The sequence below is a fragment of the Malaclemys terrapin genome, chromosome 9 (assembly GCF_027887155.1).
Source record: "Malaclemys terrapin pileata isolate rMalTer1 chromosome 9, rMalTer1.hap1, whole genome shotgun sequence".
In the NCBI taxonomy this organism is placed as follows: Eukaryota; Metazoa; Chordata; order Testudines; family Emydidae; genus Malaclemys; species Malaclemys terrapin.
In genome coordinates this window covers 80,395,516-80,539,694 of record NC_071513.1, presented here as the reverse complement: position 1 = coordinate 80,539,694, position 144,179 = coordinate 80,395,516, and the positions used below count along the sequence as shown (strand labels likewise).

Sequence of the window (144,179 nt, the reverse complement as noted above, 5' to 3'; positions counted from 1 at the left end):
AACCTTCCAAATACCATTGAGGTCAGTGAGTTTTGGGGGATAGAGGCCCTCAGCACTTGGGTGAAAGCATGTAGTATGTAGACAGGATTGGACCACTAGCAATGGCCAAGATACATGTATAACATATGCTTTCAAACTTTAATGCAAGATGTCTGCAATAAGCCTATCTTAGTACTTAAGAAAAATTCCTGTTAAGATGTGGCTTATATTAATAATAAAAAACAGTTATTCAGGATGGCGTCAGATTTTAAAGTCCTCACACAGATTTTTTTATTCAGCTTTAAAAAAAAAAGTTATTAAAGGTGAACTGCAAAAGTGAGGTTTTGTTTTGTTCTTTTTAAAAAGAGTTTGTACCTTTTGATGTATTATATAAAGAAGACCTGAAAGAAATCAATCTAGGGCGATTTTTTTCTTGGGGGGGGGGGGGGGGGGGAAGATATAGGGAGGAAGACACACCAGGTGGGGAGGGGAAGAGTTTGTAGCTCTCTTCATCTGGGTTTTTTTTGTTTGTTTTTTAAACTTATTTTAACTGTAGAAATATTAGTTTGGCAGGAAAGCTTCTTGGGGGTTTAAGAGAAGTGAAATATTGTGAGCTCAGATGAAGGTGGATGTTTAATCTTTAAGGCATCATTTCTCCCAAGTTTTTTTTGCTAGGTATTAGAAATTAAATAGATGCTATAAATCAGAGAAAAACAAAATGCCCAGTTTTCAGCTGAAGTACAATAGTCACTTCAATGATTGAAATCAATGAAGTCACACCTGTGTAAGGCCCTCATCCTGCACAACAGATGTCAACGGGATCTTTGCTATTGGATACAGTGAATTCACGATCAAGGTTTAAATTAGGAGTGAGAAGAATTAGGCACCCTAAGTGTTAATCAGTTTGACTAAAAGTCCCAACTTCCTCAATTGCTCAGCTTTTGGTTTCTTGTGATGTCATAATTTCATTAGTTCCCATAAGTCTTCCTGGACAGACAAATCATGAGTTTAAAACAAAAAACCCCCCACACATTTGGGAATTTGGGGGGAAATAAATGCCTTTCAGGCCTTCTTATTTAAAAAAAAAAAAAAAATTCAAGAGGGTGTGGGAAGAAATAGGCACAAGCCCATCTTTCCCTCCTTTGCAAGTTACATTTGAAATGTTAAGGAATCACAGTATTAATGCATAATTTTAAAAGCTGTATCTTTTTCAGTAAATTAGTAAAGTCTTGCAGTTTATGAACAGCTGACCCTCAACACCTATACTCCGATAAACCATGTTATTATTAAAATTACAAAATAAGATCCTAATCCTGCAAGCTGATCTGCATAGAGCCCAAATGACTTCAACAAGCATTTATATAAGTGTAGGATTCTGCCCACGTACAGCTTCATGTAGCATCAGGGCCTAAATATAATTATTCAACTGTTTCCAACATTACCAGTAGATACAATAGAAACGATCCCTAGCCTCATGATTTTAGGTTACCTTCCCCCATTCTTAACATACTGTTATTTTGGTTAGACAAATATCATGATTAAAAAGCATATGTCTGCCATGATTGCATATTAAAGTCAGTTCTCCTTACAATACATTAAAATAAAAAAAACACAGTTTTGCTGTTCTTTTTTTAAAAAAACAAAACATTTGTATTAAAATTCTTAAAACGGATAGACATTAAACGCATGTCTGGAATTAAAGTTACAGTTGTTAGAATTTTCTTGGTACATCACAACATTAAGATTTTTCTCTTTGCTGGCTGGAGGTACATCCTACATCATAGAACCAAAACAAAAGAAATCCTCCCAAAAAACTAAATGCCTGTAAATTTGAATTAAATGCAGTCCAAATTTGCAAGACATGGAAATGACATTTAAAAGGCTGAAATGGAAATAAGAAATAAATTCCACTAAACAATAGGCCTTTTTGTCCTGGCTTGTTCAGTGTGATTACTGAAAGGAAGCTGTTAAGTAGTTTCTGGAGTAGTAGATAATGGGATTCTGTGGAGCTTTCACAGGTTGGCACCGGCTGGAACAGCTGAGTTTTGAAGGCACTCTACAGACACAGGGTTGCTGTTGGCCCTGTATCACATTTTAGGAAGTCTTTGTACTTTAGAGAGCTAATCAAAATCAGTTATTGCCAACCCAAAAATAAGGAAAACAAACCACCACCACAAACCTCCCTCCCCCCGAAGAAAAGAAGAAAACACAACTAAAAAAATATTGTGCAGATTTGTAACATTTTCACAGCTGATTTAAAAAAAAAAAAAATACTACCGCTCTCCCCCAAACTCCCATCCGATACAGCAGGTAAACAAAATAGAAAGTTTCACAAATGATCAGCAGACACGTTCTGGCACCCCACACTGTATTGGCATCAGTGTTATTAAAAGTCCCAGTTCAGATGTGCAATACTTCAGATTGGATACACTGTAACAATAATCCAACTTTGCATAGAAATCCTCAGAATCAATATCATAGTCACAGGGTGCATTCAAGGTTGGCTAAAGACGAGAGAGCACTAATCTTAGTTTTACCCCCACACGTCCACGGAAAGATTTCTCTCCCCCCTCTCTGCAATGGTTTCTTCGTTTACTGCTCCCCTCAGTTCCTTAAGTGTAATTTAACTCTTCCAGTTAGAAAACGATTGCTCACAAGCTCCCCTTTCTCCAGGCCGAAACTTTTCTTACTGGTGCGTCAGTTGCCAATACAGCAATCTGTAAATGGTACTTACGGGAAATATGCAACAATCAAAATCGATGAAATGTACATGCTGAAAAAGCCACGTTTCCAACAATACCCCCACCCCATGACACTGATCACTGCAGCAGCTGCTGCTGCAGCCTGGAATCCTTGTGTATGCAAAGTTGTTTCCAATCTTTGTTTCGAGCGATCACATTGCTGCTTCTTTTTGTTGTAAACCTTCGCGAACGACAACATTGCCCCCCACGCCCTTTCAGAGGATCACGCAGGACGAGCAGCACTGATCGTCCCCGTTGGGCTGGGAAGCGTAGTTCATCTGCCTGACAATCTCTGCAAACAGTTCGTCCACTGAAGCTTTGTTTTTGGCTGAAGTTTCCATGAAGGGGCAGCTCCACTCCTCGGCCAGAGCTTTGCCTTCCCCATACGAGACCTCCCTCTCGCCCTCCAGGTCCACCTTGTTGCCCACCAGGATCATGGGCACCTTCTCGTACCTCTTCACCCGGATGATCTGATCCCGCATGGGCTTGATGTCCTGGAAGCTCTGCTGGTTGACCAGGCTGTAGACCAGGATGAAACCTTGCCCGTTCTTGATGTAGAGGTCCCGCATGGAGGCGAACTGCTCGGTGCCGGCGGTGTCCAGGATCTCCAGCACCGAGGGGGAGGAATCCACCTCGATCTCCTTGCGGTAGAAATCCTCGATGGTGGGGTCATACTTCTCGATGAAGGAGCCGGTCACGAACTGCACGGTGAGGGCGGATTTGCCCACCCCGCCCGAGCCCAGCACCACCACTTTGTATTCTCGCATGGCTCCGCTCCGCACACCCGGCTCCTTCCTCTCTGGGTCTCTTCTCTCCCTCCCACCTCCAGTCAGCGGGGAAGGAGGGAGGGGAGAGAAGCCGCCCCGCCGCGGCTCTCACTGGAGCGGGGTGAGCATGCAGCAAGCAGCCGGCGAGGGAGTGAGCAGCGGCTAACGCCCGGGCAGCGCCAGCCCCCTTCGCGCGGCAAGGGCTGTGCTCAGCCTCCCGGGCAGGCTCGTGGGCCAGGCAGCCGCGGCCGAGCCCCGGCAGAACGCGAGGGCAGCGCGAGCCCCTCTGACAGGCAGGCGCCGTGCCCGAGCCTCAGCAGCCCTGGGAGACGGGGAGGCGGCAGCTGCCAGCGGGGCGGGGGAGGAAATCGCGAGTTCTCATCGCCCCCCGGCAGCCAGCGCGTGGTGCACCAGTCCCGCGGTGCCGCCTCGCGCCGCCACGGGCCATCCCTTCCCCGCAGCCTCGCGCTCAGCTCCGCTCACAGCCCGCCCAGACCCATTGGCTCGCGCTAACGCCCTCCCCCCGCTATTGGTTTCTGGAGCGGGGGGAGACCACACAAGGACACGCGCCCCCGCTCGCCCTTTTGCTCGGATTGGCTGCCGCCTAGTGCCCGTCAGGCCGCGCTGCCTCATTGGCTCAGAGGTTTGAGTTCTTCCGCCATTGGGTCTCCAGAGGGAGGAAGATGATTGGCCGATGAGCCGCTGTCTGTCTTTCTGCCCCGCCTATGAAGGAGTTTTGGCGGATACTTATACTTTGCAAAGGGAGCAGAAGCGGTGGCGGAGGAGGGATCTGGTGCGGCCCGGGGGGGGCCCTTCCCCGGAAGCGCCCAGCAATGCAACCCCCGCCTCGGGTTAGTTCTAAGGTGGCATTAGGGCAAGCTGCAGCCCTAGGCACCCCCGCCGGGGAGGGGGGCTGTGGCTTACCGCTTTGCCCGGACCCCAGGGGTCACCCACCTAAAACACACGTGGCGGGCACGAGGCGGTTTGGACAGCCTAGAACAACCCGAGACAGGCAGCTCAGTTGGGTTATCTTGCTCCTTGGGAGAGGTGGAGGGGACCTGGCTGTGGGGACAGAGGTAACTCCCATCTCTCTTCCTAACCCTCACTGCTGCAGATAACTGGGAAGGCCCCAGGCTGCCTGACTACCCCTGTTTTGACCTGACCGGGGTGGGGAGGAGGGGGAATCCTGGGGCATGAAAAGGGAGGCCTCACAACACCTGTAGGAAGGGACTGGGACCCAGGCCAGGGAAGACCCCACACACACTCTCTGCAGAATGAATTACTACTAGAGCTCAAGTTCATTTTCCTCTCCTCTTGAGGGAGCAGGGAGAGAGCAGGAAACCTGGCCCTCCTATGTTTCAACGTGAGCATGGGTAGTTAGTGGTTTCATACCCTGAATTAAAAGCAGGAATGGTGGTTTCCCCTCTCTGTATCATGGAGCATGGGTGTCTGGTCACTAGGTCAAGATCACACACCCCACTCCTTGTGAGCAAGTGCAGCTTCATACCAAGTGAGCTGCTCTCCCTGCCACTTGGCAAAGGACTATGGGGGTATGTATAGGGAACTTTGTTGCCACCCTCCCAGCTTTCGTGGGGTGGGCAGCTGCCACATAGAGTCCTCTGCTGGGGTGCAGGGAACCCCCATCTGCTTATATGGGTATGGCTGAGTCCTCCCTCTTCTCAGAGGGCTACCCACACAATACCCACAGGCACTAATTCCCATCCTACTTTAAAGACAAGCAGCTGTTTGAATTTTTTTAACTCAGACATTTTATTCGAAGCACCTTAAACTTCTGTTACACACCACACCTGAAGTTTGAATAATTAATGCCCAAGAATGACAACTGCCACATGTTTGAAACTTTGAATTTTGTTGCTTGTTAACAACAACTCAGACTGTGATTGAGGCAAAGAAACACTGGCTATTTGCCAGTGTTTGCAGAAGTCATTCCTTTGTACTTTCTGTCAGTCAGACATTCGTAGTTTTAAGAAAAACATCACTGGTTGTTTTAGCACCTTCCAATCTTTGCTTTGTGTCTATTGGCCATTCTTAACAATTCTCAGTTTTTATCCAATTAACCCTCTCTATCCTAGGCTCAGCCCCATTTAAGAACTTGTTTAAATGCAGTTCTTCTTAAATTGGTTTATAACTTGATCAGTCTGGTCAGTGCAATCAGAGACAAACTGACAAACCCATTTTTAAAAACAGCATTCTGGAATGGTTGGGCGTTTTCCACACTTGCTGGCCAAACTCATGTTAAAACCATTTTAGCAGGAACTGCGTAAACGCAAGTATCAAAGCGGTAGCTGTGTTAGTCTGGAGCTGTAAAAGCAGCAAAGAGTCCTGTGGCATCTTATAGGGTATGTCTACACTATGAAATTAGGTTGAATTTATAGAAGTCGGTTTTATAGAAATCGGTTGTATACAGCCGATTCTGTGTGTCCCCACATAAAATGCTCTGAGTGCATTAAGTCGGCGGACCGCGTCCACAGTACCGAGGCGAGCGTTGACTTCCAGAGCGTTGCACTATGGGTAGCTATCCCACAGTTCCCGCAGTCTCCGCTGCCCATTGGAATTCTGGGTTGAGATCCCAGTACCTGAATGATACAAAACAGTGTCGCGGGGGGTTCTGGGTACATGTCATCAGGCCCCTCCCCCTCCATCAGAGCAACGGCAGACAATCGATTTTCGCCTTTTTACCTGGGTTACCTGTGCAGAAAACATACCACGGCAAGCATGGAGCCGCTCAGCTCAGCTCACCGTCACCATATGTCATCTGGGTGCTGGCAGACGTGGGGCTGCATTGCTACACAGCAGCAGCTAACTAATTGCCTTTTGGCAGTAGATGGTGTATTAAGACTGATATCCATCGTCGTCATATTGCAGTTCAATCATGGGCACCTGGGCAGACATGCTCAGTCCTATCGAACCATCTTGACGATGATGGCTATCAGTACACTATTTTCTGCCAAGCGCCCAGTATTTTCTACCAAGCACCCAGAAGATGCCGAGGGCGATCAGTCATGCTGCACCGTTGGCTGCCAGCTTAAGATGTAAAAAATAGATGGACCAGATTTGTTCTGTATTCATTTGCTTCCCCCTCTCTCCGTGAAATCAATGGCCTGCTAAACCCAGGGTTTTGAGTTCAATCTTGGGGGGGGGGGGGGGGGGGCATTCTGTGTGACAGTTGTTTGTGTTTCTCCCTGATGCACAGCCACCTTTGTTGATTTTAATTCCCTGTACCTGTACGCCATGTCGTCACTCGCCCCTCCCTCCCTCCGTCCATCAGATACTAGTTTCACGCCTTTTTTCAGACCAGACACCATAGCTAGCACTGGGATCATGGAGCCCGCTCAGATAACCACGGCAATTATGAGCACTATGAACACCACGCGCATTGTCCTGGAGTATATGCAGAGCCAGGACATGCCAAAGCAAAACCAGGACCAGCCGAGGAGGCGATTGCAGCGCGGCGACGAGATTGATGAGGAAATTGACATGGACATAAACTTCTCACAAAGTACAGGCCCCAGCAGTGTGCAAATCATGGTGTTACTGGAGCAGGTTCATGCCGTGGAACGCCGATTCTGGGCCCGGGAAACAAGCACAGACTGGTGGGACTGCATCGTGCTGCAGGTGTGGGACAATTCCCAGTGGCTGCGAAACTTTTGCATGCATAAGGGCACTTTCATGGAACTTTGTGACTTGCTTTCCCCTGCCCTGAAGCGCCAGAATACCAGGATGAGAGCAGCCCTCACAGTTGAGAAGCGAGTGGCGATAGCCCTGTGGAAGCTTGCAACGCCAGATAGCTACCAGTCAGTCGGGAATCAATTTGGAGTGGGCAAATCTACCGTGGGGGCTGCTGTGATCCAAGTTGCCAGGGCAATCAAAGACCTGCTGATATCAAGGGTAGTGACTCTGGGAAACGTGCAGGCCATAGTGGGTGGCTTTGCTGCAATGGGATTCCCAAACTGTGGTGGGGCAATAGACGGAACCCATATCCCTATCTTGTCACCGGAGCACCAAGCCACCAAATACATAAACCGCAAGGGGTACTTTTCAATGCTGTTGCAAGCCCTGGTGGATCACAAGGGACATTTCACCAACATCAACATGGGATGGCCGGGAAAGGTACATGATGCTCGCGTCTTCAGGCACTCTGGTCTGTTTCGAAAGCTGGAGGAAGGGACTTTCTTCCCGGACCAGAAAATAACCGTTGGGGATGTTGAAATGCCTATCGTGATCCTTGGGGATCCAACCTACCCCTTAATGCCATGGCTCATGAAGTCGTACACAGGCAGCCTGGACAGTAGTCAGGACCTGTTCAACTATAGGTGAGCAAGTGCTGAATGGTGGTGGAATGTGCATTTGGACGTTTAAAAGTGCGCTGGCGCAGCTTACTGACTCGCTCAGACCTCAGTGAAAAGAATATCCCCATTGTTATTGCTGCTTGCTGTGCGCTCCACAATATCTGTGAGAGTAAGGGGGAGACATTTATGGCGGGGTGGGAGGTTGAGGCAAATTGCTTGGCCGCTGATTACGCGCAGCCAGACACCAGGGCGGTTAGAAGAGTGCAGCAGGGCGCGGTGGGCATCAGAGAAGCTTTGAAAACGAGTTTTGTGATTGGCCAGGCTACAGTGTGAAACTTCTGTTTGTTTCTCCTTGATGAACCCTCCACCCCCCCCACCCAGTTCACTCAACTTCCCTGTAAACCAACCACCCCACCTTCCCCTCCCCCCTTCGAGCATCGCTTGCAGAGGCAATAAAGTCATTGTTACTTCTCATTCATGCAATCTTTATTAATTCATCACACAACTAGGGGGATAATTGCCAAGGTAGCCCGGGAGGGTGGGGGAGGAGGGAAGGAAAAGGACACACTGCAGTTTTAAACTTTAAAACTTTAGCACTTATTGAAGGCCAGCCTTCCCATCCTCGGGCAATCATCTGGGGTGGAGTGACTGGGTGGCCGGAGGCCACCCCACTGTGTTCTTGGGCGTCTGGGTGAGGAGGCAATGGGACTTGGGGAGGAGGGCTGTTGGTTACACAGGGGCTGTAGCAGCGGTTTCTGCTCCTGCTGCCTTTCCTGCAGCTCAACCATACGCTGGAGCTTATCAGTTTGATGCTCCAGCAGCCGGACCATTGACTCTTGCCTTCTGTCTACAAGCTGACGCCACCTATCATTTTCAGCCCGAGATTCAGCCCACCATCTCTCCTCTCGTTCATATTGTGCTTTTCTGTCATCAGTCATTGACTGCCTCCACGCATTCTGCTGTGCTCTTTCAGCATGGGAGGACATCTGTAGCTCTGAGAACATATCATCCCGAGTCCGCCATTTTCTCCTTCTGATCTTCGCTAGCCTCTGTGAAGGAGAAACATTTGCATCTGGTGGAGGAGAAGGGAGAGGTGGTTAAGAAAAGACACATTTTAGAGAACAATGGGTACACTCTTTCACGTTAAATTTTGCTGTTCACATTACACAGCACATGTGCTTTTGTTACAAGGTCGCATTTTTCCTCTTATATAGAGAGCCTGTTGGTTTGGTGTGAGAGATCGCTCACGCAGTGCCAGGCAACAGATTTCGGCTTGCAGGCAGCCATGGTAAGCCACAGTCTTTTGGCTTTTTTAACCTTCTTAACATGTGGGAATGGTTTCAAACAGTAGCGCCCTCATTTCCCATACCAAGCACCCATTGGGTTGGCCATTTAAAATGGGTTTGCAATGTAAAAGGAGGGGCTGCGGTTTCCGGGTTAACATGCAGCACAAACCCAACTAATCCCCCCTCTCCCCCCACACCCAATTCTCGGGGATGATCACTTCACCCCTCCCCCCCCACCACGTGGCTAACAGCGTGGAACATTTCTGTTCAGCAGAGCAGGAACGAGCACCTCTGAATGTCCCCTTAATAAAATCGACCCATTTCAACCAGGTGACCGTGAATGATATCACTCTCCTGAGGATAACAAAGAGCGATAAGGAATGGATGTTGTCTGCATGCCAGCAAACACTGGGACCATACGCTGCCATGCTTTGTTATGCAATGATTCCAGACTACGTGCTACTGGCCTGGCGTGGTAAAGTGTCCTACCATGGCGGATGGGATAAGGCAGCCCTCCCCAGAAACCTTTTGCAAAGGCTTTGGGAGTACATGAAGGAGAGCTTTCTGGAGATGTCCCTGGATGATTTCCGCTCCATCCCCATACATGTTAACAGACTTTTCCAGTAGCTGTACTGGCCCCGATTGGCAGGGCAATGTTTAATGTTTAATCATTAAACACGCTTGCTTTTAAACCATGTGTAATATTTACAAAGGTACACTCACCAGAGGTCCCTTGTGTGCCCTCAGGGTCTGGGAGCACGCCTTGGGTGAGTTCGGGGGTTATTGGTTCCAGGTCCAGGGTGATAAACATATCCTGGCTGTTGGGGAAACCGGTTTCTCCGCTTCCTTGCTGTGAGATGTCTTCATTGTCTTCATCCTCATCTTCCTCGTACCCCGAACTCGCTTCCTGTTGCGTGATTCTCCATTGATGGAGTCAAAGCACACGGTTGGGGTAGTGGTGGCTGCACCCCCTAGCATCGCATGCAGCTCCGCGTAGAAGCGGCATGTTTGCGGCTCTGCCCCGGACCTTCCGTTTGCCTCTCTGGCTTTGTGGTAGGCTTGCCTTAGCTCCTTAATTTTCACGCGGCACTGCTGTGCGTAGCTGTTATGGCCTCTGTCCTTCATGGCCTTGGAGACCTTTTCTAATATTTTGCCATTTCGTTTACTGCTATGGAGTTCAGCTAGCACTGATTCATCTCCCCATATGGTGAGCAGATCCCGTACCTCCCGTTCGGTCTATGTTGGAGCTCTTTTGCGATCCTGGGACTCCATCACGGTTACCTGTGCTGATGAGCTCTGCGTGGGCACCTGTGCTCTCCACGCTGGGCAAACAGGAAATGAAATTCAAACGTTCGCGGGGCTTTTCCTGTCTACCTGGTCAGTGTATCTGAGTTGAGAGTGCTGTCCGGAGCGGTCACAATGAAGCACTGTGGGATAGCTCCCGGAGGCCAATAACGTCGAATTCCGTTCACACTACCCCAATTCCTACCCGCTAAGGACGATTTTATCGCTAATCCCCTCGTCGGAGGTGAAGGAAAGAAACCGGTTTAAAGGGCCCTTTAAATCGAAAAAAGGGACTTAGCCGTGTGAACGTGTCCAGGCTTAATTCGATTTAACGCTGCTAAATTCGACCTAAACTCGTAGTGTAGACCAGGCCATAGACAAACAGACGTATAGGTCTGTTAGTCTATAAGGTGCCACAGGACTCTTTGCTGCTTGTGTAAATACAGTTCTAAAACCAGCGTAGGCGGGGCTGCATTATGATGCTATTGTTGCTGATCCTGCACTCTTTGCACACTTGAAACTCCCAATGAAGAAAATGGGGGAGAGATACTATGCTGTGTCTCATGGAAGACAAAGGAGAAAAGTGGCTTTAAACTACCTTTGCATCAGCCAGATTCTGAGCTGCCTAGGGATTAGAGAGGTCCCTGGTCTAAATTAGAAAACAGGGAAGCTTCACCAGTATAAGTCATTTTTTACATTGGTGTAATGCATCCCCACTAGAGTTTTGCGCTAATGCAGTTACATCCATATAGTTAACATGGAGCAAAAAAACCATTGTAGATAAACTCTCAGTATGTCCTTCAGTCTCACTGTCACAAATGGTGGATACCTTGTGTAAATCCTAATAAATTTAAGTACATAGATTTGCAAATTATATATGTAAAGTTAGTGACTATTATATGATGGTATCTCCAGGGAAACAATAGCAAAGGTCCAAATTACATCCCCACCAGATACTACTCATTGAATTCAACAAGTTTTTATCTTCAAAGCCTAATTGCTAATGATGAAATAATAATGCATTTTGTTTATTGAGAACTTATATGTCAATAGCATCCTATGTGTTTCACAGAAACCCAAACATAAACCACACTCATTAGGTCATCCCCCTGCCTTTCATGATATCAGTTGAGCCTATTGATATTTAACTCAAGACACCTGGATGATTTTAAAGGAAACAGACAAATTTACTCTTTTTAAACTGCCTTTGATCATAGGGCACGGATAGAGGCACCAGAGTTAAGGTTGCAGTGTGGCTTCTGTTTAAAGCTATTCACATACATAGCCAGATTGGTTTGAAAATTACCATTTCAGGTGTCTGGATAGAGTTTGTGGTGCAAATTTGAGTCCATTTTATCAAAGGGTTCAAGAGATACAGCTCCTCCCCAAATGACCTGCTATTAAAATATCATAATTCTTACAATTTTTTTGCACACAAATAGGAAGCAAACATGGAGGAAAGGATCCAGGGACTTTGTATCACTGGGATGCTCCAGTGAGGTCTAGTGTCCAACACTAAGGAAAACTCCCCAAGTTATTTGACTTTATTTTTGGTTCTGCAAGGTGGATGGCAATAGGAATTGGGAATATCCCAATACTTTACCTCTCCTTAACCACATAAATAAGCCGTATTTCTGTGCCCACCATAACTCCAAATCAGGACTCCTATTCATACATATCAATGGGACCTTTAATGTGGCCTGCATAGCAACACTGATACAGGGACTAACTGCTGTTGGTTGACAGAGATTACATTAGATGCACTGAGCTGCCTTTCCTTCTTATTTCAAGCTGCAGAGTCACAATGAAAGTGACTAAGGCCAGGCCTATGCTACAAAGTTTTGCTGGCACAGTTATGTTGGTCAGGGTGTGACAAAAACTACACCCCTTAGCTAACACAGCTATGCCAACAAAATCCCCTGTGTAGACACAGCTATGCCAACAGAAGAGTGCTTTGAAGGACTAAGGGCTTGTCTACATAGGGAAATTTACCAGCATAATTATATTAGGGCTTGTCTACACTTACATTTTATAGCGCTCTAACTTGCTGGCTCAGGGGTGTGCAAAATCACCCCCCTGCGCAGTAAGTCTGAGCGCTTTAAAGTGCTAGTGTAGACAGGCTCGGAGTGCTGGAAACCGTGCTCCCAGCGCTCGGAGCTAATCCCCTCATGGGGCTGGATTAACAGGAGCACTGGGAGAACTCTCTCCCAATGCTCACGCGTGACCACACTCGCACTTCAAAGGGCTGCCGTGGGAGCGTTCCCGCGGCAGCACTTTGAAGTTTCCAGTGTAGACATACCCCTAGTAAAATTATACTGCAATAGTTATATCAGCATAACTCCCCACGTAGACAGTTTTACTCAGGAATAAGAGTGCCTTTCTGGAGTTTAGTTTATGTTGCTTTGGATGCCTAAACCTATAGGCAACCAAGAGCCTCTATTAAATTAGGTGCTAATTTCAGCTACACAATTTTGAAAATTGTAGGCCTAAAGCCAGGTCTACATGTAGATTCTGAACTGGTATGACTATTTCAAATTAGGAGTGTGATTTTTTCCCCCCAATGTAGTTATACCAATATAACCCTTGGTGTGGACTCCATACCCTTAATCATTTTTTTGCCTTTTGCTGTGCTTTTTCCATTTCTAATATATATATTTTTAGATGGTGTGACCAGAACTGCATGCAGTATTCAAGGTATGGGTGTGGCATGGATTTATAGAGTGGCATTTTGATATTTACTGTTTTATTGTCTATCCCTTTCCTCATGTTTCCTAACATTCTCTTAGCTTTTTTGACTGCAACCGCACATTGAGCAGATGTTTTCAGAGAACTATTAAGAATGACTCCCACATCTCTTTCTTGAGTGGTAACAGCTAATTTAGATCCAATCATTTTGTATGTATAGCTATGTTTTCTAATTTGCATTACTTTACATTTATCAACATTGAATTTCATCTGCCAGTGTGTTGCCCAGTCACCCAGTTTTGCTACCTCACTGTTTACCCCTTTTTCCAGCTCAATTATGAATATGTTGAACAACACTCATCCCATTACAGATCCTTGGGGGACCAACTATTTACCTTTCTCCATTCTGAAAACTGACAATTATTCTTACCCTTTGTTTCCTGTCTTTTAACCAGTTACTAATCCATGAGAGGACCTTCCCTCCTATCCCGGGACTGCTTACTTTTCTTAAAAGCCATTGGTAAGGGACCTTGTCAAAGGCTTTCTGAAAGTCTAAGTACAGTACATCCACTGGATCACCCTTGTCCATATGTTTGTTGGCCGTCTTTAAGAATTCTAACAGATTGGTGAGGCATGATTTCCCTTTACAAAAACCATGTGGACTCTTCCCAACAAGTCATGTTCATCTTCATCTATGTGTCTGATAATTCTGTTCTTTACTATAGTTTCAACCAGTTTGCCTATTACTGAAGTTAGGCTTACTGGACTGTAATTGTCAGGATCGCCTCTAGAGTCTTTTTTAAAAATTGGCATCACATTACCTGTCCTCCAGTCATCTGGTTCAGAGGCTGATTTAAGTGATAGGTTTCCTACCACAGTTAGTCGTTCTGCAATTTCATATCCAAGTTCTTTCAGAATTCCTGGGGAATACCATCTGGTCCTGATGACTTGTTACTCTTTAATTGATCAATTTGTTCCAAAACTTCCCCTATTGATACCTCAATCCAGGACAGTTCCTCAGATTTGTCTCCTAAAAAGAATGGTTCAGGTGTGGGAATCTCCCTCACATCCTCTGCAGCAAGACCAATGCAAAGAATTAATTTAGCTTCTATGCACTGGCCCTTTCTTCCTTGAGTGCTCCTTTAGCACCTCAGTGGACCAGTCCCCACTGATTATTTGGCAGGCTTCCTGCTTCTGATGTACTTAATTTTTTTTTGGTTGCTGTTAGTTTTTGTGTCTTTTTCTAATTCTAATTTTCAAATTCTTTTTTTGGCCCTGCCTCATTACACTTTAACACTTGACTTAAAGTTTATTCTCCTTTCTATTTTCCCAGTAGATTTGACTTCAGCTTTTAAAAGATGCCTTTTGGACTCTAACCACCTATTTTACTCTGTTAAGCCATGGTGGCATTTTTTAGTCCTCTTGCTTTTGTTGTTGTTTATTTGGGGGTATACATTTATTTTGAGTCTCTATTATGGATTTTTTTTTTAAAAATGTCCATGTGTAGTTCCCCTTCTTGAAATTAAATGCCATAGTGGTAGGCTCCTTTGGTATTCTCCTCCTCCTCCCCCCAGGATTTAATTACATTATGATCACTGTTCCCGAGCGGTTCAGCTATATCCACCTCTTGGACCAGATCCTCTGCTCCACTTAGAACTAAATTCAGAATTGCCTCTGCCCTTAAGGGTTGCAGGACTAGCTGCTCCAAGGAGCAGTCAGTAATGTTGTCTAGAAATTTTATCTCTGCATCCCATCCTGAGGTGACAGGTACCTAGTCAATATGGGGATAGTTGAAATCCCCCATTATTATCGAGTTTTCTATTTTTATAGCTTCTCTAGTCTGAGCATTTCACAATTACAATGACCATCCTGGAATATTCCTACTGCTATAATAATATAAGAGAATATATAAATATAAGAAAAGTATATTCCTACTGCTATACTCTTATTAGTCAAGCATGGAATTTTTCTATCCTTAGACATTCTATGGTACAGTTTGATTCATTTAAGATTTTTAATGCGTTTGACTCTCTGCTCTCTTTCACATAAATTGCCACTCTCCCATCAGGACGACCTACTCTGTCATTCCTATATATTTTGTACCCTGGTATTACCATATCTGGCTGATTATCATCATTCTGCTAAGTTTCTGTGATGCCTCTTATATCAATATCCTTATTTAATACCAGGCTCTTGAGTTCACTCATTTTTAGACTTCTAGCTTTTGTATACAAGCACTTATAAAATTTGTCAATATTTAGTTCTCTGCCTTCACATGATGTAATTGAATGGGACACTTATCTGACTGTTTCTCTTCAGTTCTTACCTGTACTTTATCAACTTTTATCCTGACCTCTTTGTTAGGATACAGAATATCCTCTTAATAGAGCCTGCCCTAATGGATATCTCTGTCCAAATTGTATACTTCTCCACTCCTGTTGGTTTTCTCCCAGCCCTTAGTTTAACAACTGCTGTATTATCTTTTTAATTTTACGTGCCAGCAATCTGGTTCCATTTTGGTTTAAGTGGAGTCCATCCTTCCTGTATAGGCTCTTCCTTCCTTAAAAGTTTTCCCAGTTCCTAATAAACCTAAAACTCTCCTTCCTACACCATCGTCACTCTCTTCCACTCATTGAGATCTGGCAGTTCTGGCTGTCTAACTGACCCTGTGTGTGGAACTGGAAGCATTTCAGAGAATGCTACCATGGAGGCCCTGAACTTTAATCTCTTACCTAGCAGCCTAAAGTTGGTCCCCAGGACCTCTCGTCTTCCTTTCCCTATGTCATTGATACCTACATGTACCACGACCACTGGCTCCTCCCCAGCACGGCATATAAGTCTGTCTAGATGTCTCACAAGATCCACAACCTTCACACCTGACCAGCAATTCATGATGCAGTTCCCCCAGTCATCACAAACCATCTATTTTTCAATAATCAAATCTCTCATTACTATTACCTGTCTCTTTCTAATAACTGGGGTTCCCTCCCCTGGAAGGGTATCCTCAATGAGAGACAACACCATGACATCATTTGGAAGGAGGGTCTCAACTGTGGGATCGTTTCCATCCACTCCAGTTTGACATTCTCCTTCCCGGAGGCTGTGTGCCATAGGTTGCCTACCCCTGCCCTAGACAATGTTTATTAGGTGGATCTGGCTCTCACATTGCCTCTTTAAACTCCGTTGCAAAACTCTTGTTTTCTAGCTCGGCCTTCACACAGTGAGTCAATGGCAGAGTCAGGAAGAGATCCCAAGGTCTTCTGTCTCCTAGTCCCTCCTTTAATCCTGTTCTAGTGGCCTTGTATAGCCATGCAGTAAGTTAGAAACACAGCAAAATTCTACTCATGGATGCATATTATCAGCAGTGGGAGTTAGTGTGAGGATTAAGACCCTGGGTTCAGGAAAGTATTTAAATAGTACATACTAAGTCTCTCTCTATTTAGGACAGCATTTAAGCACATACTTAAGTGCTTCTTGCATAGGGATGCTTTCCTTAATTAGGTCCCAAATAACTAATGGTACCACAAAGTTGTGTGGTGTGAGCCTGGCAAAAAAGAAGTAGACTAGTTTACATTGATGGTGCAGTCCAGATCCAGCACTGAAATATGATGACACAACTCCCACTGAAATCAATGGTAGTTGTGTTGGCTTATTCTAGGGTTGAATTTGGCCTTATGTTTCTCTGTAGAATCCATCAATATGGAAAAACTTCCCACAATTTTCCAGTGTCCTGGGAGATCATTCTGTACAATAAGGACTTGCTTATCTCTTTCCTCAGGATTCCAAGCGTGAATTAATTAACAATTAATTAATTAGCAATATATTGTTGAAATAGTAGAAGATTTATAAAAACTGGACAATACATTTTAATTTTAGCTCAAAATCCACCATGTGTGTGTTTGGACTTGTTCCTTAATGATAGAATAACATTGTGATACAGCATACTTTTTTCCTTTCTGCACTGTGCTATTAAATCCCACTTTTTCTGAAAGAGAAGATATATTATGTCTAAAGGGCAACCAAAGTAACAAATGGCACTTACATTGTTGAATTAAAGGGAGGCAATTGTTTGCTGAGCCCTAATCAGTTATTAAGTTTATTAATTTGAGCTAATTACTAGCCACTTCTTGGAGACCAGTTGGTGAGGGGGGTAAACAGTTCAGAGATTTAAGTGGATAATAGCTGTATTCAAGGTAGTTTGTTCATTTTATGAAACACTAATTAAATTGAAACTCCTATATTTATCCATGTGATATAAGGAGTAGTGCAAACTTTAATTGTGGCTCTAGTGATTTGGGGGTGTTTTGTTACCTGTCTCATGAAACCATCATGAAAGGCGCTAACTCATGATTTTTCCCATATTCAAAATGTTCATCTATTACTGTCAAGAGGGATGAAGCCATCAAGATAGCCACCATTTCCCTACAGTCTGCAAGTGAAAGTGAGGCTACCCTTAATAAAGTTGGCTACCACCTCTCATCCTTTTCAATTAAATTAAACCCAGGCCCACAGAGAAAATACCTGCCACTCTGTGGTTCAGGGGATTGGATTGGACTCAGGGACTGTGAGGAGCAGCAGGGACACTGTGAAAGTGGATGGGATGAGTAGGGGGGAGCAGGGTACTGTGGGGACAGGAACGAGGCTGAGGGGGGTGCAGAGGACAATTATGGGTTGGTGGGAGATGGAGGAAATAGAATGGCAGCTCCCCCAGCCTGGCAGTAGTGATGGGTAAGAGGAGCCCCTTCAGAGCAGCTGGGGGAGGCAGTGTTGTGTTGCCAACTCTCATGAACTGATCAAAAGTCATGGGATTTTGGTGCCTCCACGAGGAGCTTTTGCAATGATGCAAGAAGCAAGTCCAGTCCCACCAATATCATGGCTGGGCACATGGGCAGAGCTCTGTGTGAGAGCCTTAGGGCTGAGGAGACACATCTGCCCTGCCACTGAGCTCTGCTGTCATGTATGGCCTGATACCAAAGAGAGAGTTCTAGCGCAGTGGGAGTCAGGAAAGTGCTGCTGGGACCCAGGTAGAGAGAAGTCCTGGAACAGCAGGAGTCAGAGAAATGTTATTGCTGGGTCAAGATATGGGAACTGCTATCCATTTCCTATTACTCTATCAGTGGTGAGGAGAAGGTAAGGGGAGTCTCCACCTGAGCAGCCACAGACAGGCATGCATTTGTGTGCAGGGAAAATTGACTTTTCAACCTGAAATTACACACACATTGGCAGAAGAGAGGGGAGCCAAAAAGTCAGAAGACAGACTAAAAAAAAACACACCGTGATATGACTTTTTTTTAAAAGCCTCAAGATTTGGGGGGGGGGGGGCAATCTCATGGTTTTGAGGATTTGAGTCATGTTTTTTGATCTCTTGAGGTAGGTAATATACTGTATTTCAGCATCTTCTGAAAAATATGCACCAATCCTGCAGTGAGCTCCAGATATACAGACCCATGAACCTGTGCATGGATCCATTAGAAGTAGTAAGAATATTATTAAGCACCTTAGTTAGCTAAATAAACAAAAATACCAAACAGTTGATTATTTTCATATTCAACACTCGCAACACCAACTATTTTATGAAAAGCAACAAAGAGTCCTGTGGCACCTTCTAGACTAACAGACGTACTGGAGCATAAGCTTTCGTAGGTGAATACCCACTTCGTCAGACGCATGTGGTGCATATTTATACCTGCCTCTGGAAATTTCCACCACATGCGTCAGACGCAGTGGGTATTCACCCACAAAAGCTTATGCTCCAATACGTCTGTTAGTCTAGAAGATGCCACAGGACACACTGTCGCTTTTTACAGATCCAGACTAACATGGCTACCCCCTGATACTCAACTATTTTATATAACTTCAGGATGCAGCAGATGCTTCCAGTCATACTTGGGGGAGGGGGAGCACAGTAGGAGGTTTTTGATTCAACAGTCCATAATAAAAAGATTAAAATTGTTGGCTTTCATGCGGAAAATTAAATTAGACTTCACGGTTAACCCCACATTGAGTTGAATAGGAGTGATTCAGGTTGTTCCTTCAAGAGGACAATAGGTTGTAAGGCTTATGAGTTCTCTACATCTTGTAAAGCTACAAATATTGAGGCCAGGTCTATACTACAGACTTCTGCTGACATTCTGGTGTTGGTCATGGGTGTGAAGAGGTGTGCTTCCTGGCTGACATAGTTGTACTGGCAGAAGTTCCTAGTGTAGATGAATCTATAGCAGCAAATCATTATAGCTTGTTTCACTCATGGAGGAACCTTTCTTCTTAGGGTAACTGGCAGGTTGATTAAAATAAAAATAGAATGTTTTATTAGCTGAAAGTGACCTTTTGAGCATTAAAAATCTGCTTTTTGTTAAGTATTTGTGTTTTATAATAGAAAGTATTTGTGCATTAATTACTTTATAAACAATAACATTACTTTGGGGCTTTGTATGTATGATCTGATCTCATAGGATTCCCTCAGCTTTTTAAGTAACATCCTCAGTTAAGTCTATAAAAAGGCCTCGTCCCTTAAGAGATCATTGTTTATTAGTCCATTCTATGGTTGGTTACTTATTACACGTTTCAGTGTTATAAGGTTTTATTTACTGATTGATTGAGGCCTGTTGTGACACTTACTGTGGTTGCTCTCTTCCAAAGGCCCCTTTACAGCCGTAGTTATCCCCACCAGAAGAGAAATAACTGTATTAATCACAAATTGGTTAGTTTTACTACAGGTTAAATTGGAGCTTAGGGCTGCTTACCCCAATAACAGATTGTCTGCCAATTATAGAAACATTTTATTGTTAAAAATTTGTTACACATATTCTCCACATGGGTTCTGACAACAAATTTTTTGGTGGCCTCAGAATCTGGCCACCAGCTGTTTCTGGTGGCCACTCTGACAATTTTTTGTAAAATACTTAATTAACTTTAAGAAAAACAGATAAATATGAAAATATACATATCCAAATCATTGTAAGTTATTTATGTAGAATTTTTTTTGCAGACTCAATGATAAAAATAATGTACAGTTGTTTCTATTCTTTACAGGACCTAAACAGAATAGAAATACAAATAAGGTGCTTTGCACATTCTTGTCTTTTGTTGTTTTTGCTTTTTTGGTTGCTTTTAAAAAAATACTTGCCAGGTAGTAAGTCTGCTGTTGCAAAAAGTAATATTTGTATGTTTGTTAATATCACTTTTCACAGCAGACTTACTAGCTAGGTGGGAGGCTGTGAAAAGTGATATTAACAAACATACAAATATAAATTTTCACAGCAGACTTACTCAGCTCTGGCAAGCCAGGAGACATCTTAAGCCCTCGCTGGGGAGGCAGGTAGGGAGTCAGAGGGGACCAGGGGGGATGAATGGGGGGCCAGGCAGGGATGATACAGGGAGAGGCAAGCCGAGGGCTGGCATTCACAGCCAGGGACCAGGGCCGGAGCCTGAAGCCCCACGACCAGAGCCTGCTGCCTGCCACTCCAGGACTGAAGCCCGAAGCCAAAGCCTCACTGCAACCAGGAGGGTGGATGAACTCACTGGCTGCCTGCTTCTCTGACGTTTGTGATTCCAGCCGGGGGGCAGGGCCCAACCCCTGCTTTCCCCTCTTCCCTCCCCAGTCACTGCCCAGGAGGCTGTGGCCACAAGAAAAGCCCCTGGGTGGCCGCATTTGAGAAATGCTGTGGAAAATAAAGTAAAACACATATAACCCATTTCTTCCCTCAGTTACGCGCTTGCAGTCCTACTGATGGCAATGGGGAGGAGGTACTGGTGTAGTTGAGAGCAGAGTTTTACCCTTGTTCTTATTGCGGAGACTTTTAAAAGTCCTAATTTGAAGTAAAATAGCAACACACAAATCAAATGAATGCAGATTTGAGGCTTACGCTCTTTAACTTGTGCTCTCCTACCCAGATATTCTAGTATAAACTATCACATTAAGCCCTGTTTTACGACCCCCCTGCAAAGCCTACAGCACATTTACGTGGAAGAATGAAAGCATGTAATGTTGATGCATTTGCCTACATAGGGCCAGATCCAATACCCCTTACAGTCAACAGAAAGAGTTCCTTTGACTTTAAAGGGCATTGGATCTGGCCGTAGGGTCCATTCTCAGTTTCAAACTCATTACTATAAAGTAGTATGGTGTGAGTTTGAAGGGTTCTATATACATTCAAATTCTATTTCTTTCAAATGGATTGGGTCACTTCACACTTTGGAGGTATTAATTAGGAACACAAATTACTATTTGACAGAAAAAGATCTAACACTTTGTGTCTCAAAGCGGCAACTTTGGTTCCATTTTATTTAAATATGCCTGTTACAGTTAAGTGGTGGGAGTGTGCTCAGCACTGTATGAGATATAGCCTCTACCCTGAGGAGTGTACCTTGTTCTCAGACTGTCTACAATTACAGCACTGCAGTGGTGTGTGCCACTGTAGTGCTTAGTGAAGACATTACCTACGGCGATGGAAGAGCTCCTTCTACCTCCCCAAGAGGTGGTAACTCTATGTCCACGGAGGAAGCCCATCCATCAACATAGCACCATCTACACCGGGAGTTCAGTCCGTATAACTGCGTCGCTCAGGGGTGTGGATTTTATGTCAGTTATGCTGACATAAGTTTGTCGTGTCCCAGGGCTGAGAATTTTACTGGCAAACACAGCGAGTTAGATTTACATATTGGCTGTTGAGCTGGCCTTAGTGTCACAATGGGAGTAGCTAGGTGTTGAACACTTATGGTCCTTATGTAGGTACCTGAATGGGTGCTGAGCTCATTTGAAAATCTGGCCCCAATTGTGATTGCCAAATACTTGCAAAGATGGCCCTGAGCCCTTTTGCAGATCCAGCCTCATGTTTTACACTTTTCCCAGTGCCTTCCATCTCCCCTCCCTCCACATAACCAAACCAAATGTTTATAATGGAAATACGGGCAGAACTCAACCAAATGGTACTGGATGTCACCATAATAAAAACACCCCTTTGCCAAGCTTCCATGATCCTGCCTAGAAAATCATGTTTAAAAGATGCACTTTTGTGCAATTAAGTAGTGTGCTTACTGCTTGACATGTTGTTCTATATTACAACATGTTCAGATCAAAGGGAGGGAAAGAAACCACCATGATTTTGCACTGGAAATCTCACAGCTGGGATCCTCACATTTCTATCTAGCATCTCAGAGCTTGTCCACACATTGCATTATTTCCGATTAACTCCATTGATGGACACCCTTATTCTGAATCCAGAATAAGAGCCTTGTTCCTGTTTAGCTTACCTCACTGGGAGTGAGTTGCCCCTAAGTGAAACTGTTCTGTTTGCTCAACAGCATAGATAATCAGAAAGTAGCCAACCAGATAAACCGATAAGTGACTCAGACCAAAGTTACTGCATTGGGCTGTAATTTGATATGTTTGTAGCGTGAGCTGGTTTCTCTCCTGATTCAACTGAGCTCTCCCTTCCGCCAGCCATCTCCTGAGTAAGAGCTGATTAATGCAGAGTCATCCTTTCCCTGCCCATCTGTATTTGCAAATCCAGTGTGTCACTGGGAAGGGCAGCCTTAACTGATGCTCCTTTCTTAAAGAAGATTCCCCTTTTCAAATGCTGTATACTGTATGCTCAAGTCTCACTTTCAAGACATCATAGTGAGCTGTACTGGGTGTAAGAAAGGCAAAATATTTTTGTTATTTAAAAGAAAAAAATAGTACCAGTCCCGATTCAGAATCTGATGTAATACACACCCTCCAATCAAACAATGATGCCCCCAGATCTTAACTACACTGTAAAAATAGCCTATCCTGCCAATACACATTTCATTTGCACTCATTTGGATTTAGTATTACAATGCTAGATTATATTTCTTTATTATGCATATGCCCAGAAGTGTGTTTATACTTGCTCATGGCTATGTAGTTTGTGTGGGAAGATTCCTTAACAAGGGTCAGTTCTATTTTTATATTTCTCATGAATATTAAAAATCCCTATTGACAGGACCAGTAGCTGAAACAAGAAGTGGTGGAGATTGGGGTTCATTGTAGATAAAAATTAATTTTGTGTTTGATGTCTAGATATTCTATTGAGGGGACCAAACGCAAATAGAGCATTTATCCATCCCAACTAGGAACAGTTGTTAAGTTATATGTTGGTGTGTGTGAAACGTTTTTATTAGTTTGTCAGCTTGTTGGTCCGTATATGTAACATTAATCAGCACTTGCATGGAAACAATTCTGTTGTACATTAACAAAAATAATTGTAATCAGCCTGAAGAAAAGTTGATGAAGTCCAAGAATAAAGATTCCAAATATAGCAAAATACCTTTTATAGAGAAATTTAATCTTTAGTAAACCAACCTAATTCTCAATTACTGAGGGACAATCTCCACCCATTGATATATTTTGCTTTCCACAACCAAATCTCCGTACAACTTTTCATGAGTGATGTACCCGAGTATTCGGATTCTAATATCTAAACTGTATTGTTAAATCTATTCACCTAAATTTGGGTTATTGCTGATTAGGTACTCTATGTATCATATGACTTTTAAAAACTAACTTTGTATTTGTGGATAATCTAAGCACTATACCCAGATGTACAGACACTCTTTTCCCAACCTATGTATTATATAATTTTTTTAACATTAGCTTTAATAAAAAATTTAAATCTGTTCTACACAGCAACGTTTGCACTGCTAGCATAGAGGCAGCTGCAGAACTAACATTCAGGCACAACAAAACATGATTAGGAGAATTCCCAATCTGCAGTTTCTGAAATATTTATTTTATTCCTGTAACTCATGACTGACAGCAACAAGTTTCCCCTAATTGGACCCCTCTGATCAAGTGGCAGTGACGAATGAAGGCCTGCAGCCATATTATCTTGGACTGTGATCTTGTATCTCATAAGTTAAGTGGGAGTGGGATGGGATACCTCCAAGCAAAATTCAGATGCTGCACCAAGTGGTTTGTGGGTCAGTAGGTTATGCTTTTCTTTCTGAGTCACACTGTATGAGGAGTCACTATAGTACATGGGTGGCCAACCTGTGGCTCCGGAGCCACATGCAAGCTCTTCAGAAGTTAATATGCGGCTCCTTGTATAGCAGGGGTCGGCAATGTTTGGCACGCGGCTCACCAGGGTAAGCACCCTGGCGGGCCGGGCCAGTTTATTTACCTGCTGGCGCGGCAGGTTCAGCCGATCGCAGCCCCCACTGGCCACGGTCCACCGTCCCGGGCCAATGGGAGCGGCGGGAAGCCGTGGCCAGCACATCCCTTGCCCGCGCCGCTTCCCGCCGCCCCCATTGGTCCAGGACGGCGAACCGCGGCCAGTGGGGACTGCGATCGGCCAAACCTGCCACGTCAGCAGGTAAATAAACTGGCCCGGCCGGCCAGGGTGATTACCCTGGCGAGCCGCATGCCAAACGTTGCCGACCCCTGTTGTATAGGCACCCACTCTAGGGCTGGAGCTACAGGCGCCAATTTTCCAATGTGCCAGGGGGTGCTCACTGCTCAACCCCTGGCTCTGCCACAGGGCCTGCCCCCACTCCACCCCTTCCTGCGCCCTCCCCTAAGCCTGCCATGCCCTCGCTTCTCCCCACTCCTTCCCCAGAGCCTGCACGTCACAAAACAGCTGATTGGGAGGTGCGGGGAGGGAGGGGGAGGTGCTGATCGGTGGGGCTGCCGGTGGGTTGGAGGCGCTGGGAGCGGGGTAGGGGAGCTGATGGGGGGCTGCTGACGTATTACTGTGGCTCTTTGGCAATGTACATTGTTAAATTCTGACTCCTTCTCAGGCTCAGGTTGGCCACCCCTGCTATAGTAGATGTTCTCATCTTTTGCCTATGGCATAAAGTTGAGGTCCTCCTGAGCATAAGGTTGTCAACCCTCCAGGATTTTCCTGGAGTCTCCAGGAATTAGAGATTAATCTTTAATTAAAGATTGTCATGTGATGAAACCTCCAGGAATATGTCCAACCAAAACTGGCAATCCTACGAGCATTTGTAATCATTGACGGGCTCAGAACTTTTTCTCAGCTAACACCATTGTTCTTGGAGTCATATCATGTAGTCACTTTCTGACTGCAGAAGGTAACCCTCTAACACTGGAGATATTATCCCACCCAAAACCGGTTGCATTTCAATGGTGAGTAAAATGCTTGGGATTACCGTTAAAAAATAAGGTGGGTTAAGTTTCAAAGTAGTGCTGATGAATCATTAACCTGAAGAACGGGGCCATTTATGTAGAGCCTAAAGTGCTGGGGGCATAAACAAGGGATTGGTAGATGAAAGGGGCATGTGGAACCCATTTTCTCAATTTTAGGGGTGGGGGGCAAGGGAGAATCAAAATACATAGCACTAAACTTAAGACACAGATTTTTTAGTGGAAATTTTCAATGAAAAAATAATTTGTTTCAGCTGAATACTGAAAACTTTTTTTGTTTTTCATGAAAAATTCAGTCAAAATTTTCTGTGGCCATCAGACACCGTCCATGGAAAGTTTTGTTTAGTCACAAACCCAATTTTCTGTCACAAAAGCTTCAATAGAAAATTTTCATCCAGCCCTAATGGCAACTGAATTTTTAAAATACTAACCAACTCTTTTCTCCCTCTAGCTCCAATTCTCTGGCAGTTGCCCTTCAGCCCAGCTTATTCACTTTGTCAGGTATTTTTTCATTATAAATCTCCTCACAAAGTCTCTCATTTCTTCCACCCAATATGATGTTCTGTAATACATTTACCTTACTTATACTCCTGGCCTCCTCAATACTGCATTTTCACTAAGGGGCTACCAATTAACAGTGTGATTACTATTTGTTGTTGGGTTACATTTCTAAACCTTATCCAGCACTTCGGTATTAAAAGTAGTATATAAATAAATGCAGTCTAGTGGTCTGTAAGAGTGAGATGCCTATTCAGCAACATTACTTTGCATTGAGCCAATGGAGTTACACCAGGGATAAATTGTATCTTTTGTGCTTTCAAGGGTATTTACATAAATCCCATTGTTCTCTTCTGACAGATCAAGAAGGATTTGCTGAATGACTGATTGTTCACTGCCCTGCCTTAAAGTGTTCCCCCCATAATGCTCGTGAGCCAAATCAAGGAAACCGTTAACTTTTAAGGAGACTTCAGAATGGACTGCAAGGCATTACTCTACTGACAGTGGCTATTGAAAACAAGCTGCACTTTGCATCTCTGGGCTTAACAATGATCACACAGCAGTCAGCATACAATCTAAGCTTTAAAACCAAACAAATGTATGGTCTAACAACCAAGGTCTTTCCCCTGCCTTTATGATCACTCACTGACAATAGATCCGATGTTGTAAGAGCAGTGCAAGATGGCAAGTTCCCATGTGAGCATATTTTGTTCACTGTCTGAACTTGCTGCTACATGATTTCATTAAGAACGATGTCATTATTAGATATCATCTGGCAGAGGCTCACAAAATCTGCACCCCATTTTTAGTCGCTTGGTACAAGCTTGTAAAATACTAAGGGCTTGATTCTTCAAGATGCTGTGCACCTTTAACTCTCAGTGAAGGCAGTGGCAGTTCAAGGCACACTCAAGAGAAAACCAGCTTCCTCATCTACACAAAAGGAAGTGTCTAGTCAACTGAGCTGGCTTTTAATATATTGTAAAGGCTGCAAGATCAGTAAAACCTCTGCATACTATATGGCCACCTGGGCAATGGAGGTTTATGGAATAATTGTGCCAGATTTGGCAGCTGTTAGAGATGACCACGTGATCGATCTGCGAAAACCATTTTAACATTACTTAAATAATCCCCTTAATCAGGCAAGCAAGAAGCACACTGAAAGGATGGCACTATTTCAACTCTGAAACTTACATCTCATTTTTATATGTAGTAAAATAACATAAGAATTTGTAACCTGAAGAGTTCTTTCATTACGTTAGGTAAATTAAAACAATCAAGTTTCCATAATCATACTTGACACTTGATTAGCACCTTCTGTTTGAGGAGCTTGAAGCACTTTACAAACACCTCTACGAAGCAATCCCATATTTACAGATAGAGAAACAGAGAGGTTAAGTGACTTGCCCAAAATAATACAGCGAGTCTGTTGGCAGTCACAATAGAATCTAAGTCTCTTGATTTCTAGTCCTGTGCTTTGACAACTGGACCATGCTCTTTCAACCATGAGTTAAAGTGCCACGGCTTGTGACTCAGACGCATGCCGCTTCTGGCTGGTCAAGGCTAGAGGGGATTATCTTGGCTGACTGTATCACCAACAACCTCATTAAACACCATCTGGACTCTCAAGACTCCCACTGCTGGGAAAATTAACATGAATGTGGTAGCAAATCAACCCTTGCAACACCTGGGCTCGGCTGCTAACCCCTCTCAGTCTTGCTTCAGGCCAAACCATGGCTCATAAACTATGTCAGTTGCATTGATGGATGATCTTATGACAGTGGACAGAAAAGAAATAATGATGCTGATGATACTTGATCTATAAGCCAGTTTTCATATTGTCATTCATGAGAATGGAGACCCACATGCCCTGGGAGAATTTGACAGAAAGATGGCTATCATCACACACTGAACTAGGAATGTACTATGATCTCACTTAAACCCTAATCCAGCCATTGGCTCCACATGGGCAGACCACTTGTCCCTATGTTGAACCCCACTGTACACAGTTATCTGCAGGATTAACACTTTATACCTTGTTTACATACAAAAGTTGTACCACTTTAATTATACCAGCACAACTATTCCCGTACAGGAATACTGGGATAAGACACACTAATACCAGTATAAATGCATCCACACTAGGGGTTTTTCTTGTATTAACTATATTAGTTAAAAATAAGCATCACTCCCCTACCCAACATAGGAATACCAGTACAAAATCTGTGTGTAATCAGGAAAAACTCCACTCAACTCAATCATGTAAAACTGGTAAAAGCTCAGAATCAGGCCCATGGAACCAGGTGCTGAAATTTTTACTCATGTAAACTTTGACTTCAAAGGGAATTTTACCTGAGTAAATATGGTATAGTAACGTAACTTCAGGATCTGACCCATGAGACCCAAAGGGAATAAACTCCACACATTAAATTCCTTCCTTGTCTGATATGTTCATGTGGATAGCACTGATTTCTTTTAAACGTGGTCCATTTGTAACCAACAAACAAGATTTGCTGTGAGTCATTGCCCCTTTGCACCTTGGATCCATTATAATTAATTGTATCAATTAGCCTGCTCATTTTGGGATCTCTGATTGCCCATGAAGAAGTCATTGTACAGTACTTTGTGAACTTCATGGTAAAAATTAAATAGATGAGATGTTCTGACATTTTAAACAAACTACAATTTAGAGGCTCAGAGGGAATTTCTATTTTTATCTGTGCAGAAGTTAACGGGGTTCTCTCCTGTCTTTGTGAGAAGGCTCTTTCTCTGCAGCAGTGAATTAAAAGTCTCATGCTGAATTAGAAATTAAAAGTAGATATAGCAGTGAGAAATATACTTATAAGGCAAAATCCTTTAAAGGTTACAGGTGGGAGAACTTGATGGCTCAGGGTAATGGGATAAATTGTCAGTCTGAATCCACCTCAACTTGTTAATTAGTGAATAAAAGTAATTACCCATCTAATGGTTGCTCAGAAACAGGTTAGTGATCAGTTCATTTAATAGATTCATAGAATTTAAGGCCAAAAGAGACTATTAGAGCATTGAGTCTGACCTCTTGTATAACATGAACCATAAAATTTCATCCATTTACTTCTGTATTGAGCCCAGTCATGTGTGTTTGACTAACGTGTATCTTCCAGAAAGGTATCCACAGTCTTGAGAGAAAAGTTCTTCAGAAGCACTGGCAGTTTCCCAGAGACACAATATTAAAGGTTCAACAGCAATCTATCCCAATGTGAAGGAAAGGTAGGAAGAACAGTAAACTTCCATCAGGAGCTTTTTATGAAAATCATAAAAGAATACTACAAAAAGTGGAAATATGAGCAAACAGCTAAGGATGAGCACAAAAAAATAGGACAAACATGTAGGGACAAAATCAGAAAAGCAAAGGCACAAAATGAGTTACACCTAACAAGGGACATAAAAGGCAATAAGAAGAGGTTCTATAAATACATTAGGTGCAAGAGAAAGATGAAAGAAAGCTAACAATGGACAATATCCATGGTCCTGCATCAATATAGGGGGCTGAACCAGATGAGCTCTTGAGGCCTCTTCTAGCCCTACATTTCTACGATTTGAAGACAGCAAGAAATGGACAATCCACCACTATCCTTGGTAGTTTGTTCCAGTGGTTAATCACCCTCACTGTTACTGAACTATACACATTTCCTAATCAACAGCTGTCCACATCAAGAAAAGTATCACCACAGTTGGATTTTTTATTAGCACAGGTCAAATTGATCCTTCTTGCAAAAAAACCTCATAAGTAAACCCAGTGGCATTCTCCTTGCTGCTTCAGAAAAGCTACGTTAGCTTATCTAATATACTTACAAGGAAAAGGTTTTTCTACAGGGCCCTGCACTGCAGTATCTAGCCACCTCAGATAGGAGGAGGCTGGGGGGTTTAGAACCTCATGGTTCCTTGGGGTCTTAGAAGAAAGGATGCTGTAGATCTGTGGAATCTTGTCCTGCGTGGCTCCATTGGCCTAACTTCCCCATATATTGTCACTGTCACAACAGGTTAATTTTTAAGGTCTTTTTAGTATTCCTCATGATGGCTTTCGTATGATGAATCCTCCATCATCAGGAGACACATTGATGTTGATCTGAAGTGAACAGGCTGGCAGAGGAAAAGTCACTAATATGTTATTCCATGTGGTGTAACTCTCAGGTTCACAGGAAACAGAAGTGTTTAATTCCCTTATCCTGCAAGGCATATCTTACTGGTTAGGGCTCTTTTCTTTTAGTTTGGGTGAGGCTGCTGACGTCTAGGGGAAAAAATAATTTGATTGTTCTTGGCATCTCTCAGCTGACTAGGTCACACATAGGATAAAGGTAAAGTTTAGTGACAAGATTTTTATGGAGTTTTAATAAGCAACGATTACTGTAATGTATGAGTCATATTTGAATTCTCTGTGCCAAATGCATACCTGGCATAACTGCTTTGAAGTCAGCACCTAGATGCTACAATTATTGGACTATAAATACCACAGATAAAATGAGTCATTCCAAGGATGAATTTGCCCTCTTCTCTGTTCCATATATGCACAGGAAAAAAGGCCCTTTCGGGAGCATAAGGGACTAAGGCCTTATTTGCATTGTACAGCTTTGTTTAAGGAAGACTAAGTGCAAGGGCGCACAGGTAATATCTAGAACTTTGCATAAGGTAGGTGTGGTCCTGACTTTATCTAAATGAAGCCAGATATCGTATGCTATGATTGTTCTTACCAGTAACCTCTGATTCACAGATGCAAAGGATTTACCATTACAGGATGAGATCACTGATCCATCAAATGCAGTATCCTGCCTCTGGCAGAAGCCAAAACTCAATGCTTTAGGGGATGGCAACCCTGTGCACTTAGCCACTTGAGTAATGCTGAACATGGTAGAAAAATATCCCCTTGTAGTTATACACATGTGCCCTGAAACCCTCTGTACCTTAATATGCAGAACTATAAATTATTATTATTGGTCAGATATTTATCCAGCTTCTATCAGAAGATATTGCAATAAATATCAGATTTCATTTCAACCAATTCTGCTCACTACCAACATGCTGATAAAAATAAGTATAGGATTAAGAGCTAAATTGGGGTTTAAGCCATATACTGTGCGTGGTGGGATGTGTACCCCCAAATGGGCAACAAGAAGGTTAAGTTGGGTTTGAGAGGCCAATTATGCTACTTGGCTGCACCTGGAAGGTCAGCCAGGCTTAATTAAAGATAAAGCCCATCTGGGGAAGGAGCTGAGAAATGTATAAAGAAAGGAAGCACAAATTGGGAGGAGACTGCAGGAAGAGAGGGAAAAAACTCTGAAGTCCCTCTCTGAGTAGTAGAGTTGAACCTGGGGAGATACAGAGAAGTCACTGGGGTGGAGCACACTCTGGTAGTGAGCACTGACAAAAGGGCAGGACCTTGATGGATTAAATTGTTTTCATCTTAGATTTTGTTTCTCTTTTGGGTTTGAGAAAAAGATTCAAGGGAGAGGCCCTGGGGCCACTACTCTGACAGAGGAGTGGAACGAAAGAGGAGCCCTCAACGGGCAGATTGATGACAACTACAGTCATGTGGGACACTCCCCATTTGGGGGACATTCCACAGAAGGGGAAAAATTTAAAATGGCTGGAGCTCTGACAGGGGGCAGACCACTGCGGGGCCAGAGCAGCTGTTGACATGTGGTGCTAGATGAGGAGAGCCTGCCCTGCCATGAGGGGTGTGGCAACAGTGAGTCCACTCTCCTACGCTGTGCTATATGCTGCTCCGAAGATCCTGGAGGCATTGTGAAGCAGGAGAATGGCTACCTCTACAACTTTTAGAAACGTGCAAGCTGTGCTAGTTGGTGCAGTGGGGACTGGGCAATTGCCCCATCCCCTTCCCTCCCACTACAGGTAGGCTACTGTGGATACTCCCACCATGCGTGCCAGATTCACACAGTCCTTATGCTCTTGGTGTACAGGGGTAGCGATGGTGCCCAACCTCACAATTCTGCACAGCGGCAGAAAGTGGGGCAGGTTCTTTGCGCCCACCCCCTACTTAGTGCCCAACCCAATATGGGCATGCTACTTGGTCCTAAGATCAGAATTACAGATGCAAGACTGCTCATAATTTTAATGATATATATCCTTGTTGGATGACTTAAAAAAAAAAACTTACCTGCTGACTAATTTGTTAGATACTGATTCTCTCCTGTTAGAAGTAACAACTCCATTTTCTCCCATCATCAGGACAAACCCAAGCCCTAGATTAAAATAAAGCTATAATCATACGTAATTAACTTTTCCCACTTTTCTACTAATTAATTTAAAAAACCCAACATCTGAAAACCTATTATCTCAGTGCAACAGGCAGTGGTAAAGGAGGAGAGGTGAACATTGAATCAAAGCAGACGTATCCTATTCTTGTTGATGAGCTTGGTCTATACAAAAATACCCCTAGCTTTGATACACCTCAAAAATCAGAGGTAGTGGCAGGGAATAGTTAGCTAAACACAACTTTAGACACTGTGCAAATGAAGGTCGCTTATTTTCAAATTATATTTTAGTTATAGCTATAAAATACTTAAAATTTGTATTAAAATAAATGCAGTTCCAAGTCTGATACTAATAATAATGATGGAGTCAAATGTTAGTGAGTCAGCATATTTTATTTCTCGCTACTAAAGATAGTGTATAATGTATCAAACTTGTGTTTCTGATATCTGTGTTAAGGCTTCAGAACTGATACCTCAAGGTTTGGGATTGGGACTATCTTGCTGTATTATCTCCTAATTGTTCTAAATTTGCATATAAACTTAAAATATGGCTTTAATTGGTGTTTGTATATATTTTTTTCTTTCTTTATATAGGACTTAGATACAGTGTTCCTATCACTAATTTCTAAGTTATCTGCAAGAAAACTCTAGTTTAGTTTTCAGGTGCCTAAGTAGCCCCTGGAATCACGGTTAAAGTGCTCCCCTCCAATCTGAAATGGCACCACTGGCTGAGAGAGAGAGAGAGAGAGCAAGCAAATGAGCAGTTACTCAGGAGAAGAAAGCTGGCACATTCCATCTGGCCCTGCCAATGGGACAGGTGTTGAGGTCATAAAGTTGCCTCTGGATCGAGTTGCTTGTTTTACTGATATTGGAACGAGAGCTGTTCAAAGAAGTTGATGAAAGAAAACTCTGCATTTTCTATGTAGATTTAAAAGATTTATCTGTGAGCAAAATTAAAGTAGGACCCAAAAGAGCTAAGGTATGACAATACTTGCAATACTGGCAATGTTTAACTGTGCATATGAAAATAAATTTATGAATGAATCAGAGTCATGATATCTACCAACATTTCAACTAGAGAGATGAAATAATAATGGAGATATACTTCTGAAGCATCAAGCTGTTCAATGGGTAATATGATTGGGACACTGAAAATATACACTATGAAAATTCCATCCTATAGCATACATGATGAGTACACAACGTTACACAAGCTTCATGTTCTCTCTCTATTGTAACTAGTGTCCTCCCATTTTCCTCCCTTATACTTTGTTTACTGATGTCCTTTTCTGCATTAAGTCTAATTTAGATTGTGTTTTTCTCAGCGCAGGGACCTACCATTTTGTTTATCTGCAAAGTACCATTCACACCTTTGGTGCTGTATAAATACATAATACTGACTTAGGGTTTCCTTGTAGAGTTGATGTATTTCCAATACATTTTGCAGAATTTAAGCTAATCCTCTGCTTGCAAACAGATCTTTCCCAATGTGAAGCACTACAGTGCCATCTTTCTAATGAAGAGATCAGGCACAGGGCTGGCCTTACCATGAGGCAAACTGAGGCGGCCACCTCAGGTGCCAGACTGTGGGGGGGAGGGGAGAGCGCCACTAGGACCCAGAGTGTAGAAAACTGTCTGCTGCTGGTGCATATGTATTCTCTCTGCTCTAGATGCACTGTCTAGATGGGACAGTCTGGCACTAGCAGTGCAGTCGAATGAGTAGTTTGCCAGTGAAGAGTTCCTTCTGTACACTTACCATACACCAGGGGTCGGCAACCTTTCAGCAGTGGTGTGCCGAGTCTTCATGTATACACTCTAATTTAAGGCTTCGCGTGCCGGTAATACATTAACGTTTTTTAGAAGGTCTGTACCGAAAACATCCTCAATTCAGGGCAATAGGACCTTATGACACCTTTCTCCAAGCTGTCATTCTCTGTCTTGTATGCAATCTCAGCAGCCTGGCAAGACTGAGCTGTCATGAAACTTAGCAGCCCAAGCAACACACTTGTTGCCCACCTCTTCTCAGGATAATGGATAAAATGATCAAACCTTAAAAGCTAACTGTAATTACATAGCAAAAAACACAGTGTAATTACAATGTAATTATAAATTGCATTGAGAAAAGTCACAGTGTTCGTACATTGTATTTTCCATACTTGGCTTCCAGCAGAATATGTATTAAGAATACCAATGGGATGGTACGAAGTAAATCAAGCATCTAGTCAACTTCTGATCATATGAATCAGTAGTAATGCATACTGAAAAGCAAAATCTTATTGTAATTGCTATGTAACTGCATTGTAATACTTAGCCTTATTATAAAGTTTGACAAAAAATAACTAAGATATATCTGACATTTAAAAAACCTACTTGCCCTAGAAGAGTAGAATTCTGCAAAGCTGCTGTACGTACAGACACCCATCCATGTGGAAAAGAGAGCAGCAGGTAGTAGGATATGAAAAATATTTTCTTAAATTGCACCGCAAAACTGAGTGTTGAGTGATTTATGATAGGTTCTCCCTACGTGAAACTCTCTCCTACCACACTGTTAGTTTATACAACTCATTTGCTTTGCATTTTATGAACTCATTTGTGCTGACTTCTCCCTCAAGATGGTGCCTGGTCTTGTGTTTTGTTGTTATTTTTCTCTCTCTTTCTTTGGGAAACATCCCTTCTTCTGTGTTCGCTAGGCCTAATTCCAGTTCTCCAGCTGGTGTGACTACATTGGAGTGACTCCTGATTTACATCGGCATAAATCAGGTCAGAGTCTTTTGTTCAGGGCATAACACCTATAGAAGGAGTTACTCGTGTTGGTGAGATAGTCTCCTAGAAAAAGAATCCCATTGGAAGTAATCCAGTTGAAAGAGGTGAATGTCTATGGGAGCTGCTCAGCCCACTGCCACTCTGGGGTTCCCTCTGCTGGTCCCACTCAGCACCCGCTGCTGGCCTGGGTGAAGGAACCCCAGACTGGCAGCGGGCTGTGACCCCAGCTGGCAGGAGCTGGCAGCCGAAACCCCAGAGCGGCGATGGGCTTTCCACTGCTGGCTCCTGCCAGCTGAGGCCTCAGCCTGCTGCCAGCCTGGGTGAAGGAACCCCAGGCCGGCAGAGGGCGCTGAGTGGGACTGGCTGCAAGGGGCCAGCAGCGGGAACCCCAGACTGGCAGCGGGCTGAGTGGCTCAGCCCGCCCCGTGTGCCATCAAAAAATTGGCTCGCGTGCCGCAGGCAGGGCCGGCTCCAGGCACCAGCTTGCCAAGCAGGTGCTTGGGGCGGCCACTCCGGAGAGGGGCGGCATGTCCAGCTATTCGGGGCAATTCGGTGGATGGTCCCTCACTCCCGCTCGGAGCGAAGGACCTCCCGCTGAATTGCTGCCACAGATCGCAATCGCGATCGTGGCTTTTTTTTTTGTGTGTGTGCCACTTGGGGCAGCAAAAACCCTGGAGCCGGCCCTGGCCACAGGTGGCCGACCCCTGCCATACACCCTTCAGTATTGCACCTCTCCGATCCATCCTTCTGTAAAAATGCCACTCCAGCCATTGTGGGGGGGGGGGGTGGCAGGGGAGGAGTGCGACAACTGAATTAATATAAGGCATTTTTAGTGTGGCTGCAAGAGCTCATACCAATTCAGGGTGGCAAGTGAAGATGTATTCTATTGGTGATGGGATATTCAGCTGCTACATCACTTAATTTACCTCTCTAGGGTAGATAGGGCCCAAGGCCAGGTCTACAGTTTAAATTTACATTGGTATAACTATGCCACTCAGGGGAGCGAAAAATCCACACTCCTGAGCGACGCTGTTATACTGACCTAAGCCTCTGTGTAGACAGCACTATGTCAGCGGGAGGGCTTCTCCTGTCAACATAGTTACTGCTTCTCGCAGAGGTGGATTAACTATGCTGAGAAGAGAAGCTATCCCACTGGCATAGTAGCATCTCCACTGAAGCACTGCAGCTGCACCGCCGTAGCGTTTTCAGTGTAGGTCTGCTGTGAGTCTGCAACGATGATTACCAACTGTGCTTTAACATGTATAGACAAGGAACAAACATTTTTTCTAGTTGTGTTTAACATGAACACACACTAAGCTAACTAGATGTCCAATTTTTAAAGGGACAGTACCGTATTTAAGCCCTCCTGCAGATGTCCCGACTTTTTCTTAAAAACGGGCAAATTGTCCTGTATTTTCTGTCTCCCCCTCCATAACTACTGGCAGGTCCTGCTGGTGGCCGGATCCCTACTCGCCAGCCACCTGCCCACCAGTGGTGAGAGGGGGGAGGGGCAGGAGGGATCTGGTGGCCAACAATGGGGGTGGTAGGATTGCCAACAGTCTAATCACACTAACCCAAACACTCTTGCCCCACCCCTGCACCAAGGCCCCACCCTGCTCACTCTATGCCCCCTTCCTCTGTCACTTGCTCTCCCCCACCCTCACTCATTTTCACTGGCTGGGGCCGAGGGGTTTGGAGTGTGGAAGGGGGCTCCAGGATGAGCTTGGAGCAGGAGGTTGGGGGGCAGAAGTGGGTGCAGGCTCTGTGAGGGAATTTGGGTGCAGGAGGGGGCTTAGTCCTGGGACAGGAAGTTGGGGTGCAGGAGTGGGTGAAGGCTCCAGACCGGAAGCGCTTACCTCAGCTCCTGGGCGACAGTGCAGCGGGGCTAAGGCAGGCCAGCACATCCCTGCGGCCCCCGCTGGGGTCTCCATGCGCTACCTGCACCCAGAGTGCCATCTCTGCAGCTTCCATTGGCTGGGAATTGCGGCTAATGGGAGCTGTAGGGGCGGAGCTTGCCTTAGCCTCACTGCGCCGCCAACCAGGAGCCCAGGAGCCACCCTAGGTAAACGGGGTCAGGGGGCTCCACACACTTCCCCCTCTGTGTGCCGCTACCGGAAGCAGCCAGCAAGCCCCTGGGGGAGGGGACTGGGAGCTCTGCTCACTGCCCCTGCCTGCAGGCACCACTCCCGCAGCTCCCATTGGCCACAGTTCCCAGCCAATGGGAGCTGCGGAGTCAGTGCTCGGGGTGGGGGCAGCGCGCGGAGACCCTCTGGTCCACCACAGGGGCGGCAGGGATGTGCCAGCTGCTTCCAGGAGCAGCGCGGGGCCAGGGCAGGCCAGGGCTACCCAGAGGATTCGGGGGCCCGGGGCAAAGCAATTTCGGGAGCTCCTTCCATAAAAAAAGTTGCAATACTATAGAATACTATATTGTCATGGGGGCCCCTGTGGGGACCAGAGCCTGGGGAAAATTGCCCCACTTGCCCCCCCACCCCCCAGGCAGCCCTGGGGCAGGCAGGGACACACTTTTAGCCCCTAAAATCTCCGGGACTTTTAGCTGTGCTGACGGACTTTTAGCACCTAAAATCTCCCGGTTTGGCTTCAGTAGCCTCCAGGAGATAGATCCCGATTCTGGGAGACTCCTGGCGAAACTGGGATGGTTGGCAACCCTAGGGGATGGGTGTGCAAGGCTGGTGGTGGGGTGAAGATGCAGCACATGGGGCCAGCCACTCCCCCCCGCTGGTCTGTCAGTGCAGCCCCTGCTGCGTGCCAGCTCTTGGCCAGCAGGGCTCCACCCTCCATCTCATTTCCGGCCGGTGCTGGCTGCCCACTGTGAGCTGTGGCGGCCGGTGAGTGTGGGCAGGTGCCAGGTGGCAGCCAGTTACATATTGCCGCTGCTGCCCACCCTCTCACTTCCCTCTCCCAGCTTTGCCCCTTTACCTCTCCCCCAGCCCTGCTGCTCCTTCATATCCCCCCCAGCAGGGCGTCCCCCGCTCCCAGCACTGTGCTGAGGACGAGCCCCTGGTCAGAGTGCTCAGTTCACCAACAGCCTGGCCAGCAGGCTCTTTCCTTCCCCCACTGCCTCTGGCTGGGCCAGCGCCCTGGGAAAGCCTGAGACCCTCCGGCCTGGGGCACTGGCCAGAAGGAGCCAAGCCCTGCACGTGCCAGAGCCCCACACAGCACTGGCACGGGGAAGCCTCTCCACCCCTCAGCTAAGCTCTGGATTGGCGAGGGGGAAAGCGATTTCCAGCCTGTTCACACCCCAGCCCTGCAGGCTCCACAGCAGCCCCTGGGCAGAGGCTTAGCACTTGCTTCACCCATCCCCCCCACAATGCATCCTTAGGGCTTAATCCCTTCCTGCTCGTGCTGTAGCCGAGGGACAGGAGGCAGCTGGGTTATGTTGGTGAGTGGCCAGCAGCAGCCTGGAGGTGTTTGCTGCCTTTCGACACTGTGTGGGCAGGAAGGGACAAGTTGCTTCGAGCCACAAGGGGGTGAGCTCTGCAAAGACATGGGCCAGGTCATCCCTTCCCCCCACCCTCCCCTGTGGCTGGAAGTAGCGTCTGTCCCTTCCCTCCAGCACAGTGCGGAAAGGCTGCTGCTGGCCACATTCTGGTGTGAACCCTGGCAGAAATCTGGGGAGTGGGGCATGTGACCCTGCGTCATCCCGTCCCCCGTCTCACCATGTTGCCTCAGAAAAATGCAGTGCCAGGTAGCAGGAGAGGCGCGTCCGTCCCAGGGGCTCAGCCAGGCATGGAGGGTGGAGAGTACCAGGCAGGGAGAGGAGGGTCGGTCAGTCACCCTCCCTGTGTGAGAGAGGTGTACAGGAGTGTGGGTGTGTCACCTCTCCCTGTGGGTGTATGTGTCACCCCTCCCCATGTGAACCCTATAGCCTTAAAGATAAGAAGGTAAGTAAAAAGAATCCAACTACACAGTATTTCTTTTTAGCAGGGGCTCAGTCAACTTGATGTTAATTTGAACGTTTGTACTGCATAGTTCTGATTGATTGCCATTGAACTCACTTGAAAACGAGTACTTTTACCAAGTGTCCAGTATACAGCATAAGGAAATATGGTCACCCTAAGGTAACAAACATCCCTTTAATGTTGCAGTGGCATCAATCTCAATGTAGATAGGCTTGGGTAAGCCTCACAACATATCTATCAGGTGGGGGTATTTCAGTATCCATATAAGACTCTGATTCTGAAAAGACATGCTCAGATTAAGCAAGTGTTTGTAGGAGCTGGGCTTGGATTACTTAGTGTTTGTACATTGCATTAAATATGCAAAGTATTATATAAATGCTAAATATGGTCCTATTTGCAGGATCAGTGCCTAAATTACACTTAACATGGAATCTGGGATAAGAAATTTCATAGCATGTGGCAAAGTGACCCAGCCATTTCCAGTGCAATATCTGTAATTCTTTTAGTAGAACTACTCAATGCAAATATCCAGCAGATAACCATTGCTCCTTTATTAGAGCATAAGCTTTCGTGGACTACAGCCCACTTCTTCGGATGCATCCGAAGAAGTGGGCTGTAGTCCACGAAAGCTTATGCTCTAATAAATTTGTTAGTCTCTAAGGTGCCACAAGTACTCCTGTTCTTCTTTTTGCGGATACAGACTAACACGGCTGTTACTCTGAAACTTGTCATTGCTCCTTTGTGGTTCACAGATAAGAATTTAAGAGAGCAGCCGAAGCATACATTTGAATTTGATTAATGACAAAAGAGACATTTCAGAAAACAGAGGAGACGCTGCCCACTCAATTTAAAAACACAAAACAAAAAAGTCAAAGTGACCATTTTCAGTGCAGCAGTAAAATGAAAAATGTCTTTCCCTTTCAAAGAACATAGTCATTTGCACTTAGTGACAATACACAGAGATTGATATGCCAATGTCTAAAATAGCCCACTGGACTCATGCTTTCAAAAGCGTATTATTCTGACATCCAATTAAATTGTGATGATGGTTAGAACTTTGTTTTTCTTTCCTATTTCTGATGACTTCAAAATTGTTCAGGCCCAATCCTGCATTCATTGACAACCAAAACAAAAGGAATCAGGCTCTTGGTTTGTAAATAGAAGCCATTCCCCTTATAGTTTGCTCCATTCATCAACGTCACAATGCAGTATTGGCACCATTACAGTCCAGTACCATAAAAGTAACATTATTAATGTCACACTGTCAGTGTCTGAGCCTGAAGTCTTGACTCGTGCAGAAAAATTACCACTGAAGTCAATGGGAAAGACTGGGCCTATCCTATGTGGGGCAGCACCTCTTGATAGACACTGAGCCCTCCACTTTCAATGGGCACAAGTGTGCACCATTGAAATCAATGGGAGTTTTGCTGTTAACTTCAAAGGGAGAAGGATTCAACCCAGTGACTTCAGTGGGAGTACTCCAGCATAAGGAAGATGGGGGAACTTTATAGTAAAGGAGTCCTACCAGCTAAAGCTATTGAACCAGCTCACCCTCTTGCCAGCCACCTTCATTGTGCCCCCAGTGGGCCAGGACAATAAACAGGCTAGGTCTACATTTCCACTTATGCCAGCAAAACTTATATCACTGAGAAGCGTAAAAAAACCCACCCCCCTTAGTGATACAAGTTTCACTGGTAGTGTGAACAGCGCTCTCTCCTGCCGACATAGCTACCGCTGCTCATTGAGGTGGTTTTATTATGTCGACGGGAGAGGTCTCCTGTCAGCATAGAGCGGCTACACGAGTGATTGTACAGCAGCGCAGCTGCATCAGTACAGCTGCCACTGTAAACTCGCTCGTATAGACATGGCCTCATTTGGCCTATGCTGCCCCCAGAAATGCACACAATTGAATAAAGGTTATTTCTTTCTACAGCTGAAGCTTGTTTCTCTGGTACATGTTTTGCTACCACCTGAGCCCTGTGCGGCCCACATAAGCCTGGGCTGAATCAGTAAGAAGCACAGAGTAGCATTAGCACAGTAATTATTAACATTTTAAATGAAAAGGAGATGATTGTGATAAAATACTAGGTGTCTAATGTCTTCCAAAATTCATTCATCCAGGTTATTTTATGTTACTTTTAAAATATTGTCTTCAGTAAGAAGGTAGCTCCTTATATTGTCTATATTCCCCATTTATATTTTGTACTTCAGGGGGCTCAATCCTGATGGCCTGGGATGTTTGCTTATGTGAGGACCAGGGAAAGTAATTAACTGCAATATATAATACAAGAACAGTAGAATGGGCGCTCTTCATCCATGTTTTAGGCAAAAAGCCCTGAGCCTTCACACAAAACGAATTGCAAATCTAGACTATATAACTGAAGTAACTCCTTATTTCCTGATCAATATATTTTCCCTGCTACCTCCTTATGTTTCCTTCAATGCCATGGATCCACCTTGTACCTCAAAGCTACAAGACATGTTTAGATACCTTTGCTGTTCCAGAGAATTTCAAAAGTTGATCAAGAATGGATATTAACTCTTCAGTGCTCAGTGCCCAGGCTCCTGAAGAGAGTTCAAAGGTTGGTTACAAATTTCCAATTTCCAGTGGAAAAATCAGTAGCTTAAACTACATATGCTTCTTCCACGTGCTCATGCATATAACTTGAACAGAGACTTCTGAGAGTTTTAAATCTAATGACATCTGAGAGTTTTGAACCTTTCTTTCATCAAGATACCAATACGGATGTGCAGATTGTATTAATGATGTACCATCTGTTGTCTCCCTCTTTCTAAAGTCTCATTTTCTTAGGTATAAAATACTCTAAAAGCTTAGGTTTGGGAGGCTGGATGACTCAGACAATTGATAATGGAACTAGTTCACTGGTTCACAACCAATTCAGGGTCAAGATTCTGCAATCTGATCTGCAACCTGACTTCAGTGGGACTCCGTGCAGGGTTCTCCCATTCAGATCGTATTGTGGGAGTGGGGCCCACTGACTGAAAGACCTTACCATCTGATTATTTGTGCAGTTGCTTACGTTACATGAATTTTATGGTCTCAGTCCAGTTTCTACTAGTGGAAACTAGTGTCTACATCACACACAAAAAATCACCCATATAGTTGGCACTAATTGGCAATCTCAGCAGAGCGGCCAACGGCTGAATGAGGTTGGAAATCTTCTCACGCCTACAGGTGGGTTAGGTTGAGGTACCACTGGCTCTACACATTCTAGGTGTCCTCCTTAGCAAAAAGAGTATTTCCTGGGGGCCATTTCTAGTGGGATGTGATTGGTGTCGGTTCACCTACCCGCTAGGGGGCGGTGGGGAGCTACAACGTCACTGGCCAGCCTGGGTCACGCCTCTGCCACTGGGTAATTAGCGGCGGAAAGGACGCCAGCCAGTGTCTGTAGTGCACCCCTCAGGCAGGGGAGCGCCGGCAAAGGTCCCGGCGTGGGTCGGCTGGGTAGGGGAACGCAGGCCCACCCTACACCACTGCATTCCAGCCTAGGGCCCTGACAGTGGCCGGACAAGGGTCCCGCCACTGGGTCAGCGGGGTCCTTCCACTATACAGACTCACCACTGTGCATCTCTGTCCCTGGGCTACTTCCTACCCGATTGCTAGTCCGAATCCCTCTGGTCCTGCACTGGCTCCCCCTCGGGCTCAGGCTCCTCCAGCTCCTCCCGGTCCTTGGCTGCTGGCAGCTCCAGCTCCCGCTCCGGCTCCTCCAGTCCCTCTGGGTACTCGGCAGCGGGCAGTCCTGGCAGCCCCAGTCCTTCCTCCAGGTGAGGTTTCCACGGGTCCAGGGCCTCCCCTGGCGTGGCAGCAGGGTCTGAAGGGAGCAGCCCGCGGTCTGCACCTACCTGCCTCCCTCCCTGGTGCTGCCCTGACTGAGATAAGGGCCCCGCCCTTTATACTTCCTGTTCCACCCCTCCCCTTCTGGGGGGTGGAGCGAGCTTGGCCTGATCCCGCCCACTCAGGCTGAGCGAGCGGCCCTTTACCCTCAGGCTTGGAGGGCAGAATGGGGCTATCAGACCATGGTGAGGGATTCTGCCATGCTCCAAGTCAGCCTTCGGGATAGGGATAAGACAAAGGAGGGAGAAATGCAGTGAGTCTGCAATATGTGGACTTACTGGCCAAAGTTCATCAGGGTGGCAAGGCTCGGTCGTAGCTGCTACAGTCCATTAGCTATAGCAGCAGCAGTGGAGAGGCCAAGCTAGTACTCCACACTGTGAAAAGGAAAGATGGTATCTCCCCAATACCACTAGAGGCTCAGGCTTTACGCAGGGGCTCCAGGACTCAGGGAGCAAGGCAGGAAAGAAAAGAATCTTATCACCTACGGTACCACTGTAGTGTAGCCACTTCTGTAGTGTAGCCACTAACAGCACGTAACAAAGCTACACAATAGTTTAGGAGGGAAGAAGAAGAAAAACACCAGACCCAATTGAAGCTGCAAGAGCTGCTTTTAATTAGGAGGAATATAGTCACCCAACATGGGATTTTACATAGTTTTTAATATTTACTTAAGAAATCACCAGAAAACATTAAACCAGAAAATTCCCTGGCATGGAAATCTCAGAAAGGGCACCAGCTCAGCACAGCAAACACAAATATAAAACTTTTAACTTGCACTTCCAAAATAGCATATAATAAATTCCAAGTGTCTGCCGTGAGAGTCTCAAGAGGGAGAGCTGACCTGAGGCTAGCTACCATCCCTGCCACAAATTTATTTGAATGAGCTGTAATTTGACACACCGCTTTCTGCCAAGGAATACCTAACAAGCAACAGAAAACTCAAGTTACCAATAGTTCTTTCGGAATGCACCAGAACAGCTTTTGAAAAGACAATTCTGTGATTAAAGCAACACTCTGACCTCTCCATTAGAGTTGTAGGTGGATGGACAATACACCTCCATATAATTACCTGTTGCAGTAACTCTGTTGTGACTGAAAGCTATACAAGCACTGCCAAATTTAATACATCTAAAAATAGGTTTCATGTTGGTAGTGGATTTTCTATAGTGTGTCCATTTTGTATTATGCTCCGGATCTAATTCACTGGTAACTGACACACATTAAAGGCGGTATCTTTCCATTCTCTGAAAGGTAGGTGCATTCATTCTTCCTTTCTTTCTAATGGGATTTTTCTACTTCTGATAGCTTGGGGAAATATCCTTTTTTTCCCCATTTGTAGCTAGCTGTTATGGAGAAGGATATCTTCAAAACTGGCTGGAGCTTATGGATTTCACAAGCTAAAAGTCACATCTGCATTCATCAGTATAAAAATATCCTAACTGTAGTTGGTAAGTATCAAGTGCAGTCACCACACCCTTACCTCCAAGAGCACCAGAGAGATAGCATAAAAGATTGACCTTAGCTCACAACCTGTCTCCACTTTTGTGCTGATTTCAATTGATTTTACAAGCCTGGGTGTCAGGTTCTAGTAAAGAGAAGCAATGCTCTACTTCTGCATAACCCTAATGTCATGTGCTAGAACCCTACCCAGAGATGTCGTTATTTATGCTGACTTGCTCTGGAAAACCAGAGCAGGTGACTCCAACTAACTCTAATGCAGAAGTACAAAGTGTTTAATGTTCCCTGGAAGCAGAAAGAACTAGGGGCAGGGAAACATGGTTCCTGCAGAGGGGTAAAATCCCTAGGAACAGCCAACTTTAAGAAAAATTTAATCTAATCTTTTAATTTAATCTGCTCCAAAGAGTTTATAATCTTGGATTATAAACTCTTTGGAGCAGGGACTGTCACTGACAGTGCATTTATACAGCATCTTGGGCCACAGGACCCAGTCTTGCTTGGTTTGTAAGCCCTACCTCAATGTATATGTTTATTATTAATAATGATGATAGGCTTTATGCTTTGTTTTGTTGTTATTTAAGTTAGAGGAAAGGTGTAAGTTTAGACCAGATTCAGTGTGTACATGGGTGTGTGCATGGTGTTTACATATTGTGCTAGGAAAATGGTGGGCGCACCACCCACTTACGCCATGCTACCTGAAGTTGACAGTCCATGTGTTTTGTGCTATAGCATCTGCTATTTTCAGGAAGCTGTAAAAACTGTGTTGACTTTCTCACCCTTGTTTATCAATTCAGAAAAGCACTCAAGGACTTCAGACTAATTTGGCAGACACAAACTACTTTCTGAACCTACCACAATTGCCCTGCACTAACAATCGATCTCAAAGGTTTTCTAAGGGTCTTCTTTATTATCAAAGGTTCTCATCACCCCTACAATTGAATTCAAAGTCTATTATTTCTTCAACCCTTCCTTGTACTTCTTTGATTATGGAAACTGCATCAGACATCCCTCCCCCATCCCCATTCATCAGGAACTGCTCATGACCTCTGATACCCCTATGACAATATTTCTGCCAGGAGCTAGTTCAGTATGTCTCACTGATAGGTACATGCACATTTTCACACTGATCCTTTTGAGCTATCAAGTAACCATTCCAGTTAATGTACCATTTACCCCACCACCATCACCACCACACACACACCCACCCCAGAAGTCTTTTTTTCCCCTTCTTTGGTTTTGTGTTTGATAAAATGTTATTCTAGTTTTCAGCTCTTCCAAAATGACTTGCAGAAGGCAATGACAGGTTGCAATTTTAAATCCACTTAGGGTTTTTTTTTTCTTTGGAATAATCCTGTTTGACAGGCTTTCCCCCCCTCCCCTACTTGTCATTAAGTATGTCTGCAGCTCAGACTGAGCAAAAAGTAGATTAATTGTAATGGTTTAGGGATACAAATGCTATGCTTGAGAGAGAGATTTGGTCTAGTCCTTCCTGGAAAGGAACAAAACAAAACTAGAGTACATATGCTAGCTGGTAAGAATTTGATTAATTACCAACTATCGGCATTTATCAATTCATTCTTGATTCATGTTCAGCTATTGTTTTAATCTCTTGGTAAAACAGAACATGGGGTCATTATACTGTATCTGTTACAAGCCCAGCAATTACAATGAATGTGGATAAAAGCATTTGCTGTGTAATTTTCTTCCTATGGTCCATAATAATGAACCATTAAAGAATTTGAACTTTTTTCAGCTAATGCTTTATGCTAATCCTTTCTAGTAGCCAGGATTATGCAATCTAATCACCTACTAACTGGTAGGATTTTTCATCTTTATTTTGTTAATAGCAAAGTTTTATTCCAACCTAAAGGGAATAAAAGGCTGAAAAAAAAAAAGAATGGATAGAAAATGAACGCAGCTTTCTATCTCATCTATCCACCATTCAGTGGTTAGAGTAGGATACTGGGAGTCAGGACTCCAGAGTTCTGTTCTCCTCTCTGCCATTAACTTGCTCCATGTCTCAGTTTCCTCACATAATACGTATGTCACAGTATTTACTGCCCAGGAGTTATATCAGAATTAATAGGCCACATCTAGTAAAGGTAGAAATCAAGGAGACAGTGAGGAACATGTGGTACAAAAGATGAAGATGTACATCCAAGTGGGTGGCATCTGTATTCCACAACTTAACTGCTGGTGGATGCCTGTGATTACTTATTGCAATTGGGCAGGATTAACTACTTTGGCTCAAAGTGGCCATTGTGCACTAGAATTAGAGGGCCAGGATCAGACACAGCGAAGTCTGTCCATAGCCACCCTCACTCTCCACTGATGTACATTGGAACTTAACTGGAGTAAAACAAGCATGGAACACTCTGGAAATCTGTGCAGGATGCAGACCTGCTGTGCATCTCCTGCAGTGTCCCCCCCCCCCCCAAAGAAAAATGTGCTTACATTAAAAACTGGTCTAAGTATGGAACGTGTGTGACGGGTGGATCACAGAACCCCCACTGGGAGCTGCCAACCGATGTGCCAAGACTACCCCTGTTCCTATTTTCCCTGCCAGCTCAGGACTCCAGCACCCTGTCTTGCTGAGCCAGACACTCCCGTCTGCTCCAACACAGACCCAGGGTCTGAATTACTTGCCCCAAAGCTGCAGGTTTACCTGAAAACAGCTCACAGAAGTGTGCTTGTCTTTAGCACTCAGATGCCCAACTCCCGATGGGGTCTAAACCCAAATAAATCTATTTTACCCTGCATAAAGCTTATGCAGAGTAAACTAGGGTTACCATATTTTGTGCCTCCAAATGGAGAACACTCCAGGGGACCCCGGCCCCGCCCCCAGCCCCGCCCATGCCCCCGCCCCAACTCCGCCCGCTCCCCAAAGTCTCCGCCCCCTCCCCTGCTTCCCGCGAACATTTAATTCGCGGGAAGCCTGAAGCAGGTAAAGGGGGGGGAGGAGGTGTGGCCTAGGCTGGCCCCCCCGCGGCTCCAGCCTGGGTCGGCTCGGGCCCTGGGGTGCCGGCCGGCCCCGGCCGACCACACCCGGCCCGCCCAGCACTGCCGGCCGGCCCCTGGCGCACCGGCGCACCCCCCCGGCCCCGCGACCCCGGACCGGCTCCCGGACCGGCCCCCCGGCTCAGCGCACCCCACGGCTCGGTGCACCCCCGTGGCCCCGGACCGGCCCCCCGGCTCAGCGCACCCCGCGGCTCCGCGGCCCGGCGCACCCCCAGGCCCCGCGACCCCGGACCAGCTCCCGGACCGGCCCCCCGGCTCAGCGCACCCCGCGGCTCCCGGCTCGGCGCACCCCCCCGGCCCGGTGCACCCCCCAGCGGCCCGGCCCGGCACACCCCCCAACGGCCCGGCTCCGCGGCCCGGCGCGACCCTGGACCGGCTCCGCGGCCCGGCGCACCCCCGCGGCCCGGCCCGGCGCACCCCCCAGCGGCCCGGCTCCGCGGCCCGGCGCGACCCTGGACCGGCTCCGCGGCCCGGCGCACCCCCGCGGCCCGGCCCGGCGCACCCCCCAGCGGCCCGGCTCCGCGGCCCGGCGCGACCCCAGACCAGCTCCGCGGCCCGGCGCACCCCCCGGCGGCCCGGCCCCCGGCACCGCGCCCCCTGCTCCCCGCCCGGCCCCGCGACCCCGGCCCGGCCCCGCACCGGCCCGGCCAAAGAGGCCCCGGCCGAGCCCTCCCTCCCTCCTGATTTTCCCGGACATGCCCGGCTTTTGGGGATTTCCCCCCGGACGGGGATTTGAGCCCCCAAAAGCCGGACATGTCCGGGAAAATCCGGACGTATGGTAACCCTAGAGTAAACTCATAAATTGTTCACCCTCTATAACACTGATAGAGAGATATGCACAGTTGTTTGCTCCTCCAGGTATTAATACATACTCTGAGTTAATTACTAAGTAAAAAGTGATTTTATTAAATACAGACAGTAGGATTTAAGTGGTTCCAAGTAGTAACCGACAGAACAAAGTAAGTCACCAAGCAAAATAAAATAAAATGTGCAAATTTATGTCTAATCAAACTGAATACAGATAATCTCACCCTCAGAGATGCTTCAGTAATTTTTTTCTCAGATTGGACACCTTCCAGGCCTGGGCACAATTCTTTCCCCTGCTACAGCTCTTGTTCCAGCTCAGGGGATTCTTCATGATGGCTCCTCTCCCTCCTCCTTTGTTCTCTTCCACCACTTTATATATCTTTTGCATAAGGTGAGAAATCTTTGTCCCTCTGGGTTTCCCCACATACACGCACACACACTGGAAAAGCACCAGGTTAAAGATGGATTCCAGTTCAGGTGACATGATCATATGTCACTGCAAGACTTCATTACCCACTTGCCAGCACACGCATATACAGGAAGACACACAAGTAAAACACAGCCATCTGCAGACAATGGTCCTGGTTAATGTGAGTCATCACGATTCCAAACCACTATTAATGGCCCACACTTTGCATAATTACAATAGGCCCTCAGAATTATATTTTATATTTCTAGTTTTAGATGCAAGAGTGGTACATTTATACAAATAGGATGACCACACTCAGTAGATTATAAGCTTTGTAATGATACCTTACAAGAGACCTTTTGCATGAAGCATATTCCAGTTACATTATATTCACTTATTATCATGTTTTTATAAAACCATATAGACTGCACAACATCACAACGTGATTCTAGATACCCACAGAGAGGTAGCAGATATGGCACTGTACTACTTAGCAACCTGCCACTATCAGGAATGGCCAGTAATGACAAATGGTCAGAAGGGATCAAACCCCAAACGCTGTGTGTCACCGTGTCCTCCTGGATGGGTTGTACATGCCCCTGACAGATAGCCTAAGAGTCAAACCCGTCAGGTATGTCTGCACTACATCATTTACAATGTAGCACTTCTGGTAAAGATGCTCTAAGCCGATGGGAGAGCTCTCCCATTGGTTTAGTAACGTCTGCCTCCACAAGAGGTGGTGAAGCTCTCACACTGACATAGCGCTGTCCATGCTGGTGCTTAGGTCAATATAACTTACATGGCTTGGGGGGGTGAATAATTTCCGTATAACTTACGTTGCTGAGGGGGGTGAATAATTCACCCCCCTCAGCAACGTAAGTTATACGGAAATAATTTGTAGCATAGACACAGCCTGACTCTTTGATAACACTTGTGTAGCCTGCCACATCAACAAAATCTCCTAGCCTTGAATGGAATTCACACTGTATCTATAATCTCTTTTTATCTAAAATCAGGCACACTCATTTCTTGGGGAGAGGTGGTGTTTGTCTATGATGACATTCCTTGCATTCCATCTGGGCAGAATTGTTTGCAGATTTTAGGGATGGATTGAACTAGCCTGCAAAATGTGGATTCTGTAGTACACAGGGTGGAGTTGGGCTTGCCTTCCTACAAATCCTGCTGCTCCCCCTCGCCCTGTGGGCATGTCAGGCCTGGAAGGCAATGGCACCCTGGTAGTTCTCTTATGCAAGGGGAGGTATGCCATGGATAACCTATTCAAGGGGAGCTCTGCACAGCACAAAGAACTACTGGCCCAGGAGGCTCAGTCCATGAAATTGTTCATGGAATCTTTGGGGGTGCACTGGGGGAGAGGGTACATGTGTAGTCATTCTGCAAAAATTCAATGCGACGCCGCTGTTTGGGGTGAGGGTGGGGTAGTGGTAGCGGCTGTTACTACAGACCAGGGCTGCAAAAGCAGCACTGCATGTGCTCCACTGCCCCCAGGTTCTTATTATTCATTAGTATAGCAGAGCCAGAGCTCTGCTACAGTTAAGGTTAAGACCAGCTGTCTGTTTAAAGCTTGACTCTATGTGCTCTAAAATCTACATGGGTACTTGGATTGTCCTGAAATTTGGTGTGTCTCATAAGGACATAGGCTTCTGTTAGTGATCCACATTTGGGGCCATTTCACCAAGATACAGACCCCTAAAAAACAGGTTCTCTTTTTTTGCTCATAGAGAGAGATTAAACTGGGGCTCAGATCTTTGCACCAGCGTCCCCAACAGAATGCATGGCAACCACCAGCCCTTTGGGAGGAAATCAAATTAAAACATAAATTTCAAAAAAAGTTTAGCTTCTTTAGTTAGCCTCACGTACTTATTCTCACTACTAATAGATTATACTGACCCTGGTCTACACTAATGAATTAGGTCAACCCAGCTACATCACTCAGGAGTGTGAAAAATCCACACCCCAGGCGGCCTAGTTAAATGGATCTAGCCGTTAACGCCAGCTGTAGACAGAAGAATTCTCCCAGAGAGGTGGGATTACCTATGACAATGGGAGAACTCCTCCCGTTTGCAAAGGTAGCGTCTACACTGCAGCAGGGGCGGCAGGTTTGTAGAAATTTTGGTGGTGCCCCAAACTCCACTCCCACCTGCCTAAGGCTCTGGGAGGGAGTTTGGGTTGGGAGAGGGGGTCTGGGGTGCAGGCTCTGGGATGGAGTTTGGGGATGGGAAGGGGTGTGGAGGGAGGGGGTGCAGGCTCTGGAACAGAGTTTGGGTGTAAGCTCTGGGCTGGGGCAAGGGGTGGGGGTGTAGGAGAGGGTGAGGGATGCAGGGTCTGGGAGGGAGTTTGCGGGCGGGAGGGGGTGTGTGGGAAGGGGCTGGGGGTGCAGGCTCTGGAAGGGGGTGGGGAGGTACAGTGCTTACCTGAGGCTCCTAGGCAAGGTGGGATGGGAGTCTCCATGTGCTGCTACCCCCAGGCACTGCCCCTGCAGCTTCCCATTGGCTTCAGGGGCGCTTGGGGCAGGACACATACCCACCCACACAGGGGCTGCAGGGAGGGGCTGGCATCCATGTGGAGTGAACAGGCAGGAAGCCGCTCAGCTCCGCTGCACTGCCGGTGGTGAGTGGGGCCCTGGGTTATTTTAAATCGCCCGGGGGACGCGCAGGGCAGGATCACCTGGGGCGGAAGACGGGGCTGAGGGAGAGACCAGGCCTCAGACAGGTTTGGAGCCGGGCCCGTGGGCCCATAGAACTTGCCGCCCATGCACTGAAGCGTTTCAAGTGTAGACAACCCTGAATACATGCACGGAAAGACACTATCTGTAAAACTGTATTATAGGACCTTGGTGGCTTTGAGGGAATGTGGTGGCCATTGAATCCCCAGGCACTGTGAGTTCATATCCAACCCATCATTCCCTACCCATCATTAAATCCACAGACTGCTCTCATATTCCACCTAACTAATGGCAATATCCATGACAAAGAAACCCCAGTGCCCTGCTCAGTACACAACCTACACAATTCTGTATTGAAATGATGCAGACTGGAACCCCACAGTACATATGCATCTCTTTCCTTTGATAACAAAGATAGAGGAGCCGGACCCAAGATCTCCTTAGATCACAATCATAGTCCTTATCTTCCAAAAAAAAACAAAAACCAGGAGTACTTGTGGCACCTTAGAGACTAACAAATTTATTAGAGCATAAGCTTTCATGGGCTACGGCCCACTTCTGTATATGCATCCGAAGAAGTGGGCTGTAGCCCATGAAAGCTTATGCTCTAATAAATTTGTTAGTCTCTAAGGTGCCACAAGTACTCCTGTTCTTTTTGCGGATACAGACTAACATGGCTGCTACTCTGAAACTTATCTTCCAAGCTGTTCCAAATTATTTCCCTACAGCTACACTTAAAACAATGAATGCAGCTGAGTACATGGTGATAATTCCCAGTGCCTACTGCCAGATCCAGGGGCTCAAAGTTAAGCTTGCATGGGTCTTTACCTTAACCCTGTATTTCCTGGTTTTCAGAAGTTTGAGTTTTGCTGAATTAGATGTTCTGGAAGGGCCTGAGCTATCACTGGCCAACCTTAATTCTGTACTAAAGAAGTTTTTTGCCATTTAATTAGGCTACATCCTCACTACAGGGGGAGCAGGGGGTCAATTTAAGATACACAAATTCAGCTACGCGACTAGCGTAGCTGAATTCGACGTATCCGAGCCGACTTACCCTGCTGTGAGGATGGCGGCAAATCGACCTCCATGGCTCCCCCATCGACGGTGCTTACTCCTACCTGCGCTGGTGGAGTACAAGCTTCGATTCGAGGATCGATTGTCGCGTCCTGACGAGACGCGATAATTTGATCCCTGAGAGACCGATTTCTACCTGCCCATTCAGGGGTAGCCTTACAGTAGTGCCCAGAGGCCCAGTTAGTGTGTGCTGGGTATCGTGCAAACATATAGCACAAGACAATCCCTCCAGATTGATTTCAATGGTGTTTACACTTGAAATTAATATAGCCCAGTGTCTGTGTATACAGGCACATTTATCCTGGGTTCTGGCCAAACTCCAACTGAGTTACTTAATTGCATCCAGTCTGCATTTTCAACTGGACAAGGCACTCTTCATTACTTCCCACTTTCAGTGGCGGATGAACACACAGGCCCATAGGGTCCGTGCCCAAGACCCCTGGCCAGTTTGGGGGCCCCAGGAGCAGCAGAACCTGTGTAGAAGGGGAGAGGGCCACCAGAGCTGGAACTGGGGCCCTGCCCCTGTCCCCTCCCCCCCCCACACACACACCTTGAGGCCTTGCCCCCTGGTGAGACCAGAAGTCAGAGCCGAGCCAAGATAAGAGCCTCCTAGGAAGCCTCGGACCCTCCACCTGCCCTAGGCAGGGGGCAGGGCCGGCTCCAGGCACCAGCTTGTCAAGCAGGTGCTTGGGGTGGCTGCTCCGGAGAGGGGCGGCACATCCAGGTATTCGGCGGCAATTCTGCGGACATTCCCTCACTCCTCCTCGGAGCAAAGGACCTCCCGCCGAATTGCCACTGTAGATCGCGATCACAGCTTTTTTTTTTTTTTTTTTGGGCTGCTTGGGGCGGCCAAAACCCTGGAACCAGCCCTGGCAGGGGACCAGGAGAGCAGCCCCCAGCCCATGTCCCCACCCTCCATGGTGTACCACCTAGGGCAGATGGAGGGTCCAGGACTCCACAGAGCAGCCCAGGGGGGCAGGGTCCTGTAGTGAGGGGGGGTAAGGCCCACCTCACACTTCTCTCCACCAGGAAGAGGCTGAAGCCACTAGCAGGGACTGTGCTGCTGTTCCATGCCTGTCATGTGCACCCCCGAAATTTCTCAGGACATCTCTGGTGGGGAGGCCAAGCAGCAAGGAGGCAGCACTCCCCCTGGCAGCGAGGCTCTCCCTGTGTCCCTGCAGCCCAAGGGAAGGAGGAGGAAGCAGCAGGGTGGCTGGCTGCCAGCTGAGCTCCTCTCCCACCACTCGAGGCTGCTTTGTCTTCCCTGCTTTGCAGACCATGCGCTGAGGTGAGTCATAGGGGCCAGCTCTGTGGGTGCAAAAAAATTAGTGGCCATCTGTAGCCAGCTCCCCTCTGCACTCCAGCACCTCCCGTCCACCGGTGACCCCGCCTATCAACTCTTTCCCCTCCCTCCAGCACCTTCTGGCCACCATGATCAGCTGTTCTGTGGCATGCAGGGGGAGAAGCAGGGACAGGGCAAGCTCAGGGGAGGGGGCAGAACTGGGTGGGAAGAGATGGGGCAGAGGCTTGGAGGAAGTGGTGGGTGGAGGCATGCCCCAGAGGAAGCCAGCACCTGTGGTCAGGGCAATGCATGGGACTCCAGCAGCAGGGAAGGGAAGCAGCCTCACGTGGCGGGGAAGGAACTAAGCTGTTAGTCGGTGCCTAGCATAATGGGGTCTAGTCCATGACTCCCAGGCACTATGATAAACCAACCACCCACCCTGCTGCTTCCTCCATCCCCGGGCTGCAGGGACACATTGAGAGCACCACCACTTCCTCGCTGCTGGGCGTCCATGCCAGAGGTGTCCTGAGAAATCTGGAAGGGGGACATATGCCCCCCCACTAGCCACAGCTACCTACTTCAAATATGTGGGAGGGGCCATGGCTCCCCTCCACTTCCTGGGCCCCCGGCTGTGCGGGGCCCAAATGTTCTTTGTGCCCAGGGCTCCAATAAATCGTAATCTGCCTCTGCCTACTTTACAGCATTGTTGTTACAGAGTGCTGCTAAACGCCTTTTATTTCCGAGTGTAGAAGGTGACTGCATTGCTTCCCGTATATGTTCTGAGCACAGCAAGATTATTGTGTGCATCTCAAGCAACAATTAGGAGTTTTGCCTTACTAAGGAATGCAGGATCAGGCCCCTAAAAGAAATAAAATGCAGTAGATTATTCTGACGAAGCAGAGAAGTGTTGTGTGCGCTGCGATTATTTTTCTCTCATTATTTGCAACACACAGTGACACCATAAGTGAGCACGTAACCTTAAAAAGCCACTGCTGAATAGTTATTTTTAATATGCTGGCAACCTCCTTTGTGTTAATGCACTTTAAAAGCCCACTGATTTTATTCTTCTCCAATTCGCAAATGTTTTTGTCCACCTATTTTGAATGGAGCTGAAATTAACATGAGGAGCACTGTCTACTTAATACTGCATGTAACTTCAAGCTAGCAAACCAGCTAGTCATTTTATACTTGTGCTATATAGCACAAGTACTTTCATATAGTAGCATAATTGGCAGTCCTGGAAAATACATTTATTTTATATTTTTATTGATTAATTTTAAAGGCTTTGGTTTCTTTTATGTTGCCTCAAGAAGCAACACCCATGGATATTTTACAAAGTCAATGGAAAGGCTATTTTAAAAACAATTGCTAAGAGAACACATAATTGACCATGTTTCAGGACTATTTACTTCACAGACTACTGTCCAACAGTCAGCACATCCAATATATACGCAGTGATGTGTTTGTTATGCAAGGAGAAGAAAAATTAAAAGCAACATCCCATTGCAATTCAATTGCTCATTTCCTCTTTATGCCCACAAATGACACATTGCTTTTACAGGATAGATAAATGGGTGAGACATTTTCTGTGTTCCATTAAGGAGACAGCGCTTACATTAATTACAACAGGAACAAAATACAAAGTTTTATTCAGACAAATAATCCAAAGGAAATATTTATTTTCTTCAGCAAATAATAAATGCAGATGACATCGTCTAGCCCCTGAACATATGAAGACTCCCAAATCACAATTCTGCTGAGTACATATGGCACTAATTGATTCTGTGCTTCCATGTCCTCTGCTGAACAGATGGTTTTTACTCTTGTGCTTTAAAGTAGGGGTTAATAGCTAAGTGGATAAAAGCACTGGCCTTTCACCTCAGGTGCAACTTAGGTTTTAGTAATTGCATGGTCTTGTGTTTGTCAACAGTTCTCATAACTCACTGTCTATGGAGGTGCATTCATGGTCTGTTATTTATATTTCAAGTGTATTGTTTATTTGCCTTTTTTATTTCGTGTACTGTTCTTAATGGGTTCTTGAAATGCCTCAGTTGTTTAAGAAGCAAAATATTGTGAAAGCTGGTCTTTCAACATTACAAGTCCTGGATGGTGCAAATATCATATTATGGTGGCCTCCCACATGCCTGCCTGAAACTCAAACCCTCCCCAGAAAAAACAAAAAAAACACAACCACCCCCCATAACTGCAAATACTAGGCGTTTCAGCTTTACCTGCACCCTGTATTCTCCACACAGCCCTACCATAACTAGGATGACCATATTTCCCAAAGAGAAAACAGGACACCCCCAGTCACTCACCCAAGGACCCCACACCCCATGTTGTTGCCCGTCACTGGGCCCCCTCAGGAGGCTGTTGCCCTGTCGCTGGAACCCTGGGCCCCACATGCGGGGCCCCACATGCTGGAATGCTACTTCCCCTCCCCCCCAATCCTGCCTCCCCCCTGCAGAAGGCTGGCATTTCCACTCACCCCCCTCCGCACCACACCCCACTTTTTTTTGACAAAAGTGGTCATTTGTCCTGTTTGCTCTTGCCAACTGATCAAGTCAGCAAAAACAAATGGGACAAATGCCTCCTTTTGGGAAAAAAAGTCAGGATGGCAGGGACAGGACTTAAAGGGACTGTCCCAGCCAAAATAGGATGTATGGTCTACCATAACAGTAGCTACTGGAGTCAGCAGATGCCTCTGTCACATAGTGGGTTTTTTGTGTGTGTGTGTGTTTGTTTTAAACCTTGACCCATGGCTGGGACCAGTTTCTTACTGGGTGTGACAAGATGTACCTATCCCTTTAAAGGATAGTCTGGATTGGAGATTACAGTCAAAACACCCTAAAAGCAATCCAGGAGCACCCTGCCCTTGGGGCTGGACTTTATAAAGAGACTTATACCCACACCTATGCCTACAGTTGCAGGCCCCTGGACCCTAGAGACTTGTTTTTCTGACTGCAGTTTCAAGCCTTGGAGATAAAGGCCTTATGAGTTTTGTTAAATTGCTCCTCCCCTGACTTGATGCCTAAGGAAAGAGGTGAAAATCCACCAGCCTCCTAGAGCAATAGTCAACTAGGAACTCTCCAAGACAGGGTTTGGACTGGAGGTCTTCTTAAAGGAGACATGTTTTTGTTTGGTTTTGGCCTTCCCCTTCCTAAATCCTGACCTATGCATTGGGGCTCCGGTGTGCCCCACCTTTTTACATGGTATTTGATGCCCACTAGATAGTTGTCCAAAATGGAACAAAGATACTTGTATCTCTCTGTGTGGAAGGGAACCTGGCAGAGATTTGGAGAAGGTGAGTTCAGCATTTCCAAATTTTCCTGGAAGCAAGTAGTACTGAAGGAGAAGAAGAAACCTAGACAAGGCCATTCAAAACCTTCAATGATGTTTTGATGCGTTCAAGAATATCGCTTGAGAAATGCATATTTATGGTACAGTAAGTCAACTGCCAGGTGAGATCATTGACCAGTATGTTACCATCTCACACAATAAAGTTTAACCATAAATGAATTTAGTGTGAGTGAATTTGACCAGATGGATGAATTAGAGATCAAGCTATTTTTGATACAATAAGTCAAAGCAAGGTTATGGACAGAAGTGGAGCGGGCATTGCAAAGAAAAAAGAATAACTGCAAGACTAGTGAAAATGGCACTTCCCAAATTAAAGTGTTAAGAACTGAAGTGAATCTCATTAACATCTCATCTCATTGACAGAGTGCACTCACTTCTCGTGAGCGCCTCCTGTCAGTTGGGTGCAATCCTAAACGCTTTTCTCTCTCCATGCCTGGCACCCCCTCTTGGCTGTTGCCCTCATCAGGCAGGTCTTCAGTGACTCAGGCCTCTGGCCAAGTCACACACAGTCAAAATGCATTAAGGAACCCTTTCCAGGGTAACAAAAGTCCAACAAATGGTTGGCCCTCTCCAGAGTCTTCAGCCCCATTTCTGGACCTGTTTAAATTCTAGCCCCGATCTTGGGTTTTTAGTACTGAATCTTATCACCTTCTTGGGGTTTAGGCCACTTCCCCAGCAGCTGGGGCAGGAAGAGGGCTGGGGATGACTCAGGCCCGCCCACTACTCCAGGTCCCAACTCAGGGACTCTACAAATAGCAGCTATGTGCCGCTTTCTTTAATAGCTGCTGCTGCAGCATTCCCTTGGATGCTTCCCACTCGGACCCATCACCTTAACCCATTACCAGTAGGGTTACCCTCCTTGGGTTCTCTGTCTGTTCCCTGTTTGCACAAGATTTCTTCCAGGCCTCCTTGCCTGGAGGTTCCTCTGTCTTATCCCTTCTGGTCTCAGCCAAGAACTGACCTGCTTAGCCCTGCAGCTCCTTTTAACTGAGCCTGCCATGCTCTGATTGGCTGCTTCCCTGCAGCCTTTCTAGGCAGGCCTGGAGGACCCACCTTCACTGCTCCTTTTCTGGGGACAGGGTGTGGTAGGACCACGAAGTCTCCACCAGGGTTCTAAAAGGGCCTGGAACACCCCATCACAGGTATAAAGACAAAATACAGTTGAGTAATTGTGGAGACAATTACCACATGTTACAAAAGTGTCCAGCACAAAGGATATAGTTTGATTTGCATTCAGTAAAAGCAACCATTTGCAAAAATGAGTTATTTTAAGTACAAATCATAACCACCAAATCTCAGACACTTCATGACCTCTGCAGCTTCTGACACCTGAAATCTTGTTATCCCTTGGCTTCTGTCCTCTTCTGGTTTATATCTTACTTCCCTGATTGTTCTTTCAGTGCTTCTTTCATTGAATCTTCTTCCTCCCCTCTGAAGATCACATAGGGCTCTGTCCTTGGCCTCTTCTCTCTACACCTTTTTCTTATGGAATCTCATCCACTTACATGGCTTCTACTCATCTCTATGCTGATGACTCAGAAAGCTAACTCTTCTCCTGACCGGTCTTCCTCCATCCAGTCCCACATGTCAACCTGTCTCTGACATCTCGGCCTTCATTTCCTGACATCAACTAAAACTGAACATGACCAAAACTGGTCTCTTTCATTAGCTTCTTAACTTTTTGCCATTCCCCTCTTCCTCTGTTGCAAACACAATACCACCCTCCTACCTGTCACTCAGACTCACACATTCCGGCTGTTCCCAAATCATGTTCCTCTGACCTCCATGACTTTCTGAAATCTGACTTTTAGCTGTGTAGACAGAAACAAAAGTTCGTGTGGAGGCCCTATTCATATCCCAGCTTGATTATTGCAACTTCCTTCTCTCTGGCCTCCTGACACCCACATCACCTCCCCTCCAGCCCATACTGAATGTAGTTGCTACAGGCATCTTCCTTACCTGTTGTTCTAAGTCACTCCTTTCTTTGAACATCTGTACTTTGTCTTCCACCACATGCAATTAAAAATTAGTCTTCACTTCTATCTTCCCCCACCCCTGCCCCCATTTAACTACAATCTGAGGCATGTATGCAGCACAGGTAGACATACCTGAACTAGCACAACTAAAAATAATGTAAATGCAGCTGCGCAGACTTCAGTGTGGGTTAGCAATGCAAGTACATGCTTGCATGCAGCCCACACTATTTTTAGCCACACTAGTGTAGGTATGTCTACCTGTGCTGCAGTCAGTCATGCCTCTGATTGCAGTGTGGACAAACCCTTAATGTGTCAGCCCCTCTGCTCAGCCCTTGACTGCTCCCTATTTGTCTGTTTCTTCCAGCCCATCTTTATATTTTCTGCCATGCTACACATGGAACACTCTGTCTGTACGAGTCCACAAAGGGGTTATCTTCTCCTCATGCAAACCCTCCCTGCAGATCCATTCCTACAAGAAAATTAACCAATAATATTGGCTCAGTAGAGGGCAAACCTGGTGACAGTTGCTGCAATAATTTGTAAAGAATATGTAGGTTTGTCCCTCTCCCCCACCCTTCATTTGTCTCTTGTCTTCTCAATTGTGAAGTCTTAAAAGGGTTGGTCTGTCTCTCACTATAACTTTCTATAGTGCCTTGCACAAGGTGGGTGCTGCCATGATGCAAATAAGAAGTAATAATAATAGGCAGGAAGGGGCCATACACTTCAGGTTGAGTGGTTACAGTGAGAAAAGGCTGGGCACATGGCAGTAGCAAGTAAAGATGAATGGGGAACTGAGGGGAATGGGACCAGGAATTCAAGGTGGAGAGCAGGTGTAAGGGCCAGAAGAGGCAGGAAGGCATTTGGGCTGGTAGCAAGAGGCATAATTCAATTTCTTTACCTGGAGAGAAGGGGATGCTGGCGTGAGGTGCCCCATCAGAGAAGTCTATCTGGGAAACTAATCTTTATAAAGGTCGAGCATACCCACCGAAAATGAGAACACTCCATTCTGGGAGAGAAACAATGGAAACTGTTTTCCATTCAATCTGCTTCACCCAGGTGCTGAGGCAGAAGACAAAATGGTAATTTCATTTCCAGAAATGCTGAATTTGGGGGAGGTGCAGCAGGTTGTCTAAAGAATAAAACGGCAGCCACAGAACTGAGAAATTAACAGGACCTTAGTTAAAATGGACCACTTGTTACCAAAAAGCCTAAAGCACAACCAGGTAGCTTGAACAAGCTTTTATTACAGTTCTGTGCTTTATACAATATTTGACCTGGAGCTAAACAGATTTTAGCTCCCCAAGTGCTGTTAGAGGAATAAGTCACACAAGCATAAAAAAACCCAAAAAACCTTAAAACAAAGATTAAATAGCTACTATGTTTATAAAAGCTCCCTGGATATTAATACAAAATGCTACTCCACTCAACCTAGAGTGCAGTATTTTCTCATTATTAGGTTAGAAACTGAAGTAAGATCGGGCTGGCTTTGTCTGTACTGTACCTACTAGCTGAATGCAGTTATGAACACACACTGTATATCATATTTAATACATAATTATGACAGATGTTGACAAATTTGAAAGCATGCATTTTTGTTAATACTAAATTCACACTAAGTGCCAGACATATCTACAAATGAAAACATGAGGGGGCACTGGATGTGCCAATCTAAATTCACTGAAAAAATTACTGTTAAATGGCTGTTTTAATATCTCTGAATTAATGCATTAGGGACAAAATGTCAAAGATCCACATGTTTGATAGTTACTTGGAAATTGTAATACAAATACAATTCCTGGGGGGGGAGGGGGGCGGGAAGAAGGGAACCCCAAGCTGTATAGCAGGTAGGTTGCAGGTCCAAAGACATTCTTTCAAAATTTGGAAAACAACCACAAATGTTAAAACTTAGACAAATCCCAGCCCAACTGACTTGATATTTTGTTGGTTCTCTGCCCATTCGTGTTTTAAACTTCATTCTCAGAAGCAAGGCCTCAGCAAATAGGATATGTAATAAGCAAGACCTCTTCCATCAGGAGTGTTTACAGGATAGCTCAAAAAAAGAAAGACAATTACTCATCATTTATCCTACTGGAAAACTCTGATTCAGAGGTCCCATCTACACTACAAATATCACCATTATTTTTTCTGTTTTCTTGGAGATGTCCTCCTCCAACCCTCCAAAGGCTATGATAGAACCATAGTGCCAGTCATCATCCCGCTTCATCTGATGCTCTTAGAAGAGGCCCAGCCCAATTGCCCTCCTCGCCAGAAGATAGCAAAGGGGAGGAAAAAGGCTGCTTTCATAGCCCAAATCTAAGTATATTGACCCTCAAAGTGAGCCAGCAGGGGATGACTCAGCACCAGCCCCTTCACATCCCCTTTCAGGGTTTGATTCATATCACCTCCATGAACCAGATCCAGCAGGGTTGTTTTAACCTTAGGGATGTGAATCTACAGTAGCCTGCAAAAGGATACATAATAAATTTAAGTCTTGAATTGGCTGGGGGGAGGGAGATAAATGAACGAAACATACTGATAAGGTTAAAGACAATGCTTACTTTTCTATTTCTGACTTTAACATATAACAATCAGCATTTTCGCTATCTGCCCTTGACAAGTGTTTGTTTTCCTTCTGTCTTGGATTCGTGACATGCCTTTCTTGGGTTGCTCAGTCATGTGGAGCAAAATTTTATTTTAATGGAAAGACTCTCATTAGCTTCAGTAAATAGACTTTGCATCAAGTTCATACTTTGTTTTTTCACTGGACAGATTCTGCACTGATCTGCCCTGTGCGGTCCCATCTACTTCAATGGGATTTCACAGAATATAAATCACCAGAGAATGTGGGCCAATGATTAGCAGAAAATCAAACGTACCATTTGAGTGTGAGCCCCACAGATAATTTGAAATTCTCGGCACTTAACTTTTTATTAAAAAAAAAAAGAAAGAAAAACAAAAGTAGCAAAACTCCCTGAAATTTTGCCCAATTAGCCTGCATCCTTTTTCTTCTCTGTGTCAAAGCTACAGATGTTTTACAGGGATGACTTGCCAGGCAATCACCCACCCCTCCCACTTTATCCAGGCTTGGGACTAGCACTAGGCCAGTGTTTCTCAAACTGGGGTCGCCGCTTGTGTAGGGAAAGCCCCTGGTGGGCTGGGCCTGTTTGTTTACCTGCCCCGTCCGCAGATCCAGCCGATCGCAGCTCCCACTGGCCACGGTTCGCTGCTCTATGCCAATGGGAGCTGCTAGAAGCAGCGTGGGCTGAGGGACGTACTGGCCACCGCTTCCAGCAGCCCCCATTGGCTTGCAGCAGCAAACTGCGGCCAGTGGGAGCCGCGATCGGCCAGACCTGCGGATGGGGCAGGTAAACAAACTGGCCTGGCCTGCCAGGGGCTTTCCCTACACAAGCAGTGACCCCAGTTTGAGAAACACTGCACTAGGCACTCAGTGGCATGAGTTAAAAAATCCTGACAAGTTGCAGTTTTGCACCAATTGAGAACAATACAACTGCCATGGTGGTGTCATGTCCAACGTGCAGAAGGTACATTTTTACAGACTGTTTATAAAGCGGAGGTTGAAGGAAGTAGAGCATGAGGCCAACCACAAATGAACTTGGAAGATGCAAATTTTGAGGGACTCTTGCTGAAGGAAGAAGACTTGCAAGAGAAAGTTCAAAACGGAAGTCCATTCTGCGCACCAGTATGGCTACATCATCACCATGTGAATCACAGATAAGGATGTAGTTGAGATAGCAGAACTGATGGTGGTTCCCAATTTATGGTTGATACCTCTATCCTCTGTCCCAAACATGACAAGCACTTGATGTAAGAAGAATTTGTGTGTGAACTTTAATAGTGCTGCTTGTTCAGTTTCATGCTAGCTGCTGAGTCATACCCTTTTTGCTTGTTTTTCCACTCATACCATCTCTATAATGAGTTGGAATGAGATCCACTCACCCACATTAATGGTTTGTTAATACTTAACATCTTATAAACATTTCTTTCAAATGTATGGATCACCCTTAGATGTTTGTAGTTTTTAAGCTATGCTCCATATATATATTCTGTTTTAATGCACATTACAAACACTGTACATTAACAGGTTACAAAGTAGCAGCCGTGTTAGTCTGTATCCGCAAAAAGAACAGGAGTACTTGTGGCACCTTAGCCACAAGTACTCCTGTTCTTTTTGTATATTAACACTAATCCACCAAGTAGGCCCCGACTAGTGTACACATCTTCAGAACAAAGTTAAGCAAATTACTCCAATCACTGTTATCTAGTTAAAGGAACAGTATGGACAAATGCAGTCTGAGGTTTTACATCTTGAAACAAAAGTAGCACTACTAGCCTTGAGCGTTTGAAACTGAAACCCTTGGAACCCTGTCTGACACATGCAGATGTAATTCAACACTATCCACACCCCTATGAAGATAGAACAATAGGGATATTGAGGGTCAAGACAACATATCAGAAAGGTTTCAAGCACTATTTGCTAGTGTTATTTACAATCTTGTCTATTTTAAAAACTGTTCACTTAACCAAACAAGGTGACAAAGAAAATCAGAGTAACTAAAGGGATTAGTCATTTGGTAAGGGTGTTTAAACAGGTTGTCAAACAAAAATACGGATGTTAAACATTCCCACTGGAGCACTTCCTGAGAGGTGAGTACATGTATCTGTTTATCTAAACAAGAAATATTGTTATAGGGACTTACAGGACGCCTCCCATTCATTTTAATGGAAGCAAGATTGGGCCAGCGATTCTACCATAACTGAATTTAAATATCTGATCATAGAGTCAAAGATGGTAGTTGAAATTAAGAGGGGCCTGGATAATTTGATGATGAGTAATCTCTCTAGTTTCACATGGTAGAATATGTGTAATTAAATTACACGCTTCAGTGTGTTACCACCAGGCAGGTCAGGAAGGAATTTGTCTCTCTTTGTACAGCAATGCATCATTGTATACATGCGCTATAGTGGTTTTTCACTACTGCTACATTTTATACTATAAACACAAATGAGTTTAACAATAGTTGATAAAACTTTGCTGTGGTCTAGCGGAGTTATAACATGGCATGTCCAGCTTTGGGGACAGCCTGTGTTAAAGCCAAGTAAAAACCTTGGACCAGCTGGTCAGCTAGTGTAAACTCTTATAACTGCATTGACTTAAACTGAGCTACAACCGTTTACACAATTGAGGATTTGGCCCCCAGAATTTTATCCAATGTCTTTACCTAGGCTAAAGCACCTAAAAAAACTGGTTATGTAACAATAATTTGTTTTCATCTGTGTGGATAGGACCAAACTGTTCTAACATAACTACATTTAACAGCTTTTTTATAATACTACACTCTTCGGGACATGGGCTGTGTCTTCCTCTGTATTTGGACTGAGCATAGCACATTTTGGGTGCTACAGCAATCTAAATAAATAAATAAATAAATAGGGGCACATGCTTCTCACTTTACTCGCACAAGTAGTCTTACTGCTTTTAATGGGAGTATTAATATGAATCAAGGAAGCAAGATTTTTGACCAGAGTGTGGGTGGGACCAAAAATAGCAGGCAGAGACTATTGGTGGGGGCATGACAGCTCATTGATCCAATTCAATATGCCAGATCCTGTGTTGCTCTATTCCTCTACTTTTTTTTATAAGTGTTAATATCCATATGTCATCTTATATACAAATATGAAGACTCTACAAAGTAGAAATTCCTGCCCATTTTTCAGTCATAGTGTTCTAAGTTAATTTCTTTTTAGGACTCAGTCCATTCACAAGTCTCCGACGCTGTCTGACAATCTATTTTCCCTACTGAGAGATTAACCAAAGATCTTGTACTCAAACTTGCTAGGACCTTGCAGATGTTCCAGTCACAGAAGGTTTTAGAGCACATTACACCAGCCCCAAAGCAGCCTCTTCAGCATACTTCAGAACGATGTATATCACAGAAGTAGAGGAGTTCTACCTGGAGTCTGAGTGATAAATGTTTGCAGAATTACTCTTAGTGTGGAATCTAAAGTCTGGTCTACACTAGGAAATTATGTCAATGTAACTACGTAGTGAAAAATCCACACCCCTGCGCGACGCAGTTAAACCATTCTAACCCCTAAGGTAGACAGCCCAAGTCGATGGGAGACTTCTCCCATCATTCTAGCTACTGCCTCCCAGGGCGGTGTGATACCTATGTCTTCACTAAGCGCTACTGTGGCACCGCTGAAGTGTTCTAATTGTAGACAAGCCCCAAGTCTGATATTGACTGAGTCCTGTAATAAAGTAGGTAAGTAGTACTCCTCAGACCTGCCTTGTTTGTGGGTTACTATTCCTCTCCCAAGAATGGGGCTCATTGAACGAGGAAAGGATACCTACAAGTAACTGTAGCATTATGAGTACATTGATTATAAGCAACAGTTCCACCCTTCCCCATTTCTTTGGGCACTTTCACCATAAGGCTTGGATTAGCAGAAGAAGAGCTGAGGGGTTGCTCGGGTCATGCCTTCTTGCAAAGCTTGGATACAGGGCACATGTGTGGTACGTAATGATGACCGCTGTCTAGAGAGTTCCAAACTCTCATACTAAGGGCATTTGCACTCACAGGTATGTCTGTGCAGACAATCTACTTGAGATGTAGCTACTAGTAAACAACCTATTTTATTTATAGTTTAAACTCCAAAATGCTGATAATGTAAGTGATTTTTCCTTGGACTTGTTAGAATTTTTTTTCTTATGTCTGAAAATGGACTCATCACTCTACATCTTGAATCTTCTCAATTTCATACCTAAACGTTCTGCAAAACTGAGAAGGAGAGACAAAAATACCCACATCATGAATTATCACAGTGTATGTTGTAAAAGGCCTGATGAATTTTCAGCTTTGTTTTAATGAAATCCTTTATATATCCCATCTTTCTGCTAAAACACTCTCCCCATTCCGTATATAATCTACTGCTCCACATTTGACAACAAATGCAGACACAACCCGGCACATTTTCAACCTTGGAGAGATACAATATGAATCCTTTAGTAATTTTGACTGGATTATTGTATTCTTGGACACGAACCCTGAAGTGGCTGAAATGTTTTGAATAACATGAATATGCTGGTTTTGGGCAATTATACAGAAACAAATGAAACCTTGTGTATACAACTGTACTTAAGAAATCTCCAAGGACAGAGTGAATAGCACTAGAAGCACTTTAATATTCAGTAATATTGATTGAATAGACTCTAATATTATTTTAATAACCAATAGAATGTTCAGTTCTATATCAAACCATTATCAGAGTTCATCTGACCTACTTAAAATGTTCAGCACTGCAATATTATACATCTATTTACATTTTTTTAATCGCATAATGTGCCTATCCTAATTCAGGGCACTTTTTACATAGATTTAAAACAGTCACATAAAGGATAAAATCCAGCAGCTTCTCTTCAGCTTCAAATTCAGAAAATGGTCAAAGGTAAAATCTAGCCCCAACTGTAGTACTTGCTTGACAAGCAGACTGATGTAAAGATAAACCTTTTATTATGAACAGAACTACATACAGAACTGAAGTAACAAACCTTCCTACTCTGTATACCTGGAGCCTGCAACTGCCCTGTACTGGGCTTCTTTGTTGCTGCCCCAGCAGGAAGTATCGTAGGCAAGACAACTGCATAAAGACTGCACAGGAAGTCACTACACTATGCTTACTCTATAGCACACCAACAATATACCACCTCTCCCACCAATACCAGTCCTTATTGTCCCTGACCTTTCCCATAATCCTGGTAAAATAGACATCCCTTTCTGAATGCCCTGAAGATCAACAAGTACCTCCACTGACCACAGCTGTGGCAGTATTACACAGTGAGAGTTGCCGTCACTCAAATAGATTCAAAGAGCTCAATCTATTTAGTTCATCAAAGAGAAAGTTAAGGGGTGATTTGATCATAGTCTATATATACCTACATAGGAAACAGAACTTGATAATAGAAGGCTCTGCAATCCAGTAGACAAAGATATAACAAGAGCCAATGGCTGGACATTGAAGCTAGACAAATTCAGACTAGAAATAAGGTGCAAATTTTAAACAGCGAGGATAATTAACCCTTGGCACAACTTAACAAGGGTTGTGTTGGATTCATCATCACTGGCAATTTTTAAATCAAGATTTGATGGGGGGGGCGGTCTTCTAAAAGATATGCTCTAGTTCAAACAGGAATGAATTCAGGGAAGACTTATGGCCTGTGAGATGAAGGAGGTCAGATTATATGATCACATATGGTTCCTTCTGGCTTTATAATCTATGAAGCAGGCAGATCCCAAGCAATATAGGACAAACTCCAATACATTAAACTTCTTCTGGAGTCTGACTAGCAACCAATGCAAATAACAGCACTAGTACCAATGCTGCTGTTGAGATAAACCACTTAACAGGTCTGAACCTGCATCCAAGGAAGCAGATGGCTTGGTCCAACCTCACTCAGTTTTTTTCACAAATTAACAAGAAGCATCTTCAAAACAGGAGGAAGTTCTATCACTGCCACTGAGTGAAAACAGCTTGGATTAATGTAATTTGAGTTAATGGGTCCAAGGAAAAAGGGAGTCAAGCTTGTTGCTAGACAGGTGAGAGATAGGGAAAACTGCAGTGTGTTCACCTCGCCATTAATGGGTGGGGTAGAGTTTTGAGCCTTGTGATTGGGTGAACACTGCGGGATAGAAGGCTTACTAAGACAATCGGGAGGGGATTTCCCAACTATTTCCCTGTGCCTGGATTTAGACATGCCAAGGAGGCCCCCTAGGTCATGGGGACTTTTTCCACTGTGAGTAACTTCTATTGCTGGCGCAGAGAGGTTACTGCCCTGAGTGAATCAGCACCCTCACCACCTTGCTGTAATCAAGCACATTCAGGCCTAAAACAACTCATCAAGCTCCATGGGTTCCTCCATATTACAGAACCAACTAGTGCAGAATAAACTGGACTCATGAATCCAGGGAAATCTACCCTGGGGTAGTGTTACTTGGGGGTTGTACAATGTTACTGAAGTACCCCTCAAATCTATCTTGCCCCTTCCTTTATATGCTGCTTTTATATTTCCCCTCATAAATAAAGTATACCTTGGTTATTGGTTCATCCATTATGGAGGTATCAGAAGAGTATACGTACGAGGTATTGGGCTAGTCACAGAGACAAGTACTGGATCTGGGATAGTTGAAATCACACAGAGGTAAGGTAGGGTTTTCCTGACTACCTTAAACAATCAGGTGGGGGCATGACCAGTTAGTAGCTAAGAACTCAGGCTATTGAAACCCACTGCAGCCAAAGCAGAGGGACAATGGGTAAGAGCTCTTGTTGATGATTAGCTGCCCTTAGGGGTATGGTGACTCATAAAACCCCCTTACATTAACCAAACTGTCCAGTGCTCAGATCAAATCTACTGATCAACACTTTGCATATGCTATGGTGGAAGCAAAAAGCCTCCTGCACAACCACAACCTGAGAATTAAAAAAATATATATATTTATGATGCAATCTGTCTGACTTGGTATGAAACTTCAACCACCAGTGCTCTAACCATCTTCCTCATTCATCTGCCTCAGATCATTTAGAAATCCAAGTGCACTGTAAAGTCAAAACTGGTTAAAAGGGTCCCTAGAAGTTACCCTATTAATGGTCTAGGCCACACACATAATTCCTTCCTACATTGTATTCTATTGCCCCCAAAGACTGAGGAACCTAAGCCCTCAACCAATTCCCCCAAGCCCAACACTGGCCTCATGGCCTCCATATACTAACACCACAGTCCCATCCGACAGCCACACGCAGGGAGCCATCAAAGCGGGTACAGCCCAGTGCCAGGCAATCTAAGTAGCCTCACCCACCCATTCTCCCTCTGCCTCTGAAGTACATTTTCCAGTATCATTGCAAGGGTCTTCCACCGAAAAATCCTCAAACTTTTTATTCTCTTTCAGCTACTGTATAAACCCATAATGTAAATTTCTGTTTAAATAGGTATTTGTTAACATGTCCATATTATCTTCTATTTCATTATTAACACAGTATATATTCCAAGGCATCTTGAGCACTAGAGTGCAGAAAAGTAGCAGTGAAGAATTAAAAGAAGGAGATTTGCTGGAGCTGCTGAAGAATAGGGAAGTATGGACAACGCACTTGCCTCTGAAGAACTCAGGAGGAGGACTTGAAGACATCAGATATGAGGGTGGGGAGAGGGTGGCAGGGCCTTCTATCCAGCAGATGACAAATAGAGCAATGGAAAAGGTGAAAACTGGGCTTGAAACCAGAGAAAATATCACTAATTTGGGCTACGCCTCAAACCCCAAGTTCTGTAAGACTCGTCAATAGGCCAGGTGTAAATTTACCTTGATTCCACACAAACCTGATGCTGTCTCATTTGTTCCGCCATTAACTATTTACAGACTATGAAACTGAGGTGCTATGTATGCCTGAGAAATTAATTCTGTATCGTTTTAAGTTCGCTGTGGCAGGTTGAGAGGGACAGGCCAGTATATCTTAAGATCACTTACACATACCACCTCCTTAGTTTGCAAAAAAACCCAACAAGCCATGTTTAAAGATTGGTACATTGAGACAGCATATAATAAAGTCTACATAAATATTATTAATAATCACTTTGACTAGCTCCTCCTCCTAACTCCTTAAGTCAAGGGGCCCTTCTGTACCTCAGAACAGGCACACAGTTGCTTTAGTTCAGGGTTCTCAAACTTCATTGCACTGTGACCCCCTTCTGACAACAAAAATTACTACAGGACGCCAGGAGCAGGGACTGAAGCTAGAGCCTATCCAAGCCCTGCCACCTGAGGATGGGGGGAGGAAGGGTAAAGCCAAAGCCCAAGGGCTTCAGTCCCAGGCAGGGGGCCAGTAACCTTAGCCCCGCAACCCAGGGCTGAAGCCCTCAGGCTTGGGCTTTGGACCTGGGCCCCAGCAAGTCTAAGCCAACCCTGGCGACACCATTAAAAAGGGGTAGTGACCCACTTTGGGGTCCTGACCCACACTTTGAGAACCACTGCTTTAGTGCAGCATTAAGCCCAATACTTCCCCAGCCCTTGCCCCTCAAATCGGACCTCCCCACCTGCCTGCTCCACAGCAGTCTTTTGATGAGGTTTTCACTTACTCATTTGAGGTTGCATCCAGGTACCGTAGGCTTTAAGTGACTTGGGAAGAAGCCATGACTCCTTCTCCAGCTGGTCACAGACAGGAAGGCCAAATGCCAAGCTGTCAGGGTTAAAACCTGATGAGTGACATAACCTGTGAGACTGAAGAATCACAGAAATACAGGAAATGGAAACTCCTGGTGTTTCAAAGTCATAGCTAAATACATTGAAAGGCTTGAAGCACAATGCCTATCAGACCCAGCCAGGGCCATGTCAGTTAGCAAAACAGCTGTGGGCGAGAGCACATATTGCAGGAATCTAGGGCCACTAGTAATAGCTGGAATGAATGAGGCAGCTTGGCAACTACTCCGTAGAAACAGGTACTGGGGAAAAGACAGGAACGTCTTCTCAGAGTCAGAGGAAAAGTGAATTGAGAGGTAAGGCTGCAGAAATACACTGCATCAAAGCATGAATAAGTATTTCCCCCTTTCTATATACAATGTATAAACAAGCAAGTCTTTGACAAGCTGGGTTTTTAGGAAAATGAAGAATGTGAATTAAGCCCTCTAGAGCAGTGGTGGGCAACCTGTGGCCCATCAGGGTAATCCGCTGGCGGGCTGTGAGACAGTTTGTTTACACTGACCTTAGGCAGGCATGGCCGCCTGCAGCTCCCAGTGGCCGCGGTTTGCTGTTCCCGGCCAAAGGGAGCTGCGGGAAGCGGTGGCCAGCACATCTCAACTCTAGAGGATCAAAACTGGGCCCTTTCCTCACTTGATGCATTTCACTATAGGCAGGCCAGGACTGAACCAAATTGAAGCTCTGACCACCCACACACCTTAGTGAACTGGATTCAGACCCAAACTTTGTGTCTTAAGCATATTTTATAAGAAAAAACTCTGCAAGAAGACAGAACACTGCATAACATCACACTCCCACTTTTTGTGTTTCTTCATTAGCATGTATCTCAAAGAGGAGAAGGGAGGCTTTTTCCCCTATGTACTTTAGAGGGAGGTTTTGTGCGCTTCTTGGCTGCATCTTGAAAGGAAGATGTTAGGAATCATGTCTGGTGACACCTGTCTGGAATTTCTTTCCCCGTCTCCTTTCTGTCCCCACTTACCCATCTTCTTTCCTCATCCCCCCTTCGCTCTCTTTTCCACTGTTCCCCAGTGTTTTTCTCTATTTCGGTGAGTGAAAGAAAACCAGATGCCTTTGGCGCCATCTAGTGATATTTTTGAAGACTGTTTTTGATACTTGAGCAATGCAGTGACACCTCCAGCAATCACTTTGCTCTCACTAGCACTAGCTAAAACATCCTATTCCTGTACTGCAGTCCTTTATCTTCTTGTAACTGGTACTGAAATGGATGCTTCTCTTATCTGTTCTTGGAACACTGCGGTTATGGAAACTGGATCTGTACATAAGTGTTTTTTTACATTTTTTCCTCTCAATTCAGGGCATTTAAAAATAAAAGTGGAATTCAGCCAGCCTGCTGAAATATATTTTGAACATGTAGGGATGCAGAGGCAACACATTCAGACTGATTCTGAAATAGCAAATGAAAGCTATTTGGAGAATGCACACCATTTAATCAAATATAAAACTGAGTTCTATACATTGCCGGGTATGAACATCAGTATTTGGGAAATTGTACTGAGAAGGGGGAAAAAATGCAGATTTTAGAGTTATTCAAAGCATAAGGTTTACAATATTTAAGGCCTAATCCAGTTTCTACCAAAATCAATGGCAAAACTCCCATTTATTTAAATGGGAGCAGGACCAGGTCTGCTGCGTGAAACTGGAAGGCTGGCCTCAAAGGAACAGCAGAGGCAACATGGTGATTACATAATCATAAACTTTTTCTCCCAAAACACTGGAGCCAGAATAATTTTCTCTCTTTCCAATATAACACAGAGGTAGCTTACATAGTAGGCATTTTAATTAGGAACGAGAGATGTCAGAAGAGATGAGCACTCCCATTGCAAAAAACCCAGCAGGAATATCACGCTAATGAGATACAAGTGCAAAAGACAAAGTTGAACTAAGCTTACATGTAGTTAATATACCAGGCCCAATACATGAAGGTTCAATTTTGAAACCTGTTACTTGCATTAACATTGGCTTGTTAGAGAGGGGCACATACTAGCTCCGATGCCTCTCTATCATGTTTCCTGTTACTTGTGTTAAGTAAGAGAAGATACAATTATTCCTTCCAGTATACACTACTGTCTCTGTTTCTGCTGCTCTTTCTCACATGGGACACAACCCCTTCTCCCACTCCTCACAGAAGAACAATTTGGAGGGGGAGGTCACACAGTGACACTCAGGCCGTGCTTTCCAGATGTCTTTCAATAGAGCTGGGCTGTCCCTGTTTATAGAAATGGGTAGAACACTCCATGATGTAAAGATAGTGTTGTGTGCCCAGGCCAGAGAAAACATCAACATGAATTTTGAAGATAAAATTTTTAAGAGTCCAAAATAGCAATTTTGAACCCTTTGATTAAATAGTTAGCTTTAATTTTTTATCAGGCTTAATCTGAATGGGAAAAAAGGTTGACCTTTTCAGCCTGAAAATAAAAAAAACAGCAATTTAGACACAGATGTTCTTAGCATCAACTTTTATAATAAATTTGGCAATAACAAGGAAAGGTTCTAGCTAAGCTGGTTATAACAGAAGAAGAACGGGAGAAATAACGGGAAAATGTGAATGAACGGTGTATCTTGCTGCTTCAGAACTAAACCCCGACAAAACTGATCTTGTTCTCTGCAGTAATTATCAGCAGCCTGTGTTCATTCTTGTCAATTTGTCAGAATTTGACCTTAAAGTAAATTTCATTAATATTAAGTTTGCAGTTAACATTAAAGGTGGATTGTTGCACAAATTCTCTAAATGTATCATTCTCTCCAAGAGTTTTGTATTTCCACTTATCCAAAGATTCGTCTAGGGGCTGAATGGGACTACTCACAGGATCAGACCTTGAGGCCTCCTGGTTCAGACTTACGTGGCTTGCTCAAGATCGTAGACTAGTTTTGGCATAGCTGGGTATAGCCCAAAGCGTCCTAGCTCCCAGGCCATGCTCTAACCCAGGGGTCTCCAAACTTTATGAGACAAGGGCCATATTAGATTTTTGAAGGGGCTTTGCGGGCCGAAGCAACTGTGAAATAAATTAAATATATGCAAATATATGCAAAATCATTTAAAAAACCAACACTATTCTACTGTGTCAGTGTTGCATTAAATTCTAAATCAGGTATAAATGTTAATCGACGCAAGTACTGTGAAATCACACAAAATATTTGTCAATACATTAAAAATCATTTCACATTTTTTTTAATTTTATTTCCAAAAACTCACACATTTGTATCATACAAATACTGTTTGGTTCTATTAGTGAAGTAGTTAAAATTTAACCATTATGAAATTGTTAATTTCCATCTTCTTTACTCCATTTATTGGAAATGTAATTAAGCATCTGGCTTGTATTTTTACTCCTAAGGCAGGGGTCCATGGCTGCTCGGCTGCAGCAATGACTCTCCCCTAAGTTGGCTCCCCTTTTGTGGGGGGACACTGGCTCCCAGAGGCACTCACCCCTCTGCACAGCTCAGCTGTGCTGGTGCCCCATGTGAGCTGCTGCCGGCGGTCCCTCCCCCTTCCTGCTCCTGCCTACCCAGCTGTTCGCTTCTCCCCTGTTGGTCGGAGGGCCGGACAAATGGAAGCCCCGGGCCGGATCCGGTCCGCGGGCCATAGTTTGGAGACCCTGCTCTAACCATTAGAACAGACAGCTCAGACTCAGAGGGTGAAATTCTCACCTTACTGAAGGTGAGAAGTTTTCCCACTGGCTTCAATAGGATTAAAAGAAGAACAGGAGTACTTGTGGCACCTTAGAGACTAACAAATTTATTAGAGCATAAGCTTTCGTGGACTACAGCCCACTTCTTCGGATGCATATAGGGCATATAAGCCAGATGCTTCAATAGGGCTAGGATTTCACCCATCCTGTTTCAAAGTCAGTGGCAAGACATCAGACAAAGAATCTCTGAACGAGGTCACTGGGGAAATTTGTCTGTGGGCCAGAGGGTGTTTTATTTTTATTTATTTGGAAGGTAGCTTTCCATAATGGACAAAAGAAGAGCTAGGGAGGCTTTCAAACTAACTAATTAATTAAATAATAATAGTAACCTCTGGTTATATAGCACTTCTCTGTGTACATCTGAAAGCACTTTACAGAGGAGGTGAATATCATATATGGACTGTGAACAGCTGGATACCTTGAAAGTTATCCCAAAAAACATTTGTAGCTCTTGAGGAATTTTTTAGTAACTGTGACTAAGATCATTTAACTATTTTAAATTAGAAAATTCATTATAAATGAGTAAAGGGAAATGTATTGCCTGACTTCAATATTGTTTTTCTTTTCTAACATTAGAGAAATTAGTCCAGAGACCAATTAAGTCAATGTAAGACTCCTACAGACTTCCAGTCAGACATTAAATGAATTTTTGCACTCATGACAGGTGCGAAACTGACAGCATTACAGCGTAAGTCCTTTATTCACAGAACAACAACTATATAGTTTTCCCACACTACATTCCCACTGTAACCTACTAGGTAAAAAAAACCACTCTCTCTAAATTTTAAAAATCCCAAGGTCCATTTAAACCTTTGCCTTTTTGCTGAAACTGCCACCATGGTCCCAGGTAATGTTTCTTATCATGGCAATTTTTGTGTCATGTTGTATTCTGCAACATTTAAGATCTGACAAAGACAGACTGCAGCTTTAAAGTCATGAGGCCATCATAAGGTGATTCCAGGCTGTTGTATCACCCAAGCAAGGTATTAACAAACTTCAACAGAACTTTATTTACAGTGGAAATCTCTTTACCAAGCTGTAGCTGCACACTCTGTAACTCTCCCAGCCTCCTCAACTCCTCCCCCCTCCTTCCTGTCCTTTCAGACTCCCAATAGCCAGTGCTCCCAGTTCTAATAATCACATGCAACCACACAGGCATCAGAGTTAACAGGTTGCGAAACAAATGCTGATAGATAAAGCATGGTAACTGTAGTAGCTGGAAGTGTTTTTGTGATTATTGGTCTTCAAAAGTACAGATACCTGTCTTCTAGGAACCGGACATAGATCTGCACTTCATTTCACACACAGCCCACTCAACAGCCATCAGGTAACAATTTTCAGATTTGAATGGTGGCCCAGTAGTGATCTAGTTCTCCTGCCTTCAGTCTTATTACAAATGGGGTTTCTAGTTTAAACCTATATAAGGTCACTTTTTATTAGTATTTGCTTATGTCAAAAATGCTCTTTTTAAAACAAAAACAATCCCCACTGCTCCCGACATTGCTTCTAATTAATTCCACTGGTGTAATAAGACCTATCATCTCCAATGTTCATTTTAAAGTAGAACCTTACCTAAGAATTTCCATGCTTTCTAAGTTTTTTTTCTTTTCTTAACAAGTCTTCTTTAGGACTCTTTTTTAAAAGATACATCTGTTTGTCTAGCATGTCTATGTAATATTTTGTGTCACACTCAGCACTACCCAGATGCACACACTAACAGACACAAATTCTTACGCACACTAAGGCCTGGTCCACACTAAGCCCCAGTTCGAACTAAGATACGCAACTTCAGCTACATGAATAACGTAGCTGAAGTTGAAATATCTTAGTTCGAACTTAAAGGTACTTACAGCGGGTGCACACGCGGCAGGCAGGCTCCCCCGTTGACTCCGCCTACTCCTCTCGCAGAGCAGGATTACCGGCATCGATGGCGAGCACTTCCGGGATCGATTGCTGGCCGCCGAACCAGCGGGTAAGTATAGACATATCCTAAGTTACACACACTGTCTTTCTAGGTTCTTACAACTGCAACAATCACCATAGTGTCCAGAACTCATTCAAATACATGCTCACACATACACTCATTCGCCAATTCTCTCCTCTCTTGGGGTGGGAAGAGGAGTGGCAATTTGGCACTAGGTCACGCCTAGGCAGATGCCAGGTACGCTTCATCACCGAAGGCAAAGTTCCCCTGTGTATGGGCATTCTTTGTCTACATATCATGGTGATTCCCCCAACACAAGGAAATTCAGCCCACTGCATGATGAAGTTTCCCTTAACCTTGCTTCTAAAAGCAGGAGCAGAGTCAGTTAACAACCATATAGTGGATGAAAGGATGCTTCAGTCCCTGTTTTAAAGGCGTAACTGTTCTGCATCCCCTCCATTATTAATACATTATGCTATTCTTCATGTAGGTGAAAATATCTGTTGACATTACTTTACTTTCCCCACAACCACCCCTTTTACCTGGGGTTAAAAGAGCCAGGTAAAATTTCAGATGGATGGTTGGTGAAGTTATGCAGTGGGGTGAGGAAGTCTGCCATAGGGTGAGTTGGGTCTTTTGGTGAACTAGGCGAGTCATCTGGTCCTGGTTTCCACACAGACCTTGGGATTTATAATCCAGAGACCATGTTACTGGAAGTTGGAAATAAGTCCTGGCTCAGAGGGGTGCTACAGATCTAGTCAGGCTCCCCCTGCCCACAGCCCACAAACTGCTGTGACTCCCAGGTGTTTTAAGCCTCTGTAATCGGAATAGAGACCAGGTACTGTCCCCATCTTGGCATCCCTAGGCATACTACAGGGTGAGCCCCACTGTCTAGAACCCGCTCCTAACAGCAGAAACCATGTATAGAGCCCCGTGTGAATACAAAAATATGGATCTGCATCTGATCCACATCCGCCAGGATCAACCTGCAATCCAACCTGCGATCCGCGCTGCGCACCCACAGCAGCAAGCTGTCTCCCAAGGGGTAGCGACAGAAAGGGGGGGAAAGGAGTGAGTGGGGAGGCGGGGCTTGCAGGGAAGAGGCAGCATGAGGGTGGGGACTGGGGGTAAGGGACAGCGTGGAGGCAGGGTCACAAAGAGAAGGAGTGGTGCGGAGGGGGGATCTGGAGGGAAGGGGCATCGCATCCTGTGCTGCTCCCGGGGGCTCCGATCCCCATGGCCAAGGGCAGGCCCTGCTGCCTAGGAGCCAACGGGCCAGGCCCAGGACAGGGAGCTTGGCCAGTGCTGCCAGGCCGCCCGCCATGGTGGGTACACTGGTGCTGCCCAAGAGACCCAAGTTGCTGTACAGGAAGCGGCACAGCGAGCAGGTGCTGGACAGCCCCGACTCCAACTTGCCATCCAGCCCCAGCTACTGGTTGCTGGCCACCAGCCCTGAGAGCGCTGTGCCACCCGGGCTGCCCGAGCTGCACACCGCAGGCCAAGCACCCTGGTGAGTGAGCCCTGCACAGTTGTATTTGCATCCGATCCACTATCCGCAAAAATGGCCTGCGGATATCCGCAGGTTTGCAGGGCTCTAACCATGTGGCTCAACTGGAACCACTACTGACTCCTCAGACTCCCCCTGGAGCCTAAATACACCCTCTCCCAGAATCCCATTGAAGGGGTGTCAAGTATCAGGGAGTAGCCGTGTCAGTCTTTAAGGTGCCATCAGACTCCTTGTTGTTATTGAAGGGGTGAGCTTTCTGGGTTACAACTTAACTCTCTCGGGGGCACGTGGTAGGGGTAGCATACAACACACAGACACACTTTGCACAGGGTTCTACAATGCTGTTGTTAATTACTTAAATCACCAAAAAAAAAAAAAAAAAAAAAAAGCCAATAACAAAACCCTAATGTACATCCCCTTTCCAACTCACCCTTCCCTAGGAAGTCCTTGGAGAATCATCTGTGTTCAGGGGTACATGGATTCCCCTCTCCCTTTTATTCATCTAGGTCCTGCAGCAGCTTCATCTTAACCTGGTGAAAAATGGCCAAAGAAGAGAGCAAATACAATAGCTTCTGCCTTTTATAATCTGCCAACCTCTCTATCAGATCACTCCCTGGTCAGCCTCAGCAGGTAACCACAGACCTCTCCCTAGCAAGAGCATCTCTCCCCTGCTAAACCAGTCCCTCTGGGCATGAGCCAGCCTTTTGTCAAGGGTGCTTTCTTTTTGAATACAGGCCCAACAAGATGTACTGACCCGCTATTGTTAGGCCTCTACCACTACCCTTGTTGGAATTTCAGCCCAATGTGGAGGTGAAAGGAAAACAGAGAGAACAAAAGGCTGCACCTTCAGAAAGGGGTTTGCAACTTGGTACAGACCCATATAGAATCATAGAATATCAGGGTTGGGAGGGACCTCAGGAGGTCATCTAGTCCAAACCCCTGCTCAAAGTAGGACCAATTCCCAACTAAATCATCCCAGCCAGGGTTTTGTCAAGCCGGGCCTTAAAAACCTCCAAGGAAGGAGACTCCACCACCTCCCTCGGTAACGCATTCCAGTGTTTCACCACCCTCCTAGTGAAATAGTTTTTCCTAATATCCAACCTGGACCTCCCTCACTGCAACTTGAGACCATTGCTCCTTGTTCTGTCATCTGCCACCACTGAGAACAGCCGAGCTCCCTCCTCTTTGGAACCCCCCTTCAGGTAGTTGAAGGCTGCTATCAAATCCCCCCTCATTCTTCTCTTCTGCAGACTAAACAATCCCAGTTCCCTCAGCCTCTCCTCATAAGTCATGTGCTCCAGATCCCTAATCATTTTTGTTGCCCTCCGTTGGACTCTTTCCAATTTTTCCACATCCTTCTTGTAGTGTGGGGCCCAAAACTGGACACAGTATTCCAGATGAGGCCTCACCAATGTCGAATAAAGGGGAACGATCACGTTCCTCGATCTGCTGGCAATGCCCCTACTTATACAGCCCAAAATGCTGTTAGCCTTCTTGGCAACAAGAGCACACTGTTGACTCATATCCAGCTTCTCGTCCACTGTGACCCCTAGGTCCTTTTCTGCAGAACTGCTACCTAGCCATTCGGTCCCTAGTCTGTAGCAGTGCATGGGATTCTTCCGTCCTAAGTGCAGGACTCTGCACTTGTCCTTGTTGAACCTCATCAGGTTTTTTTTGGCCCAATCCTCTAATTTGTTTAGGTCCCTCTGTATCCGATCCCTACCCTCTAGTGTATCTACCATGCCTCCTAGTTTAGTGTCATCTGCAAATTTGCTGAGAGTGCAGTCCACACCATCCTCCAGATCATTAATAAAGATATTAAACAAAACCGGCCCCAGGACCGACCCTTGGGGCACTCCGCTTGAAACCGGCTGCCAACTAGACATGGAGTCATTGATCACTACCCGTTGAGCCCGACAATCTAGCCAGCTTTCTATCCACCTTACAGTCCACTCATCCAGCCCATACTTCTTTAACTTGGCGGCAAGAATACTGTGGGAGACCGTATCAAAAGCTTTGCTAAAGTCAAGGAATAACACATCCACTGCTTTCCCCTCATCCACAGAGCCAGTTATCTCATCATAGAAGGCAATTAGGTTAGTCAGGTACGACTTCCCCTTCGTGAATCCATGCTGACTGTTCCTGATCACTTTCCTCTCCTCTAAATGTTTCATAATTGATTCCTTGAGGACCTGCTCCATGATTTTTCCAGGGACTGAGGTGAGGCTGACTGGCCTGTAGTTCTCCGGATCCTCCTCCTTCCCTTTTTTAAAGATGGGCATTTCATTAGCCTTTTTCCAGTCATTCGGGACCCTGGTCAGCCTGGTAGATATGACTAGGTCCTTGCTCTCAGGATCTCCTTCCATGCTCCTCAAGTGAAATTTCACTTTGGCTGAGGAGATGTAAGGACAGCCCTGCATCTCCCATTCTCCTGCAGTCAGATCCAGGCCCAGGCAAGCATCACGTCCTCTTCCTTTTCTCTTTATTCAATGTTTTGAGTACAGTGCTTGTCAAGGGGTGGGAAATCATCATTATGTCTATGTCAGAGAGACTAAAGTGCAGTGAAGTGACTTGCCTAAGGTCACAGAACAGGTCAGGGATAGAGCTGGGAACAGAACCCAGGTCTCCAGTCTAAGTTCCTGTTCAGCATCCTAGGCACTGAGCCATGCTATCAGTGTAAGAATGTAAGGGCTCATCTGGACAGCTCCTCAGACTGAAATCCTGTAGTTATCCAAAGAACAAATGAGTCAGGAATGGTTGCATATAAAGTGTCACAGCTGACCTCTTTCAACCTTGGCCTTCAGGAACCTTTTTCTGTTGCTGAGAGGGTACAATGTCTGTCCTCATTCAATCATTGTTTTTTCCTTCTGAAACTGCCAATAAAGGTAGCAATTTGTACCAGTGGTTGCACACACCTGTCCCCTGTAAGCTGGATTTAGACTTCCCACTCATTTCAAATAGAGTATCAAACAGATACCAGCTAGAAGAGTTATTTTTTATTGTTTCTGAAATATTTTCTTTCAAGGAAGTGGAAAGAGTGGTTCATCAAGAACCCGCCTAGAGATATGAAGGCAGTTCAGCCATTTTTGGCAGCCAAGGTGGTAGTGAGTCTGTTTCTATAGAAATGGGGTTTAATACTAATTAGAGCTGTCAGTTCCGAAAAGTGCGTTGTGATTAGCTTTAAATCACTAGCAGGATTAATTCCAATCAAGAGGTACACTAATTAGGTGGTTTCTTTCAGGTATTTTACACTGCCACCCATTACTATCGAAGTTACAGATATTTAGGTGCCTAGCTCTCACAGTAATAGGTGGCAGTGTAAAATCCCAAATAAAAAACAAAGTGCCATGTGCTAGTACACTTTACATTCTTTAAAAATACATATTAAAAGGAAAAGAGTAAGTCAGAAACCAATTCATGTATATAAGGCAATAGATCAAATCAGTGTCAAATAGTGTGAGAGAGAGATAGGTGCCTAGACCATTTAAATATCTAAATAGGAGTTCTACCTGTGCATTACTTTAGCTGAAGGGAAGATAAAACCCATATTGCTAATTGGTTTGTTAGACAGTACTTGTATCATCCAGGATACGTTATTTATTGGGTCACAATACCATTTTTCCTTCTGCCAATGCTAGGACACTATTAAGGTTGAGGAGATATACATCTTACCAAAAATAAAACACTATGGATTTAATATAGCTACACTATATTGATATTACCAATACACTCAAATCCAATGTTATTGTTTGACCCACTTACCATTTAACTTTGTTAAAGTTACTGAAAGATACTTTTCCATTCACCTTGTTGATTTCATTATCATTTACTTCTTATAAGTTACAGTTTGTTAAGTGTGCTGCTAGAAAGCTTATTTAGATTCCAGCAAAACATCACAACTCCTTTGTTAATCTCCTTTCACCCACCTTGTTCTGTTTCATAGCAAAACTTGCTCTATTTACTGTTCCTTTATGATGGCAGTGTTGTGGTCTTGCTCTTTGCTAAGTGACTAGCCTTTGAGTGTTTTTAATCCTGGCTGTCTCCTCTGTTACTCGGACAATCTCTTCTGCATCTTTCCTCTCCAGTCAGATCACATTATCTCCAACACACTCAAGACTTTCTCTCTTTCCGGTCCACTGATCCAGAAATAATTTCTCTGTAACATTACCTTTTTCTGCTTTTTTTATTCCCACTGAAAAACTCATTTACTTCGATTTGTCTATGCTAAATTGTATAACTTTATTTTGCATTAAGATCAGCATTTGGATCTTTAAGACAGATCTGCACAGCACTTTGTAAAACTTGCCTGACTTGCAAAATAATACATTTGATTACTATGATTAAAATTGGTATGTGTTTGTAATACTTTCCTGAATGAGAGTAATTCTCTCCTTAATCTTTACTATCAGCTAGACATCTGTAATTACTAGTTGAGTATCATAATAGCTAGTATTACTGAGGGGAATGCAAATCTGACATATAAATACAGATACGGTCCTTGAGCCTTGTATCAGGGGGTAGCCGTGTTAGTCTGTATCTACAAAAACAACAAGGAGTCTGGTGGCACCTTAAAGACTAACAGATTTATTTGGGCATAAGCTTTCGTGAGTAAAAACCTCACTTCTTCGGATGCATAGAGTGAAATGCATCCGAAGAAGTGAGGTTTTTACTCACGAAAGCTTATGCCCAAATAAATCTGTTAGTCTTTAAGGTGCCACCAGACTCCTTGTTGTCCTTGAGCCTTATCATTGCAGCTAGTCACTGTGGAATAGGCCTTCTGCCCTGCAGAGTTAATAGCAACTGAGTAATACTGATTTCCTGTTAGAAAAGGAAGGCTTAAAAAATATATATATATATCTAGGAAATCAGTATTATTCCGTGGTACTAACCCTGCAGGGCAGAAGGCCTGCCCTCACACTGTCTAGTCACAATTTTAAGGCTCAAAGGCTGTCTTAACAAAGAGCGCTATCGACCCCCGCCAAAAAAAAAATATATTTTTGAGCTTCCATTTTTGCCTTGCTTGTAATAGTGCAACGTCTGAAGAGCTTAGTCTTAGTCCCTATATTGACAAGTCTTTGCTTATTAGCTTCCCCTTCAAATCTTTCGGCTAGAACCTCAGTTAATCATGTTTGACTTTTCCTATTTGCAATTTTACTTCAGCCCCTGGAAAGTAAAATCATTTGCAAAATAGTTATTGAAATGTTCTGTTCTGTTCATTTCAAATTGCGCCAAAAGAGCAATGGCAGAAGGCAGAACATGTGGATTAGAGCAACAGCAATAATAATGCAGTAATGGTTCTGTTTATTGAGGACTATTTTTAGTACTTGGCACAGAGGTACTCAAATTGATTTGCACATGTACTTTTTTAAAAGCTATAAATTACTCTAGGAATTGAATATGGGATAGAGCTTTCACTTCTAGGTAACCAATTTGAATCTGGGCTGGGTTGGTAGTAATTTGAATTAGTTTCTATTTGATGCTTGTTCAGTAGCTTTAGTGAAATGTGTAGGTGGTTTCAGTCCATTGGCACCCCTGTTGTAAGATAGAGAGGTCAAGAATTAATTGGGACATGGATAGTGAACTACTCATAGAGATGTCCCCTTCAGGTAAAGGATGAGACATATGTTGATAGGCTGGTGTGGGAGAGGCTAGCTCCGTCACTGTCCACACCGTGTAGACAGAAAATTTCAGACTCCAAGGATTTCCATCTTTCATTGGCTGTGTCTGTCATAGATAGTTTCTTCCCCCTTTCAAATTTCCCAGAGTAGCTACCACCAGTCAGCTCTTCCCATGGTAGCAATCATAGGAGCACTTGTGTAAACCAACTGCTGATGTTCTAAGCATAGCACTGTCTAACCCTGCACTGAACAATTCTAGATGGCACATGGTAAAACACTGATGGTTGCCAGCCCCAGGTCTTGTCTTCGAGCTCACAACAACTGCTACCACAGATTGAATGTAACAATGGTGGGAAACTGAGAGGCAAGTGTCTGGTGTAGACGTGGTCCTTAGCATCAAACTCATTAAGTTTTGTTTTAAAATAAACTAGATTACACCTATCTGATCGTTCTCCTTAATAGCCATATTTACACTTATCTCTCCCCACCCCCCGAGACAAATCCTCTTCCACAGAGGAGGGGAATCAATTTTCTTCCTTCATGGTATGAAGGAGAACAAAACTCCAAACAACCTGCAAGGACAGAGTGGAAGGAACAGAGGGGAGAAAGCAGGTACATGGAATGCCTCCCTACTCCTCCCATGTAGCTGACCGTGCTCAGCACTTCACTATGTGCAACCGTTGCCTTGTGTGGTTTGACAGAAGGTGTCAGTATTAGAGCTGGAACTAGTCCCTTGCTTAGACCATTAGCACATACTGCCTCCCACTCTATTGAGCTGCCCTCCCTGTGACTCATGGGTCATTCTGGTTGCTCAGCGGAGGAGCAGTCTCAGAAAGATAGTTGTTAGTGCTCTGTTGTCACTAGTGATAACCTGTATGGCACTGCGCCCTACAGCTGACTTCAGGAAACAGCTACTGGCAAGCAGTCTCCTTTAACTCTTCCTATCATTAGTGAACTGGTTAAAATAAATTCACAGCAGTTGCCATGAGACACAGAAACACCCCCTCCAGCCCAAATAGAGTTGTTTTCGCAGGGCAAAGTCCTCAATAATAGACACACCTATAAACTAATGGGCAAGAGAAACTGTAAACCTTTTATTATAAACAATGGCACTACTTTGACAGAACAGCTAAACTTCTCCTTCTCTTTCACAGAGAAATTATAAGTGAAGGTAGTAATTATAAGTGAAGGCAGTACATGCGGAAATAAGGACATTTCTGTGACAAATAAGGATTAGTGACAAATTAGTTTATAGTGACAAAATTCCAGTGACAAGGAATTTTGTAGAAATCAAGAAAACCAATGAAAGAATAAAGGATTATTCAATTTGGAAATGCAAAGGAATGCAGCACAAAGGCTGACAACTTCTAAAAGTTATCAGCTGATGGGATAGTTTTGAAAATCTCAGTTCCAGGTGTTAGGAAATCACAAGGATTTTAGTTGGTGCCGTAGACGTAGCAAAAACTACAGATAGAAGAAGAAGTGAGGTTCTTACCCACGAAAGCTTATGCTCCCAATACTTCTGTTAGTCTCAAAGGTGCCACAGGACCCTCTGTTGCTTTTTACAGATTCAGACTAACACGGCTACCCCTCTGATACTACAGATAGAATGAGCAAGAGAAGCAGCGGTGGGGTAGAAATCACTTATGTCAACAACAGAGTAAGTTGAGGAAATGTGGTAGAAATATTAGACCCTGAAATTACTTGTACTTACAATAGTACTAAGTACTAAAAGTAATCCATCTGTTCTAAAAGCACAAATACTCTGACATGATGAGAATGCTCCATTACTTACAGAAGTACACTTGGTAATAGAGGACACCTCATGGTGGTTAGGGGTAATTGTATGACTAAGAACTGTAATACTGTACTTGTGAATTCATAACGGAATCTGCTTGTAGTGGAACAATGCTAAAGATGTTTTGCTCTGTCAGCGTTTGCCCTTCAAATAACTCTAAATATACATGACAAAGTGACCAGAAAAACATTTACACAGACCATGACAGCTCTGAAATCTACTAGTATGCTCAGCACAGTCATTTTAAAAAATTCATAAGCAACAGATATAAACTGGTACTGAAGTCATTTAATCCTGGATTGTACAAATTATCCTGAATTGGGGACAGGAGGGTGCAGAAGAAGAGACTTGCCAACACTCAAAAATGATTTGTGCAGTTGGATTCCACCAAAATTTCACTTTTCTGTATTTGCTTATTATTTAAGTGCTGTGCCCAATAGAAGATACTATCTTACCCTTCTGGAGATAGACTTGTAATCTAAATAGGTGACCACCACAAATCACTAGGAGACCCACAGGTTCTAACTTGGAACCTCTTCTTGTCCTCCTATTTTTTAATATTGTGGGAGAAAGGAGTTTTGTGGAAGGAAGGTAGGTCTGAGGAGGAATTTGAAAGACGAAAGCATCTGCTGAAACACTTGCTACCTTGACTAGAGGCACTCATGCTACATCCCCTTGTTATGCTGCTCCTTAGCTCCTGGTTAATTTCCTAATTTCTATGATATTTGGGTATAAATCTTTGCTTCCCCACATAACTCACAGCAACAAACTATGAGATGTATGCATCAGATAACAGTCATACCGCTCAACTGCTTTTTCACTTAGTCATATTTATACATTATTTATTGATAGTTTACAGGAAATACAAGGGAAAAAAATAAAACAAATAGCAACCAAAGAACACAGAGACCTCTAAATATCCTAAGTCGATATTGACTTCTCCTGAACCTGGCAGTGAAGACTTACGTAACCTGAGACATAAATAGTAACAAGGCAAAACTACGCAAATGAAAAGTTATGATGACTATTGAGAAAAAAAAACCTCCAGATAGATAGAGTGATGTTAGACTATAGAATAATCTCAAGGAAAGTAATGGAAGCCATGTATCTTATCTATATAAAACAGGAGTAGACAAAATACTAGCTAAGGGCCAAATTCTGACATTCATGCTCAGCACCCCCTTACTCCATGTAGAGTCCCACTAACTTCAATAGGACCCTTTTTTGTGTGTAGCAAGTTTAAAGTTTTTAACGTTTAAAGAATTGCTACAGGTTTACTGCTGGGGGGGAAGAGATTTGAAGCTGGCAGAGGAGAGCAGGGCCTTGCCTGCATGAGGTTGCATGTAGCCTAAGGATTCATAACAAAATCAGGTCCTAAATCTGTGGATTCTGGGCATCCACCCGACGTGCTCTTTCTTCTGTATTATTCCCCAATCCCTACCCCCTCGCAGCATGGCTGCCCCAAGTGACATATGGACACAGTGCACAGCTAAGGCTAGAATCCAACACCCTCACCCCCGACACAAGTAGAATTTGCAATGGTGATGCTGCATATGTTTCACTTGGAAATCTGCCATTGGTTCTGAGGAAGCATTCTGTGCATTGCCAACCTCAAGCTCCCAAAAATCATGAGATTGGATTAATAATCATCAGATTTTTTAATAAAAAAAAGTTGGGTCCTTTTTTATTTGCCTTCTGGCTTCATGTTTTCAAACTTTTCTTTCCAACTATAGCATCTAGAAACTTTCATTCTTAAAAAAACGAAAGCTGAGTTTCTCAGTCACATGGCATCAGGAGTTGGGGCTGGAAGAAAAACACCACAGAGTCATCGTAAAATCAAAAGCTGGCATCATTGTATAGATTAGGTGTTCTGTGGTGTAGAGCCATGTCTGGACATAATGTGGAATCTTTATTGATTATAGGAGGGGTGATGTAATGGTTTATAACACATAATCTTAGTCATTACATTTCTAAAGAATTTCCAGGCTGCAGTGTCTCACAGCAGATCCAATTCAAGATTGCTGCTGTTACAGAGTGAGTCTCCCATGCTGACCTTGTGCCCTCTCTATCAAGGAGACTTTGCATTTGTTTATTTGTGGGGTTTCCCCCCGTCTAAAATAAAAGTAATTCCACATGAAAACAAGTTTTCTCTTGTCTGTATTAGTGTTGTCAATCCCACGCATTCAAGAATCATGAGATAGCCCTCCAAGAAGTTGGCAACACTGATATTGAAAAGATAGCAATATCTTACAGCTAGAGCTGGTGGCAGATTGTTTTTTTGGTCCCATGAAAAGAGTAAAGGATTTCAAAATTTCTTCCTGTTCTGCATCAGCATGAAATGGAGACCATGACCTTTTCCCATGACAAACCAGAGACAGACATCTACACTAGAAAAGCCAATAACCCAGTGTTTAGGGTGCTCACCTGCGATGTGGGAAACTCAGACTTGAATCTGGGTCTTCCACATACATGCCTGAACCATTGGGCTATTGTTAGCCCTATGTATAATTATTTATAGAGAGTGAAACTGTTCCAGCAGGAAAGATTGGAAGATATTCAAAACCACCAGCCTGCTGGTTAGGGCACTCAGTTGGGATGTGAGATACCCAATTTCAAGTCTCTACTCCAAATCAGTGCTCTAACCACTGGGTCTTTGGTTGGCTGTCTCTCTGACCACAAATTCCACCCCAGACCAGAAAAACCTTCTCAACAAAAGTTTAATCAAAACTGGTATATTCTCATTAAAAAGTTTGTTTCAACAAATTGGTATTTTGCAACACAGTGTTTCCTTAAAACTCCTGCCCAGTTCTACTTAGGGCACAACTAAAGATGCTGTAGCATTAGCTTAGTTATGTAGTATTGCCTAAAGGCCCCAGTTTGGATTTGGTGCCTCATTGTGCTGGGCACTTCAAACCGAGTAAGAGAGCCCCTGCCCCAAAGAGCTTACAGTCTACTGATAACTTGTTACCAGTCTAACGGTACCAGAGCAAGTTCTTGAATTTTTCCTTTGCTAGTATCAATAAGAAGTTGCACTCTCTACTTTGTGTTTGCAAATATATTTCTCTTCCACATGTGGTCTCCCCTAAATTTTACTTTCTCCAGTCCTTAGAGACATTCAATTAGGCAGCTTTTTTATATTTCTAATATAGAGGCACAACAAAAGCTAAGCTGATGCAAGCGCCACTCTATTATTTTGCATTTGTAATACCTAGAATACAGGTCACTGGATCTAGGTCAACACACTTTTAAATTAATTTTGATACTATAATATTCACTTCATTCCAGAAATTTTATAAAAAAATTCTAAATATGCTAGGAGATGCCTCATTGTATTTTAAATTTGAGATAAATGAGGTTGTAATACTTTAAGGTAAGTGTAAAGTATACCCTAGTCACAAAATTAAATTAGATTAAGCTATGTCCACTGGTAATATACACATTCATTGCATTCAACACCTGATCCCAGTTTTTTTTTGGCATAGATTTGAAATCTCATTAACTCTCTCCATAGAATTCACTGCCACATAAAGTCACCAAGACAAACAGTATCAGCGCTGTTTTTATTTTTAAAAAGAGGACTGGATCACTAACCAATGACATGTGCAGCTACATAAACCAAAACAATGTTATTACAATCACCAAAATTCATGCCTCAGCAAGAAGGCTAATGGGGGTGGGGGGAAGAGCACTAGGGAACTTAAGATAATGAGAACTTTCAATAATTTACGAAGTGAAATTGGCCTCTTTCAAGTATATTTTGGGGGTTGTGAAGGAACTGCCTTGTCCCTTGTGTTGTAATATGTTGCTATTTTCTTGTTTCCCTGTCTCATAACTACCCGGATGCATCAGTATTTTCTACCTTTATCATAAATAATATATCCAATATTGGTCACGTCAAAGACAAGATCCCAGACTAAATGGACCATGAGAATGGAGATTATGTTCTTTATTGACATAATTCAGATTGTTACTGAATTTACTTTTAGTCTTAGTCCCAATACAAGTTACCTTTTTATATTTTAGAATAAAAATTTGCAGTCTGTCCTTATTCAGTGAGGCCAATGAGAGGGCACGATTTGACCCTTAAAGTGACCCATAAGGGGCTGTTCAATAACTGAACTGAAAATGTACTTGAGGCTGACCAAAACTCTGCCTCCCTCCCACCCCCTGTTAAATTACTTAATGGTGCCAAATGATTAAAACATGCATTATTAATTAGATGTGCCCCTAACACAGAAAGTATAGTGGCTGAGTACTCTTTACAACTACAATTACTATGTTTCTGCATCTTGTACAAGGGAAACCTGTGAAGTCAGTCATTAGTCTCACCCTACCAGCCTTCCATCTTTGGCAGCCCCTAGTGAAATTTCAGTCTGATCTTTCTGGCTTATCCCATAGTGGAGTAAGAAGAGTCGAAATATTGCCAGCTTCCCATTAATCTATGTAGCCAATTCAAATGACTGAATTTTTGTATGTACATAGATTTAATGATTAAATCTTTGATGAGCACAGTCTCAGTTCTTTAGTGGTACTGGTGTGAGAATGACATTAGCTGTCCTTTGGCATTAACTGCAATAATAAGAATCCTTCATAACCATAATGAGCACAGCCAGACTTGAGCCATAGATCCACGTGTCTCTTCTCTTTCTTTTCATGAGTGGGATGAAAGCAGATTCCCCATCCTTCCTCACACCAGGGTAACTCATTGTTTTGGCTTCAATTAGATAAATTATACACAGGTGGTCGCACCTCTTTCAAAGTCTCTTCAGCTTGACAGCAGGTTCTGGCATTCTTCCCTACGTCCTTCCTCCTCCCCCGCACCCACCGTTAGCTGCAGAGGAGGAAAGGGAAGGAAAGCTTTGCTGCTGCTGTTTCTTCCACAGCAAGGCTTTTCCAGGTCTGATCGATAACAATAGTACAAGGCTGTCTTTCAGCGGTTGTCATTCTTAATGAATGCTGCTCTGGTAACACAGGAGAGAGCAACAGCAGCGCTAAGACTTTGGTGGTAACCTGCCTTCCAGTGCACATTTGATTAAGATGGAAGGAGTTCATAGGAATAATATCGAAGATGAACTGTTTTGTGATTCCTCCCCTGTAAGATGTGTGGTGTTTGAGGTTTGCTTTTGTTACAGAATATCAGCCAGCTAACAAGATGAAACTACATTAGGAGAGCCCCTAATGTAGTGAGTTTTCACTCAGGCAAAAATCCCAGTTTAGTCAGTGAAGACCACAGGGTCAGACCAAAGCCTATGAACAAAGTAGAGTGTAAGCTTATACTTGGAAAATTGTAATATAAACAAGCTAGTTCCCAAATGTGCTTTCATGCTACAGTGCGCTAGAATAAAGTCATTCACCTGTAATTATGACAAAAAGGGAAGAGAGACTATTTGAAGAGGTGGTTTTAAGAAGGTGAGAGAAGGGGGAATCTTATAAATGTGAGCAGGAAGAATTAAATGATTGTGTTCAATAATATTTAGTCTATTATTCAAATTGTAATCTCACCTACAATGAAGAGATAACTCAACACTTAAACTTGAAACACTTATTTGTTGAGTAAGACTTTCTCCAGCTGGTCCCATTGGTGTCAAAGGGGTTGCTTGCATGAGTGAGGATTATTCACTCTGTGAAAATTGTAGAATCCAACCGTGTGAAAAAAAATTTTTTTTAAAGAAGGCAGAACAATTATAGCAATAAAGAGGCCTGCTTCTGTCATTGAAGCTAATGGTAAGATTCCAGTAAATTTCACTGGGCACATCCCAAAGTAGTTTTAAATCATCAAGAAATACTGGCCAACTAGTCATTTCTAATCCAACCTCACTGAAAAAGTACTTTGTGGAACAGCTATTAAATGTATGTTAAAAATGAAATTGCATAAAGTTTAGCAGTTTTCTTCGGGTTCCTGCTACCTTATTAATTCTAGATTATACTCCCCGACCTGAGGACAATTACACCTTACTAAGTTACTGTCAGCGTTACTCTAAACAGATAATGGGAGCTGGCTTTCAGCTCAGGTGGCTTATGGCCAGATTTAGCCAAAAGTTCAGCATATTAAATGCTTTTCGGAAAATCTAGCCACTTATTTTCATTGCTTTAAATGGATGGTAAATGTACATACAAGAAATAAAGGAAAGATCACTCAGCTCTCAGAAGTGCTAACCGCAGAGTACCAGCTGAAATGTACACTAGACTGAAACAGTTCCCCAGTGCTGCTTTGCATTCCAAATTGCCACATTTAGTACAAACCACAGCTCCAGCTATCTAGGAAAGGACCTGCTAGAATGCCACCTGTAATGCCGTTATATAGCTCCAGCATTAAGCTGATGTGCTAATTACCCAATTGGACAGTTTGATTATTTAACAAAACAGAATGAGGGGAGTGAGTGGTGTGTTACAATAGTAATATAGTGATGATTTTATTATTGTTCAAAAAAAAATTTTAAGCTTGAAACTATTAGCTGACAGCATGGCTTGTGCAAATGGAAAGATAGAGTGAATGGTGTCCATGTAATTACTCCATAATAGGGTTTTATTTCCAGTTATAATTATGAGACACAAACAGTTACAGTTTGCAAAATAATAGAAACATTGCCCATAGTTATGAACTTTCCGATTAAGTGGCATATAATTTGTTCATTGTGGTATCTCTGATTCTAGCCACCGTGAATTTAGTGATAATTAAAATAGTTTGCATTATAATCAAACAATTACCTCTGGGAGAAGATGTAAGCTATATTAATCCACTTGATTATGCTGCAGCGGTGCTCTGAAGTAAAAGTCTTTCAAGTGCTTTGAAACCAAGATACTTGCCCTCATTACATATCAGAATTATGAGACTTCAGACAGCATATGAGAATTGTGATACTTCATAGGGAAGAAGCCAAAATCCTTCTGTACTGCAAAGTATGATAGAATCGTAGAGTTTAAGGCCAGGAGGTACCCCAGATCATCCAATCTGAGTGCCTGTATATCACAGGCCACCATCACCAGCATACTAAACCCAACAATGGGAATTAGACCAAAAGTATTACATACCACAGGAGACTAGACTATTATGTGCCAAGTGGTAAGACTAGGAGGGATTGAGGCTCATCAATGCTTGAGATCCCTGCAATGGCATAGAGTTGATTGAGAGAGAGAGAGAGAGAGAGATTTACCTTGATGATCGCAGCAAGAGATCCAGACCGACATGCTTCAGAGGAAGGTGAAAACCCCCAGGGTTACTGCCAATCAGACATGGGGGAAAAATCCTTTCCAGCCCCACTTATGGTGATCACAGTCCCTGGGCACATGAGCAATAACCAGCTGGCCAAGCACCTGAGAGAATGCTGAGTACTATCTCAGAACACCAAAATCCCCCTATCCAGTGCACCGTCTCCTTCTGAGGCCTTCTCTGATGCTTCAGAGAAAGGGGACAAAATAACTAACTAGCTAAATAAATAAAAATACAAACAAACTCTGCAAACTTGGGCCCTGATCCTCTAAAGGTTGCACACATGCTGTCTGCCCTGAGTAGTTCCGCTGCCTTCAATACTCACAGTACATAAAGTTAAGCACATGTGTAATACTTTTTAGGACTGGGGTCTTCAGCTGTACCAAGTGCTTGGCTAGTAAGCTAAAGTGAGGAAACAGCACTCACCCTTTCCTAGACACTACATAAATGTGCTGCTAAATAGAGATGGGAGAATAATTCATAACATTTAGTCAATTCATTTTACCTCTCCTACCTCCCCATGAATTGCCCTTTGAGGATTGATTTTCTTGAATTCATTTGCTATCTGAAATTTGCCAAACTTTAAGAAATTTCTGATTTCAAGATTGTTCATGAGTGGTTTGTTGCAAGTACTCAAAACATTAATTGTAATGGTTAGGGGAGTTTGAACACAAAGAAATATACCATCACCTTCCCAGACTGGAGGAGTATAATTCCTACAGTAATATTTCCAGCACAAATACTCACATGAATTCAGAATGCTGTGAATATTTAACAATATTTAATATAAATCACTATTTTCTCAACCATGATTGCCAGAAATGTATCTGTAGAACCAAAAGACAAAAAAAAGAGCACAAAACAGTCAAAATATATTTGTTTAAAAATTCAAACAAATAGTTGTAAGGTGGTTTGGGTTTTTGTTTTCTGGCAATGGTTTACCCAACCCTAGTAGTGAATACCTGCTTGTTTGGGGTTTTCCCTGGAATTTCACTTCCAATGCATAGTGCATTTAAAAAAATCCCATTGTGATCCCATGTGAGCACAACATCATAAGTAAAGCAAATGGACATAATTATTATAAATATCCAAGGTTTGGGATTTGGAAAATCCAGGATATTTTATACTTGTATGACTAGCCCTCAGAATTAGACATTTCAGGTAGGATTTTCAAAAGTGTCTAAGTGGGGAGCATAAGACTTGTATTAAGTCATCTCAGTATTCCCTGGGACTAGGGAGTACTCTTTCTGGCTACCTATTCCCTATTTTGAGTTCACCCTCTGACAGGAACCTTTCCTTTCACAGCATTTTTTCCTGTTAACTTAATCTTCCTTTACGTTTGGAAAAGAAGTATCTACAGCCTTAAGGTAGCAATATTGCAGGAATGTTGCAAGGTGCACCTTCCTCCCTTCTGGCTGGTATACAGGAATTTCATTTGAAGAATTGAGAATCTCTCTGAAACTGGAATGGAGTTTCTAATTTTACCCACCGTGTACCATCTTAACTTCTACTTTTTCCCTCCTTTCTCTCTCCATTTTCATGTTCCCTCCATCTCCTTTCACACTCCTATCTTCCATTTGTTCCTCTCCCCTTTGAGGTGAGTGTAAAAGTGCTAGAGCAGATAGTTGGGGTGGCCTCCTCCTTTATTGCCTTTGGGGGACATGGGGTTCTCCTTGGAGGCCAGAGGAAGAGACTGGCAGGCCAAGCCCCTTCACATCTTGACTAGCAGGAAGAAGCCGCAGCTGGGTCTATATAGAGAAGCTTAGGGAGGGAAAGAAACACACAAAGCAGCCGACTGATATATAAACATGAGTCTCTCTTTCCCCTGCTGCTGCCATCTCTATCTTCTGAAGGAAATTTAAAAAGCGGCTGCACGCTCTGGTGTACTGTCCCCACCTCTCCCATTCTACATGCTGTGGGAGGGTCCAGGATAATGTTCCTGACTCTTTTCCATTCTAAACTTCAGTCCTGCACATGCTCAGCTTGCAAGTTAACTCAGTCCTATACATATATCTTTCCTCTTCCAATTTAATTTGCAGTCTTTTACTGAAGTGATAGTCAATTACCCATATAGCCAAGGCTGTATATATTCTGGGAAAAAGGTGCATATAACTAAATGTTAAAATGTGAGTTTGTGACTGATTGATTGGCTTTGTGTAAAATTTGACACCACCCTCTCTTCTCTGTATTGCTCTGAGGAAAGGTCAGGCAGTTGCATAGTCTTTTAAAAAGATATAAAAGCCTAATTGGCCATACTGAGTCACAATGATTGCCCAATAATGATTAAAAAAGTGACTAAAGTGCAACGCATAGGGGTCTACTCTGTGCCAGCTGGATAAATTCCATGTATCTGGAATAGCAATTTATAATACTATAGTTCTCTCCTGTGCCATCATAAACCTAGAAACCATCTTTCCATTCTGGGAGTGGAGGGAGGTTTGATCCACTCTCTCTCCTCCAAACCTTCCCCCCAGAACTTTTCATAACTGGTTCACTAAATGTTTGGCTAAGACTTGGCTAAATGGTTGGCTGAAATCTTGATATCCAGGAGATATTCTGTTCACAAAACTGTCCCTCCCCAATGAAGGGATTGCTAGCATCGATAGTCTTCTCATTGACAAGCCATCCAGCACAGTGCAGTCTCAAAAACCTGATCCAATCCTGACTAGTTAGATCAACATTCAGCACACCAGCTTATCACTCGCACACCTCACTCTGAGGCAGAGCTCAGGTTTAATGCTAAACGTGTAATGCCTGGTATGAGAAATTAGTTCTCACGAAGTTCATGTAAAAATGTTTTTAATCTTTAACAGCACATCTTCAGAAGTCAGTTTATAGCCTACTAGATAGGCTCCAAGGAAATATGTTAGATATGCCAGTAGGATCTTGCCTGATACACGTTATTGATTTCAGTGGGAACAGTATGGGACTCATTTTTCAAAGGGGCTTTCTGTGTGTTCTGCAGTAGACTGTAGGGTAAAATATTATTAGATACTATAGAACAAATTCCAAAATGAGATAAGAGCAAGAATGTAGGCAGCTTTAAGTAATGTAGATGGGGTTTGCTTTTCACCTTAAACCCCAGTATCTATTATCTGTTTAACCATTCAGCATTTTAAGGTTAATAACTTTACATTCATAGAAGTGGGCTGACCCCTGAAGCTTTGTGAACAGAGATAAATCTGACTGAAATAGACATCTCTGGAACAAAAAACACAGATCAGAAGTGTGATTATCCAGACTTACAGTATTTGGGATCAGCGGCTTAATTCTTTATTGCAGCTTTTCTTAACATGCCTGACACTTTCAGGCACATTCCATTTCTTAAAAGAACATAAACCTTATCTACGTGATAAATGTACTCACTATGCTAAAACCTGTATTTTGGAGATTCTTGGAACATTATGATCAGGATATTACTGAAAACACTTGTGGATTTTTATCCATTACTTATGGTTGGGAAGCCATGGGATGGTGGTTTCTGCAATATTTCATTTGAAAATGGAGTACAATGTTAAGTTATAAAAGTCACATTGAAGAGTCTGAAACTTTATGATAGTGGATTGTGTATATGTTGCATGTTTCTTTACCCTCATTTGTTGACTGTAGAAGTGGTACAAACCATATCTTTTTAAAAAGCTAGACCAGGGGTTGGCAACCTGTGGCACACAGCCCATCAGGGTAATCCGCTGGCAGGCCACGAGACATTTTGTTTATGTTGACCGTCCGCAGGCACGGCCCCCCCCGCAGCTCCCAGTGGCCGCAGTTTGCCGTTCCCAGCCAATGGGAGCTGCGGGGGGCCGTGCCTGCAGACAGTCAACGTCAATAAAATGTCTCGTGGCCCGCCAGCGGATTACCCTGATGGGCCGTGTGCCAAAGGTTGCCGTCCCCCGAGCTAGATCAGAAGCTACAAAGACAAAATAGCACAGACTGTACCCATTTTCCAAAATAAATCCCGTAGTTGAAATAACATCTTGCTTCCTTAAATCACCTTAAGAGGCACATAGTCAGCCATCTGCTGTGACACACAAGATAAGAATGCACTGATTTATATTATTTGAAAATTATTCAGTACAAACTGATACTATATTTCAATAAGAAAAAAAACACCTGAGATCACGCAGGCACAAATGTTATAATTAAACTTGCTCATAGAAAGGCTATGAAAATTCCTCTTAAGTATCTATTGTGGGAGTAGAATGGCTCTCATACCACGGCATAGGACACACAAACTCATCAATCTCCCATTTGATATTTTATGTGCTGTTAACTGCTTATGGTATCAGTTGGTAAAATGTATGCTTTTCAATTCAGCCACAGTTTTATCCCATATTCTCAGTATGGCATGTTTCCCCACAGCTCAGCAATTTTCCAGCATGGTTTAACTACAAAATTAGGTCCACATAAGCTGATCTGCATCAACCTAGTTATGTGTCTACACTTAAGTTTGTCTCCTGCAAACGTAAGTACCCAGTTACAACCACTCAGTAACACCGGCTCCCTGGAAGATGCAGACTATGGTCAACCCTAACAGTCACCAGCAGCTGTCTTACACTACCTCTTTCCCTGCAACACTTTGGTCACAATTTTGACCTTCACTGCCCAGGGGTCACAGACTGGAAGCCCACCCTACTTGCCCTTTTTAAAACCCCAGTGTGTTTTTGAAATGCCTTTTCCTGATAACCTACATTGGCAAGCACACTTAGCAGCTCACCTTTGTTGCTTGCATACGACTGCTCAACACACAGAGCTACTAGATGCTCTCCTGCTTGGAGCAGGTAAGAAGTATTGTTCTCCTCAGTCAGGTGTGGCCTGGAGAGGTGCTGCCTCCATGACCTCTGAATGTCTGACTAATCAGGAGGAGAAGGAAGAGAAGTAGGGAGGATACATTCTGTTAGATTCTTCAAGTCACTATGCCTCATACCATGGTCGTAGGTTCTTGGAGGGCCTGCATCATAACACGACCATGAAAAACGATCAAGAGTGGACAGAACAGTTGCTGCAAGAGAGGCAAAAGGACTGGGGTGTGCATTGGAAAATGCAGCAGAACATAATGGGGTTGTTCAGGCAACAAACACAAATGCTGCAGAGTATGGTTGACCTACCGGCCCAAAGATCCTTGACTCAACCAACTTTGTGCTTCATGGAGAGCTCCATAATCACTGCTCCCTAACATACTACATGGCACCACAATGTACATCTTTACCCTTACCAATCCACAGGGGATAAACAAGGAGAAACATAGCTACACATATTCTGACTTGTGGGAAACTACAGGTCAATGTATATGTAACCACAACGGACTACACTGAACCATCAGTTACATACCTGGATATAAATGTTCATTGTTTACTTCCATTTTCACTTGGGATTGTAAACTAAGGTTCACCCCATTAACAGTGTTGTAAGATTTTTGTACCCTTGTATATTTATGTTTGCGCTTTAATTTTGTTAACTGCTGGTTTGTACACAATACTGTTCTATTTTTGGAAAGTCAGAGTATCTTTTAGTTCACACCAAGCATTGGAGGAGGCAAAACCCAACCATATTTATAAACATACATCAAGCATTACCGAATTCATAGCGGCAGGCAAATATATAACCTAAACTATACAAGACAGACACTATTTCCTGAAAGCAAGAGAGCAAAAAAGATTCAGCTACTAGTTCAGCAGATGCAGAATCATTTTTTTCTCACTGAGATCCAATGGTTATAGTTCCACGTTGTGTACTACATGATATCTGTGAGGCAAAGGGGGAAAAGCTGCCACCAGTTGGAGGGGGAAGGTGGTTTGCTGAATTAGAACAGCCAGACTCAAGAGCTATTAGAAGAGCCATCCATGGAACTATGCAGCTGAGGGAAGCTTTAAAATAAAGTTCTATCAGTCAGTTACAGAAAGGGCTGGCATTTCAACATCATTAATGATAATCCACTGGTCAGGAAAGAACGTCCATGCTTGCAGCTTCTCAAGAAATCCTGTGTTTTTAAAAATGCAAGTGTCATGAACTTTTCCTGACCAGCCCACAATGATATCAGTAAAGTAGCCATGGTGATCCACTAGTGCATGCATAACATAGAAAAGAAGCCTTTTCTGTTGATGTACTGTGGGGCAAGGTGGGTAGGTGCCAAAATAGAGAAGTGTGTGCAGTCTGTCACCCCACCACAGTTCTGGAACCACATTGCTGTAAATCATTCCACTATTTCCAGTACATTGCCAAGAGTAACAGTTCTGTGTAGCAGGAGACATTTAATGGCATTTCACACTTGGATCACAATAGCCCCCCACTGTGGATTTTCCAACTCCAAAATGATTGCCCATTGCAACACCAGCTTGCTGCTTGTCAAGTTTCCACTCGCTTCCCAGATGTCCATACAGCTCTCATCCTTGTGCCAGAAGGCTGGGGTGGGCTTGGCACACAGATCTAGGAACTTTTGCATCTGAAAGTTGTGCAGCCACCTTTCATCATCCCAAACATGCATTACGATGAAATCCAATTAGTCAGTGCTTGTTTCTCAGGCCCAGAACTGGCACTCCACTATATGGAATTATTATTTTTTTTCCTTTTGCTATGTTCATCAGCATCCAGTTATTCTGTTCAAAGATCTCCGCATCTTCCTTGTCACAGTCCTCTTTGTGGAGCTTGAGGGAGCACTGCTACAAATACTGGATAATCATTCATCATGTATTAGCAATTCTCATGAGAACTGTTACAAGCTCTGGAGGATCAATGCTTCTGTCAGAGTGATGATGGAGACAGAGAGGCACCACATGGGACTGTGGGAGTGAAAAATTACAGGATGGAGAAAATAGCATGGTGGGAACTTGATTGAGAACTCCCAGAAATCCCTGGGTGAATCGCTATTATCACAAAGTACTGCACATGTGTTCCATCTGGCATTGTGCCAGACAACAGCATGTGGCACACTGGGATACCCACCTGGTATGCACCACACTTAATGTTGATGCACTTCTGGTGAGTACAGCACAGGGCCAATGCAAGCCACCAAATGTGCACACACCCACATGATACACAAACTTGGCAGCCCTACACCAACATAACTGAACTTTGTAGTGTAGACGTGGCCTCTGTGCTTGTGGAGCTTTGCAGGGCTTTTCCCTTTCTACAGTGGCCTCTTATGGTTATTTTTTGCTACACAAATTTAGTGAAAATATTTAACTGAGAAAAACGAGCAACTCAGCAGCGTATTATGGAAGCATCACTTACTGTTCCATAATAAAGGTGGAGTTGAATTTTACACAATGCAGAAATTCAACTTTTTTGTTGTGTCTGAAGAACACAGTATATTTGCCCAAAAATTACAGTACTTTTTGAATACCGAATGAATTTTCTGAGACTTTACAATTAAATTTGTTTAAGAGTAAGAGTGGAAACTAATTTAAAATTGGGCCCTTTACGAAGTTTAGCACCATTTTTCGTCCTAAATGATGCTTCAGAAATCTCTTATAAAACTCACTGACATTTTATCCATCAGAGATCCATTTGAAGACTATTTATTTTAAAGAAGTAATGGTAATTTCCCCTTTATTCTTCATAACTGAAAGCTTCTTCAGCAGTGCTGCCCAATAATGTCCTAGAAGAGAGAATGGCACAAAGAACTGCCCTCTTTGAAAAAGGGTTGCCATTTCCCATTCATCCCAATGAGACTGAGCAACCAGGCTGCTGTTAATAAAGGTGGCTGCTCGCTTCACACTCACTGGAAACAGTAGAAAGTGGCTGCCATTTTCAGAGGGCACTTTAAATGAGGACAGCTGTGATCTCAGTCCCACTGAGATCAATGGGAGTTGGCAGCCACTTTGAAAGAATCTTCCTTGATGGAGATTTTTATACATGAGTCTCTGCTGACAAGCTTTCAGTTATGAAAAATAATGATAAAAAGTGACTCTTAATCCTAAATACACCTCTACCCCAATATAATGCGGCCCGATATAAAATGAATTCGGATATAACGCGGTAACGCAGCGCTCCGGGGGGGGGGGGGGGCATGCACTCCGGTGGATCAAAGCAAGTTCGATATAACGTGGTTTCACCTATAATGCGATAAGATTTTTTGGCTCCTGAGGACAGCGTTATATCGGGGTAGAGGTGTAGTTCTTTTCAAAAAGCTACTTGCTGCATCAGATCTACTCAACAAAGAGGATAGGAGTGGGGAAACTAGGGGTGTGCATTTGAAGGAGGATGGAAGAAACTGGTGCATGTGTGCTGGGCAACGTGTGGCAGGTGTGGACAGAGAAAAGTGTGGCGGACAGGTAGGAGAGATTTGGGACATGTACAGGGATGTGCAAGAGGCAGGAGGAATTTAGAGGACAGGAAGTAGGAGGAATCTAGGGTATATGTTTTATACTGAACAGCAACACTGAGGAAGCTGTTTAGGCTTGTCACTGATACCAAAACTACAAGCTAAGTCAAGGGAAAGAGCCCTTGTTGGTGACACAGGAAAAATCTGTCCTCTGGAAAACAATCATCACAACCAGCAGTGGTGTCACAAGAAGTTGTCTATGGATGTATGAGGTTATCACACCAAATGGACACCTACTCCAAAGAAATAGGTGACAACTTCTCCAAATCCCAGAAGAGCTGGAGATAAGGAACTGGTAAGGGTAACTGACACTGCCATTTTGCCCAAGAGGTCACAGACAGGTAACGATCACAGCAGGGTGAGACAGAGACCCAGCACATGGAACAACTACAAAAAGTGGACTTGCCCCCTCCTGTCTGCAAAGGTGCCAGTATTTCCTGGGAGACCCACAGGCAGATGTGACAGCACAGGGAACCTCAAGGACTAATTGAGCACTTAGTTTAGTTGTAGAGATGCATAGCTCCCGAATCGCCAGTCCACAGGCGCGGCAAACTGCTCCCATGGCTACGAGGCAGGAGTGACCTTCAATCCAGCGTTTGTGTTTGGGAAACTTATTTGGCTGATTTGATTGTACCCTCGCAGCTGGTGTTCACGCGCTCAAGAGATGGGTTCGTTATCTTATGTGCATGTATACTGCCTGGCTCTTCTATGCGCAAGAATGTAACCACTAAGAAGAGTTGTAAACAAAGTAAGGAGAGAAATAAAAACCCCAGGAAAAGTTTTCCTGGGAGGCTTTTTGCAAGAGGCTTGTAAAGCTCTCTAGCTACCACAGACCTGGCGTTCTGTTTCCTTTCCTGCGTCGTCACCACATTAGTAAGCAGGTTGGTTATAAGTACTTGACACTCTATTATGTTAATGTTTATTTATCATTATGTTCCGCAGGGAGCATACCTTTAAGAGGATCTATCAAGAGCCAATTGCAAACCATTGTTTTATATGGTCACCATCCTACAGTAAGCAAACACATAAAACAGGAACCCTTGTATGAATAAGGATATTGGATGAGAGGGATCTGTAGCATTCAGTTGTTGTCAAATGTCTTATCTGTAGGTTGGACACAGTGAGTATAAATAGATTTCATGTTGAGTCTAATTTTGTTCTTTGAAGGTGCTACTTTTGCCCACTGAGCTGTCCTTTGGGAACAAGCTGATACAGCGAAAAAGACACTGACATTTTTGGGTCTAAATCTCACTTCCTTGCTTTGACTTCTATTAACCTGGGAACAGTTAAATAATTAGTAATGATTTTCATGCACACTAGGATCCAGATTGCACCATCAAGCCACAGGCCCTTAACAGGGCTGCATGAAACCACACTATTTTGGGGGGAGCTTTGGGGAGTGGGGGAAAATTCCCTTCAGCCTAGGATTGCAAGATTTCACACTAGCCCTTTTTGGGGGGGGGGGGAGGGGCTTGGGGCAGGAAGGGGGAAGAACGCAGATTTTGGGAATACCAAAACATTGCACAATCCATATCAACTTCAGAATTTTTTTTTCCTCTTCCCTCTAAACCAACAATTTGGTGAAGAGTCTAAATGTTTCATTTTCTTCTTTTTTTTTAAATGAAATACTTCCGTTTTTCAGTTTGAAACTATTTTGTTTCAAAAATCTCCTTTAAATTTTTTTTAAAACCTATAAATGCTCAAAATCAAATCACAACATTTCAATTTTGTTGAAACACATTGTTTTACCCAAATTGCAAATGAACCAAAAAGTTGGTTATTCACCCAGTTCTGTTCAGCATGCTCTCCCTTCTGCAGACAGCCAGTTCCAGTTCCACAGTCTAGTCTATAAAAGAGGCCCTGTCTCCTCCTTGCCACTTTGGCACAGTGAGGTGCAGTCCTGTATTCAAAGCACAGGATGCAATGTGCCAGGTCCCTGTGTAGAAGATGCAAATGGCAAAAGCTCTTTGCAACCTCTCAAGGGCCGGGCACAATCTGGTCCTAAACGTAAACTTTTCCCCAACTAAACAAGCTGCTAACAATAGCTCAGATTGGAAAACAGAATGCAAACTATAAACAGGATGTGCTAATTGCAGAGTTTGTTCCTGGGGACCTTCCTCAGCCAGTGTTTCATTGACTTTTGACAGTTCAATAACTTTGATGTACAATCCAATTATAGAGAGCCATGTAAAATTGTTGTTTTGAAAGCCGTTTGGACAGTAATTGGCATGCATTTGATATGTTTATCTTTTGTTTAAATGAGCAAAGCTGATCAGTTTATCATTGCCTTAGGTCTCTGTTTTTCCTTTCTGACGGCCCGATCCAGTACCCCTCTTACATGCTTAGGGTCAATAGGAGTTTTGCATGAGGAAGGACTGCAAAAAATCAGGTTTCTGAATAACAGGTTTCACTCTAGATTGTGATCTCTCTTTCTTGTGAATAAGGTCTATAATTTCTCCTTATCCTCTATAAAAAAAAGTTTGATGCTGGTCCCCCCACGACCAGCTGTGTGCTGCTGATGTTCTGAGATTGGTTATTTTGATGTACCTTGTATGTTTAATTCCAGTCAAGGGGATAATTTCTTACAGGCTGCAGGACTGTTTCTGAAAGCGTGCAGAATCTCGGGTCATAAGGGGGCTCCAGGATTAGACAAGGTAGGGTACCAGAGGGCTTGCTAGAGCATATTCCTTACTCCTCCACACTCTTGACCTTGCTGCTCTTCTCAGCCTCCACTCCTTCCCCAGTCTGTCCCAGCACACCCTTATTTGTTTATGTTTATTTTTTATGATGTAGATCTACCTACAAGAGGCACTGTTAATTAGAGCTGGTAAAATATTACTTATTTTTGTGGTAACTTTAAAAAAAAGTTGTGTGTGAAAATGTTCAGGCTTTTCAAAAAAAACTTTAGGTGTTTAAGAAGTGATTTGGGTAATTTTTTCCCCAGTTTTTGAAAACCAAAAACTGAATTGGAACACAATTTTTAAGCCAAAATGTTACTTATTATTATTGTTTGTTAATTTATGAAAAAAATTCAGTGTGGTCTAAAAAAAAAAAAGAAAACCCACAACCTTTTATTTTTAGAAAAAGTTTCATCGGGTTTTTTAAAACCATATATAGTTTTAATGATAAGCATGGGGGAAAGAGGGAGGGAGTTGAGAGATTGGGGACTAATAGGGAGATTGTGGACTAAGTGGTTTGGGACTATTTAGAAAAACTGGATGTGCACAAGTCCATGGGGCCGGATGCGCTGCATCCGAGGGTGCTAAAGGAGTTGGCGGATGAGATTGCAGAGCCATTAGCCATTATTTTTGAAAACTCATGGCGATCGGGGGAGGTCCCGGATGACTGGAAAAAGGCTAATGTAGTGCCCATCTTTAAAAAAGGAAAGAAGGAGGATCCGGGGAACTACAGGCCAGTCAGCCTCACCTCAGTCCCTGGAAAAATCATGCAACAGGTCCTCAAGGAATCAATTATGAAACACTTAGAGGAGAGGAAAGTGATCAGGAACAGTCAGCATGGATTCACCAAGGGGAAGTCGGCCCTGACTAACCTAATTGCCTTCTATGATGAGATAACTGGTTCTGTGGATGAGGGGAAAGCAGTGGATGTGTTATTCTTTGACTTTAGCAAAGCTTTTGATACGGTCTCTCACAGTATTCTTGCCGCCAAGTTAAAGAAGTATGGGCTGGATGAATGGACTGTAAGGTGGATAGAAAGCTGGCTAGATCGTCGGGCTCAACGGGTAGTGATCAATGGCTCCATGTCTAGTTGGCAGCCGGTTTCAAGCGGAGTGCCCCAAGGGTCGGCCCTGGGGCCGGTTTTGTTTAATATCTTTATTAATTATCTGGAGGATGGTGTGGACTGCACTCTCAGCAAGTTTGCAGATGACACTAAACTAGGAGGCATGGTAGATACACTAGAGGGTAGGGATCGGATACAGAGGGACCTAGACAAATTAGAGGATTGGGCCAAAAAAAACCTGATGAGGTTCAACAAGGACAAGTGCAGAGTCCTGCACTTAGGACGGAAGAATCCCATGCACTGCTACAGACTAGGGACCGAATGGCTAGGTAGCAGTTCTGCAGAAAAGGATCAAGGGGTCACAGTGGACGAGAAGCTGGATATGAGTCAACAGTGTGCTCTTGTTGCCAAGAAGGCTAACGGCATTTTGGGCTGTATAAGTAGGGGAATTGCCAGCAGATCAAGGAACGTGATCGTTCCCCTTTATTCGACATTGGTGAGGTCTCATCTGGAATACTGTGTCCAGTTTTGGGCCCCACACTACAAGAAGGATGTGGAAAAATTGGAAAGAGTCCAGCGGAGGGCAACAAAAATGATTAGGGGTCTGGAGCACATGACTTATGAGGAGAGGCTGAGGGAACTAGGATTGTTTAGTCTCCAGAAGAGAAGAATGAGGGGGGATTTGATAGCAGCCTTCAATTACCTGAAGGGGGGTTCCAAAGAGGAGGGAGCTCGGCTGTTCTCAGTGGTGGCAGATGACAGAACAAGGAGCAATGGTCTCAAGTTGCAGTGGGGGAGGTCCAGGTTGGATATTAGGAAACACTATTTCACTAGGAGGGTGGTGAAGCACTGGAATGCATTACCTAGGGAGGTGGTGGAGTCTCCTTCCTTGGAGGTTTTTAAGGCCCAGCTTGACAAAGCCCTGGCTGGGATGATTTAGTTGGGAATTGGTTCTGCTTTGAGCAGGGGGTTGGACTAGATGACCTCCTGAGGTCCCTTCCAACCCTGATATTCTATGATTCTATGATTCAATTGAGTAGCTCCACAGGAGAGCATGGATGTCTCTTTCTCAGGGGCTGGGTTAGGAATGAAAGTAAGGGATAGTTAGTGGATTTATATTGTCTTACCTGAAGACTCCATAAAATAGCTTCTTCATTAGCAGATGCTCATTTGCATGTACAATTATGATAGAATTTGCATATGCAAATAGGCTATGCATACCCACATTTGCATGCACAAATCCTAGTTGATGTCCATCTGTCTGATCTGCATGCATGAATTTCGAAACCATGATGAGGCCATTTTCAGAATGTGGTCTTGCAAATATTAATTAAGGAAATGCACGACCTCATGGGAAAATTGGGGGGTGGGGTGGGCAGTTCTTATAGTCTCCGAAAGTCATAATTAAACCACAAGACTATGAATCCTTGATCTAACAATAATCACCATTTTAAAATAAAAGAGACAAAGTGGGTGAGGTAATATCTTTTATTGGACCAACTTCTGTGGGTGAGAGAAACAAGCCACACAGAGCACTACTTGAGGTCTGGAAAAGAAGCTCTATCTGGCTCGAAAGCTGATCTCTCTCACCCACAGAAGTTGGCCCAATAAAAGATATTACCTTGCCCACCTTGCCTCTCTAATATCCTGGGACCAACACAGCTATGACGATACTGCTTTTCCAAATAAAATGTTTCGCTAAATTTTAAAAATCACACTAATGGAATAATTTAAAATCCAGGCTTGTCAACACTTGAAATACTGCAGCCACTGTAGCGTTTCAGTGTAGCACTTCACTACCCACACTAATGGGAGAGCTTCTCCCATCGGCATAGGTAATCTACTTGCCTGAGAGGCGGTAGCTAGGTTGATGGAAGAATTCTTCCTTTGACCTAGCACTGTTCTACACTAGGAATTATTTCTGTAAAGCTACATCTCTCAGGATGTGGGTTTTTCCACACCCCCCTGAGAGATACAGCTATACCGAAGTAAGTTTCTAGTGTAGACCAGGCCTACAACTCTGAAGGCTTATGGCATTGAAAGGAGTAAAGATATAAAAATGAAATTGCCGGTCCCCAAGAAGCAGAGAATTCTATATCATTTGGATCTAAACCATCTTACATTTATGTTTGTTATCCAAGTAACAATTTTAATGATAGCTACAGATTATTCAAAGACTTTTAGGCTTCATATTATTTGAAATGAAATGATAACTTTAGTTATTTAACAGACTAGTAATTCCCAGGATCTGCGGCACTCTGTACTGAAGCTCCCTTTTTAAAAAGGAAAGAAATACATTTCACTATCCAGAACTGAACCAAAACTATGCTCTGCACTTCCTAAATATTTAGCTTCAGATCCTAATTTTAAAGCTGCCCCTTAAGTGAAAGTGTGTTTTTATCTTATTTTCACCTTGCATACGATGAGCATGTGATGACTTTCAAGCAATTTGAAGACTTTTTTGGGGGGGGGGGGGGGGCGGAGAAGTATTTTTTGGTATAGCCTACAAAAGTATTATTTAGGATTTTTACTCAAATAGCCACCTCTTGGATGAGGTATATTTGAAACTTCATAAAACTCCAAGGTAAACTACATTATAGTTTGCTGCAGCATCTAGTCTCCTAACTTTCAATCAGGTTTTCCATAAGTTTGAGTACTGTATGTCTACAACGCTATTATTAAATACCTATTGGCCTTAGCAGATTCAGTTTCCTCCTGATCTTTATTCCCTTTGGTATATCTGTCGCATTCAGAGCAGGCTTATAGATCACAAGGGAAAAGAACAACAACATTTACAACCATTTTTGATTAGAAGCGGAGTAATAGAAGTGGAAGCCATTGGTGAAAAGCAGCTTACCAAGGAAGAAAGTCAAAAACAAAAAGTTCAGTCATTTCAACAAAACATGCCTGCAGTCATATCACATAAATATGACATGCTCCTAGTAGTTAATCCTTACTATGATTAGTTTGAATTTTTAGTCTCTTGACCTTTGGGAGCTGCAGAGGGAAGGGAGAAAACACATTGGTTGGGGCAGACAAGGTCAAGGTCTCCAGCTTTTGATGACATATAGATATAATGAAAGATTAAAACATTGCACACACTGATTTGCTACCTTTCATACCCACAGAAGTTGTCTCATGCAAACATAAATCCACCTGTTGGGGATTAACAGAGCCTTCTCTGCTTCTGCATCAATTCACAAATAGAATTTTCTGATCTTCAGAAAAAAACTGGTGAAAGATAGCGGTTAGAACCTAGCAACAGATGTCTTCTCCTAAACAGTCACTGAACAATGCCAAGAGAACAATCCATACACTTTTAGAGTTAGCATCTAGCTCCCAATGGGTGCTTGTTTTTTGTTTTAAAAAACAAACCAATCTGAGATTTGGCCTTCTTACTTATATAACTGGGATTACATTTCACTTCTCCACTGCAGAATGTTTAAATAATCATATTTTTGGAAGTAAATGATTGATTTTACACAAATGTCTATTTAACTCTTGCCCTTGGCACAAAGTATACTTTCATTGATCAAGTAAAGAATTAGTCAAATGCATAATTTTACAGTACTTTAGTCTGAAACATTTCTCCTGCTTTTCTATGATCAAAAATGCCAGGTGTCCCTAGCTCTGTCAGAAATGACATGAAATTCTGCTGCAGCATTTATCTCGGTATTTTTCCATGGGATTTTTTCTGTCTTTTTAAAGTTTGTCTCATTTCTAATGCTTCCCACATTCTCAGCACTGGTCTTATTCCCAAGCATTTACCAAGTTTTAAAAGTCCAAGGACAAATATGAAAGGAGCCCCAAATGACCAATATTATGACAAATGATCTATACAGTAAGCTTTGACAGTTTACTGACAATATAAAATAAATGAATCCATACAAGAGTAAACTCTATGGTGTGTGTGTGTCTCTCTCTCCCTCCCATATATATATATATATATATATTCAGAATAGGCCTGGAATCAACAAGATGAAATTCAACAAAGACAAGTGCAAAGTGCTACACTTCAGAAGGAAAATTTAAATCCACAAATACAACATGGGGAATAACTGGGTAGGCAGTAGTACTGCTGAAAAGGATCTTAGGAGGTTACAGTGGATCACAAATTGAATGTACATCAACAGTGGGTTGAAGTTGCAGAACAGGCTAATATTCTGGGGTGTATTAGCAGGAATGTTCCACTCTACTCAGCTCTGGTGAGGCCTCAGCTGGTCTATTCTGTCCAGTTTTGGGTGCCACACTTTAAGCAAGATATGAACAAATTTACATCTTTACAACAATGATAAAGTGTTTAGAAAATATGACCTATGAAGAAAGTTAAAGAACTGACATGTTTAATCTTGAGAAAAGACAATTGAGGAGGGGCCTGATAACATGTTAAGGACTGTTATAAAGAGGACATAGACAAGAGGACTTCCCAAAGTCTCTTCCAGCACTACATTTATGTGATTCTACACACACACTTGAGTAAAAACAAGTTTTGTACACAGGAATTATACAGGGATTTGTGGGGATGGATTTTAACTCCCAGACTCGCACAAAGAGCACAGTCAACCCCCAGTAATCCACTGCTGCTATTCAGTCCTTGGGCTTTCAGTCCCTACACAGCAGTGAGGCCCCCAATTTAGTAAGGTACTTAGCATGTGCCTTTGAAACCAATGGACTACTTACATGCTTACAGTTAGGCTTGTGTTTAAAAACCTTGCTGAATCAGGGCCCAGTGGAGCCATATAATCATAGAGTCACTGGCCACGCCCATGCTCATCACTTATTCCATCCTAAACCTACTCCTGTGCTGATTTATGCAGAGTAGATTAAGATTTTTAGGCTAGTTTTGCAGAGGAAAGCATAGTCTTCCTGTATGTCTGCTTGCACACCTCCCAGTCTTCCATGCAATGCATGGAAACATAGTTCTTCCATGCTGAGGAACTTATCCTGATCTTTACTATTACTGTAGAAGTCATTTGGGCAAATGTTACTACACCTCTACCCCGATATAACGCTGTTCTCGGGATCCAAAAAAATCTTACTGCATTATAGGTGAAACCGTGTTATATCAAACTTGCTTTGATCCACTGGAGTGTGCAGCTCCCCCCCACCCACCCCCTCCGGAGCACTGCTTTACTGCATTATATCCGAATTCATGTTCTATCAGGTCGCGTTATATCGGGGGTAGAGGTGTATATAGAAAAATATTGTTAAAGGGCTAAAATTTCTCCCTAACTATTATATGACTGTTTACCCAGTCAATTAGTCACTTTGTGCAAGCTATATGTTTGTTGGTGCCTGAGAAAGGAATTTGACTTCTGAAGGAATGTGTGTGTTGAACTGTACATTAGGATTAAGCACATTAGAGTTCCCGCTTGGTCTAATTTTAGCATGTTCAGTTTCTAGGATATTGCTGCTTATCTTTTTCTCTTTACTCTGTAAAGAATTCTCACTATTCGTCCCATTTGAGTAAATTAAAAGTTACACACAGAATAAGATGACAACTACCTTGTTTCTAACTAGATTTAATCATGCTACTGCATCAGCAGGCATGGGCCTGTGTTCAGGATGGGGAAGACCCCCGAAGCTCCCCGGTGAGATGAGCATATCTCCTGCTGCTATTCCCATTAAATACAGCATGCATTCCGCTCTGTGGTTGGCCAGCTCTGCAGGCTGGTGCCAGGGGGTGAATCCCTGGCTCCCTTCCTCCTGTACCCCTTTGTGGTTTAGTGGTGTTAGTCAGGACCAGTCCTTCCACTCAGGTTACAGCTTTGGCTGGTCTCTGCAAGGTGGGCCCAAAGGAAGGAGGCCCCGTTAGCTCTCACTTTCCCACCAAAGCAGGAGCTGACCCATCTCTGATCCTATGCTAGTAGCATCATTCTCACTAAGTTTACTGATCTTGGACTCTTTTCAGTCCATATCACTGTCTCATTCCCATGTCTTACACTTCTGTACTCACTTTGTCTATGAGTCAGTGAATAATCACAGCTCCCTTTCTTACACCAAGCCTGGGAATGGTTACATGGCATGCCTGTTTTCACACAGAAGATGGAAGTTATGAGTGGTGACCCAAACCACAGCTGAGGACTTCTCATAAATTCAGCATATGCGGGGGCAATGGCAGAAGACAGAGCTGACTTGTCTAAGCCATGTCTAAGACTTGGTTCAGATGTACAGTGATCTGTTCAGTGCGGATTTATTTGAAACCTATTTGTAAGATAGACCAAGCCATCCGTCATAGGAATGTACAGATTGCTGAGCACATAAAGAGATTGCTCGGGGATGCTTTTGTAAGGGGATTACAAAAGATAAAACAAATAGTCTTATGAGTTAATCATTTGCAGCAGTAGATATTGCTAACTGTAATTGAAAACTGTGAGGCCTTGTCAGAACACAGAAATTACACCAGTTTAAATTTAACTCAGTTTTTAAACCAATTTTGTAAAGCTCTGTGTAGACACTTAGTGGTTTGAAGAACAGGAGTACTTGTGGCACCTTAGAGACTAACAAATTTATTAGAGCATAAGCTTTCGTGGGCTACAGCCCACTTCATCGGATGCATAGAATGGAACATATAATGAGGAGATTATATACACACACACACACACACACACACACACAGAACATGAAAAGGTGGGAGTTGCCCTACCCACTCTAAGGGGCTAATTAATTAAGATGAGCTGTTATCAGTAGGAGAAAAAAAAACTTTTGTAGTGATAATCAAGATAGCCCATTTCAGATAATTTGACAAGAAGGTGTGAGGGTACTTAACACGGGAAATAGATTCAATGTGTGTAATGGCTTACTTCAATTTAACTTAATCCACTTCTTTTACCTCTTTACATTAAATTGAAATAAGTAACTCAAACTGAATTAAGAAAAATTATCTACATAAAAAAAAAATCACCACTTTAGTTAAAGTGGTGTAAGTTTGTGTGGAGACAAGACCCAACCTCCTTAATATATACTTTCCATATAAATCAGTTATACCGTTGCTTGAACAATAAGAAGCTGGAAAAAGGATAGTTGATTGATTGTCAAGAATTTTGATCTGAGTTGAAGCTAAGTGTTTTATCGAGCATGCTAAACAGCACTTGGGTGCATAATGTACCTGGACTGCACTTCAGAAAAGGCCTTAGAAACATCATTTATTGTGACATTCAGATTGACTGCCAAACAATTAAGTCTTTTCTGGGTTTATTTTCTTATTTAGGGCCTGATCCTGCAGGCTTACTCACTCAAATAGCCCCTCCTTCCCCAGAAGTTCAATAAGTTGCAACAAGCCTACTTGTAGGAGTAAAGACGGTAAAAGACCTCTCATAGAAGTAAGGGTTGCTTTTGATTTTGAACATAATTTTGTTCTTTGTGGAGGATTTTGGCTGTTTAAAATCTGCAGTGACTGCAAGCCACCCAGGAGTATCATACAAAAGGAAATGAGTCTCCAGCTTGTAACTTCTGCATTTCCTTTAGCCATCTGCCTGTAGGAGATAATGAGGGTGTGGGAGAAGAGAAGTGAGGAGAGGAGTACATTCTGATCTCAGTTACACTAGTATAAGACTGGAGTTACTCCACTGGCTTAAATGGATTTACTCTAGATATACACCAGTTAGAGATCAGAACCTGACCCTAGGTCAACCAATATTCAGTTATTTTCATACAAGGAAAGATATAGGATATTATACAGCATTGCCCACATTCTGCCCTCAATATCCCTTGACATCAGTATCAGTTATGCATGTGTGTTCAAAGACAGAATTCAATCTAATAGTGTATTTATAACCCCCCAACCAACTTTTTGCCAGCTGAAGGGGAGATACAGGAGGCAGCAGAGGGCAGTGCCTGTTGCTGACTGCAGCAATCTCAAGAAACTCCCCTCTTCTTCCTCTGATAGCCACCAAATGGCTGATCAGCAGGGAGCCAGTTGCAGGGAAGCCTCCTGCCAGCAGGGGGCAATTATTCCCTGTGGGAAAAGTTACTCTTCTGATTATTACATTCTACTAATAGAAGCTTTGCTGAAAAGTGGGACAAATAAGGTTTTAATGGGAATAAGAAGTTTATGAAAGTGGGACAAATGAGGATCTACATTAACTACGTTAAAAATAAATTGTACATCTTAGAATAATAAAGTCATAGGCTAGGATTGTACCTTCTGAGGAGAAAAACCTTGTGGCGTTTCCTCCAAATTGATCCATTAAGGGGGAAGGGTTGGTTTCCCATTCCACACCATGGAAGAAGCAGGTAGTCCAACCCCCCAAGTTCTTCAGATCCTGGGATCCCCAGGGACACATTCCCAAAGGCGGATTTCGCTATACTACCATTTGCAAGTATTCTCTGTAGAACTGTGGGAGTAAGAGGAAAGAAATGATTTGTGTCCCACTCCCAACTGTGGCCCCAAGTCAGCCCCTTCCAATGCTTTGTCTGTTCACTACTCCTGTGCAGACCCTTGGTTAGGGGATAATGGTGCCATGGAAGCAGCCAGACCCTCCCCCTTTCTATGTAAAAAATCCTGGAGAGAAATGATTCCTATTTGTCCCCCAGAAGTTAGATATAGTAAAGACCCATGGGATCATTTAGTCTGGCAGCACAGATGTGTTCTCCCCCAGGATATATTTGCTAGTGCTTTGTCCTGTTCATTTTTAAGTGTCCCGAGTAATAAGGCTTCCATCACTTCCTTTGCATAGTTATCTACAACTACTCACACATACATTTCTTTCTCTCTTTCCTCAAGTCTCTGTGGTCCATAGTAGATACACACTAACTTATCTATTGTTTTTTCATTTCTTATATCCTCACCTACAGAACTTCACCAATGCACGCTTCATTGTCAAATTGCATCTTGCTGACATTGTACATACTTGTGCTGTAAAGCACCACATCCTCCATCTCTTGTTCCCTTTCTGTCCCTGCTGTATAAATTGCACATCTATATTAATAATCAGTTATGAAAATCAACCTATCATTCTGTTATGCTCACATGGTTTTAGTCTCCATCATTCAGCATAAGTTCTAGCTCCTCTTGTGTACGTTATGAACTCCTTGCATTTTTGAACTGAAACTTCAGTGCATTACTCTTCATCTTACGTTTGAGAACACTTATCTTCTGCCATACTTTGTATATTGAAGTATGACTGATCATTTATATTAGACAAGAGCTCCCATTTCTCCTCTGTCCCCACTTAATTTTAAAGTTAGTCTACCACACCATCCATTTTGAGTCTAGAGAGAAGGGGGCACCAGCCTGCAAGTAGAGACCATACAAGCAAACAAATACTTCATGAACTCCAAAACCCTCCTTTCTCGGCTATCTACGCACCCATGGTTTGGTCTATATTATTGCTTGTTTGGTTTCCAGTTTTACAGGGATTATGGTACAATAGTCATTAAATGCTAGGACTCATTGAACATTAACATTGGGACTGCAAAGTTATTTACCCGTTACATCTTCAGGCCTATTTCTCCCAATTTACTTTGAGTATTTTAACAAGATATAAAAACAAAACAAAAATCAAAACAAATGAAGAGGTAAGTGTCTTCCCTATCTAATTTCTGTGAAATATTCCAGCAGCACCTTTTTAATGACTCTTCTGCTAGGAGCACAATGAAAACAGCCAAACACTGAATCTAAGTTCTGTAATCAGAATGTTTGTCAAGCTAATGAGGCAAAATAACATACCTTTCTAAGATATTGCATGCCAGGAACAGTCTCTTCATGTGGGAGCCTCCTAAAAGTAAATGGGATAGAGCATTTTCAGTTTAGTGTGTATAGTTCTAAAAATAGAAATAATACAGCCCAGTGGTATAATGGAAGAATTCCTATAAATCTTATGACTCTATCTGATATTATTTCAAGTTAAACTAGCCAACTGGCTTTCCAGAAACTATTCCCAAATTTGTAACAAGAGGCAAGTCTCTCAGTACCAAAACCAAGAGAGGAAACTCTCAGACTGAATGAACATTGTAATTTTTGCTGAAGAAGTTGCGCCAAGCCTTCTATAAGTCACCATTTCAAGGATTTCTGGCTTGCAGAAATAACTTAATTCGGATTCAAATGTTTGATATTCAAGGTCCAGAAACAATGTTTGACTATTGATTTTTTTTTAAGTATTTTAAAGTTATGACAGTACAAAAATAGAAGTTTACTGATTTAGTTCTGGCTTGTGCTTGCATTATCCAATCATGTGCTTGCATTAAAAGTATTTTAGGATAAAGTCTGAGCATGAATTATATTTTTTCAATGTCCTGTAAAGTGCCCAGCATACTTTAGACATTATATACATAACTTTTTGTATTTTGAATCTTTGTAATCCTCTGAAGTATTATACCTTAAAAAATGGTTACTGTGTATATGCAGTAATTGTTTTTCAAGAATATTTTATAAAGATTTTCAAGTCACAAATATTGAATGGCCATAGGAATAAATAAATTATCTAATAGTTAAAGCATGTATAAATATGTAAGTAAGTGATAGAGCAGAAAAGCCCCGAGGGAACCATTCTAGTTTCTTGAGAATACGCAGTTTAAAATATGCTCCTACAATCCCATGCATATTTGTACGGAAGGATTTTGTACTGCCACCTTACAGCAGGGCTATATGAACTTTCGATATGTTCATATTTATAAAGTCTTTGGATCCAATTTTGGTTTTATGCCATTGGCTGAACTGGTGAGGTGCATGGAGGGGCTGCAGAACCATGGGACTCCCCAGTGGCATTCTTGCTGACTCAAACAGAATTCCTCCAGGGGCTAGGAGGGAGCGCAGTCGCAGCAGGAGTATGGCTCCATTTTGCAGGATGAGGATTGAGCTTCCTCTCCCACTGACCTCCAAACACACACACCAGGGGCTGGGCGATGGTCCTACCTTCACTTTGCCTCATCCCATTTGGGGAAGCTAGCAGCAGCACTAACATAATACCAAGCCTGCACTTCCCAGCTTGATTATCTAAGCACCAGCCACAACCAGAGGGTAAAGCTGCTGGCGCCTTCTCCTCCCTGTCTTAACGCACCCTCCTCTCTCTTCCCCGCCCCCTCCCACACCTTTTAACACCAAACATACACTTGACCAGCCACAAACTTGTCTTATGTGCCTGGTGTGCAACTATCTGTGTCTGATTCTTAAGAAGGCAGCTAAAATTTCCCATAATGCATCTAGGCCATAATCCTGCACCATTTAAAGTCAATAGGAAGTTTAACACTGACTTCAGGGGAAGCAAACTCTTAGCCAAGTACAATACTCGTGACAGAGATGTCAGGTGGTGGAAGAGCCAACAAAGGGAAGACAGGGAAACCCTAGTGTTTCAGTTATTTAAAACTAGGCTGGACAGAAGATTAGAGTATATACTGTTTGAGACCATCCTACACAGAAAAGGAATGTACAAGATTTTACCTAATTGTTTTTTAGCATTACATATTTCTATGATTTCAGGGGAATAAAATTCCTTCCTGAACCTCACTGAAGTTTATTTCCTGAAAGAATATATTCTGTTTTCAGAAAACAGCCTAAATAGCATATCAGTGAGCAGAAGATGTCTGATGTCACAAAGTGGGAAATTACCATCTAGGAGGGAGTTCTGAAGAAAAGGATCTGGGGGTCATAGTGGATCACAAATGAAATGAGTCAACAATGTAATACTGTTGTGCAAAAAAATACAACCCCCCCCCCCCCACACACACACACACCAAACATCATTCTGAGATGTATTAGCAGGAGTTTGAAAGCAAGACACAAAAGGTAATTCCTCCACTTTACTCAGCACTGATATTGTGTCCAGTTCTGGGCACCATGCTTGGGAAAGATGTGGATAAATTGGATAAAGTCCAGAGGAGAGCAATAAAAATGATTAAAGGTCTAGAAAACAACCTATGCGGAAAGACTGAAAAAAATGGGTTTGTTTAGTCCACAGAAGACAAGACTGAGTGGAACATGATAACAGACAAGACTGAGGGGAACAGGCTCAGGTTCCTTGATGGTGGTAGTGAGCAGAGGGGGCAAGGTAGGAATAAGCTATATGCCTGAAAGGCATTTGGTTTTAAAAGTTGGGTTTTTTGTTTTTAATCTTTTAAAACCAGACACATTTCAGGCTTTTGCAAGACACAAGACAAATGTGGGTGCTCATTAGAGCTCTTGACCTCTATAAGAAGGTTGTGATGTAGTTATTTCCTGTGTGATTAATAGCAAAGCAGTCAACATTTGGGAAAATGCTCACATCTATTTAGAGTTTACTGGAAAAGAGATAATTTGGATGCCTTCATTCCACATTTTGAAGTATGTCATTCTGTGAATCATGTTATTAGTAGCTTTGTACAAAACCCAGTGGTTTTCTTTTGCCTTGCGGGGGATCCAAGCAATTTGTTTTTTGTTTCAGTCCATGGGGGTTCACACCTCTGCATACTGTTTTGTTTGCAAGCAAATCCCAAATCTCAATGTAAGTGTCAGTTTAAGCCAGTTTCACCAAATTTCATGCTACATCCATATGAAGTCATGAATTTTGCATGATTTCAGTGCAAAATACAAAATACTAAAGGTTCCCTTCAAACTGAGCACAGGTTCTCTAGAATTTGAGCAGAAGTTTTCTTAAAAGGTGTCTGAACCTAATCTGCATCTGCTTTGGTTTTAATTCCAATTGTGAAAAACTGGCAGAGCCCAGTTATGCCAGAAAATTCTGTGTCATCAACGTAAACTCCATCCAAGAGTTTTAAAAGAGCTAGCTGAGGAGATTGCTGAACTGTTAGTGTTGATTTTTGATAAATCTTGAAACACTGGGGAAGTTCCAGAAAACTGGAAATAAGCTAATACCGGGCCAATATTTAAAAAGGGTAAAAGGGATGACCCAGATAATTATAGGCCTGCCAGTCTGATATTGATCCCAGGCAAGATAAAGGAGTTCAAAGAATTAAAGGAGGATAATGTAATTAATGCTAATCAACATGGGTGTATAGAAAATAGAACCTGTCAAGCTAATCTGTAATATTAAAAAAGTATCATGTTTGGTTGATAAGGTAGTATACTTACACTTTTATAAGGCATTTGACTTGGTACTACACAACATTTTGATTAAAAAAACTAGAGTGATATAAAATTAACATAACACACATTAAATGGATTGAAAATTAGTTAACTGATAAGTCTCAAAATGTAAAGTGTAAAAGGGGAATCATCATTGAGCAGATGTGTTCCACAGGGATTGGTCATGGGCCCTCCAGTATTTTACATGTTTATCAATGACCTGGGAGAAAAGATAATCACTTATCAAGTTTGCAGATGACACAAAAATTGGGGCAGTAGTAAATAACAAAGAGGACAGGTCACTGATACAGAGTGGCCTAGATTGCTTGGTAAGCTGGGTACAAGCAAACAATATACATTTTAATATGACTATATGTAAATGTATACATCTAGGAACAAAGAATGCAAGCCATTCTTACACAATGGGGGACTCTATCCTGGGGAGCAGTGACTCTGAAAAAGATTTGGGGGTCAGAGTAGATAGTCAGCTGAACATGAGCTCCCTGTGTGACACAGTGGCCAAGTAGTCTAATGCAATTCTTGGATGCATAAACAGGGGAAGCTTGAATAAGAACAGAGAGGTTATTTTATCTTGGTATTTGGCACTGGTGCAACCGGCTGCTGGAATACTGTGCCCACAATTCAAGAAGGATGTTGATCAATTGGAGAGGGGTCAGAGAAGAGCCATGAGAATGATTAAAGAATTAGGAAACGTGCCTTATAGTGAGACTCAAGGAGCTTAATCTATTTAATTTAACAAAGAGAATGTTAAGGGGTGACTTGATTACAGTCTATAAACAAATATTAAATAATGGGCTCTTCAGACTATCAGAGAAAGTTATAACATCATCCAATGGCTGGACGTGGAAGCTAGACAAATTCAAACTGGAAATAAAGTATAACTTATTTAAACAGTTAGGTAATTAACCATTGGAACAATTTACCGAGGGTCATGGTTGATTCTCCAGGACAGTTTTTAAATCAAGACAGGATGTTTTTCTAAAAGACCCGCTTTAGCAATTATTTTGGGGAAGTTCTATAGCCTGTGTTATACTGGAAGTCAGACTAGATGATCACAATAGTCCCTTCTGGAATTGCAATCTATGAATTAACATGTCTGTCTTGCAAACCAAAATATTTATATTGGGCCCTATCCTGAAATCCATACTATTCAGTAATTACAAGTTTCAAGTACTGAAGTTTCCTACAAATTCTGCCATTAATGGGGGCAAAGTTCCCTGGAAGCAAGGATTCCATTCCATTGCCTGTGGATCTCAGAGGAGCCTGAGGAGGCAAGGGAATCCTCATTCACCCTCCAGCTCCTGCAAGGCCCAAAAGAGCATAGCAGTTTCATGCTTCCAGAGAGTCCCCTACCCGTAATTTAACCTCCCAAAGTGGGGAACCTGGTACAGAGCAAGAAATGGACAAAAATAATATGGCCTCAGGCTGTCTTGATGAGCCCTGGCTTCTCCTAAGTTAGTGAAGGAGAAGGCAGAAGAGTCCAGCAGGCTCCCCGACCATCCCCTTCATCTCCGTGGAACCTGAACCCCACAGAGGCTTCCTCAGGGTCAGGGGAAGTAACAAGGGTGCCATGCTGTCTAGGCAGAATTCCAGATTTCTGTGGTTGCAAGCTTCTCTCATCTAGTGAAGAAGGAAGCATGGGACTCTGTGGGAGGACTGGGCAATGTTGTCCTCAGTGAAAGGTTCAGCAAAGGCAGAAAGATTAGCAGGCACTTAAAAATGATAAAACCACTCATTTTAAGTGAGCTATAATTGACTTCAGTGGAACCATACCGGGAAATAACAAGGCCCAATGTATTTTTCAGAAAGATTTCATTATCTGATATAGGTATGTTTATAAGACTTGTCAGTAACTTCTACCCTCTAAGTAGTGTTTGAAAGATGCAACTTCACCTTTTACATTTCCTTCATGTAGAAAAAAAAAATCACCAAGTTTATCTTATCGTGTATTGATATTCTTCTACACTTTGCCACGACTTTTGGAACAAAGTAATGCAATCTTTTTAAATTTGTTTTATTGATGCAGGAAGAATTAGTGAAGAAATATGGGGCAGAGTTCCAGACAGCTGCCTTAGCTCTCCTCAATGAGTTTGAATGAGCCACTTGCAGATTGCACTTAATGACTTTTGTGGAATCAAACTGACTCTCTGGAATAGAGCTTATGAAAATGTTTCTGACAGAACAGTTTTCCATAGAAAAATGCTCATTTGACAAAATGGAAGTGTTTTACAGAATGTATTTTTTCATCAAAATGGTCATCTAAAAGTTATGAAAGTCCTCATTTCAAACTAGCATATTATAGTCAAAATTAAGTGCTTTGCTAGGGCCTTTGTAGGGTTTTCTAAAACAATATTTTTTTTTTTTGGAAATTTCAGAAAAGGGGATTTGTTCTGATTTCAAACAAAAGGAAATTTTAAAGTGTTCAAATTTCCCACAGAATAGAAATTGAGTTTTGACCAGCTCTAGTTTGGAATAATAGCAAATACTGAATCTAGGGCTCCTATCCTCTCCCGCTCCCTCCCAACCCCCTGATTTTTTGTGTATCATGATCACAGTAAGTGGTCCTGTATTTTCACAGTTCTTTCCCCAAGTTTGCTTAAAAACTGAACTTGAATAAAGAGTTAAAATAAGAGAACAGATTCCAGATTATATTATGTTTGACTTTTTTTTAAACAGGAAAAAAAAGAGGCAAATGAGAGAGTCTGACATTGCTGATCATTTATTTATAACTTGTTCACTTGACATTATCAGCTGAATCCACCTTGAATTTTTACTTCACAGTTACCTTAAAAATGATCAGTGAAAACCAATCATACTAAAATGCTACTGTATTGAACACTTTGTGATTTGTTTGCCTCTATAGGAAGTTTGTGACTTTGTTGGTGCTGATGCTGGGGATGTTTGCTTTGAAACCACTGACCTATTCAGTTGGTAGTTGGGGCACAGAATTTTTAGGGCCTAACAGTAGATTCTGTATCATGGGCTGAGCGAGGAAAGGAGGCATAGCTAGACTTCAAACTGAATGTCATCTTCAATAGTAAGTACAAGCTACCAACATGCTCAGTAAGTCAGTGGTGCCTTCTGAAAGCAACAGCAAAAAGCACCCAGCTGAGCTGTGCCGCTGTGCTTAACAGGGTTCCTTATTAAGTGGATACAGTGAACAACCATCTTTACTCTTGTTTCTGAAGCTTTACTGATTTCCTTCCCCCTGCTCCTTTATGGATCTGGGAATATATAAGAATTCCTTTAGCTGATCCGAATCAGTCCTAACCAGATCTCATCTTTGTCACTGAATATCCCCTGGTGCTTGCTGAAGGAACATAATGTGCTCATTTGGGCTTTCTTAACAAAATTTTAGGGGGATCTGTCATTTTATTTTTGGCTGTACTTTGCCCTATTTCTCTATTTTAATACCAGGAATTATTGTAAGACATAAGAGATCTTTGTGATCTTTCTTAGGCTAGGTCTACACTACCCGCCTGAATCGGCGGGTAGAAATCGACCTCTCGGGGATCGATTTATCGCGTCCAGTCGGGACGCGACAATCGATCCCCGAATCGACGTTCTTACTCCACCAGTGGAGGTGGGAGTAAGCGCCGTCGACAGAAAGCCGCAGAAGTCGATTTTGCCGCCGTACTCACAGCGGGGTAAGTCGGCTGCGATACGTCGAATTCAGCTACGCTATTCACGTAGCTGAATTTGCGTATCTTAAATTGACTCCCCACTGTAGTGTAGATGTACCCTTAGAAGCCACTGTTAGTGGCTATTAAACTAGTTCTCTTACACTGGGATAAATCAATAGTAAGTTTAGTCCTCTGTACCCATGAATATTAGGGCATCTGTATGGTAACTCCTTAACTCTGCAGTATTGCCTGCCCTCCCGTCTCACCAGATGATATGTGCCCCCTTGACAGTGAATCTTCTTCATGGAGTTTGTTGCTATGGGCTTTCCTGCCTACCACTGCCCTTAAGCCCCTCCCTCAGGGAGAGTTCCACCACCAAAGTGGAAGATGCACAAGGCTGCATTTGCAGAAGAAACCAGTGAAAGCTACTGCAAGTTCGGGGGAGGAGGAAGAATCTGAAGACATATGAGTTTCTTCATTTGTAAAATGGGGTAATGATACTTGCCCACCTACCTGCAGGGGTCATGTGGGATTAATTAATGAATGTAAGGCACATTGAGAACTTCAGAAGAGACTATAGGACTTCCCTAAAAATCATTCTTATGGCCTACGTTATGCAGAAGGTCAGACTAGAGGAGCATAATTATCCCTTCCGAACTTAAAAATCTATTAAAACTATTGAAGTTACATTGAAAAAGTTCATTTACCCTCCCTGGATCTTTGCACGACAGACCAAATTTTTCTTTACTTCAATACATATTTAGAAACAGTTTGAAGAACTGATATGCTGAAGATTCATCAACATGGACTATGATAAAGAGAAAGCCAGAAGAATTCACATTTCATTTCTATCATACTTTGATGACAGTTCAGCTAATGACTTTATAGTGCTGTCCCAACACTTGATGTTATGAGCAATGCTAGGCCAGACTATGTATATGAAATGACATTGTTGTGACTTCTTTATGGCAAAAATTGACCCTGAATTTATCTTTCTTCTTTTGCTAAGGGTTTTTGAATGATCATGCTCTCACTTCCAGGTGAAGTATTAATTCATTAGGACTTTGTGCTCTGTTGGTCTTTAAAACCACAAACACATATTTACATTGGGCAGGTTCATTATTTAGATAACTTACCATCTGTGACACTAGTTCAAAGAGACTTCCCAGATTCATTATTTAGATAGTTTCCCATTAGCTACGATATGAGAAAGTGCAGGATTTTAAAAATATCAGATGAAATAAGGATTCAGAGCCAAAATCTGCAACACTTGCTCATCTTGCTCAGATGCATACGAAGAAGTGAGGTTTTAACTCACGAAAGCTTATGCCCAAATAAATCTGTTAGTCTTTAAGGTGCCACCAGACTCCTTGTTGTTTTTGTAGATACAGACTAACACGGCTACCCCCTGATACTTGCTCATCTTGAACACCACTATGGGTGTAATTCAATGTGTCTAGTAAGAGCTGTTCAGTGGAAGTAGGGGTAGCAGACTCAGCTTCTCCATGGCCAAAGCTAATGTACAAAACCTATGTCCAGTGCAATCAAACCACTGCAGCTGTGCCACTATAAGATCTCCCATACAGCCACTCTATACCAGTGGGAAAGAGTTCTCCTGCCAGTATAATTAACCCCTCCCTCCCCCCCCCCAACAAGCAGCGGTAGCCATGCCGGCAGGAAAGTGTCTCCCGTCAACATAGTGCTGTCCACACTGACGCTTTTGTTGGTGAAACTTTTGTCAGTCACAGGGATGTTTTTTCCACACGCCTGACCAAAAACAGTTTCACCAACAGAAGTGCTAATGTAGATAAAGCCTCAGTGGAGGCACTTGACAATCTTTTGCTGAATTTCACCCACTCAGCAGAACTTCAGCAGGATTTTTAAGGGGATCTATCATTTTATTTTTGGCTATACTTTGCCCTGTTTTCTATTTTAATACCAGCAATTATAGCAAGACATAAGAGATTTTTGTGATCTTTCTTAGAAGCCACTATTAGCAAGGATATGGACATTTACTGCTGCTCGGCTAGATTTTGATAGAAAGCACCAAATCCCACAAGCCACGCCATAGAACCCCAAACACTTTGACCATTGTCCACATGCAAATCACTTTAACCCCATTTTTGATGCTGATGTGAGTCTTCATTTTGATTAGACAAATGACTATCTATTGGATAGCCACATGCTCGGTTATTGGGGTATCACATAGCCACGAGAGATAAACAGGTTCTGTTCCTTTGCCTGATATGTTAGTCCTCTTAGCTGGAAGTGCTGCAAAGGCTGTGACCAGAGCTTGTCAAGGGAGCAGGTTTTACTGCTCTGAAACAATCCCTGTAATTGGGGGGGGGGGGGAGAGGGGGAGGGAAGGAAGTAAATAGATTAGAATGGTGGGTCTCAAAAGGGTATCCCATCCAGCCTCCTGTGGCAAAAGATGGTCACAGCAGGAGAGATTTGACAAGTCAGAGATGGTTGGGTAGGGGACAGGGAGGGTAGTTGAAGTCACAGGGAGAGCTTGTCCTATATTGTGGGTAGCAGGTAGAAAAAATAATGCTCTCTAGTTCATTTTTGTAATAAATGTTGAGAGAACTGTTCAAGCCATTTTAGGTCCACATAACCATAAAAAGAGTGTTACAACAAATATACTCATTACAAAAGATTACTCTTCACTAACCCAAAGCAAAGCTGTGCCATCTAGCAAAGTTGAGAGGTGCACATTAGAACAGAACCTCCAAGAAGTTCTTAGTGTTGCCCCTGTGGCTTGACTGGCTGGCCAATATTCAGGGTTGTTTGTTAGGCAGAGAAACTGATGAGTCAAGTATTTCTTTGGTGCAATATTGTTTGTTTATAAAGAACATACACCAACTCCTATTTCCCTTAATGCAGCAGAAACAATGGGAAGCAGTTTACTTGTTTAGAAAACCCAGGCTGCCTTTCCAGCGAGTACTGTACCCAAAATAATCTCAGTCTCACTCTCACACTGCTTCTCTTTCTGCCTCTCTCTCTCTCACACACCCTTGCAACCAGTCAACCCCTCTCTCCATGTCTGCAACCAGTCACAGTGAAACCCCTTGTCCACATGGCTTAGCTTCTGATCAGCCTTGCTATGTGGCTCACTGCCTTGAGTGATAGTTCCAGTTATCACTATACAAGGAGGCATTTAATCAGGGCCGATGTAACCACTAGGTGAACTAGGTGGCCACCTAGGGCGCCAAAATTTGGGGGAGCCAAAAAGCAGTACCCCAATTTTTTTTTTTACACTTTTTTTCACATCTTATGTGGGGGTCTTACCGGCCCGCTGCCGGTCTGGGGTCCCGTCCGCTGGCTCCTGCCAGCTGGGGTCCCAGCCGGCGGCTCTGCTCAGCCTCCTGCTGGCCTGGGTGAACGGTCTGGGGCTGGCAGCGGGCTGAGGTCCCGGCCGCCGGCCCCGCTCAGCCCGCTGACGGTCTGGGATTCTGGCTGCCGGCCCGGGATTCTGGCTGCCGGCCCCTTACCAGCCGGGGTCTCGGCCGCCGGCCCCGGCTCGGCCTCCTGCTGGCCTGGGTGAATGGAACCCCAGACCGTCAACGGGCTGAGTGGGGCCAGGACTCCAGACCAGCAGTGGGCTGAGCTGCTCAGCCTGCTGCCGGTCTGGGGTTCTGTCCACCGGTTCCTGGCAGCCAGGCCAGCCCCGCTCAGCCCACTGCTGGCCCGCTGCCAGTCTGGGGTTCCTTCGCCGGCTCCTGCCAGCCGGGGTCCCACCGGCCTGCTCAGCCCACGGCCGGCCCCGCTCAGCCCACTGCTGGCCCGCTGCCAGTCTGGGGTTCCTTCCGCTGGCTCCTGCCAGCCGGGGTCCCACGGGCCTGCTTAGCCCATGGCCGGCCCCGCTCAGCCCGCTGCCGGCTGAGTGAATGGAACCCCAGGCTGGCAGCGGGCTCAGCGGTGGCCCGGACCTGCAGTCTACCATTAAATTTTTTTTTTTTTAAATAAAAAAAAAAAATTGGCTTGCGTGCCACCTTTGGCATGCGTGCCGTAGGTTGAGGACCCCTGTTCTAGTGTATACAGTGGATAGAGAGTATATTGTACTTTGTGGTAATTTTCACTATGTGCAATTTTCCTTTTATGCGCTGACCTTAGAACCTAACCCCCGTGTAAGATGTGACACCACTGTATTCATTTTTGAAAGTTTATAATAAGTGATGCTCCGGGGAGAGAGGTGGGAGAGGGGGGGCGCAACGTGGAAGTTTTTCCTAGGACACAAAATATCCTTGCACCGGCCCTGGATTTAATAGCTCCTTCCATGTAACCTCAATGAAAGGTAATCAGTCAACTGTCAACTTTAGCCAGGTCTCTGATTGATCTATAGATCAAAGAACACACTTGATAGCAACCATTAACCCCTTCCACCATAATAACTCCATTCAAGAACAGGAGAAGGTGTCAGCATTTGTCGACTCAGCCAGCTCTCTATCCAGTCAATGAAAGAGGTAAGATAAAAGAAAAGACAGAAGGGAGAAGGCACTCCATAGAGTTCTTGAGATATGGAACGTTTAAGGATATCTTTGGACTGAGGCATCCACAATAGAAACTGAAAAATATTGACTCTAATATGATGTTAAATTAATAAAAGAAGAGACACCTAGAAAAATATTTTAAAAATATTTCCATGATGTTTTCATGTGGTTAACTGAGTGGATTCTGATACCAGTAATGTTGCATGTATTGTGTTATGCTGATATATTGAGGAAAATGAGCTTTATATGTACCTTCCAGGGTTGCAATACATTTGCATATGGTTTGATACGCTAATCAAAAAGACTACATATTATCACATTTCTGAAATATTAGTCAGTCTTTGAGTTCAGGCAATTAAAGAGGAAGAATGCTAGGAAGCAGCTATAGTTTTTATTCATTGTCACAATACAGTCATGGTGAACATTATTATTTTACAGGTTTCTCTTCATAAACAACAAATGTTATTAGCAAGCTTGTGCTCCAATGCCTGAAGCAAAGATGCGCTAGGGGAAAATCAGTGATAATGCAGTTGCTCTCTCACATTTCCAGTTTGGGAACATCAGTGTTGTTAATTGAGTTTGAACAGATCACTGATGTTCAAGTCTGTGTTGATTGTTTTTAACAAGTCTGTGTCAGTTTAACACCAAATGAGGATTAAAAACTGGAAAAATGGGCTGGAATAGTGGGGTGGCAAAATATCCTGACGACACGTAGGCTAATCAAAGGTTGTGAGGGATTCCAGAAGGACCTAGGACCACATGATTGGTCAGTTCAATAGCAGCTGTCATTTCTCTGTTAGTTTTCCCTCACTCCTGCTTTCCTTCCAGACACTGTCCCTAACTTCCATTAATTTTTAAATAGTGATATAACATCCATAACCATTATCACAGCTATAGAGCTTTTGCTATAGTAACCCGCATCTACCCCTATTGCCTTCCTCGCCCATTTTAAAGACACCCCTGGCTGTGTCATGTTATTTAAAAGCTGTGGAATGCTGGAGCCAAGGGCCTGTCATTTGTAATGATCTGCAAAGCACTGTGCATACCGGTAGCACTGTATAAGAGTATGAATTCACTGAATAAAAAAAGCACAAGGTGTTACGTACCAGAGAACTAATCCTGCATTCCTTGAGCACCCAAATGCTCCCTCAGATCTCTTATTTATATTGTGGTAAAACCTGGAGGCCGCAGTCAGAGATTGTGATTCCTTTGTGCTGAGCATTGCACATGTATGCACCCATGCACATGCACAAAATGAAGATACAGTCATTGCCCCAAAAGAGCTTATAGCCCAATCAATGAAAGTTTGAAATGCTCACAGAACACAGGTCCAGGCAATAGATGACATAATTTAAGTTACATGTACACAGTGAGCACTGACTTGTTTGTAACCGCTCAGGAAAGACTACATTGTGGACAGCTTCATCTTTCATAGAGGATATAGGTTTCCTCCAGCACTTATCTACATTTCTTTCTCCAAGGGGATGCAAATAAGGTAGAATGAGCTTAAGCCATATTCCTAACCTTATGAAATCACTGGCACTTGATACTGACTTGCATATCCTCACTCTCAGCGAATGTCAATCATGGTGCATGGAGAGGAATTAGAACTCATCTGGGTCATCACAGGCTCTGGCATGTATAGAGCACAAAGTCCACAATTTCTGCTATAGACTTGAGGGGATTGTAGTCAGCTACAGTACCTATTGGCAGAAGAGTTTTCTGTTTACGTCTCCTTACTTGTGCTTAAAAGTATAATGAAGAGAACTAAGTGTATTCCCACAACCACTGGCTTTGTGATCACACTTTATAGTGTTGGGCAGGAGTCAGTCCCTATATTTCAATCAGTCTTATGCAGGGAAATGCTGTCCATAGCAGCTGTCAGTGGCAGAAGTAAGTTATATTTCTGTACCTGAGAGGATGCAAATAAAGTAAATGGAATTTGAGTTCTTATCCATCACCTCTGGATGGCTTTGGCATTTGGAGATTTTATTGCCTAGAATGAGGCTGTGCACTGAGACTGAGAGGAAGGAAAAATACAAACAGAGCAGCCACTATGATCCTGCTGATGGGATTTTTTGTGCAGCTTTTGCTTTCATGGATACTTAGCACAGTGGCAATCACATTAGATTTGGCGAAGAACTCTTCTATACCAGTCCTTACAATTTGTTTGCAGTGTTATTGTAGCCATGTTGGTCCCAGGATACAAGATATCCCAGCCACTTTGTCTAACATCTTTTATTGGACACTTTCTGTTGGTCAAAGATATATGCTTTCGAGCTCCACAAAGCCTTCAGATATAAGTAGAGCTTGAAAGCGTGTCTCTCTGACCAACTGAAACTGGTCCAATAAAAGATGTTGCCCTACCCACTATGTCTCAGTTTTTACAATCACTGATTAGAGAAAGGAAGGTTGTTCCCATGATCACCTCATCTAATTCAATTGTTCACAGTTGTGTTTAAACATGATCATATTTTGCAATGGAGGCAAGCCCTTCAGGAGGTTTTGTTCTACTGTTGACCTGACACACCCTCATGACTTTGTACACCGTGAGGGCAAAGGCAGAGAGACGCTTCACATGCAGGGTGGAAGTTCCTTTCACCTCTGTCCATACAGGCCTACCTAACTCAAGCCCTTAGTTTTCAGAGACAACCCATCTCTCAATATAAAGTGACTTCCTGAACACATCTCACTTATTAAGCAAGATTTACTGGAAACATGTAATGAAGCATTCTTATTTGCCTAGCACAGCAGTTCTCAAACTGTGGGTCAGGACCCTGTTTTAAGGCTGGTGTTAGACTTGCTGGGGCCAAAGGCTGAAGCTCACGACACCACCCCACCTTCCAGGGCCAAAGCCCGAGGACTTCATCCCTTAGTGACAGGGCTCAGGTCACAGGCCCCCCACCTGGGTGGAAGCCCTTGGGCTTTGCCCCTCCCACAGAACAGTGGAGTTCATGCTTTGGCCCCCCACACCCGGGGCAGCTGGGCTCTGGCAAGCTCAGACTTCAGTCCCCCCTCCTGGGGTCATGTAGTAATTTTTGTTGTCAGAAGGGAGTTGCGGTGCAACGAAGTTTGAGAACCCCTGGCCTAGACTATACAAAGAAAAGCACTGAAGTTTTCTTGCAATAATTTCAGTAAAATGAGTTCAGGAGTCCCTAGTGCCACATTCTCTCTCATAATCAGAAAAAAAAAACATGCCATTAGAAGTGTACATTCCTCAAATTACTCTCTCCAAGCCAGCTTATTGCCAGTAACCTTAAGCCTTCCAAAGGCAACTTGTTCAAAAAGCACATGGCTACTATCTGCTGGAATCCAGCCTTTTCTGATGATTAAAAAACAATGCAAAACTTCACTGGGTTGACAAAACAGAGACATTTGTAGAATCTGGAACAGTCCAGCTATCCACAAGTTTCCTATATTTTACCTCAGAAGCATAATACTGCAAATTGCAAACTGTAATTCTTCCCTTTCCCTGTTCAAAATAGAGAAAGCAACTATTCCCAAGCATAAATCCCAATCACTGTTAGATTAAAATACTAGGCATCTCTAAACACTCTGACCCAAATCCTACCTCAGACACTGAGGAAGAGCAGCCTGATTTAGTGCAGAGGTCATATGGGCGGATGAAGAAACCTTTCTGCTCCAGAAGTTTGGAGCTGTTCCGCAATTGGTTGTACTGCAACTCCTGCTCCAGTGAGCAGAAAATCCATGTATTGACATATTAAATACCCTTGCTCCTCAGACTTTAAGAACACTGCAGATCTCTAGGGCAGTTGTGTCTAGGTGTGAAGGAGGTTAAGTTGATCATAACCCTTGGTTGTATAGGTGGAGGCATAACAGCATTTGTTCCCCCAGTTCAGTCTGCTTTTTTTCCTTGTGTCTGACTGACAAAGACCTAGTAATTACACTCTTAATGATAATTACACGAGTACCCTCCATAACTCTTTCAGTTATTGGGAACAATGTGATATTATATAGTTTGGCTCACAGAGTAATTATAGACCAATTTTAAAAGGTAAAGTTGTTCAGACATGACTTCTCTTGTTGCATCAGTGTATTCCCAGGAGAGGATGATATACTTTTCCTGTAATTATCCCAGCTAGTGAGAACCATCTCATTAGTGCTGTATGCACTGTTTGTGTAACATGGTCAGCCACCACCCAAGCATACCCTCTCATTGCCAGGGATGGCTCTATAGCAGCCTGACTCAGTTTCCCTTCTCTCACAAGGCTCCTCACTAACTCACCATCACAGTCCAATATGAACTAAGAACACTCCCCTCCTGGCCAATAAAGTGCCCTGGCCATCTGACAAGTGGTCAGGCCATGGCCGATGATGCAGGAGATAGCATTATTAAATCAGAAGTCAGGAGCTTTGGGAATATAAATGGGAGTCTCCCTGATAAAGTCACCCTCACTCCCTACAGCACTCACCTGCAGCTTCCTCAAGCTAACTAGAACTTTCCAGGCTTCTATCCTACCTGGGCCTCCTCAGTGAAGTGTTACCAACTCCCACTTCAACCCCTTTCCTTTCCTCCATTATCTCCCCCAGGCCTAGCCTAAGGTAATCACAGGCCCTCATTATTGCCAACCAGGCAAGGTGAGCTAAACTTCTCACAGGTGGGTTGAGGCCCCATTTCCCCTTCAAGGAGCCGGCCACTCCATGACAGTGTACACAACAAGGTTGATCCTGCTTCCGTGTACTAGAAGTGAGTAGAGGACAACTAGCCCTGCCATTGCTGTTAACTCCAGATGTGGGATGGCTGAGTGAACGTGGTGCCTCTGCCTTTCATGTAGCTGAGACATAGATGGGGGGAGTGGGGGATGGCTACACTTTGCAAAGGTGTAGCAAGTTTCAATACCCAAGATATGCTCCACAGTGCCCAGAAAGCATTAAGCCTTACATATGCACTCAGATAACATGGTATAGCGGGCAATCCAGGAATGTAGACTAATATTCTTAACCTGACCCATAGTGAATTCCCTCAAAAAGCAAAGATATGAAGGATAAAATCTTTTCACATAGAAGGGCTCTATGCACCAACAGAATTCCCTTTTTTACTGGGGCTGAGGATGAAATAGTTCCAGCACAGGCAGCTGGTAAGAGACTTCATTTTCAGGGTCCTCAGGGCAAGAGGCAGCAGGACAAATCTTTGTATAAACCAGCATGGTGCCATTGAGTTCACTAGAGCTAGGCCAATTTACACCAGCTGAGGATCTGGTCCAAGGTTCACCATCCTGTTCTATTCTGATAAGTGACTGCATAAAAATAGTTCTGTCTCCTCTGACTCAGCACATCTGCTCCTGGTGTGTATTTAGAGTTTTAGCTGCTCATATAGTGAGAAATGGTTTTCCTGTGTGTTACTCCTGTTAGCCCTGCTGAGCCAACACAGCGGAACTCGTTTCTCATTCCTTCCTATGCATCAAAGTTGTGTACTCAGGTCCAATCACTTATGCTTGAGCAATCCCACTGAAAGAAATGGGGTTGCACAGGTGTAAATAAGGGACTAATTTAGCCTGTAGAATCTTTATTAGTGGGAATGAGCCAAACAGAAAGAACCCACTCTGACTTTCAGATTGTAGGCTGAGTTTACAGGGCTGGCAGGGAGAAAAACAATTATTCAAAGACAACGTAGTGTGAGGAGATAAACACAAAAAGCCATGCCTTATGTAGTAACTATAGCATTCCTGCACAAGGCAGTCCCTCTCTTTAGTAAATTCTCCCTACAACACATCCTGGTTCTTGCTGGTAGGGTGGAGGAACAGGAACTCTATCACCACTCCTCAAATAGAATATATTCTGGAATCTGAGAGATGGTAATGAAGTCACTTTTAAGAGTAGAAGAACACTTTAAGGGGAAAGTTGTGCTAGAGAAGTCTTTCCCAAATAGTAGGTCCCAATCCACCAGTGAGTCATGGGAAGGTTCTAATCCAGGATTAACCCATTAGTGATTCCTGGCCTAGGCAAAGACATAATTCTTCCAGGCCAGTGCAGAGGGAAGGCCCTGGGGAGGTTGGAAAACAAGCCTACCCCACAGCTGCAGCTCCTGTCTCACAGGACTGGGCTCAGCTCCTTGCTCTGGCCATTGTGACCTGGAACACCTGTTTGCAGCCTCTCCCTTTGGCTCAGCCACCCCTCCATTGTAGCTGGGCCAAATCTGAGTGGTGCTCAGGGTTGCAGTGCCAGGGCAGGGAGTGCATATATGTAGTGGTGGATCACCTTAGTAAACAGTTGAAAACAGAAGTGGACTCTAGTACAGTGGTTCCCCAAGTTTTTTTTTAATTTTATAACAAACATTGAGTGCTTTATTTAGCTATAAATAGCTAAGGTGGGCTTGAACCGCCACCACCTTGCACCTTGTCAAAGTGGACCAAAAATGCTATTCTAATTTTGATACCATTTTCACTTGCTTTATACTCACTTTGCACAGATGTACGTGATGATACAAAGAGCAAGGCAATGGAAAATCAGATCTTATGTCCATAATGCCTTCTTAATCAACATTTTTGATTCACTGTCTTAGAGCAGTATTCATACATGTCCCCTTCTTCGATATCTAGAACTCAGTGGCGGATTTAGAGTTAGTGGGGCCCTGTGTGCAGCTTCATTTTTGGGGGCCCCCCTCGGGACCCAGCCAAGAAAAAGAACATTCTCTTTTATCTCCTCCCCCTCACCTCATTTTTCATTCTTTTTTTCTTCTTCCTCCTCCTATATTATAAGTAATGGGAAGTAAATGAAAATAAAGTGAGGTACCTTGACTGGGGCAGGGAATTGGGGTGCAGGAGGAGGTGTGGGCTCCAGGAGGAAATTTGGGTGCTGGGTGTGGGCTCTGGGTTGGGGCGAGGGGTGCAGGCTCTGGGAGGAAGTTTGGGTGTGGGGTACAGGCTCGGGGCAGGAGGGGGGCAGCACTTACCTTGGGCAGCACGGCTCCCAAAGCAACAGGCACACACACCCCTATGGCAGCAGCTCCTAGGTGGGGGGAGGAGCAGGGGGTCTCCACACACCACTGCCCACAGGTGCCACCCTAGCAGCTCCCATTAGTCATAGTTCTCAGCCAATGGAAGCTATGGAGCCAGTGCTCGGGGTGGGAGCAGTGCGTGAAGCAGACGGAGGGAGGGAGGCAGAGCGGCCAGGAAGCCGCCTTAGCCCTGCTGCTGGCACGTGCCCCTTGGGTGGGGGGGAGGGTCAGTAGGTCTCCGTGCACTGCCCGGGGTAGGGGCAGCGCATGGAGCCACCTCCCCCTGTCACCAGGAGCAAGCAGACACGTGCCAGTAGCCAGCCGCTTCCGGGAGCGGCATAAGGCTACCAGCCATGGCATGCAGGCAGCCTACCTGCCCGAGCCCTGCTGTGCCGCTGGACTCAGGGACAGGCTGTCAGATATTTGTTCTACATTTTGGGGACCCCCATGTCGTTGGGGGCTCCGTTCCACCGCACGGTTTGTTTCATGGTAAATCTGCTCCTGCTAGAACTGTATCTTTCAAGATTGCATCCAAATATTTTTACATTTAAGCCCGCAACTGACAAATTGCAGCCTGTAGGGAAAGCAGCAGTCTTTAGCATTAGCTTGTAGTTTCAAATCTGACAGACTCCCAGTAGCACATGATCTGCTGGAAATGAAATGGTGCCAGCTCTGATGAGTGTTTACTGTATAAAATTAAACAGCATTACAGGGAGTGTTGCTGACATCCCTTTAAATCATAGTAGTGGCATCAAAGATAGCAAACATAGCTGGTAGTAGGCAAAGGCACATGTGAAATGATATACTTCATGCATGGAGTGTTAGTTTGAAAGACTTCATAACAAGTATATCTGCATTTTAATTCACTTCACCAGTGTGAAACATATTAGAAACTTTATAGGCTTGTACTCCACAAAAACAAATGTCACTTTCAAAATACCTGCTTTGAAAATGCTTTGAGTAAAACTGGCTGGTTGGCAAGCCCATCTACATCACAACAAATATCAAGTGTTAATAACACTTATTTTATGTAAAAGAACCATGTTCACAGCAAGACTGGCCATTTCATTATCTTGTAAAACTATACTTTGACACTGGATGGTGATTAGCTGGCTAAGCCATTCTGGGTCATGCCATATTCACATTTATAACCCTGAAAAATCACCATTAAGATTGGATAAACCAATGAGATTCAAGTAACAATCCATTCAATCCTGCCCTCCCTCAATAGCCAAACCCAGATTAAATTGTGAAGTGGGGTTAATCTGTTTCCCAGCATTACATTCTGATGGCAAGATCTGGCCTGCTTCAGCAGTATACTGGGGCTTCCTTGTTAGTGGTGCCCCAGAGAGCACATTGCTCTGGGGACGCCCCAAATCTTCATGATCTAACCTTTGAAGATGCTCTGTACATCTTAGAGCTTCACATCAAGGGATGCCTCAAAGCATAAAATTGAAGAGGAGAAGCAATGGGGGGCCTAGGTTTGCTGCTATCAAGGGTAAGGCAGTGGCACATCCCACCTGAGGTGCATGCCAAGGAGCGGACTGAAGAACAGCTTCTCTGCCAGTGGGGAAAAGGGTTTGATCCTTCTCCTAAAGAAGATTGCTGCTTTGGGGGTAAAGGTGCACTAAGCAATGATGTACTGGGATGGGCTCCTGTGAGCTCCTGGTTAAAATTCTACCTCCTAACTCCTGGGAGGCTTAGAATAATTTCCCTGTCACTGACAGAGTTACTTCCCTCCAAGGATCATCCTTACCTATGGCTTATAAGAACACTTGTATCCCATTTGAGGGCTTCAGAGAAGCAGCTTGCATGGGGGCAGAAACTAGAACTGCAACTGAGACTGCCTGTCTTATCTGTGCTGAAGGGAGAGACTGTCTTGGGGGGGCTGGACCAGAAACCAGATTAGAATGCCGGGGTGACCAACTGCAGGCTAAAGAGAGTCTGCAAGTGGCTGGCCCACATGACCAGAGAGAGAAAGCTGGCTGCTGGAAGACAAGGTTGGAGGAGAAGCTGTCAGCCTAAGAGTTGCTCGCTTCAGTAGATGGCTCTTTTGATACCTGAGCCACCAACTCCACAACAGAGACCAAGGCCCAAGATTCTTCTTCACCAGTGAGGCCTGAAAGCTAGCTGAACCTCCCCTGCACTAAGACCTAAGACCCTGAAGCCCACTGGTCCTATGGTGGATGATGAAGCCTCTGAGGAGGGAAAAATAAGGGGCGCCATCAGGAGTGCCCCAGAAGAAGACTATAGAAAGTCAATTAATCTTCTCTAGCCCTGATCATCAAAGCAATTCACCAGCCCTCACACTTGTCAAATTAACCTGCTCCCAACAATTCAATTAACCCTTCCCTCCCTCCAGCCATCAAATCTAATAACCTGCCTTCCTCCCCCATCAAATCTGCTCACTTCCAATTACACCACTTAATATCCTGCTTCCTCAGTTCAATTCACCCCTTCAGTCCCACTAGTACTTATTAACAAGCAGCTGCTGTTCCACATCCCCCAGTTAGCTTTCTCTCCCCAGCCAGAGACTGGGAACCTTGCTGAGTGTATCTTCACCCTCTGGATCCTATTCCTTTCCCTCCAGCCAAGGTTACAGCGTAGTACTGTTGGGTAGTGGGAGTGTTGTCTGAATTCCCTGCACTTCTACAGACTGCACCAAGAAGTGCAAACCAGAGCTTCTGCCCCCAGCGAGGCAATCAGAGGCAGGTTCTAGCTGTGGTAGGGTGCCTCTTCGCCTGGGCAGCAGTGGTTATTTGGGGGCTGGTTGATTAGGCTGCTCTTCCTCTGCTCAAGGCAGACTGAGAAGGGAGAGGCTAGCTAGGAGCAAAGCTGCCCTTCCTCCATAACTCCTTGCTATGACCTGGCAACTGAAACCCCAGTTGCATTTGAATGAGTGTGTTACCAGGCTAACCCCCACGGTTGCTTACATCACATGACTGGCCCAGGGGCAGCCATGCACAGCTAGTGGGAGAGGTCTGATGATGTAATGCTTCTATGTCATGGTTCATTGTGTTATTCCTCTGTATCCAGCCAAGAGAGTTGGGTGGGTAGAAATCTGTCAGAACTGGTCTTAGTCTGTCCTCCTGGCATAGAAAAAGGTTTTTTGACTGTTGCTCACATCGCTGTCATTAGCTGTTGATAAAGAGTAGTTGCCATTTTGTTAAATCACCTATGACGCTTAGTAATTACTTCTCCAAACACCACACAGCTGACAAACCAATCAACACACTTGCTTGCCATATAGTCTCATTCAGTCAATCTCTTTTATCTCATTTATTCCATGAGGCATTAGTACATTTAAATATTAAATGCAGCATTGTATTAAATGTCATAACTATAGAAACATTATTTATAACATGAAAGGTAAGGCTGTCATTTCTTTCTTTAAACCGGTGTCATTTACTGTGCTTTATGTTATGGCTAAAGGAAAAGAAAGTAGCACATCTAAGTCCTTTCTGTTTTGGAGAAACTCTAAAATCCAGTGTTTTCTCTTACTGCTCAGATCCAGGAGCATCACACAATGGATTTAGACCGTCATATGAATCCTTTGGGTTGGTCCTGGAGCCTTTATTTAAGCTGAGCAAGGGAAAATCCCCTTGAAGTCAATGGTGGTTCATCTAAAAAGGACAGAGCGAAGACCTTAGGATCGGGCCCCTCATTAAGTCTTAGGAGGATGACTTTAAAAAAACCTAACACTAATGATAATGAGACCTAATTCTCCTCGCACAGGTTTTATGCTAATGTAACTTTACTTCCCTCCATTGAGTTGCTCCTGATTCTTACCAGGGTGTGAGAGAAGAGAACCTGGCCTCATGCTTCTAGCTAGCTGAAATTGTATTGTATTCTGTTCCTCCACTAACCGTAACCTTTGTAAACCAGCAAAAGTATATCAGGGATTTCAAAATCCTAAATACATATGGCGGCTAATTCTTGGCACTACCAAGAGGGTACTCTTAAAGCTATTGGCTTTAATGGAAGTAATATTGAGCCCATTTTAAAAGCCATGAATATACTGCATAAAATACTGGATTCATTAAATTCTCAGCCTAGCTAGTTTAATTTATACTATGATGTTTGATTTCTTGAAGATGCTGTTGCCAAATACCACACATCATATTTATTTTATTATTGCTTATTGTATAAATTTCTCCAGCTTCTTTGACAGGCTGGGAGGAAGGAGCCAGGATAGAGTGGGCAGGAACCAATCCAGATGAAATCATATAAAACTAACCTACCTCCCAGGTCTAGGGTCATGATGGGGGTAGGTAATTTCCAATACATATGTCATTTGAAGTGGAAAAATGAATTTCAATCACAATTGACTCATAGCATTATAGATTATGGCTTTTATTTAGCTACCATGTAAACTGATTGTGTTCATGAACTCTGTAGTTAATATTAATTGTAAACAGTATTGATAGAAGATTATGTTTCTGGAGATATATAACGTGTCCATGCAACTTAGAAAGGAATTTAGAAGTAGCCTTTGAAAAAAACTGCTTTTTCTAGTTCTTTATTTCTAAATGCCCTCCAGGACTGTTAAACATTTTTCTAAGCAAGCAAAACTAACTGAGTTGTCATATTAAATATTTTTCTGGGTGACTGGATGTTCTATAGTTCTGGTAGTTAGGAATGCTGCTTATGCACTTTCTTTACTGTGCTATTCTCTATAACACCTTTATGTATTTCATTTTCTGAGTCATTAAGGCCATCCCAATTGATGTGATCTGCCAATCTTGCAATATAGTTGGTATCAGCTTTGAATACAAACTACTAGACTTAGGCTCACTGATCCCGTCCATTGGCAGCTGTAGAGGAGATTAAATAAGCATCATTGTTAGCCAAACTGGCTGGCAAAGACACAGGGCCTGATCCAAAACCTGTTGAAGTCAATGGGAGTCTTTCCATTGATTTCAACAGGCTGTGGATCAGGCCCATAAGGGAAGAGGAGGGCCCTCAAGACTACAGATGTTCCTCTGTGCAAATACAATGCGGCAGGGGCTTTCTGAATTTTGTAGTGGAAGCCGGGGACTGCGGGGGGGGGGGTGCTGGGGGAACAGTGGTTCTGTGCAGTTTAAGTTCTCCATCAAACAAGCAGATTTTCAGCGGGGAGCTAGCATTGCTAAATCAGCTCTGTGCTTTACCCTCTCTCCCCTCTCACTCACACAGATGACAGAGCCAGTGACAGCACTGCTGCCTCAGGAGCCATGCAGCTAGGAGGTTAGTGGACAAGGGAAGAGAGAGGAGAGTTTGAAGGACAGAGGGCTTGACTCCCAGGATCTGTACAGGTACCCCCTGTCCTGAGTGTATCTGCAAATCCCACTTTATACAAGGGGATGATGGCTAGTGTTTGCTACAACACACATACTGTTGTCTGGCTATGCCGAAAGAAGGACAGGAGACATTTGACATGGGTTTAATCAGGCCACAACTTTATTATTAGATGTCTGGGACTAGCCGGCAGATTACAGTGTACAGTGCAGGTAACCCCATGTTTATTCCATAATTACCTGGGGGGCTTTTACCAGCTCCCACTCTTTTTCCATTCATGTCCCTCTGGCAAATCCATTGCCAGGACCTTACCATCCACCCCTTCCTCATAGGAGGGTTAAGGTGGGCAATAAGAATGGGGGGTTGGCTTCCTGCCGTACCAATCATAGGAGTCCCCAATTGCCCCCCGTTCGTTCCTTTAATGAACACTTCTTTTTAAGTCCTTTTCCAAGCCATTTATCTGGTCACTGTATACCTTTCCTGTCCTCTGGTGTCTGTGTCTTGTCATGGCGGGACACCTTGCATGCTCTAACAATCCCCAGAGTCTGTGTTGGTGGGGGCTTTTTGCTCCTGGTAGGTTCAACCATGCTGGATTGTTCTGTGGGGAGGGGCCAGACAAAACAGACATCCTGGTCCTCCAGGTTAGGGGTTAGGCACAGGGCTAACAACCCTGTCCAGTAAAAAACAAAATGTGTTATGAAAACAGCGATGGAGAAATTGACCATTACTGTCTGTGATGCCCTTCAGGAGTCAATGACCTGTATGACTGCCAGTGGTGAAAGCTGAAAGGAAGCCACTGGCATGAAGACTGAGGTGCTCAACACCAAGACAAAAACCAAACATTTTTTTTGGAACGTACGGACAATGTACAAAACAGGGAGGCTAGCTCAGGTCACAGCAGAGATTAGACGCAAAGATGGACACCTGAAGGCAAGCGAAAACGAAGCTGCCCGAAAACAACATGGTGAAGAGTTGTGGAAGCTGAGCTGAAAAACCTGGGGCACAGCTGGGGAACCATTGAAATACTTGCCAGAAACAAAACAGGAGTGGAGGAGCTTTGTCACTGCCCTAAATGCCAGAGGCGTAATAGGAACATGATGAAGATGTATATCTTTCCTATGGAGTACCTGCATTGGACATCCGCTACAAGGAGGTGCTAGCAATTAGCTCGGCTGCCTCTTCCTCACACCCAGTCGGGTTCCCAAACATCGCCTAATGCCATCTTTTATATCAGTTAAAAACATGACAGCACCTACATCAGACAGGTGAACCCCATGCTGCCCCATATACTATACCAAGATGTGAAATTACTGACCCTTCTATGGTCCCAAGGAATTTGGCCACCTCCTCATTCACCTCCTTGTCTTGTCTGCTTTGGGGGTATTGGGGCGGGGCTCATGGCGCCCCACCAGACCCTGCGCTGAAGCATGTCTGACCAAATCATGTTAACTCCTGGAAAAAGTTTACGGATCAGCCCCCAAGTCCCTTCTTGCTCTGAGCATTAGTTCCACCCCTTTAAGCATTCTCAAATCATTTCCCCCAAAATGCATCATAATTATATCTGGGGGCCACTGGCGGGCCCGCAAAGCATATAGCATCGATATTAGTTGATCCCATAACATGCCCCTCCTTGCATGCCAACTGAGTATTGCCTCATCACTGAAGCCCAGCTGTGGACCCTTGGGCAACCTGGACCTGTGCCTATGGGCCCAAAAGACAATACTATGCCTGCAGATCCACGCCACTTTCTGCATGGCTGGTCGTCCAATATCTGTAATGAGATTATGACAAATTAATGCTGACTTACTGCCTGAGGTCTTACATACGTTTAGTACACATCCAAATGCCAACGCCCGAGTGTCTGGATTGTCTCTGCTCCCATACCTAGCTGTGCTGCTGCCGTTGCCACCCCGATTCTGAATGAGTGGGAACCAAATTCATGGGCTGGCAGCCCCAACCTCATCAGCCCCCTTCTCAACATGGTAACAAATTGATATGCTGTGAGGGGATTCCCATCACCATGCATAAAAAGGGGGCTTTTCCCCTTTGGCTGTATAACCCTGTAGGCCTTCAAAGCCCGAACTGGACAGACCCCAGGCTCACCACCCTGCCAGAGGACCACAGATTCACCCCGGCCGACTTGATCTGTCTTTGACCATCACAAGTGTAATATCATTGAATGCTCATGCCATTGTTTGCAAAGCCCTTCCTGTTGAGTCCCTACTGAACCCAGGTACTAGTTCACTGATCCTGAAAGCACCAAAAACTGCTGTCAAGAATGCAGCCCTGAACAAGGCTGCCTCCTGTCCATTATTACATACGTCGCCAAAGATATGCACAAAATCCTTAAGTACGTAAACTGTGATGGAACAACGGGAATCCACCGTGGGGCCACCGGTATGCGACCACCCAGCCAAAAACCATTGAACTAAAAAAACCACTGCAAGGATCAGGATAACCATTTAGCCTACTAACAAATGTAATGGCAGAAAGGCAATTCAAGATTGTGGAGGATGCCAGTTGATGGTTTGCCAACGACAACGTGTACCGCAGCACCTGTTCCTCTGTAATGGGCCATATTGCTGACTGGCCTTCCTCATCCTGAAATTGCATGAAAGCATTAAAACTTCTCTCAATCCCTGCCACGTGCACGGAGCAACTAATCTTCGCACCACACTGACAACCATTCTGTGCCAAAGTTCCATAGCACTAGCGGCATCTGCCTGGGTTCCCGGCTGGCTCCTGGTACCAACTCCAGATATCTGTGGACCTGAAAATGAGACAACGCATGTGCTATGCCACTGTCAACCCCAGAGAGGTTATGAAGCATGTAATTCCCTGGAGCCTTTCCAGGGACCGAGCCTCCAGGCAAAACACACAAGTTGTGCACAGGCAATTGGTTGGATGGCCCTGCCACTGTACCCCCGAATTCCTCCTTGTGGAATTATTGTCTTAACAACATGACCAAACCTCACCCCTGACTTTAATTATTACTGTGCATAAAGGGGATAAGAACCCCCATTAAACCCAGCCCACAAATTTGACCTAACAGCCTTGCTGGGGTAGTCCCACTGGAGGCCATTGCCCATTCCACTGCTGCTTGAAGCTAGCCTTGGGGGAAACCCACAAGTTGTCCACAGGCAATTGGCTGGATGGCCCTGCCCCTGTACCCCAAATTCATTCTTGTAGCATTATTGCCTTAACAACATGGCCCCAAGCCCCACCCTTGACTTTAATCATTATTTTATATAAATGGGATAAGAACCCCCATTAAAAAACCCAGCACATAAATTTGACACATTGGCTTTGCTAGGGTAGTCCCACAGGAGGCCTTAGCCCATTCCAATGTTTGAAGCTGGCCCTTTGCACCGGCCTGCCTTCTGTCACCCACGCCCTGTTCAAACAGGGCCTACCTGCAGGTGCATTTGTTCTACCCTGCATCCTGTACCTCCCCTCACTATTGTGGCAGGAATGTGCTGTGTGAGACCCAAAACACATTTTGCATGCATGCCTGAACGTACAGATACTGCAAAAGCCAGTGCTATAAAGAAATGTGTTCCTGTTGTGGAAGCAGAGAAAGAACGGTCATGCATTGCATCCCCTTCCTGTCAGTTCTGTCTCTGCTTCCACACTGTGAATGAATTGCATGCCTACCCGATGCTGCAACAGCAACTGCTGTGATTAGATGTATGCCACTGAATGTATTGCATGCCAGCCCGATTATATTTATATATCTAACAAGGCCGGGCTTCTCCCTGGGTAAACTTCAGCTGTAACACAAGCATAGCTAAGGAATGCAGCCTTAGCAAGACACCTCTCCCAAGGCTGTCCCCATGTTGGAGGGACTTAATTAGCCTGTATCACCCATGCAATACCCTGCATCTGCTTACAGAAACTGAGACAGTTTCTGGCTGGCCCATGTGATACCGCATCATGTTTTTTTGTTTTTTTTCAGGGGGGTAAAGCCTCAAAGGAACCACTAGTGCCCACAATCCCCACCTTTGCCATATCATTTTGGTATGGGACCCTGAACCACCTCATGTACCTCTCCCCAAAGCAGATCCAAACACCTCTGCAATTGGGAACCTTTATCCATTGTTGATTTAACTCACCCCTCCCCTCGGTGTCTGCCTCATCTCCTGCAATCACCTGAGTGGAATGTCCTAGAACCGCGCGAACCATTACACCTTGTACGGCCTGCAAAGCTGTGGAAAAATCTCAGATGCAATAACCCTGATTACTTGTATCAAATCCCGGCTGACTGTCCCACCATCCAACACAGCCAGCTCACTTGCGTGGATGAGTGCTTCACCTTGAGCCCCCCCTTGCCCAAGCCCGATAGGCTGCCCTTGGTAATGAAAGGCACTATCCCAGGCTCTCCCAGCCCCTTGCCCTTGTTGCGAGGATCCTGCCCTTGGCTCACCCTGGCCCAAATCACTGCACTCTGCCTGCCCTGTGCGGGGTTTGATTCCTTTCCAGTTCCCTGTCCCATCAACCCTAACTGGGAGGGAAAAGCAAAATTCCACCCCCCTGCTGTCTCCTAGGGTTACCATATTTTGTGCCTCCAAATGGAGGACACTCCACGGGGCCCCGGCCCCGCCCCCCGCCCCGCCCATGCCCCCGCCCCAACTCCGCCCCCTCCCCAAAGTCTCCGCCCCCTCCCCTGCTTCCCGCGAACATTTGATTCGCGGGAAGCCTGAAGCAGGTAACGGGGATGTGGGGGGGAGGAGGTGCGGCCCAGGCTGGCCCCCGGCGGCTCCAGCCTGGGTCGGCTCGGGCCCTGGGGTGCCGGCCCCGGCCCGCCCAGCACTGCCGGCCCCCGGCGGCCCAGAGCAGCCCCCAGCTATCCCGGACTGGCTCCCGGCCCCGCGGCCCGGCGCACCCCCGCTACCCCGGCCCGGCGCACCTCCCCCCCGCTACCCCGGACCGGCTCCGCGGCCCGGCGCACCTCCCCCCCGCTACCCCGGCCCGGCGCACCTCCCCCCCGCTACCCCGGACCGGCTCCGCGGCCCGGCGCACCTCCCCCCCGCTACCCCGGACCGGCTCCGCGGCCCGGCGCACCTCCCCCCCGCTACCCCGGCCCGGCCCGCGGCCCGGCGCACCTCCCCCCCGCTACCCCGGACCGGCTCCATGGCCCGGCGCACCTCCCCCCCGCTACCCCGGACCGGCCCGCGGCCCGGCGCACCTCCCCCCCCGCTACCCCGGCCCGCGGCCCCGCGGCCCGGCGCACCTCCCCCCCGCTACCCCGGACCGGCCCGCGGCCCCGCGGCCCGGCGCACCTCCCCCCCGCTACCCCGGATTGGCCCGCGGCCCGGCGCACCCCCCCGCTACCCCGGACCGGCCCGCGGCCCGGCGCACCCCCCCGCTACCCCGGACCGGCCCGCGGCCCCGGCCCCGCGACCCCGGACCGGCCCGGCACCGGCCCCGGCCAAAGAGGCCCCGCCGAGCCCTCCCTCCCTCCTGATTTTCCCGGACATGCCCGGCTTTTGGGGATTTCCCCCCGGACGGGGATTTGAACCCCCAAAAGCCGGACATGTCCGGGAAAATCCGGACATATGGTAACCCTACTGTCTCCTGCCCACTGCAGATAAAACCAGAAACCCTGTTCCCTAAACCTCCGTGCACCGCCCAGCTGCTATGACAGGGGACCGCACTCCCCCTCCCTCTCCTCGTCTGTATCCCTAGGGACAGAATCTGGCTCCGAGCTGCCTTGCTACTCACCTGCACCTCCCTTTGTGAATTCACTCTGCTTTGCCTGCCTGAACCATGGGAAAGGGAGAATTAATCCTCCCCCTGTTCCTCCCAGCTCTCGTTATCCTGTGTCTGCTTGGAGCCAGGCTGGGACAAGGGCCTGCTTCTCTATTCTGGGACTGTAGTAGGAGGAGGGCTTTCTCCCTCCTCCCTCTCCCTGACCTGCTTCCACATGGAGTGGAGCCCAGTTAAGCTGTACCCCGGAGCACTCCTACTGAGACTTGCTGCTAGTTTAGGGGTGGGCAAACTTTTTGGCTTGAGGGCCACATCTGGGAATAGAAATTGTATGGCAGGCAATGAATGCTCACAAAATTGGGATTGGGGTGTGGGAGGGGGTGAGGGCTCTGGGTGGGGATGCAGGATCTGGGGTGCTGCCAGAAATGAGTTCAGGGTGTAGGAGGGTGCTCTGGGCTGGGACCAAAGGGTTCAGAGGGCAGGAGGGCGATCAGGGCTGGGGCAGGGGTTTAGGGCATGGGGAGAGGCTCAAGGGTGGAGGCTCCAGGTGGCACTTACCTCAAGCAGCTCCCAGAAGCAGCGGCATGTCCCATCTCTGGCTCCTTGCGGAGGTGCGATCAGACAGCTCTTCATGTTGCCCCATCGGCAGGCACCGCCTCTACAGCTCCCATTGGCTGCGGTTCCTGGCCAATGTGAGCTGTGGGGCCTGTGCTTGGGGCAGGGGCAGCATGCAGAGTGGAGCCCCCTGGCTGCCCCTAAGCATAGGAGCCAGAGAGGGGCCATGCCACTGCTTCCGGGAGCCATGTAGAACGACCCCTAACCCTGCTCCCTGGCTGGAGCGCCGGAGGGGTGCAAGCCCCAGACCCTGCTCTCCAGCGGGAGCTCGAGGGCCAAATTAAAATGGCTGGTGGGCCGGCTCTGGCCCGCGGGCTGTAGTTTGCCCACCCCTATGCTAGTTCCTGCCTTTATTCTGGGACTGAAGGGGGGGGGGGAGGGCTCCCTAGTCACCACCCTGCTTCGCTTCCATGTGGAGCCGAGTAGAGATGAACACTGGAGCCCTCCTGCCTCAGCCTTGGTCTGTGTAAAAAGAAGGCTCCTGGCACTGTGCTGTTCCTTTTCAAACCCTGCATTCCTAGGGGATGAGTCAGTGACCACTCTGCCCCTTTTGCATATGTTTTCAGCTCTCCCTAACCCTCCAGCCTTCACTAGGCCAGACCAGCCAAATGCTTCCTTCCCCCCACTTAAAGGTGCATGGTGGTCATTCTGAGCAAATAGGAGAACCTGGACTCCACAAGATGGTTATTTCCTTGTCAGAAGAGAAATGATTTGACAAACTCATAAGATACTGTTATTAATCGAGTAACAGAGGATACAAGTAGGTTCTCTGTTGAACAGGAACATTAGATGGCAAGAGAAATGAGTAGTTTGCAATTTGTCAGAATAGCAGAGCAGAACTGTACCAGGAATCAACTCTCTGTTCAGTCCAT

The 144,179-nt window shown here is 44.3% G+C and overlaps 1 protein-coding gene and 1 long non-coding RNA gene across 3 annotated transcripts in view; both read right to left on the bottom strand.

Annotated features, from left to right (window-relative positions):
* RAP2B (RAP2B, member of RAS oncogene family) overlaps positions 1–4,009 on the bottom strand; it is an 8,215-nt gene extending 4,206 nt beyond the window's left edge. The window contains exon 1 of the mRNA XM_054039554.1: positions 1–4,009. This exon is cut by the window's left edge and continues 4,206 nt beyond it. Coding sequence (XP_053895529.1) covers positions 2,936–3,487 — 552 coding nt within the window. The 5' untranslated portion in view covers positions 3,488–4,009 and the 3' untranslated portion in view covers positions 1–2,935.
* A 73,373-nt stretch (positions 4,010–77,382) lies between these two features.
* LOC128843062 (uncharacterized) lies at positions 77,383–143,740 on the bottom strand. 2 transcript variants are annotated; one of them, XR_008446177.1, is made up of 3 exons: positions 142,708–143,740; positions 113,288–113,336; positions 77,383–77,460 (listed from the first exon to the last, which is right to left on the bottom strand). It is a non-coding gene; the product is annotated as an uncharacterized LOC128843062 (long non-coding RNA). The 2 variants fall into 2 exon arrangements; XR_008446176.1 differs by lacking the exon at positions 77,383–77,460 and adding an exon at positions 111,768–111,953.
* Positions 143,741–144,179: the final 439 nt, after the last annotated feature.